Source organism: Pangasianodon hypophthalmus, chromosome 13 (genome assembly GCF_027358585.1).
Source record: "Pangasianodon hypophthalmus isolate fPanHyp1 chromosome 13, fPanHyp1.pri, whole genome shotgun sequence".
NCBI classification, from domain to species: Eukaryota; Metazoa; Chordata; class Actinopteri; order Siluriformes; family Pangasiidae; genus Pangasianodon; species Pangasianodon hypophthalmus.
The window spans coordinates 7,861,408-7,992,025 of record NC_069722.1 but is presented as its reverse complement, the minus strand read 5'-3'; the positions used below and the strand labels follow the sequence as shown (position 1 = coordinate 7,992,025).

The 130,618-nt window shown below is 38.1% G+C and overlaps 6 protein-coding genes across 8 annotated transcripts; 2 read left to right on the top strand and 4 right to left on the bottom strand.

The window, feature by feature from the left end:
• The first annotated feature begins 15,669 nt into the window (after positions 1-15,669).
• LOC113528501 (proline-rich protein 29) lies at positions 15,670-22,247 on the top strand. Its single transcript, XM_026917088.3, has 6 exons — positions 15,670-15,786; positions 16,869-16,956; positions 19,383-19,489; positions 19,600-19,799; positions 20,346-20,416; positions 20,573-22,247. The coding sequence occupies exons 1-6, from the start codon at positions 15,724-15,726 to the stop codon at positions 20,611-20,613; spliced, it is 570 nt and encodes a 189-aa protein (XP_026772889.1). The 5' UTR covers positions 15,670-15,723; the 3' UTR covers positions 20,614-22,247.
• A 6,147-nt stretch (positions 22,248-28,394) lies between these two features.
• tcap (titin-cap (telethonin)) lies at positions 28,395-29,811 on the bottom strand. Its single transcript, XM_026916959.3, has 2 exons — positions 29,555-29,811; positions 28,395-29,312 (listed from the first exon to the last, which is right to left on the bottom strand). The coding sequence occupies exons 1-2, from the start codon at positions 29,701-29,703 to the stop codon at positions 28,922-28,924; spliced, it is 540 nt and encodes a 179-aa protein (XP_026772760.1). The 5' UTR covers positions 29,704-29,811; the 3' UTR covers positions 28,395-28,921.
• Positions 29,812-32,519: 2,708 nt separating this feature from the next.
• Positions 32,520-49,983, bottom strand: syngr1a (synaptogyrin 1a). 3 transcript variants are annotated; one of them, XM_026917175.3, is made up of 5 exons: positions 49,785-49,983; positions 48,536-48,653; positions 40,825-41,062; positions 39,323-39,468; positions 32,520-34,720 (listed from the first exon to the last, which is right to left on the bottom strand). In XM_026917175.3, the coding sequence occupies exons 2-5, from the start codon at positions 48,629-48,631 to the stop codon at positions 34,514-34,516; spliced, it is 687 nt and encodes a 228-aa protein (XP_026772976.2). In that variant the 5' UTR covers positions 48,632-48,653; positions 49,785-49,983; the 3' UTR covers positions 32,520-34,513. The 3 variants fall into 3 exon arrangements, with proteins under 3 accessions (XP_026772976.2, XP_026772974.2, XP_053095134.1); XM_026917173.3 differs by having other exon boundaries at positions 49,745-49,977; XM_053239159.1 differs by lacking the exon at positions 32,520-34,720 and adding an exon at positions 36,026-37,411 and having other exon boundaries at positions 49,745-49,975.
• Positions 49,984-51,901: 1,918 nt separating this feature from the next.
• On the bottom strand, positions 51,902-99,151 carry fam171a2a (family with sequence similarity 171 member A2a). The gene is made up of 8 exons (XM_026916785.3): positions 98,907-99,151; positions 81,321-81,548; positions 75,664-75,756; positions 65,111-65,269; positions 60,974-61,153; positions 56,731-56,844; positions 56,313-56,436; positions 51,902-55,778 (listed from the first exon to the last, which is right to left on the bottom strand). Exons 1-8 carry the CDS (start codon positions 98,995-98,997, stop codon positions 54,287-54,289), a joined length of 2,481 nt encoding a protein of 826 aa, XP_026772586.1. The 5' UTR covers positions 98,998-99,151; the 3' UTR covers positions 51,902-54,286.
• A 4,206-nt stretch (positions 99,152-103,357) lies between these two features.
• Positions 103,358-122,766, bottom strand: itga2b (integrin, alpha 2b). Its single transcript, XM_026917203.3, has 30 exons — positions 122,523-122,766; positions 121,897-122,018; positions 120,310-120,407; positions 119,669-119,834; positions 119,444-119,493; positions 119,205-119,250; positions 118,156-118,278; positions 117,943-117,987; positions 117,777-117,820; positions 117,607-117,672; positions 117,389-117,441; positions 116,739-116,950; positions 115,213-115,392; positions 114,500-114,545; positions 113,941-114,042; positions 113,459-113,514; positions 112,874-113,025; positions 110,987-111,091; positions 110,773-110,840; positions 110,493-110,640; positions 109,746-109,838; positions 109,526-109,605; positions 109,278-109,358; positions 108,936-109,041; positions 107,434-107,586; positions 106,498-106,632; positions 104,302-104,415; positions 103,992-104,093; positions 103,757-103,879; positions 103,358-103,599 (listed from the first exon to the last, which is right to left on the bottom strand). Exons 1-30 carry the CDS (start codon positions 122,693-122,695, stop codon positions 103,483-103,485), a joined length of 3,159 nt encoding a protein of 1,052 aa, XP_026773004.3. The 5' UTR covers positions 122,696-122,766; the 3' UTR covers positions 103,358-103,482.
• Positions 122,767-124,718: 1,952 nt separating this feature from the next.
• Positions 124,719-126,377, top strand: LOC128319938 (adenylate cyclase type 10-like). The gene is made up of 4 exons (XM_053239398.1): positions 124,719-124,781; positions 124,992-125,180; positions 125,810-125,885; positions 126,184-126,377. Exons 1-4 carry the CDS (start codon positions 124,719-124,721, stop codon positions 126,375-126,377), a joined length of 522 nt encoding a protein of 173 aa, XP_053095373.1.
• The last annotated feature ends 4,241 nt before the right edge of the window (positions 126,378-130,618 follow it).

The window sequence follows — 130,618 nt, the reverse complement described above, 5'->3', positions numbered from 1 at the left end:
AAATAGTCCATGTACTGAATAACCTGAATTACAGGTTGCTTGGCGATCTCTAGTCATTAAATCTAGTCATTATATTAATTAACAGTTATAATAAAATAGCTAGACTGCAGTGAATATTAGATAACAATGCTAGAAAATAACCCAAACTCAATGCAATATATAATATATAATGCAACTGGTGTGTTTATTTTCCTGGCAAATCAGGCACTAAGCAAATTCATCTACTGAAAATTCTGCAGGAATTCTTGTTCTTGTTCTTGGAGAGCAGGCTAAAACATTTAAACTGAATCAACTACAAAATAAATGAAATGAAATCACAGCATCACAAAAATGTTGAACTAAGGATTAACAAGCTTCTTTTTAAAAGTCCCCCTGAGGTTGACACCGTTAGACGCATTACTGTAGACACAGTAGATAGTGACATGAAACATTAAGCCTATGACCCAAGACTTGACTTCAGTGAACAATGCTTCTCCATATTTATTTAGTGCAAACACTAGTTAAAAAATAGTCCTGCTTGGCGTTTCTTTACAGCTTGTCTTTCTTTTTGTTTTTCTCTTACTAATGCCTAGTGAGTTGTTTTAACTACACTATACTCATGCTCCCACTTTAAGCCTTTAGTCTATGTCTTGAACTCTCTCTACTTTTCCTCTTCAGTGAAAGCCCTCAATATTTTTAATATCATTATTTTTTTCATATCTGGTAGAATCATTGGACTTTGAACTCGCTCTTGTTCTTGTTTGATTAGACCACTCCATTGATTCTTCTTATCTGATCATTATTTTCTTTTTTTTAATATTTCTTTGTACTTTTAGCTTAGATACTGCTTATATTTTATTTAATGGCACTCATATTACCTGGACTGAAATCTAGCCTCAGAATTACATAGCCCATTAAAAACAAAAAACCTCAAGCATTTTCTTGGAATATTTAGAGAAAGAAAGCAACTAGAAGTTTTAAAAAAAGACAATTGTTCCAAGTGTTCCTCAGAGATGCAGTGCCTTGCCTCTTCTGGGTTTTCCCAGAGGTTTGTGGAGTCGATTGGACATGTCTCTTTCTCGAACCTTTCATTTCCACCTCCCAGAGCAGCTCCATAGGGTTAAGGTCAGGTGATTGGGCTGTTTCATTACATACAGCTCTCAATTCCTATCCAAATCTCTCCCACCTTTAATTAACTTATCTTATTAATCCTATTAATCCATTTAATGTATGAATATTACTGGTTATGTATCAAATTCTATGAGGTTAATGTATGAGCTATATGTACTATGCACTCTCAGCCTAATGCATGGGCTAGAAAGATTATAGCATTTGCTTTTTTGGTCTCAAAAAAAAAGTTCCTAGATTTCAGATTAATTAACTTGCCAACCCTACCACTCACTCCAACCTTAGCTACTGATTCTTTCATAACATTTCAAATGAAGAACCAAGGAAGTGTACAGAGAAAGTGTTTCTGTAGCGGGACCCATACAAAAAATGTAATATACTGAACATATAAAATATTTGGACTACATACTATATATAGTGTATTCCATTTTCATATGAGTGAGTTAAGCCAGTCATTTATTTTGTCGTAGTACTGTACACTCACCTTTGTGAAACGGGCCATTTATAAGACTAAATAAGCAATTTCCACATGCTGCTTTGACTAGGTGTTCTTCCCCATTTACAAGACAATAAATATCTTTTATAAATATCTTGTGCAGAAACCAGCTTTCTTGATGAGACTTATTTAAGATCTACAGCTCCTTGCTAGGATTTTTTTTTACTGTTATTTATCCTTCTCATGCCCTTTCTGTAACTTTTATGTCATCTCTTCATGCATCTCTTCTTCCTCTCTCGTGTCACAGTCTTTCTCTCATTACTCTGTCTAATCTTGCTTGATTCTCCTCTATTTCCTGTCTTGCCCATTGTCATTAGCTTTGCTTCCCCCCTTTTGCTCTTCAGCATTTCCACCTGCGCATTCTTTTATGTCCCTCTTGAAACTTTGCCCTTCTTGAAAATGGTGATGTCTGTACAAATCAGAAACAAGGCTTTCCACTTGTAACTAGAACACATGTTTTTTTTTCTTTCTTTTGGAGCAGGACAGATATAGTGACTTTGACAGGGTCTTCGTAAAAAAGTGGAAGCAGTGGGAATATTAAAAAATACAGTCTCAACTAAATATTAAATCTGCCACCCCTGTTGTGCTTGAGTACCTATGAATCCTAAATGCTGCTAGAAGGCTTAGAAGGATGCAAACTCCCACTGTGTTCTTTTTTTTTAATACTGACTGACTCTTATGTGGTTGTATAGGTTTCGTTTTTATTTGAGTCTGTTTAGAAGATACGTTTCCCAGTCTCACGATTTCCAATCTGTGATAAATAACATCAGCAAACTCTGAAGGTTAGTGTGAAAAACCTAGTAAACAGTTGTAACTTTCCTTATAATTTAATCTTATGAAATCCAAGTAAATTGCTCTCTTTATTTCCTACACGCTTGCATTTTAGGGGTCTGGTCGGCTAATTTCTGTGCAAAAAATCCATATATAGAACATTATTTGTTATAGGGATAACATCTTGAATGATCAATGTAGTTGACGTACAATACCAGATAACTCTACTTCCTTCTGTTACCGCTAATTAACTGCTAGATATTTTTTGGCCTGCTTCTCTTCAGTCAGTCAGAAGTGATACAAAAACACTTCCTACTCCTAAGTGACAGTCTTGTGGCTAATTGAGAATGTAAGCCTGCCAGGATCTGAATTATTGAGCCAGTTTAAAGTGAAAGATGTGGTTGTAGGAAGGGAAACAATGTTGTATTTAAGTTAAAAACAAAATAAAGCAAACTGAAAATTCTCAGGTCTCTTGCCGCAAGTCCTGGCTCCTCGCCGTTGACATGGCTACCGATGGCCCCTGTGGGGTGAAGCATTAATGAGCGCTTCTTTTTGGTCACCTCACCATTAATCAATAAGATCAAATGTTCCTCAAGGCTCACCTTGCCAGTTTTCTCTTCCTCTTTCAACCCCCTGTTCTGCGCTGATAAAAAAAAACAATTGAATTGGTGATCAGATGTGCGGGGTGGCCGTACTTTCAGAGAAAGGCAGCAAAGCGATTCAGGCTATATTTAGTTCAGCTCCATTTCAGTGCTGTATTGAGAGAGAAGCTGACTGAATTGCTGGAGTGATAGAAAGGGAAATAGCAGTACAGCTCAATATACCTGTTGTAGCTAATACAGTCAGTGTCATTGGGAAATGGATGAGTTGAAATGTGCCTGAAAACATTCTTGACATGTACAGGGACCTTTAATGGCTGAAATCCAGGTAAAAATGTGGCAGCATTAATATTTACAGTATTTGCAACTATGTCTTATTGCAAAATAATTGCTTTACACAGCACAGCTCCATTTTCCACTGGATCTTAATCAAGTAATGATTAAAACCAAAGGCACACACACAAACAGAGAGAAGAACTCATCAGGCAGGTCTCAGGGGTACCCTTTTACACCAGCCACAATATAGGATCAATGACTGATCATGGAATTAGGTTCTCTCCCTCCTTCCTTCACACATTACCCAAAATATGTTAAAGCCCACTAAATGACCATTAAGGATTACATTGGTTTGCAATGCTGCTTTCTCTGTAGTGTAAACCTGTTTCTGAAGAAAAAGCCTCCAGCATGCTGTCAGGGAGGAAAATTGGAGCAGGAGCAGGAGACAATGACTTAAGAGAGGTGGCAATGTCAGAAATCACAGAATGCAGGCAGAGAAAGGGGGCATAGATGTCACCTAGAGAAAAGTGGAAGCACAAGCCCATCTCTCCATTTTTTGCGGAGGCAGAGACAGCGGACAGACAGTTTCCCGGGGGCTCCAATCTGAGAGGTGTGTCATACACCTGTCTTATATTTAGTAGAGACAGGACCGCATTAGCAGTGCTGTCCATTCTGAAAAGATGAAGCCCACACAAGGTTTAAAGGAGGGGAACACCTACAGCAGTCATTTGCAGGGTTGCTGCAAATTGCTTCAAAAGGCCTTTTCAGACTCTTTATTAAAGAGGTCAGTTGATTGTTTCTGAGCTAATTCAGTGTGTCCTAACTATGAATTAAACCTGATCAGTGAAGGTCAAGTTTAAAATTAGAATCAGGTTCAATTGTTCTGAACGTTATGGTTTAAAGGTTCTAGTTTCCTGGAATTTCTGTGAACGATTTTATATAATGTGTGTAAATGTTCATAAAACATCATGCAATACTGACTAAAACAGACATGTGCTTCTCGATGGCTTTATTTTCAGTGGGCAATAATAGATCTAACCTAAGTGGGGTAGTGCCTGGGAGCACGTCTATGGCATAGATGTAAGGTCTATGTTTTGTCTGTTGATTGATATAGACTCTTACAACTGAGGTAAAGACTATGGCTATTGAGAGGTGAGGCATTGTCACGAGCCACTTATGACAGTGAGGGGAAGGGGATGTGACCTTGTGCTTGAAATTGGGTATGCTTGGTATATACACCTGAAGCCAGTACAGACCTAGCACTGGAATTGTTGGGGGACTCTGTGACAAGAAATCTCCTCTATATGTTGATCATTGTTGTGAATGTACAGAATAGTTTTGTGGGTGATACCTTCACCCACTGGTTTAACATCCAAGATGAAACATGGTCTTCCATGGCTGTACTGTAAGTCATATGTAATGAGCTGTGTTGACATCTTGAAATTCCTGGCCACCCCAGTGTTGATGAGTGCTGTGAGAAAGAAGATGGTGGGTAAATGGGGGCCTATGAAGGGTAATACAGAATTGTTTAGGTGAAATAGCACAGAGGGTACTCACTGCAATAGCATGTGGATGTTTGACCTGGGTGATGAGCTCCTTTGCTAGTGGAATGAACTGGCCATTGAGCAAAGCAATGGGAAGCCTCTCCACAGTAGAAACAGAACCCAATCACCAGATGTTTTTAACATTATTTAAAAGGTCCACCTGGTATAGGTGATCTGCATGGGTCCTGGCAATTGTAGGACCTCTTTCTCTATGGTGATTGGAACATGAATTCTTCTTTCTATGAGGAGTTTGCTAGCTCAGTGACAACAATTCTCCTTAAACCCTGGCAGAAGGTGGTGATAAGAGTATGTTCATTCTACCTGCTTCCAGCAGCCTGTTGGAAATCTACATATTCTGCTGTAGAATGCTGCCTGTGTTTGATGGTCAAGAGACATTCCTCTGCCATCATGCAAAACATCCTGAAGGTAATTTAACATCATGCAAAATTATGCCATAAACCGATCATAAGATTGTTCGACGTCATTATTGTTTTTATGACAAGAAGTACAGATAGTACTTCAACAAAAAAGCTTTGCCATTTTGATGGGTGTCATTTTTATTCTGTATGAGAAGCCAACTGCATGGAGCAGGCACCGCCGCTACTGAACTGTGAACCGTCAGCTGTTGAAATTGCTTAGCAAGATTCCCTATAGAGATGAGGATGGCAGAGATCTGTTGATTACACAGCCTTGAGCAGTGAGGGCTTGGTGAATTTCACTGAAACATGCTGTGCCCATGTTATTGGCATAGTCTTCCATCCTAAAGGTTTGCAGGTTTTGACTTTTATTAAAAAAAAAAAAAAAACACTGAAGCAAACAAACCAGAAGGGGTAGGCAATATTCAAAATCATAAACAGACAATGGATCAGGTGATTGGCAAATAAGCAAACTAGTCAGAGCAAACAGGAGAACAGTAAACAAACCTGAGGTCAAAACAAAGAGCTAAATGGACAATGAACAAAAAGCTTAGTATTGTCACAGGCACAATGCTGGAGCGAGATTTCACAAAGTGTGTGAATGAGTCCAGGTTACTAATGGTAGTGTAGGAACAGGATAGTTAAATCAGTAATCCAGTGAGTGAAGTCTCAGTGTAGTTTATCGTCTGTTTCTGTCCGTTTAGGGCAAGCACAAGACCTAGCTAAACATGGCCACATCTCTCTGGCTCTTATTAAGCAAATAAGTACAGCAAGTAAGATCTCACGTAAAAATGGACTTTCACTTGAAAGTTGAGACAGTGAGCAGAAACTTTTTTTAACCTGTGTTTTCCTACACCATTCCAATACTTCCTAATATGCCCCTTCTCCTACCTTCCTCTTTCTTCCCTTATGTAATCCATGATATCCTTCAGTATCTAAAGTTCTGCCTGTGTACATGAATTTCTCTGGACTTTATTTCGCCTACTGTGATCAATCTGTGACCTCTTATTTCTCAGTCAATCTACAGACAATCAATACCCATGGCTTATGTTGCTTCCTGCTTGGCCTATTGAGCACCATCACCTGTTCCTTATTTCAACTCCTCCCTAGGAATTAGTCAAACACTTCCTTTTTACAGATACCTAATCTCATGAAAAATTTGGATGAATCTGAATGAACAATGGCAATGTGTATGGATTTTGTATGAATGCTAACCCCACCCCTAACCCAAACCTTTACCTTTTAATTCAACTTTTATTGTGAGAATTGTTACAAATTTGCAAGTGTGAGACCATTCATTTTGCCTTTTGTGCTTTCATCTAGCTTTATTCCTTTTCCTCTGTTTTGTTCTGTGTTTGTTGATTTGCTTTCTGTCTCGGTTTTTGAGCAAATCTGACCTGAAATATTTCTCTACCTTTGCAATTCTTTCTCTGATTGTGTTTCAGAAATACGCTATGCAATTGTACCTGCGCTTTCAGCCCTTCAGCTGCTTGAGCTGCTCTTGACTTATTGGAACCAAAGCCGTTTCAACACTGTTATCAAGTTAAAGAACTGCTTCTTAACCTGCGATCTGAGAAGTTTATAAAATGTGTTAGGGAATACAAATGAGAGCAAAAGCCTTCATTTCAAGGCAAAGATTCAATAAAGCCATCATGACCTGGCACACAATAAGAGAGTGCTCCCTACCTCCGTTATTGAGAGTTCTGCAGTAAGCCGACTGAAGACCAGACTGATTTTATAACTTATCTAAAAATATTAAATAAATAAATAAATAAGAGACCTTGCAGTGCCTTTACATTGTAGCAAAGGAAACTGCTTCTTTCTGAAACAGTTGTCCTCTTTGGGGGCATGTTACCAAAATGCAAGCAAGTTTAGCTGTCCAGAATAAAGTATATACAGAGGAAAAACTCTGTGCTTCAAAGAATAACAATATAGGATAACTACACTCACTGTACATTTTATTAAGAACACTGTACACCTGCTATTTTATGCTATTATCAAATTAGCCAATCTTATAGCAGCAGCACAATGCATAAAATCATGCAGATCCATGTCAAGAGCTTCATTTATTTTTCATCTAACATTAGAATGAGGAAAATATGTGATCTCAGTGACTTTGACCGTGGTTTTATTATTTCAGAAACTGCTGATCTCCTGGTATTTTCACACACAACTATCTCTAGAGTTTACACAGAAAGGTGTGAAAAGCAAAAAGAAAAAAAAAAAAACATCCAGCATGGAGCAGTTCCAGGGTAGAAACACCTTGTTGATGGGAGAAGTCAGAGGAGAATGGCCAGACTGGTTTGAGCAGACAGGGTTGGCTACAGTAGCTCAAATAACCACTCTTAACAACCAAGGTGAACAGAAAACTTACTGTTTTTTATTATTATTAGTTTTTACTTACCACATTTCATAAAAATGCCCATAAACTTGGAATAGATTTTAGAAAATATTACAGTAATGAGAAATATTTCAGCACAACACTGTGTCCCTGCCATTTTGGTAATATAAAGAGTTAAAATCTTATAAGATTTGTAAGTGAATCTAAATCTAAATTTAATTTAATTTAATAATTAATAATATTTAATTACTCATTTCTGCTGTTGGCAGTTATTTCTGAAATTTCAGTTTCCTCCCCCAGTTCAAAGACAAGTGGTTCCAAATTGTCCATAGTGTGTGTGTGAATGGGTGTGTGAGTGTGTGTGTGTGTGTGTGTGTGAGATTGTGCCCTGTGGTTGGCAAACCTTCCAGGCCTTGTGCCCCAAGCTCTCTGGGATAGGCTCCCCTGCGACCCAGTGTAGAATAAGCAGTACAGAGAATGGATGGATTTGCCATGTGTGTGTAGTTGTATAAATGTGAGCTGTTTCTGCATGGAAGTGCACGTTTCATCACTATTTTTCAAAATAGTAACCTAAATATACTTAAGTCACTCTGTTTTAGAAGTTTGTGCACACTCACACGCACATAGTCACACACAGTGTCACCACCACCTTGCAGTCTTGCAGTAGCAGGTTGGGGTTTCCATGGGAACCAAAACAGATAATGGGCATATAGTTGAGCACATGCCGCAGGGTGTGTATACTAGTATGTGTGTATATGTGTGTGACTGTAAGTGAGATAAGTGAGACAGAAAGAGACAGTGAGACTGGTTGTGTGTGTGTCAATTCATAGCAATGCACTGGATGATGATCAACCATGTCATCCAGTTATTAGTATCGCTGCAGAAGAAAGATTTCAGATCTGATATGAATAATGTGAGTTTATTTTATTCTTTTTTTCACCACCCAACTCACCTCTCTCTTTCAGCTCGTTTCAGAGTGTTAGAGAATGCGTAGGAATCCTGTAGCATGACAGTGCCCCTGTACACAAAGCAAAGTCCATAAAGAGTTGGTAACATTGTTATAGAAGAACTTGAGTGACCCAAGTCAGAACTTCAACTCCACTGAACACCGCTGGGATGAATTTGAATACCGACTGTGCATCAGGCCTTCTCACATCAGTGCCTGATCTCAGTAATGCTCTTGTGGATGAGCAATGATCCCTATAGCCACGGTCCAAAATCTAGTAGAAAGTCTTCCCAGAAGTATGGAGGCTGCTACAGCAGCAAAGTGGGGACCATCTCCATGTTAATGCCCGTGGTTTTGGAATGAACACATATGGGTGTGATGGACAGGTGTCAACATACTTTTGGCCATATAGTGTATAAGGCCTCTGAGGCAGTAGCATGTACAGGTTTTTTGACATAAGGTGGCAAAGCGGGGGCAGAGCATACCAAGACCACATAATTACATTTCTGTATTGGTGTTATAGCTCAAAATACTCAAAGGATTTGGTCAAAATACCTACCATGATTATTTAAATCAACATGAGATAGATATGATTCAAGTCTACATGTATTGCACCAAGGTTGCACTCAAAGTTGTGATTTGAGGCTTATTTCAGGCTTATTGTAAGGCTTGTGTTACCCATGTGGCCACTCCTCTGCTCAGAGGCAGTGGCATACCGGAAATTTCCATTAACTCACAGTATAAGACAAGAAACTTTTGTTCTTAGGTGTTGACGGCTTGTGAACCCTGAGCTGAGCTTGCAGGAGAATAAACAACAAGGACTCTTGGTCCACAAAGAATCATAAAAATTCACCACATATGCAATTGTGGCCTAATTATTGAAAGAAATTATGAGGCCTAATAATTGAAAAAAATGTGTTTCAAATACTCAAAAAGTTAGATCTAGAATCCCAACTTGTTGTTTGGTTTGTCACTCTGGGGATACCCTTAAAAATTCTGCAAAACCTAATATGTCTTACTTTCCATCTAGAACCCCTTTAGAAAGGTAGAACCACTAACCATCCAAAGAACCCTTGAAGAAACCTATTTTTCCTAAGAGTTTACAAAGCAAGTTCACAATTTTCTCTTCCAAACCTCACATGGGACTACTATACAGTGCTTTATCTTATTCCTTTAATCCTGTCTGGCGTTTGATAAAATATTCATGATGTTTTTGAGTTCTGGCAAACAGCTAAAGATGATGAAAAATCAGGTTTTGACTAAAATTGAGTTTTTCTGCCTATAACATAAGTTGACAGCTCAGCTTTAGAAAAAAATGAATAAATGAATGATTGAATGAATGAATATTTCTTGAAAAACGATGTAGAAATGTTTTTTGTTCACTTTTGAAACTTCCCTAGGCAAAAATCATGTTATAGATAAAAAAAAAAAAAAAAAAAAAAAAAAAAAAACGCAGCTGCAAAAATGGACAAAATGAATAAAGGGGGTGCATAGTTTTTATGGTCATATTTATTATTTTTTAAAAATATTTTATTTATTATATACTGAATTAAATACAAATTACATCATTAATTTAAAATTTTTAGGGAATCATTGTGTTTGGTGTATTTCAGTTGAATTGGAGTGGAATCTTTAAATGCAATTTTCTTCCTTTTCGATTTTGGAGGTAACCAGACTTCAAAATGCTAGAACTTTCCTTCTGATTGAGAGAAACAAAACTTTTGTGTAAAAGAGAAACAATTGTAGTTTTCACAACTTTATGTATTAGAAAATGTCAAAATGTCACCATGTTAAGGTTTTTCCCAAACTGTCATATAGAATATAGAACACTGTCATGTGTCTGCATTTAGTAGTGATAATATACCATATAATTGCGGCTCCCCACGGCACGTCAGTTCCGGTGTGTTCATTTCTGAACAATTGGGCGTGACTGGGAAAAATTGCTTTAAGATGAAATTTATACTTTTGTCTTTACAAAAACGGAGCCTTTACACTTTTACAGCTTTGTTAATGCTATAAAATGGAGACAACCAGTGAATGAGTTGCTGCACCTGCGAAAGCACATTAACATGCCTTTTCTTAACTCTTTGCATATGACAGTTATAATGACAACTTCATTTGTAATTACTGACAGTTATGCGCCATGAAGCAGCATAGTATGTGCAGAACCATGCACATATTATTTATGGCATCATTATGGAGGGAAAATGGCTTGTTGGGAAAATGTCTCAATTTCAGAACTCATACAAAAGATTTAGTCTTTATTCAAGAATAAATATTACTTATTGGGCAAAGCTGCTTGCATCTTTTTTCAGGTATATTCACTGTTGCCACTGCCAGATACTTTATTACCTCATTACTGACAAAATCCCAATATAAAACAGTCCTTGTATAATTCTAAGCAAATCACTGGACAGTTATTGGCCTTATTGGTTTATTGAGTAGCGAAAAATAAGCACATTCTTTAAGCACAATTGAATTCACAGCCTATGAATATCATTAAATATCACAATATTGAGTTAAAATGCATCATTATTGCCAGTCTGTACACAAGTGTACTTAAACTGGGCCTCATCTCAGAGCTGATAAGAATGCATGCTTTCCCTGCAGTGACATGGAAGACATCCTGAAGAGAAAGCTGCTGTAAACACTGATGCTTAAACCATTTTAGTGTTGTTTGAGGCTTCTTTTGTTCTCTCTCTCTCTTTTTTTATACCTAATTGCCTTGTTTTACTAACATGAAAGGCTAAATCTGCAATCAGACTTTTAACTTGAGATTCAGCTAGGCTACAGCAGATTCTTTTTTCCCTCTGAAATGGTGGAAGCGTAATTTCTGTGTGACAAAGCAGAACTATAGAAATATACAAAATATTCAGCAGTGTATAAAGGCAGTTGCCTCTCACTATACCAATATCCCTCTTTTATTATCCCTGGGGTAAAATTCTGAGAATTCTTTCTTTAAATATTCAAAAAATAAAGAGCACAACATGTATGTAATGTGTTGCAGCAGGTATTAGTCAGTCGTTGCAAAGAACAGTCTTTTTTTTTTTCAAGTAATAAAAGCAAGTATTTGGAAAAGTCCATTTCCTGTGTTTTTTGTGATGAAATTGTGAAGAAACAGTTTCAGACCTAAATGCAATATGACATAGACTCAGTAGTTTCAAATGGGATCATTTAAGACCAAGCAGTTTTTGATAATAACTTAGACTTCCACACTAAATTGGCATTTTTTTTTTTTTTTTGCTTGTTAAGTCTGTCGCAGTTCTGCTGTTCTTCTCTGATTGCGTTTATTCAGTGTGTATGATATCTCTCAATTGGATAGATGAGGATAGCAAGGATATGATAGAAAGGATGCAGTGAAATTGTGTTGCTGGTACCCCAGACAGCAGAGCTATCTAATATCTAATATCTGACTAATATTTGACTATTTATCTAAAATAAATTAGTGTTCACCTGACCCAGAATGAGTTTGGTTATCTGTTGGAACTGCTTGGACCTGAATTATATATATCAGTACAATGTCATGCTACTCCAAGTAACATAGGCACAAGGCACAATCTGATCTCTCTGATCCCCCTCTGATGATGTCTGTGCTGTAATGAATAATGAATAGCTTCTAAATTACTAAAGCATTAATATGATATTAATGTGCTACTCACTCTCAATGAATGGAGGCACTTTAAGGTTCCACTCAGAGGCGTGAGAGAGATGAGATTTTAAGTGTCATAAAATATCTATGATAATATTAATTATGCAGTAGTGAAATACGGGTGGGTGGCACAGTGGCGCAGCAGGTAGCACTGCCACATCACTGCCTCAGCGTCCCCAGTTCGAGTCTGAGCTTGAGTGACTGTCTGTACAGAGTTTCATATGGGTTTCCTCTGGGTTTTCCAGTTTCTTCCCACCTGCCCAAAACATGGACTGGTAGGTAGACTCTAAACTGCCCCTAGTTGTGAATGTGTGTATGCACAATGAAGTTGTATTCCTTCCTTGCACCCAGTGTTCTTGATATAGGCTCCAGATCCACCACCACCCTGACCAGGAAAAAGCAGTTACTGAAGATGGATGGATGAAATATGGGTAAACTTTGCTTAAGAGAGAGAGAGAGCACAAGAGAGAGATGCCATATATGAAAAACAGTGATAGGTAGAAAAAAAGGGGAGTTTGCAAATTCTATATAACTAAGTAAGTGAAGCTTGTCTTGATTGCAGATTTCACAGAAAGTTAGAACCAGTGTCCGCGCTTTCAAAGCACCCACACAGGGCCTTCTCGCCTTCAGAGAACTGGAGAAACAGGGGCTCTTTCTCTGAACGTTGAAGCCTTATTACTCTGCGAGGGAGGCTAAGCTTTTGAGTAATTGCAGCCTATCTAACAGAATGAATGTTGACTCAATACAACAAGCAACACCCTCAGACAGCATTGTCCAAATGCGTTTTCCTTATTTCTCTTCAAGAGCGCACTAATGCAGTTGTGATGAATCGCCTCACTCTTTCTCTCTCTTCTCATCAGTTTAAATGCACTCATATATCTTTTCTGCATAATTATGATAACTATAGATATTTTATGACACTTCAAATCTCATAATCTCATCTCATCCCCTCCCTTTCACCCCCTCTCTCTGGTGCCCACACAGTGACTGGGCTTTTAAAAATAGCGGCGATCCTTCCAGCCTGTGGCGCGCGCCTTGATTAATTACTATGTGTGTGTTGCTGTGCGCGAGGGTGGGATCGGTGTGAGATAGATAGAGAGAGCGAGGGGGAGAGAGGGAGAGAGAGATTGCAGATGTTAGGAGTATGAGAAGCAGAAGCCTACAGTAGCCCTTAAGTGGAAAACACATTAAGAAAACAAAAAGCGCAACAACAAAACAAAATAATAATGAAATTGGCCTTTGTTAGCTGTACAACCAGAAGTGGAAAGTAACAAACTACATGTACTCTCTTTACAGTGCCTAATAACATAGTTCACTGTAACAGTACTTTTTTTCAGTCTAATTCAATCATAGAACTTTTACTTAAAAAATAAAATATTCAATTTTGCTACATTTCCTTTTGATCATTGTTACAAAGTAAAAAAACAATGCATTTAACCCTTGAAGTTTGTATGTTAATTAAAAAACAGTATGTGCAAATTTTAATTAAATTTTTAATTAATTAGTTTTATTTCAAGACCCAGTAAAAATAAAGCAGTTTCCTGCAGAAAGTCTACACTTCAGACGCCAAATGCTTATCAGCAGCATTAATGTCTGAGACAATGGAGACAAAATAACTATCTGCAGAATATATGAGGCAAAACCTGTGGAGATTTCGGAGATTTCACAGCTTAAAATCCAACCTGTGGAACATATACAGGTAAGCCATTAGCTAGTTGAGTGAGATAGACATGCTAGCCAGATCTTTTGACGGTTTACAGTATAAAAGCACTGCATTAAACTTGTCATAAAGATGTTATTTTGATGTTCTGGAATGATTGCCTGTTGTACTACAGCCTATAGGTAATGCTCAAGATAATGTGTAAGGGACATCTTTCCTCGATAGGTAACAATGTAGCTAGAAACATGTAGGAATTAATATGAGCTAGCTAGCTAACAAACCTAGCAAACTACTGAAACCCCAACACCATATGGCAAAGTTACAGGGATCGTTACCTTTCTTTATATACTGTTGATAATGTTCATGTCGGCACAGCCCACTTGGTTAGTTAACATAATTGTTAAAACAAAAACAAAAACAAAAAAAACGCATTGTTCAGATATAGAACATTTTCTGATTAGTTTGTCAGTTGTAGACATAAGTACTCAGGTAGTTTTTCACCAGATAGCTTGTTTACTCTTACTTTTACTCAAGTGAATTTTTACTACAGTAGCACTGTCAATGTGTTTTGTACACCGGTATGGACCATAAAAAGTTGTGTATTAAAGAAACAACACCCTGGACTGACAAAAATGCACCAGTAACAGCATTATATTATATTATGGCCCAGCTCAATGGATATCTAATGAGATCTCATAGGTTGACCTCAAAAACTAAGTCCCTTTTGGATGTAACAGGATTGAATATTTTAATTTTAGATGTTGACTGGATGTCGTATGCCAGCCTGTAAGTTCAAGTTCAAGTTCAAGTGGAGGTTATTGTCATTTCAGCCATATACAAGTACATAGTGAAACAAAACAACATTTCTCCAGGACCAAGGTGCTACATAAGATGACACAGAACAACACAGAACTACAAGGGACTACATAATTTATACATAAAGTGAAACATGTGCAGACAGCACAAGACAGCACAAGACAGTACAATGACTACTGGGACAGACAATGAGCATAGTAAGTCCCAGTGCAGCGCCGACCAGTACACAGTTCTGTTTAAAGTGAACCTAGTGACAATAGCGCAAAGAGTACAAGAGTACAAAACAAGTAGCTGAAATAGTGTAAACATAAGTGTAAACATAAGAGTAGCAGCCTATGTACAGTAATAAGTATTTGTAGCAGCATAAACATGTGCAAAAACTTGCAAAAGGATCTCAGAGAGGATGGAGGATGCTCAGTTGTGTGTGTATATATGTATGTGTGTGTGTTCCTTCAGTCCAGTTTCTGAGTATTGAGGAGTTTGATGGCATGGGGGAAGAAACTATTGCACAGTCTGGTCGTGAGGGCGCGGATACTTCGGTACCGTTTACCAGAAGGCAGGAGGGTGAAGAGTGTGTATGAGGGGTGTGTAGGGTCATCCACAATGCTGGTGGCTTTGCAGATGCAGCGTGAGGTGTAAATGTCCGTGATGGAGGGAAGAGAGACCCCGATGATCTTCTGATTTGCTTTAAGACTTTTTTTTTGCATGATCGAGGTGGCAAAAGTAACAGATAAAAGTAGTTTTTAGCTTTGCACACTCCAGCATTGTCCATGCAAAAAAAAATGAATTTAATAACACACACTGTCACCCACACATTAAAATCCCCAGTGTTAAATGAACTCCTACAGTGTTTATATAAGTCCATCTGGGCACAAATGTACACTGTGGGTGTAAATTCAACCTTGGGGATTTTTAATGCGCATATGTTAAGCTATTTTCATGTAAAGTAATTAATGGGACACATATCACACACGCTTCCTTTGTTCCTTTGTTCATAGTGCAGATGAAAGCCGAGTTTGTTTGCGTCCCTGCTCCAAGGCAACGTAACACACACACAGGTGTAGCTGCACAAAGTTGGAGCTGAACTGCAGTAAAAAAAAGCATGGAACAGTCAGCACAGATCCAGCAGGATGATTTCTCACACTTCCAACTCATTCAACAACCGGTGAGTCCTTGATGAGTACCAGTCTACCAGCTGAGAGTTTTTATGCAGCTGAACAACATGTGACAGACTGCAGATGTGAAAAATAGATGATGCAGAAAATGTCATGTAAAGTTTAATTAAGGTACAGAACATGAAAAATACCCACTGATTAACTAATAACTTCTTAAATTCCTTGTGGGTTAAAACTTTAATTTCTAAATCTCATACTGTATGTTCATACCTTTCATATTAGCTTCACTGAAGTTACTGAATAATATGCTTTAAGATAAAGAACCGAATAATAAACAGAGATTTCAAGGGGTTAAAATCTGGCAGGGGTTTTCAACTACAATTTGTCAAGGTCCAGTTTGATAAAATTCCTTGCTTAAGCAACTAACATGTCTAGCATTACCTTTTGATGCTTAACCAATAAGGATTAGTTTCTGCCTATAAATAAGGAGATTTTAAGTGGTTTTGATGCTTCATGTTACCATTTTTCACTAGTGCCATGGATTCTGAACAGATGAGACACATCTATTTTGAATTTGATGTGAGGAGACTAAACAAATAATTCTTTGTCCATTTGTCTTATACATTCAGTTTAAAGTCAGTTCACTAATCAGACCAGACAGAGTGCTCTCCCCTTTCTGACATAATGTCTCTAGCCCTGTTGCTAGTCTAGAAAACTAGAGTCGCTGAACTACAGCCTATTATTATTATTATTATTATTATTATTATTATTATTATTATTATTGTTATTTTACATACATTATTGGTACTGCTGTCTCCGCCAAGTACTTGGTTTGGTCTTCTGAAATACTTTGCTGCCAGTTGATGATCCCTAATCTATGGTGTTAAAATAACCTCCAAACATTACCATAGTAAATTAACATCTACATTGTTCAACTAAAACCTAAAGTGTTGAATCAGCACCTACACCTGCAGAATTGAAATAAGTTGCAGTGTGTGAAGTCAGTACTTGTGAGTTTGATTTGCAGTGTTGCATTCCCGCCTCGGTCTGTGTCTCAAATGAAAAAAGCACAGTGACCCCTTCAATGAAGTCATTTTGTGTTTTTACACACCAGTCTGTCTCTCTTCTACAGGCCCCTCAGCCTGTTACCCTCTTCCAGCAACTGCCCTCAGCAATGTCTCCACCTGCACCAACTTTAAGGCCAGGACACATCAGGGAGGGTACAGCACCACACACACACACACACACAGACACACCCACACCCAAATTTGAGACCTTCAGCGCTGTAACCACCAGCACAGACCTAAAGATAATTTCAGTGGTGTAAAACATAATGCTCTAACACTATCAGGTGTCACCCAGAAGAGAATGTGTACACTATTGAGTCTGATCCCTCTCAAGGTCTCTTTCTTATGCCGCATCAGGGAGTTTTTCCTTGCCATCATCACCTCTTGCTTGCTTATTAGAGATCTAGATCTAAATCTGGGTTTCTATAAAGCTGTGAATTTCTATGCATATATAATGGAATGTTCATGTACTGAATTTTAAAATTTCTATGTAGGTGGGTATGCTATATGAAGTGCCTGCCCTACAAAAAAAGACATCTTAGAAAGTGAAATGATCTTCAATATTGTCAAATGTATCTAGCATTTCCTATTATTAGATTACGATAAATCAAATACAGTACAAATACAGTATTAAAACTGTTTCCAGGTATTGTTTTACTAATTCCAAGCCTGAAATACTACAATATTTAATTTTTGATACTTATTTCTAGGAAGAAGTGAAACTGTAGAATTTTTAAAGCTTGAAATGTGTAAAAGCATCTACAAAAAGGCTGAATAACCTTTTATTGGGTTTATAATGATCTCAAAATAAGAAATATTACATAAATTTGCCCATATTCAAACTATTTTCACTTGCTTAGATATAATTTTTTTTAGTGTAGTCAAACTATAACAGAAGATATCGCCCATTAGTGTAAAGAAGCAAAGAGCTTCCGGAAACATGGATTTTGAGTCTATAGATTATGAATACTGTTCAAGTAGTCACTTTACAGGAATCAAAAGTACCACAGTCTGAATGAGTACATAACGAAATTTTAGAAATATTTGATTTGGCCTATGTGTTGTATAGGTACATTTTCTATTTGTGTGGGTGAGTAGAGACACTACCCTTACGAATTGAGAGGAGCCATTTGAGGCAGTTCAGGCACCTTATCAAGATGCCCCCTGGTCAGCTCCCGCTAGAGCTGTATCAGGCACATCACACAGGATGGAAACCCAAGGGCAAAACCACAATCCTCTGGAAAGATTGTATCTTACACTTGGCCTGGGAAAGTCTGGGGATCCCCCAGGAGGAGTTGGAATCTGTGGTCATGGATAGAAAAGTCTGGGCTGACCACCTTAGCTTGCTTCCACCAAAAGCAAAAGCAGAAGGAAAATGAATGAGTGAAAAAATATATCCTTCACACAGAAAAGGAAGGACAGGGTCAACACATGGTTAGCCTCTTAGCAATCTCAGTCTCAGATACTCTTCTCACAGAGCATCTGATATCTTTTGTACACTTTTCTGGTACCAAGATTCAGAATCTTGAAGGTTACATTCTGATTGGCTCAGCACTCTTCCTGCAGAAAACAAGCCTCATGATGCAACATGCTTTCCGAACCTCATTATTAAAGAGTTTTGGTGAGTAAACAAGATCTTTTTGCATGATGGGCTACAGAAGGTGGATATCTGCCATATCAGTCATATTACTTCCTTCTGTGAAATCCTAGCTGTGTTTATTGATGAAACATATCTGACTCTCTAGTGAATGATTTAAATATAACCTTAATATGTTTTGTTACCAAAGCTTTCAGTGGGATGGATATGATCAAAGTGTAAGTGCAATAAATGCAACATCAAAATAAAGGACGTAGCTTTTATAGTGACTTATAAAATATAAAACACACCTCAAAATCTTGTTTAGTTTGGGTAGTATACATGTTCTCCATCTAGCCTGATAACAAATTAAGTTACAATATGTTTATTTTTACCCTCAAAATACATAATGCATAATTTGTGACATTTAAGAGGGATAAGCTGTACCCTGTACAATGTGCACTACATGTAATTTGCCTAGAAGTAATATTTTAGTATTTTACATGTATCTAATAAAATTCCTACAGCTAATAGTTTGAGCGTTAACTAAAGTGAGACTTTGCCTCTTATCTCCGTATCCATATCCATATCCATCTTCATATTTTAGAAAAGACTTCACACACACCAAAAGTGAGCTCGAGATTCAATCCTGGTAACATTCTTAAATATTTAGGCCAAGTTCCTCAGAGTTGCAATGACTTTTTAGTGATATTGTGATAACCAATGTGACCATTGTGTTTAATTTCATTTAGTTTCGAAAAGTAAATACTAAAAGCAGTTTGTAGAGCACTGATTACAGTTCTTTTTCACATTACACACATTCATAGACATCTAACCAGAAGAGATGTGTTCACAAAGCACTATCTAGTGGAGGCTCATGGGTATGGCATGCATAATGATTTGTGATGAGTTCCTCTTGAGTATCATACGGTCTTCCAGTAAGTGCTGGAGTTGCAGTATAGTGTTGCCTATCTCTACATGTGTGTATGTGTGTGTCTGACAGACCTTGTAGAGTTGATGATGATGCAGAATGCTCAGATGCACCAGGTCATCATGAACAACATGACCATGTCTGCACTCAGTTCTTTTGGCTACATGCAAGCACCTGAGGTAAATAAAATACTGATGCATGCAAGCAGCCTTTTGAATTCATTTTATTTTGTAAACCATGTATGCAAAAGTTGTGCAGCTTAATCTTTTAATGCTTTATACTAAAACAGCATCCAGGTCCCCCTGTAACAGCTGAGATTGATCCAGAGGTGTATCATCACCACTACCCCTGTCCCCCCTGCGTATCTTACCCTGTATGGGTTCCTATGTCTATGGCACCGATGCAGTCTCACGTCCCTCTTCAGACCATTCCGAGCTTTCACGATCCTATGAACCCTCTATACAACGTCCACACAGAACACAGAGACAGGTGAGAGAACACACCCTGATTTACACTACAAATGTATGTCCTCAGAACAGCCTTAGCATTGGTACTTTATTCAGGAATTTCCTGAGAGTTATGTTATTGCTCAGAGTTACTCTAAGAATTATTACTTAAGATCAGGGTCACTACGATAAATGTTTAATTTTAAGGTTTGATAGCAAACTATTTAGAAGTAAATAATTCATATGTTATTAAACAAAGCATGATTAATTAATGATCATTTCATGAATAATTCCTGTATGAAGTTAAAAATCCATTTTTTTAAATTATAGATGTCAGTTTGATTGAGGCCTTCACTATGCATGATCAAAGTCTCTGATATGTATATTTTTATTGTTTATCTATTTCCAAGCTGCTACCATATGTCAGTCCTTATAAATTTCAAAATAATCAAAATACACAGAATACAAATACATAAATAATGATAGGTGAAGTCAGTTATTCTTATTGAACATTTTTTCACTATAAACTGATATGATATTGCCAAACGTACACACACCATCACTAACACACAAAAGTGTCGTTTTGCAGGAAAGCTGTTCCTCCTCCACCACCACCCAGCGCAACAGGTACTGTTGGACCAGACGTTCCTCCTGCTGCTGGTACACACACACACACACACACACACACACAAACCAATTTGTTTGGAGATGTTCATAGTGATCCAGAATGTAGACAGCTTTTCTCTCCAGAGAATAACTTGGAGCTGACAGCTGAAAACACCTGAATGTCCAAATTTCTCTCTCACTTTCTTTCAGAGTATTATGATGCAGAAAGAAGGCAGCACAGACAAGATTAGACACAGACCTGAAACAGAAACAATAAGCTAACTTGGATGGACTTTCATATAAACACTGACAAACAGTACATCAAATCAAGAGCTAATTGAGCATTCTTGCTGTGTAATGTGAGAACCTATTGTAATAAAGTGATTAAATAACAGTTAAATTACTTCATTTAATCACTTTAGCCTGTTCTCTTTAGGAGTAGACAATGAAATAAATCTCCTTAATGGTTACAATTTACTTTTCTATCATACCTAATGAATTACGTCTTCACATTCATCTGAGACTTTTTCCTCATGAAATATTTCATTCACTTGTGCTAATGTTGTAAAATTTGAAAGACAATTCATGATTTTCCAAATTTTTCTTAGAGATCTCCAAAGTCTAGGAAAAGCACAATAAGTCTGATTCCATCATATGATTTAGAAGTCGCTAATGGGCCATGCATCTCTTTGCTTTGTTGATTTGAAATTATTAGTTTCTAACAGTGCAGCAGGTAGCAGCATTCTTTTCAAAAGTATCAGGATATCTTTTGATTATAAACATACGGTAAAGGTGGAGCCCAAACGCAAAAAAGAGATAAAAGAGAAAGAACTGGACAGGGCAAATCTCCCACAATTAGATAAATGGCCATCAAATAAGTAACCTGACTAGCTTTGTTGTTATTTGGTCATATCCACCATGCCAGAACTCGCATTTAGTGCTGTGATTTTTAAAGCTTTGAACTCAGGTAGCAGTGCCAGAATAGTGCTGTCATTATTTCCATGTGAATAACTTGTTGCTTAGTATGCCTTCCACCACTGGCAAATACTATTAATGATTAATGATAACTACAGTGAAATAAACAGGAACAGGATGTAGTTAGCAAAGTGATGACTGCAAGTGGGCTCACTGCTAGTAGTTGAGGTGAATAACCTTTTTGTGATAACATTTACCCACCTCTTCTGTAAGATCATCATTGCAACTGGTAAAGTACTGCAAACAGATTCCACTAGAGTCAAACTGAACAAATACACATACACTTTTGGTTTGTTAATATTTATCCAGACCAGTACTGATACTGATACTCGCTATCAAATTGCAGATACCCAATTTTTTTAAAATGCTCTTTAAAAAGAAATTCACAAGTGATTATTTTCCTATAACAGAATGACCTGAAATGTTTATTCTTCTTACATCACAATAGTTTTTCAGGGATTACATTTTGCATTAGTCGAAGAAGGACATGTTTTACTGATAAAAGTTTACAGGCACATTTAATGTTTTGGAACATCTGTGAAACCTACAGTGTAACAGCAATAAACAGTTGTTTCTTCACCAGCTTCTCTTTTTCCTTTCTCTTGACTTTAGGAAGAAAAAAAATGCTTCACATGTTACAGAGAAATTAGAAAAGTGGAAAAATGAAAAGTGACCAAGTCACTTTTCATTGCTATACAATTGATAACACACTAGAACAGCAGGCTAATATAAACCTGTGACCTGCCTTGCAGTCAGGACTATTGCCAGAGCAGGCTGACTCGGAACTTCACCAGACTGCTCTGGCAGTAGTCCTGGCTGCAAAGCACTGACGTTCTAAACTTTATTGCAAAACTAACAAAGAATTTAAAGCAGTAATAATAGCAAAACAAAACTTAATATTATTAAAGAATAAAAAGCTTTAAAAATAATTGCATAATTGCAAGTGCATTATCACTCTACAAGTTGTCCTGATGGATATCACTTCAGCCAAAATTGTTTTTGTAGGGTTTTTGTAGAAATGCACAACCAATAAATGTATATTTTGTTTTTTAACAATATACAGTATGTATTGGTTACAGACTAGACATGTATATTATATATGTATATAATATATTTTGTAAAAAATTTACAACACACAATAAAGCTTGTTACATCTTACATATATATATATATATATATATATATATATATATATATATATATATATATATATATATATATGTGTGTGTGTGTGTGTGTGAGTTTGTGTGTGTGTGTGTGTTTTTTTTTTTTTAATAAATAGAGAAATTCAAATGTTCAATACTAGAAAAGTACTCAATATGAATGAAAAAAAAAACCTGGAAAAAATCTGGCAAAGCACAGTATTCTCAGCCACACTGCTGAAAAGTAAACGCTGTTGATTGATTTATCTGTTGTGTGAAGCAGGGCAGTGAAAGTAAGGAGGGTAATTCTATCACCTGAACAGCAGAGGTCAGTGAGGGCCACTCTGTCCATGTGAGGATGAGTCAGAGTTTATAATTAGCAAACTGTTTCTGTGTCTTAAATCTGTGTGTGATAGGACAGAAGGATAGGAGGCGAGTCTGATGAATACATTGCTGGTCTTTGGCTCGGTGTATGAATGTGAAGTTTAAAGGTGTGTGTGCTGCTTAGCTAGGCCTTGCATGATGAACTCACTCACATACTATGATGACTGATTTGTATCAATTGAAAAAAAAAAAGCTGGTTGCCCTGGTCAGACAAATGAGCAAACCACAACAGCAGGGTGAATCTGTTCATGTGCTTGGGTTCAGGAGTTAATGGAACACTTAGCTAACAAGTATGTAAACCTAGCCTCCAGTTTAGCATTGTGCAAAGACCACTATCTCAAGAATACTAATAAATATAACCACAAGCAGCGATCTGAGGGGTCCAAGCACTGTTCCCTAATAGCACCCCAGAGACCTGTTCTTGCCAAGTTACATAGAACAATAAAGAGTGGTCTATTATTACTTTTGAACATACTAGTTCTAGTTGAATATATTAGAACATACTAGTTAAATTTTGTGAGCTTAGTGCTAACCCAGGGAATTGCCTGGAGTCATGATGAGTAATACATACATCATTAGAAATCTAATTACAGGTTAGCACAATAATGCAGTACACCAAACTTCAGCTTGATCAGACTTACAGTTCCTAAGAAACAGTGATTTGAACTTACTTCTGCCCTCTAAGAATGACCAGACTGCCTCAGAATTTTTTCCTGAACACGTCTTTACAAATTTTATGTGATTCCATACAACCAGTAATGATTTACAGCTGTTTGATTAAATTAGTCTCCATCCTGCTAGAATCAATTTTCATGTGTCGGCCATGCTGTTCACAAATCACAACATATTTTGGATTATTACTGAGGATTAGACACTACTGAGTATTTTCACACCAATTGATGAAATGCCAAAAATCATAGGACTAGTTCGCAAAAGTAGGTTTTACATATGCAAATTAGCTCAAGATCTAAGTGAACTGAATGGAAGAAGAAGAAGAAAAAGAAGAAAATCCTATCAAAACAATAACCAAAAAAACCCTCTTGTGCTTGGACCCCTAGAATAACTTGACTCAGTAATACCATTTTGATTTTAGTTTCGAGCAAAGCCACTTCTTCGAACCATTTCTTCTATCACATGTTGAGTTTGGTGCCTGTTTGGTGAAGCTAGTGAAGTGTTTGGATGCTTGTTTTACATAAGTGGATGAGGTATGTAGTTTATCTTTGGTTGCACCCACAAGACACACCAAGTGTGTGTGTGTGTGTGTGTGTGTGTGTGTGTGAAATGAGTTGTGTTGGTTAGGAGAGCCACTCTCATGCTTGTGGTTGAAAACAAATACACATGTAGCGCCACTTGTTTCAAACAAGGCTCCAAAGACTTTTTATAGAAAGGACACAGAGCACATTGAATTTCTGACTCATTCCTCCTTCCTCTTCACTTTCACACATGCAGTACTGCTTTCAATTAATAAACAGTCAATTTATTTGCATTGTCCTTTCATCATTTATTCATCTTCAGTAACTGCTTTATCGTGGGTGGTGGTAGATCTGGGTGCAACAGTGGATGCAAGGTGCGAATTTTCTCAGCATTTTGCAAAGGCAACATATTACATCCCAGGCTGTGCTGCTAATTAGAATTTATAAAGGATAATGATTCAGTTTAATATGCGTAGACCTGCATGTACAGTATACTTTCTACTTTAAGACATCTGATATTGTAATATATCAAAACATACTGATAAGCAATTAAATGATATGCAACATACTGATAAGCAATTAAATGATATGCAAGTATATATGTCTGGGAAAACCATCAGATTTTGCTCTGGCTGAATTCTATCAAGCAGCCAAAAAAGTCGAAAAAAATTTTTTTCAGTCAAATTGGTTTTTTTGTCCTGTCTCTAATAAACTTTGGCACTTCAACAGGTAAAACATTGCTACTGTTACTTATAAAATATCATGTGTTACAGTTGAAATCTATCTGCTACTCTCCGTAACAGTGTGAATAACTGATCCTGTCCTCAAGAGTGGGTAAGCACATTCCTCAGTGTGTGTGTGTTATTGTTGTTGTTGTTGTCAGGGAAAGACTGATATGTTTGTTATGCCGGTTATGTAAAAGCTCTTCTGGGTGCTTTGATTCCATGAGGACGGACACGTGCACATTCTTACAGATAGGCACACACACACACACACGCACACACACACAGAGAAAGAGACCACACACAGCTTGGTGTATGTATACAGGTATGATCTCTGACAAACTCTGGGGTCTTCCAGGAATGGACGTATTTACATTGAGATCATGTGACACTTCTATTGCACACAATTGACTCCATTTATGTAATTATGCAACTGGTTGCACTGGAACTAAGCATAGCAATGGACACGAATACTTACATGTCACAATGTTTGTTTTTTTTCTTCTTTAATTTATAAATATTTTTTGCAAACTATATTAACTTTGCCAACACTGTAATATAAGGGTCTATTTTGTGTAGATTCCTAACGTATAGTCTAATATAAGTGCATTTCAATTCTAAATAGTACCACTACAACTTAGGCAAGGCACTATTGTCTTATACAGTTGAGTGCAAAAGTATGCATATATGTATATATATATAATCTGGAATAAAAACAAATGTTGTATTAGGTTTCACAGATATTATCATCAAACGTTTCATCTACCTCTAAATGTGATAGAAATCATTTCTAATAAATTGTTTGCTCATTCTTTGCTTCTAACTGTCTCCAACCTCTGGGGAAAAATATTGATTCTGTGAACAAATTTGACCTAAATACCAAAGTTTAAACTCAAATAAGCCATCCAAGTAGAGTTATCCCAAATGTATTCAAGTGCTTAATGACCTTTATTATACAATGCTGCTAAGCAGAAAGCTATAGTCGGCAAAATTCCAGTCAAAATCTGCAAAGCAGTCATAGAAATATGAAATGCACAATAGTTCATTGATCAGCATGTGTGTGTGTGTGTGAGAGAGAGAGACAGAGACACTGGGAGTGTAATAGAAGACATTATGACATTTGTTGGCACTGGAACAAAAGTACAGACAGAACGTGAAGGATTAAGAGATCAGCGGACGAGCACAGGAGAGTCCTGACTCCTGCTCACTCCTGTGGATTTAGCTATTAATAGAGATTTGATTAAAGCTGTTACAGAGAAAGCGAACGAGAAAAAGAGATGTACAGCATGTTCTTAATAGATGTACTTTAACAGAAATCTCATCGCATTCACAGCAATGAGACAGACAGTAAGTGCTCGGGTTACGTCTCTGAAATGCTGCTACATTTCAACCTTAGAATGATTTCATGGCTTACTGGAGTCTTCAGGATTCATTTTTGAAGCTGCAGCCAAATGAAACCACCACCTGTGCTATTAATAGTATGGGGCATTATAAGTCAAATTACATGAAGCCTGTTTTGCTGGGAAGAGATTTCTTACTGTTTAACTTTTTATAAGAGTCTAGGCTTCATCTGTCACCTATGAAGTTAGATTGACCACTGTTAGGAGGACATTTTTGTCATGGCTTCCCAGAGAGGAGAACTTTTGAAGGTCTGTCACTAAACCAGTTTGTTGGCGAAAACGGAACAGAGCGGTGCCAAGGGACAGTCCGTTCTGCTCCATCCCCCAATTCCACTGCTGCCTCCCTTTCCACTCTTCCCATCTAATTTTTTTTCCATGATAATGATATGAAGCACAGCAAGTGACAGGGACCACTGTTATAAAAGAAAATGCAAACTATGTTGACGCATGGTGGTGGAATGATAATTCAATTTATATAGTGGGTGTTTGAACTATTTTGGGACCATTTTGGGATTTGTTTCTGTGGGCAATGAATCAGTTGCTCCACCCACAGAACAGCTGTGAAAACCTGAACCAATTCCCTCATTCAGGGGTCATCAACTGTGTTCTGGATTTGGACCAAGCAAAGTATTCAGATTGTTTTCTAAACATGAACCTTTACAGATACTGTAGCAGATCTACTGTTGCAGCTTGTTGCAGAAAATCATGCATTAATGTAAATTATTTAGCTGAAATCAGCTCATCACACAAGAAACTAATCACACGGCTAGACACCTTACTTCATAAAAGGGAGAGTTTCACAGTCTTTGATAGATTTTTTTAAATTTTATTTGCTCTCTCTGATCTGATTTTGTGAACATTTGATATGGCTAGTCTACAGTAAAAACAGAATATTTAAAGATGACTGGACAGAGAAGCTTGCAGTTTTTCACAAAACAGACCTCTTATCTTTACAGAGTTCATTATGCTAGTCAAAAGTGGTAACATGAAAACAAAGCATAACTACTTCAAATTGATGAGTCTTATTTATAGCTATAAACAAATCATTTATGGTTAGAGTAAGCAATGAATTTTATGTAACTGCACCTTCATCTTAAAGCAAGGCGCCTCAGGGCAATATCGTGATTTTGCTTCAAGTTGTCGATTTTCAGAATTTTAGATGTTTTCCAACTTTTATAACAATATAACTTTTACAAAACTCAAGAATTATTGGTGTAAATACCTTTGTATTTTACTTTAACTCCATTAACTATGCACAACATCCATACGGATGAAATATTAAAGAAAACAGAGAGATCTATTATGCTGTGGCTGCATTTATTTATTTTACTGGTATGGTTAGGGTCCACTTGTACACCTAGAAGGAAGGGCCACTGCAAATCAGTATAAAGTTCTTATGACTGATCACCTTTGTTTTTATGGTGAAGCATTTCTACCCTAATGGGAGCGGTCTCAGCACTTTCCAACATCATCAAAGCACCAGCTGAGGGAATCTTTTTCGGAAGAACAGAGTTCATTCCTCCAGTATGGTTCCAGAGAGGTGTAGACTCTACGCAAAGGTGCACTGAATCTGTTCTGGTGGCTTGTTGTACCTCAACACCTTACTAAGACACTTTATGTTGTTTTTTCCCCTTTAATTTGTCACACATCTTGCATTTTATTATGTAATACCCTTTATTTTAAGCATAATACATTTTATTGTATTGTTGATTTTAAAAGAAGTTCAAAAGTTTTTTTTTTTTTTTTAATCTCAACCTGTTTATTGAGCACTAAGCCTTTTCTCAGCCTTTTTTTTTTAACAGGAGCTACATCCACTTTATTTTTCTAAATATAATAAAAAATAATTATTTAATGCAAATTTAAATATGTGCATATATACAATAACAATATATTATCATATAAATACATGTGAAAGTCTTCACGCTAACATTTATCATCACAGTAAAAAATAACTGAGTCAAATACATTTGCTAGATAATGGATTGTGCAATTTTTATATTTTCTCTTTAATATAATATTTATTTGTCTTTCCTTAACAGGTTACTCTGTATTTTGATATGATTAAAAGGAAAAAAAAACACCTATTAGGGTGTGGTTCTATACCTTAAACCACATTTTTCAGTAACAGCGATAAATTTGTTGAGTAACTGAAGTGAAAATAAGAAGGCATATATTTACCAGAGTGAAGATAGTAAGTGTGGACTCACCGATTGGCCTTGTGAGTTTTATGTGATTTTATTCAAAACCATACAATAAAAGTATTAGAAACAGACAACTCTCAAACCCTCAGCCCTGGATATTTCTTAATGATTCAGTAGTTAATTTGTTGTGCAATTATTAGTTTTAACACCAGTCAAACTTTCTTTCTCCACACTATGAACAGACGTGAGCTTTGCCATTGCAGGAAATCTGAATCTCTCTCTCTTTCTCTTTCTCTCTCATGACTTATACTGTTATACTGCCATATAATTCTCAAACAACCAGAACACAATAAAACTGTTTTTTTAAAATTTCAATACAAAAATAACTTTAATATCTAAACAAATGGAAATATTTACAAAATCAACCGCATTCTCATTCCCTTCAATTTCAGCAGTACAACAAGAGAGCGTATAACACTTCTACTGCTTACACTGTCTAGCTACATTTGCTACATCAGTCCCTTTTCCTCATCACTCTTTCACAGGTTATACAAGTCCATCCATTCATTTCCTCATCCCTCTTTTTCTCCACCTCTCTTTCTTCACCCTCTCTGGGCCTCCTGAGACATGGATCTGCCGAGGGTTCTGGGAGCCTTGGCGAACTCCATACGGAGGGGTTTGACAGGCGGCAGGTCTCGTGTGATCTCCAGGACATCTCTCTTGGCTGGGCATGCTCCATCAGGCGCACGGGCACTGGGCAGGTCCTCCAGGCTGTGAGGAGCACCGCGGCCCATCCTCACACCCAGCTCGGCCGGCTTGAAGATGGGTAGCGGAAGAGTGTTTCTGTAGGGTAGCAGTTGGTGCTCACCGATGCCAGACTCCACAGTGCCGACACGCAGGACGCCTGAAGGACATTGCTGGGAGAGGGGACGGGCACGCCAGTAACGAGAAAGTGTCTCTCGCCGGGAATCATCAGCCATCTTCATGAACTGGCTATAGAGAGAAGCATACGAGAGAAATAGTTTTAAAAAAGTTTTTTAAAAAATGCTTATTATTTAATGTTATTGGAGATTCAGTTATTACTTGGTGTTTTTTTTTCCTTCTGACACTTCTGACATATATTTTTGGAGTTATATCCATTGGTTGAGAGCTTTTTGAGAACATCCATGATTGAAACCTTTTTCGTAAAGCACTCTAATTGTGTATGTGTGTGTATGTATTTAGTATTTACTCACCGGTCCTCCTGCTGCGTTTTCATGTTGATGCTGTGCCAATCAGCGCTGTAGCTCTCTTTCTGGGAAATGTTCTGCTCTCTGACGCTGCAGCTCAGCTCGGCTCCCACCACACACCCACCACGTTTTTCCAACACTGTACACACCTGCATCTTTGTCCTTCTTGTATATGTGTGTATATAATGCTTAAAAAATGTATTTTTACTGCTCTGGAAGCAGCTTCTCCTCTGGTTCTGTCTTCTGAGTGTGTGCAGTTGTCAGGGTGAGGGTGTGTGCTTTTATACAGGCTCTGATGCTATTTCTACACTATGGCCTCACTCCACACTCTGTCTGTGCCGACAGCTGATACTCTCTCGATCATACTCACAGACACACACACACACACACACACACACACACACACACTGGACCCAGGGTTGGAATGATCAAGAGGAGGCTTTAAAATCCCCTGATGCCAGTAAGTGGTCTTTTAAAATGATCTCTTTAAAACACGCATCTGTGGCTCTAACTAATAGCAAAGCAGAAACACACATGAATCCACATCCTTATACATCTATACCATCATCACTGTCATGAACATCATCATCATCAGTATGATCACTCTCACCACGATGAGAAACAGGTTACACTAATGTGGAAACTCAGATGAGTGACAGGCAACATGGAAACTATTTCAGTCTCTGGCGCTTTTGTCACTCAAAACTAGCCTGGGTTCTGAGAACTACAGTACAATTGAAATGAGAGAGCAAAACTTGCATTAATCTAGATCAACCAAAGAACATGAGAGTTAAGGGGTTTAAAGGGGGATTAATCAACTAATCTTCCTGTGAGCAAATTATTTACCCTGTATAACTTCCTCATTTCATGGCAGTTACAGCATTTAGAAATTTCCAACAACTGATTTACAGGACATGCATGATGATTATTAAAGTTACAGGACATACATTATAATTGATAATTTTGTTTGATTAATAAAGTTGTTGGTATCTCTGGCCATTAACACCTTAATTTCCCAAGACCCTTCAGTGAGTCCAGATTTACAGATAGTTTTCTTGTAACTATCTTCATTTTCCTATTAGTTGCACTGTAGTTACTGAGTAAGATGAATGAATAGGATGACTATCTGAATAATAAGCTGAGAGCTTGGGATTAAACCAATTCCCGTAGCTCATTAATATCACAGTTCTGTTCAGTTCTCAACTCTGATTGGTCGATAGCTCTGCAGCAGCTCTGACAATACTGGCACCTGCTGTAATTCAAATAACAGTTTTATATTAATGCGCCATTCTAATACATTATCATTTCTATAATAACAACTTATGACCAGGGATGTGTATGGCAGATTTGCTACTATAATCTAAGGCTAATAATAAGTGCACTATATGGCTAAAATTTTGTGGACACCTGACCATCACACCCATATGTGCTTTTTGAACATCCCATTCCAGATTCAGTCCCCCTGTGCTGTTATAATAATCTCCACTATTCTGGGAAGGCTTTTTGCTAGATTTTGGAGCGTGGCTGTGGGGATTTGCCCAATCATCCACAACAGCATTAGTGAGATCAGGCACTGATGTCAGGTGAGGAGGTCTGGGGTCCAGTCAGTGTTTCAGTTCATCCCAAAGGTGTTCAGTGGGGTTGAGGTCAGGGCTCTGTGCAGGCCACTCGAGTTCTTCCAGTCCAGCCTTTTTAAACCATGACTTCATGGACCTCGCTTTGTGCACAGGGGCATTGTCATGCTGGAACATGTTTAGGCCTCTCAATTCCAGTGGAGGGATATTGTAAGCATGCTTCATAACAATGTTATAAAGATCATATGACAATGCTGTTGAATTCTTCATTCTGATTGGCCAGAAAGTACTGAATAATTTTCTATGTGGGATGGCCTGGACAGTAGTTCAGCATTTAGCATTCATTATTTTGCATGTATGGAAGGAATCTCCAGTATCAGTGCTTTGTAACAGTCAGAGGTAAAGCTGAAACTTAGGTTTACTGACATGGGAAAGTCTTCAGGACAGTGGACTTTACGGTTTCTCTGTTAAAATGACAAGCTGGATATTTTTTATTCACTTCTAGAGACAGAAAAAAGTTGGTGTTGGTGTGTTTATAGCTTTTATAATGTTAAGTAATAACAAGAACTAACTTGTTTCAAGGATATTAGACAACATTAAAAGTATTAAGAAATGGATAAAAAAGTATGAGTCATTGTTCTATAAATAAACCATTTCTGAATGTGCTGTTACTGGAAAATAATCGATTTCAGGGCTGTAACAGTAACTCTGCTTTGTGTCGGGCCAAATCACACCACCGCGTTGCTTATCATTTTCCTATAGCAGCAACCCCCCAAGTGTTTTATTCCCAATAGCAAACATAAAATGGATGTGACCAGTAGCCATATCTTCTCTGTAGACCTCCTGAGTAGGTTTTTTTACTGATGCATTGTTGCCTATATGTACACAGGCTCCTCATATTACATTTAGACAGAACACAATGTCATTCTGTGCAATCTGACAGAAAAAAATCTAACACAAAGAAATCTGTCCCTATTTAGAGTCATTATTTTATTGATGCTTGTCAAAAACTGTGAACTTCAAATCTCTATAAGGTTGTAAATGTGCACATGCACTAAACTAAAAGTTAACTAGTCATAGTGCATGTATAGTGAGAGACTCAGTGCAAGTCTATGTGACATGTAAGCTCCAGTCATTCGTGTGAGTTACTGCATTGCTGACAGATGTTGGGAATGTCCAGCTACTCATGTTGCACACACCTTATGATCATTTACTGCAGCTTGTTCCCTGACGTACGGGGCAAATACAGGAATTGATGTCACCATCTCTCATTCTGACAGCGCAGCACACTGTACTGTCTGGAATCAGAAATCCAATCATTTGTTACGCCACTGGGAAATGCCTGCTACCAACTCAGTTACTCGCTCATAAAATCACACTCATGTTTAATACTTGAATAAAACAACAGCCAGTAAATTGTTTATTGTCTCTAACACACTCCAGCTCATATCATTAATATCAGAACGCAACAAAATATAAGACATGATTAAATACATATCCCCTTTGAGTAACATACTTATTAATTTAATCACATGACATGAATCCAAACTCCACAGTTGAGACCATAGATATTGCACTTGATACAAATAAATAGTATAAATGCAGTCATTTTTTTTGATTATCGCCCCAAAATAGGATTTGTACTACACTTCAAAACAAAAATATAGAGCGGTTTCAAATTAGTACTATGTCTATAGTTATATATAATACATCTATAAACCTAAGCTGTTTCTAAGCTTCATATACACATCATACACAGGACAACAAAAACGATGATTATTTCAGTTGCGCTAAAAAGGAACTAAAAACATGTATTAACCAACAATTTTTGAAGTGAAATAGAAACAGGTCTTCAGTTGCACCAGATTATGCCAAGCGTTTTAATTACTTGGCCTATAGTACATGTGCTACATAGTGTAGAATGTTTTAGTATTACATGTTGTGTAGTTACCCATAAAATGAGTTTAACTGATTAACACATATGTTGGCTGGTATGAACATGTTAATTAGACATCTTTGGCAGTTATTTCAGTTCTGAAAGACAAAGCACTGTTGAATTTTCGAATCTGATTGGTAGGAAGGTATTAATTAACTTTCTATAACAGCATATCTGACAGTAGCTCTATTGCTAACATTATTGTTTCTATGGTAACAAAGTATAGTATATAGTATAAGCATAGTTACAAAGGGACTTGTATGGTGGACGTACCATCTAAACAGATTTTTAAAAAGTGTACAAATGTTAATATGGTGACGTTTTCTGTGAAGAGATGTTTATTTACCATGTTTGGAAGGAGTCTCCGGTATCAGAGCTTTGTAACGGTCAGCGGTAAAGCTGTTCTTTAAGTTTTCTGATGTGCAAGGAATTTACATTTCACAATCTCTCAGGAACATGCAATCTGTATATTTTCGGGTTATTAACTTTGATTCTTTGTTAACAGCTTTATTCCTTAGATATAATTTGTTATTTTAGATTTCTTACCTATATTCAAAGGTTTTGATTAAAAAAAATAAAACAACAGTTTGGAGTTCCACTCAGAAACACCTTCCTTCAACAATCATATTACAGGATTAATGTTGAATATTATGTACCTGATTATTGAAAGTGCTCTGTGTTCCTTGTCACCATCTCTTCAATACTTTAAAGTGCATCTCATGTCTGTATGTCACATTAGGGGCTTAATGGTAGGAGAATGGAATGGATTTTTGCAGAAAGAAGAATGTAGTTGAAATTATTTCTTTCCAAATTTGTAGAGTTGCTTACTTTGTCCATGTATACCCCAGATTGGATGTGTGTGCTTTAATCATTCTCTATCATTTATGTAATTCTTGCAAGCTTGGATATGCTCATTTAAAAATCAATTAATCATCAATCCTAGAATGCTCTTTGGATTGTCCCTTTGTGAAAAACCCATAAGGGTTCTACAGTATGTAGACTTACAACAAAGGATTTTCCTTTGAACTCTGTATATTCTCCTTTAGGAATATACAGGCTTCAACCTTACAAAACCCCACTGAGAATTTTTTTTTTAATTCAATCAGCTACCAGCTATTTGCACTCTTTAGCTGAAGGCAAAATGGTTGGAACACACACACACACACACACACACACACACAAAGACACACCTGCATTCTGAATTTTACAAATATTTAAAACAGAACAGTTGCACATCAACTGTTCCCCTCCCATGTACAACCTGCTCATCCCCAGATTAAACCCCTTCAATGGTAAGTCACTGAATACCACATATTGCTCCCTCAAACCCCATAAGATAGCCAGCGTCTGTTTCATTATCTCACCCCAAAGTTCCACTTTGCGCAACGTTCTTCATCCTATATATGCCCATTATAGCTCTTACAATAAACCTTCATGGGCTGATTGCAAGGCCCCTTAGTACTCTTGGGTCTGGTAACCAGAAGATCCATCATAGTTGGTATGCATACTGCCTGGTGCCTCCATGTCTCCTGTGTAGCCTGGGTACTCCATGCCTTCAGAGCGCACTGCTGCATCCTCATTTGGGTCAGTGTAGTTCTGCGAGAAGAGACTGGAACTTGCTCCGAGCTTGTACCTCTGAAATGCCAGGAAAGCCTGACCAGCCTGAAGGATATGAGTGATCGAGTAGAGAAATGGTTGGTGAATAAAAGGGGAGGAAATAAATGGAAGGAATTACAGGTGGAAAATAAGGTGATGGTGGTATTAGGGCAGAAGAGACAGTGAGAATGAACATGTGACCAGTATTCATTGCATAAATGCGAAAATAAAGGTTGGGTGGAGGAGTAGTGTAGTCATGTGAGAGAGAGAGAGAGAGAGAAAGAGAGAGAGGAAAAGGGGAAAGAGAAACATTAATTTGGTTAGTTACAGATAATAAGGCATGTTAGTTTATTAAAACATGAACTAGTCACAATGAAAGAAGTGGTTTAATGAAAACAAAATGTTTGAGTTCTCAAAGTATGTAACAGTAAGTATGCCTGATTAATGCTAACACTAGGAAGAACTTGAAGCACTTGGACAAGAAATGAATTAAATTTCTTTAATCAGAGAGATCTAGTGAAGGAACAGTTTCATACTGACAGCTTTAGTGAACCCATCTGCACCCAATTGCACATGTATGAATGTCAGACAGAACCTTTAAATCCTTAGATTATGTTTACTTAAAATGCATACTTAGCGAAAAGAACTTGAAGTTTTCGTTGAACACTCTATGGGCAGTTTCTTCATAATAACAATAAAAAATAATAATGAAATACAGCTCAATATCCAACAATTCATATCAACATCAATATCAACATTCACGATATAATCAAAATCTATAAATTATGCAAAATAAGTATCTATATGTAGTCTAAGCTAAAATTACTGCAATTGGAAAAAAAAATATTGCAACAAAACATAAAAACCTAGTTACCCTACAAAACTAAAAAAAGGAATGCTAAGAGTTTTCTAAATTTTATCCTACAATAATGTTTGCGCATAAAACCCCTTAAACATCCAATGGGTCCAGATTTACATCTCTTGTCAGTTAGTTCCACTATAATTACTGAATAATAAAGAGTAGTTGTCCGTAAAAAAATGCTTTAAAACAAATACCCGAATAATAAGCAGGAGGTTTGAGGGGTTAAACTGTTGCAGCAGGAGTATCCTGTATAAATAGTGCCCTCTAGACAACAGATGTAAACATGCAAACAGAGAAAAGATCATTTCCCTGGTACATTTATATTATCTTCACACGTTGCTGAAACACTTTTGTTCTTAAATGAACTCAATTCCACAGGTCCAGCTTGTTTTGCTCAATGAAAGAAATCACTGAATACGTCGTTTGACACAGTGCAACTTTGCAGAACAGGCTCCAGTGTATGTTCAGTTACATTTCTTCGATTAAAGACATTACTGCTTAAAAGACGATGGACATTAAAGGCACTTTATGTTCCATTTTCATTACCTGGCACAAAAGCACACACAAGGCTAAAAATCAATCTTTCACATTTTAAGAATCTGTGGATACACGCCTTCTTTGTCTGAAGATTCTATTGAAAAATTTTAAATCTGAATGTGAAAACATGTTGAAGCCATATATGAAGCTGCAATCAGAGATTTCAGAAGCACAAAGTGAAGGAATGGGTGGGGAGGTGTCATAGACAGTGTCTGAACACAGTAACCAGGGAGAAATAACAACAATATGAATAATTTCCATTGCACAAAAAATCATTTTATATATACTGTGTGTATGTTTAAATAAATACAATAAAATAATATAATATTTATTATAACTAAATAAATGACATGTGGCAGTAGAGCAATGCATAATCATGTAGATCCTGGTCAAGAACAACAATTAATGTTCACATCAAACATCAGAATGGGGAACAAATGTGATCTCAGTGACTTGTTGTTGGTGCCAGGTGGGCTGGTTTGAATATTTCAGAAACTGCTGATCTGATCTGATCTGATCAGTGGGTGGAAACGCCTTGTTGATGAGAGAGATCAGAGGAGAATGGCCAGACTAGTTTGAGCTGACAGGATAATAATTCAAATAATAATTATGATTCAAATAATAACTCTTTACAACCGTGGTGAGCAGAAAAGCATCTCAGAAAGCATAGCACACTGAACCTTGAGGTGGATGGGTTACAACAGCAGAAGACCACATCGGGTTCCACTCCTGTCTGCCAAGAACAGGAATCCGAGGTTACAGTAGGGACAGGCTCAGTGAAACTGAATAGTTGAAAATTGTAAAAAGTCCATGCATTATGCATTGTGCTGCTGCCACATGATTAGCGGAATGGATAATTACATGAATGAGCAGGTGTACAGGTGTTCCTGTGAAAGTGGCCGGTGAGTGTATAATATATTATTATATTTACGTGTCTCTAATTGTGACTTCAAGAATAAAAACACTATCTACCAGCCCATGATCAACACTGGCATTCTGTGCAAATGGTATTTTCTTTCACAGTATTTCAGTCAACATACTCTACATTTCCCTCACGCAATTCCTGACTTCAGACCAGATCGGATTGTGTGTGTAAAAGTGATATATTTCCAAGATATCCCTCTTAGTGTGTGAATATCATACCACAGAGAGAGAGAGAGAGAGAGAGAGAGAGAGAGAGAGAGAGAGAGGGAAATGGCTTCACAGTGGATGGACACCAGCACCTGTTCCCTGTGCTTGTATAAGTGTGTAGCATGTTAGACAAATGGGGGAGGAGGCTGAGGGGTGAACAGTTTGTTGTACTCCTCTTCAAATGAAACTCTCTTCATACGCTCCATGGCAAGAAACGTTAGCGCACCCTAGAGAAGGACAAAATGAGCAGCACGTTGAGCATTAAGATGACGCACAAGGGGCAGAGAAACTGTTTCCCTTAAATCCTAGTAAGTTAACTGTATTGATTCTTCAGTATTGTCCAATCTAAATGAAAATGTAGACAGAAATATGTCAGTGTTTTAATCAGAGTAAATCCTTTAATGCTACAAAAAATGAGTAGAGAGAAAAATAGTGTGGTTAAAGACTCTGGCAAGAAAATCAGTGTTAATTGTTAAAGTTAGACATTAAAAAAGAGTCAGACCAAGAACACATACATCATATAGAAAGAAGATCAGCCTGTTAAATGCTCATTCTCCTCAGAACAGTGGTCAGGTACTGACAATATGATAAACAAGAAGAGAATATAGTGTTAGTCACATTTTTAGATCAGCATCTATTAGAGAGCATGCACTCTAATACAGTTTAAAGTTGGCGTAAACATTTAAATTTTACCAGGTTTAAACACATTCACATTTAAATGTATGGCCATTAATCCTTAAAAAGGTACATTAGTGCTGGACTGGGCCTAAATGCAAAGCATGCAGATGTGACACAGACCACATGGGAAGATGTTACTTTAAAGCAATCTCTGACAGCATGGTTACAATTCCTTATATCACAGAAGTGTGAAATTCTCATATCTGATTGGTCAGAAGGTGCTGATTAAGTTTCTACAACAGCAGCTCTGATAATAGTGCAGACTGCAAAACAAATCACATGTTTATATTAATGAACTTGTTCTATCATCATTTCTGTAGTAAGAACTACAGAAGAACACTGGGATTTAAAAAAACTGTGAACTTTTCTGTGACAAAATGTAGCATTTGTTGGAAGGAGTCTCCAGTGTAGGTGCTTTGTAACAATCAGACATAAAGATGAAGGTTTACGTTTTCTGATTTTTCTTTTTACACTTATTAACTTCAAGACAGAGATAAAAGAAAAGCTGGCAAAGGAAGGACATTTTATAGCTGTGATAGCATAAGTGATAACAGGAACTAACTTGCTTTGCAGAAGTTCCATGACTTTTATCATGTAACTACAAATGAATATAAAATATAATGCTGTTCTTTAATTAAAATTTTTTAAGAGCACTAAAACACTTCAGGAATGTGCTGTGTTGGTAACAGTAACTCCACCATGTCACTGATTATTTTTCTATAACAACATGCCCTGTTGTGTTTTTTATTCCTTATTTATCAATCAAATGCTTAATTTGATTTAAAACAACACAAGAAAAAAACATCAATTACAACTACACTATATAGCCAAAAATTTGCGGACACCTGACCATCACACCCATATATGGTTCTTCCCCAAACTGGTGCCACAAATTTGGAAGCACACAATTGTATAGAATGTCTTTGTAGGCTGTAACATTACAATTTCCCTTCACTGGAACTAAGGGGCACAAACCTGTTCCAGCGTGACAGTGTCCCTGTGCACACTGTCATTATCACATGAAGACATGTTCTGCCATGGTTGGAGTGGTAGAACTCGAGTGTCCTGTACAGAGCCCTGACCTCAACCCCACTGAACACCTTTGGGATGAACTGGAACAGTGACTGCCCCCTAGGCCTCCTCGCTCAACATCAGTACCTGACCTCACTAATGTTCTTGTGGCTCAATGGGCAAATCCCCACAGCCACGCTCCAAAATGTAGTGGAAAGCCTTCCCAGAGGAGTGGTGGATAACACCAAATTGAGACTAGATCTGGAATGGGATGTTCAACAAGCACATGCTGTATGAATGTTATGGTCAGGTGTCTGCAAACTTTTGGCCATATAGTGTATACTAGAATAGTCGAAGTCTATTGAGCTTTAAATGATGAATCTGAGAAAAATGCTTCTTTTGCCTTGTTATAGCTTGGAATCAGAGACAGTGTAAATAGTAGTACTGACCCATGTGAAGATGGAGAAGAAGGAAAATGTGATGGCTGCTCTTGCTGCATCTGCACCCTCGTTTAAGGGGTTGTCTTCAGGATTGGTCACCTGCCACTGATTGGTCAGGAAACAGAAGCCCACAAACCACATGAAGGCCCAGACGGCTGAGGAACAGGAGGAAAAAAACGTTGACAGAAAACACCATGATCAGAATTAACATTACAGGATTTAAATGGCAGCCGTGCACTACGGGTGGGTTTAATGAAATACAGGGTGCGATGTGGTATTTATTACTAGCCCACTCAAAATTCACACATAGGGTGCTTGCAATTCCACAGTTAGCCAAGAGAGAGCAGCAACGTCTCTCTTTTTGTGTGATGTCAAATAACAGCTTTACTCTTAAAGCTCTAATGTCAAACAATTTAAAGACAGGACATTTTTACATTAGCCTTCATGCACTTTGGAATTAAAATATTCCTTTATTTAGGACTTTCTGGATTTAGTAAACTAGCAAACTCCAGGTCTGCACTGATTCTGGGCTTAGGAAAGGCTTGGCAGGGCTAGAAGAACATATGGCAAGATCACAGTAAGACCAAGCCTTTTCATAAACAAACCACATCTTCCCTGTGAATTGTTCTGGACCAATAAATATATACATTTATACACAAAGAAAAAATTGCATTTTATCTTTGCTTTTGAATTGCTTTTTTGATATAAATTTGCAATTATGTGTAGAGAGAGGATGTAAAGCTGTGACTGAAATGTCCATTGTTAAAGCACTATACAAATACATTTGAATTGGATTGATGATTTTTAATATTATTAATAATAATAATTATTGTGTTGATGTTGGTTATTTATTTGTTTTGTTTGTTTATGCATGTATGTATGTATGTATGTATGTATGTATGTATCTATCTATCTATCTATCTATCTATCTATCTATCTATCTATCACCTAACAGAGAAAATACAGCTCAAGGTGCTTTACAAAGGAAAATGGGCAATTAAAAAAAACAGCATAAGGGAAGAAGCTGGAAAGAGAGAAAATAAAATGTAATAGAAATTCTAAAAATAAATAATTCAGAAAAAAATAATAAATAACATAACATAAACAGTAAATCACAGTATTGTAAAAAAAAATTCTATTAATTATGTGCTGAGGCTTTACATTAAATTGTATCCATACATCTATGTTTGTTGCATCTATGTTTGTTGTTAGAGTGTGGTGTTCCATTGCTAAAAATGGAATTCACAATTTTTTCAGGCACCACACAAAACACAAAAAAGTTGTACAATACCAGTCTTTTCATAATGGTAAGATTTTAAAAGCCATATAGTGAACCAAAATTATTCTCAACAACCAGCATCTACACAAAGTAGCACATATTTCATGACACGCTTCCTATTTTATTGCTGTCAAGGAGACTGAATATTACTATAAAGTAAAACTTTGATGCAATGGCATCAGTCAGGATTGGTCAATATGGCAAATGAAACCTAAGATCATAGAAGTCTCACCCGAGAAGCTGATGTCTGCCAGAACGACTTTCTTACGGTCTTTGACTCCACTGATTTGTGGGAAATAGGCGTCCAAGGCCAAGAAGGCAAGACAGGTGAGAAAGGCCAGAGAGCCCATAGTCACACCGTAGTTACAGGCATTCTGGTTACGGTTAAAGATGCAGTACTCCTCCTCTGCATCAGGTCGGTTCACATAGCCCTCATTGGCAATACACCCAAAAATCACGATGGAGAAGATCTAGAAGGGGTTGGAGAGGAGAAACATAAAGAATGAAGAAAGGAGATTTAGTATAAAACATGATAAGGGAGTAAGTTATGGAGAAAGTGAAACACATTCGTTTTGGCATTTCTGGTAGAATAAAACAACTGGAATAAAAGAAAGAAGAATAAAAGAACAGATTTCAGAAAAGTGGGGGCAGGGCATAGCTGAGCATACAACTGCATTTTTAAATATAGACCACAGTGAATCTCCTAAATCTCTATCTGATCCCTGTTTTAAATCCAGATGCACTATTTAGCTGGCTAACTGTGTTTCAGTCAGAGTCAGATTAGGTTGCTCTGTTAAAGTTGAAAACACATACACAAACAGAGAGAGAGAGAGAGAGAGAGAGAGAGAGAGAAAGAGAGAGAGAGATTTTTTTTCAAGGGGGTCTGCCAACCATTTCTTAGAGAGGCAGCAAACTAGAACTGACAAATGATATCTTCATCTTCATCAGTTCTTAGGTTTAAGTTTTGACAGCTAAGTACTTTCTTTAATGCATAATTTAAAAGAATAATCTTTAACTATTGAATTAATTTAATGATTATGTGATTATTAAATAATCTTACATAAAAAATAAATAAATAAATAAAATGATTTTTTCCCCATTTGAATCATAAGGATATGTAATGAATAAAACACGTCCTGCACTTCCTGAAAAGTTCTTTTCCTCTCAGACCACACTGCAATTTTTTATTTACTAAAAAAATCATATCATACATTTTATCCATTTATAGTTACATTTAATTTTTTGGTATATGTGTGAAACAAGTCAGTCCAATTATCACTTACTGGAAACTCGGGACTCCTTACAAAAATGCTCAAAAACATCTACACACAGTAAACTTCACCATATCAACAATTACATGTTTTAAATCTGGTTACATAATGCAGTTTGTAAATATATTTTCTATTAAAGTGGTCCTAAATGATCTGGGAAAGAATGTGGAGGATTTCCTCAGCTCATAATGGAACCTGTGAAAGCTGTTCCGATATTATAACTGCAGCAACTTCACGCTGTTACCCTCAGCGCAGTCTTTCTGTCTTGGGTCTTAAGTAGTGAGCTGGATCACAAGGCTCCTGCTCTCCATGAGCACATGAAAGCAGGCTTTGTTCGAAGCAGCACGTGGGGTCCTGATCTTGTGATTGTCAGCAGCAGAGCCTTTCTTTTATGCTCCATAGTTCAGCCTAAATGTGTAAGTGTATATTTAGTGTTTCAGAACTATGGTGTATATCACAAGACTATGTTACTGAGAGATCAAATCTGTAGTCTATTTATGTCCAAACACATCCATCAATGCACCACACCACAGAACACACCATAGAATTGTGTTTAAAAAAAACGTACAGCACCAAATGCTTTGGACTTGAGAATCACTGATTTTAACCAGAATTAGAATTCACTGCTGTCCAGCCATTTGTTTTGTATTCACTTTTTAAAAAAAAAAATAAATTAATGTTAGGTAGCTAACATATGCACAGAATGGATATGTACGCCAGAAAGTGTGCTGCTATAGGACAGTAATAAATGATGGGGTGGTGTGATGTGGAACCGAGAAACTGCAAAGTCCTCCATTCTGAAAACTTTCCCGTGTCAGAAGGCTTTTTAAGGCTTTGCCTTCAAACTTTTTAAAAATCGGTTTAATCCATTTTAAAATCCGAACTGAACCGTGCCATAACTGTCCGAACACCTTCTGACCAATCACAATTAAGCGTTCAACAGCGCTGTGTCAACAAGCCTCTGTGTCATGACAGGGATCGCGTGTTATGCAGTGTGTGTGACATGATACCAAAAATTTCCAAAAAATACTCTGTTAATTTTATTAAACTTATAGGACATGCCTTACCTGCTTTTTTTTTTTTTTTTTGAAAACTACAATTATGGTCACACTGTTTCACCCTTGTGTGGTCTTCCTGTCCCTTTACAGTATTTACTCCACATAAACACATCTGTTATAGGTCCCCCTAAAAAACTTCATTATGTTTTGCTTTGGTGGTTGAAACCACAGTATCCTTAGAAAACACAGCATAATGTCAAACAAAGTATTTTAACACACAACATTCTCACAAATGTAAACTCCAACATGTGGCCATGATGAAACCAAGATGAAGCCGCTTTACACTTGCATACAGTAAAGTGTCATGTGTTTGGAGTGAGACGTTTCCTTGAGCCAGGAGGTGACCGTTTTACTCTGGGTCTTAATTTCTCTCTCTCACTGTATGTTCATGGCCTGTCTGCCTGCACCACCCCCTCCACCACAAATCCGTCCATATAATCTCACTGACCTTCAGAGTCAGAGCTGAGGAGAGAGAAAGAGAGAGAGAGTCTAATGTCCACTTCAACAGAGAAAATTCAGTGGCCAAAATACGTTTATCAAGAAATAATAATGATAAGCATGTTAGCTACAGTATATCAAACTGTTCTGAATGTTAAGATGATTTAAGATCATTGTGGAACACATCCTATCTGACGCATATTTGCACAAGAGCACATTTGAAAGCAAGACTCTTTCTGCAGTCATTCCACTGACAGAATGGACTCCGCAATCAATATTCTGAGTCTGACTGGTTCTTTTTTTAAATCAATCCTATTATAAAAATAGTGATATTCATAAGCACACACTTACACAGTCATGCTGCCAGAAACAAACGAGATTGAGAGAGAGAGAGTAAACTCTTATTCTATATGATATACATGATATATAATGATTTTAATGCAAATTTCTCCTTTGTATACACACTAAATATAGACTTTTCACAGTGTTGTTATCAAGATACTAGTCTTGGTATTACTTAGCACTGGATTGAAAGGAAAATCAATGGTATTGCCCATCCACCTCTCACAGCTCCAGGGTCCTAAGTTCGAACCTGAGCTCAGGTCACTGTCTATTCCTTTCTCATGTTCTCCCAGTGTTTGTGTGGGTTTCCTCTGGGTTCTCTGGTTTCCTCCCACCTCCCAAAAACATGCTGGTGGGTGAATTAGCAACTTTAGAGTTCATTATGGTTTGTGAAGCGTGAAAGCTGTTTTCAAGCCGGGGAACTGATCCCTGGTCCTCTTGAAAATGGTGGTCTGGGGTTCACTTCAACTGAACCATGGTACGTTCCACATCAGGTATGAAAGCTGTCTTCTCTTGGCGCCATATGCCAAGTAATATGATTTGTTCAACTTGTTATGTTACTTCCTGTTTCTATTTCTACCATCGGCAAAAGGGTTATTATGGTTATTGTTATATAAAACCAGACTTTCACTGGACTGGAGCACTGTAATCAGCTTACCTTTGTGGTGTGAGTGCTTGCACTGAGAACATTGCAAAAATGCATGTCTTATGCCCACCTGCCTGGCTAGAAAGCTCCTTATACGAGAACAGCTTCTTGTTTGCAGGTATTCTTGCATGATGACATGCCATGCATTCAAAAAGTGCTGTTTTTCACCACTTGAGCATTGGTACCACAGGACAGTAATTAAAAAAAAAAAAACAGCAAAAGGATGAAACCTATGCGTTTTTGCAAACCTGTGTGCACAAAAGTGAGGTATGGAATTGCACAATCAATCCATGGTTCAGAAGGATTCTTCAGTGTGAATGCAGATCTGTGATTATGAGCCCTTTCAGCCAAAAATGAACCCAGAATTGGTCCTGGGTGCAGACTTAAGTATTCGAGCCAAGTGTGAAAACGCCCTAAATGCCCCTAGGTGTGAATGAGTGTGTGATTGTATGTGCATGGTGAGGGACAGAGACTTTGGTCAGGATACTCATTAAAATCTCACACTAAAATCATTTTTAATGATTAAAAGTTAGTATTGCAAAAGCTGGCATTGGGAAGGTCTTAAACAATGTGTCGTGCAACCCTCATCAATATAATGAATAATTATCACAATGCAGAGTGAAATTTTAAGGATGTAGCTGTGTGGAATGCAGAAATATGTTGACTAGAATCTCAAAAACATATGCAGTAGACACTTATAGATCATATAAGAGGTACAAAAATGCAAGAATTAGATATTTATCATGCAGATTCTCCATATGCACACAGTCATCTCAGATGGTTGCCAACACAGCAGCTCTTACTCAGACTAATAGAGTCATTATCAGATGGATAAGGCTCTCATTTATCTCACCTTCACCACACACACACACACACACACACACATGCATTCATTGAACAGTAAGTGACCTGTAACCAACAGTACAAAGCTCAGAGGTTAAATCAGGAATTTATTGATGATGTATTGATGGCTTTGGTCTTGATTGACTACCCAGCATCAGGACTAAAATATTTGACAGATATTTCTACTAATATGCGAAAGAAACTGCATAAACTTGAACAGTGTACTGAAATAATAGCTTGACTGTGAAAGCAATAGCTGGCACGAATGATCTCTTCAACATTCCCTGCTCATAAAGACAGAAAGGATTTGACCTTCAGCTATTTATTTATTTATTTATTTTACTTTGAATAGACCCGAGAGCAGATGGTGCCAATGGGAAAATGGAAAAAAGTGTCATGCAACAAACTGGACTCGCTAGGAATATTCCAACTTTTTTCCAAGGAACACTCATACATTCTGCATATTTCAGTATTTTATGAATTGTGAATGTATGATTCTAAATATGCAAAACACCTTCCTCCAAGGCTTCCCATTGGCATAAATGGCCTTATATAATCATAAACAAACATCATATCCTCAGGACACTCTGTGAATTATGAATGAAGATTGTAACGTATTCATGACATTTTTTAGCCAATAGGAACATGGACAGAATGTCATGCTAAGATCTACTGGGTGATAATGAGATCAACAATATAATAATTATGATTATAACAATATAATGATTATAAAATGAACAAAAGCACAGTGTAACATATGGTAGCTAGCTTATAACAGCACATCTCAATCTGTTTTATTCCTCTTACGCCACAACAATTTGGCAAAAATTGCATTTTTCCCCCGTTTATAGTTACATATAATATTTTGAAACATCTGCAAAATGAGTTATTTCCTATAACTTATGTTAATCAACAGTTGTTCGCTCACCAGCCTCTCTCTTCTTTTCTCTCTCTGGATGTTAATAATACAGGGAAAAAGGCCTGTATTCCTGAAGGGAAAGTCTTCCCTTAAAGAATTACCACTGGAGACTCCTTAACAATTACACATGTTTTGTGTGGAGTGTCTTCCATACAAGTCCCTGTGTAAGTTGTTACTATAGAAACAATAGCGTATTAGAATGAGTGCATTTACCTTACGGTAACTACTGTCACTACTTTGGCACTACTGTCAGATCTGCAGTTATAGAAAATTAATCAAAACATTCTGACCAATCAGAAGCCTTAAACAGCATTGTGGTAATAACTAGACCTGACACTGTTATGACACTATCAAACTTTAAAGTGTATGGGCTACAACAGCAGACCACATCAGATTCTACTCCTGTCAGCCAAGAACAAGAATCTGAGGCTATCCTGGTCATAGACTCACCCAAACTGGACAGGTGAAGACTGAAGGAAAAAAAAAAAAAAAAACAGGAGATTTTTTTTTTCTAATCTTTATCTGCCAAGTTTCTGTGAGCCTGTGCAAATGTTAGCCTCAGATTCCTGTTCTTGGCTGATAGGCGTGGAACCCAATGTGGTCTTCTGCTGTTGTAGACCATCCATCACAAGTTTTGATGGTTTGTGTATGTTGAGATGATTTTCTGCATTTTTCAATTACAATATTCCTAGCAGCTGGAACCAATCTGGCCGTTTTCCTCTGACCTCTCTTATCAACAAGGTGTTTCCACCCACAGAACTGTCACTCACTCAGTGTTTTGTTTGTTTTTCGCACCATTCTGTGTAAATACTAGACACTGTTGTGTGAGAAAATCCCAGATCAGCGGTTTCTGAAATACTCAAACCAGCCCATCTGGTAAGAACATCCATACACAGTTAAAGTCACAGAGATCATACTTTTTCTTCATTCTGATATTTGATGTGAACATTAACTGAAGCTCTTGACCTGTATTTGATTTTATGCATTGTGCTGCTGCCACTTGATTGGCTGATTAGATAACTGCATGAATTTGCAGTGGTACTGGTGTTCCTAATAAAATGGACAGTGAATGTATATACATACACATACATATATGTACATACGGCTATTTATTTGAAGAAAAGGGTTAAGATGTAAAACCTATTACTAAAACAGAATACTAGACAATAAATATTGTACTACTGTATTTTGTATGACATCCATCAAATATCTTTTTATGCAAAAGCGCACAAAGTAAATGGAGTAATGATGAGTGATGAGAGTCAGGACAGTTGTAGACTATAGTACCCTCTAAAGCCACCTGCCTTCCCTTCCCCCAACCTGCTCTCCCTCTCTCTCTCATCCATTTGTAATCTCTCTCTCCCACCCTCTCACCATGTGTTCAAATACCAGACGCAACATTCAGCAGATTGTGCCTCTCCCTTTCTTTCTAACACACACATGCAAACACACACACATACCAGAAGCGGCAACAGATGAGCCTAAATCCAAAGCTGGTAGAACAATAAACAATCTATGATCATTAAAAGAAGGTTATGATGTTTCTCATATAAGGTGTTCAGTGTTTCGTGTAAGGAATAAAACACGACAAGGTGTGCTGTTATAGGAAAATAATCAGCTACAAGCTGTTGTGATGTGGACTGGTGCAAAGCGTAGTTATTGTTACTACCCTAAAGTTGATTATTTTCCCACAACAGCACATCCCAAAAGTTTATTCCATTTATACCACAGTGATTAATCAACAATTCTTTCTTTATTTCTTTGTTTAAATTAGTACTTTTTAACAGTTTTATAGTTACTTTTATTGTTGTCAAAAATCCAAAAGTTGTTTTTTCTCTCTTTCTTAATAATAAGAAAATAGACTGGTTGGAGCTGACAGGGAATGCAAAGTAATTCCAATAACCACTCTGTACAACCGTGGTGAACAGAAAATCATCTCAGAACACATGTAATGTTGAATTTTCAGGTAAGAGAAGAAGACCACATCGGGTTCCACTTGATTCAGCCAGGAACAGGAATCTGAGGCTACATTGGACACAGATTCACCCAAATTGAACAGCTGAAGATTGGAAAAACTGTCCAGTTTTTGGTGTGCCTCTGCCTTTATGGTCACACATTAATTACAAAGTCAAAACAGGCCATTTTGACAGAACAGAACACAGGGATTATTGTTAGTGTTATTTTCTGTATGTCTGTATGATTCATGTAAGGAATAAAACAGTTGGGGATGTGCAGTTATAAGAAAATAAACAACGACAGGGTGATTTGATGAACCAGAGTGCTATAAGAGCACAAGTTTTTTATTCCTCTGATACCACAGCAATTAGGCAACAATTAGTAGAATACACAAAATGCATTTTTTAAAGAATGGCAGGTGGTACTTTTTATCATTTTATAGTTACATCGAAATAGGGACCCTTACTCACCCAGGACACGAGGCGGAGGATAGGTTGGGGCTGCTGGATAAACGATACCAGATCGAAGGCTCCTCCGGCTTTTCCTGCCCCGTATGCCTGATCCATTCTCCTGCAGTCTGGCACCGCTCTGCTTCCCACAGGTTATTATACAGGTTACACTACAGCTCAAATGCCACAAGTTACTATACAGGTAACACTAACAGCTCAAACGCCACACGTTATTATACAGGTTACACTAACAGCTCAAACTCCACAGGTTGTTATACAGGTAAGACTAACAGCTCAAACTCCACAGGTTATTATACAGGTAACACTAACAGCTCAAACTCCACAGGTTATTATACAGGTTACACTAACAGCTCAAACCCCACAGGTTATTATACAGGTTACACTAACAGCTCAAACCCCATAGGTGGTTATACAGGTAAGACTAACAGCTCAAACTCCACAGGTTATTATACAGGTAAGACTAACAGCTCAAACACCACAGGTTATTATACAGGTAAGACTAACAGCTCAAACACCACAGGTTATTATACAGGTTACACTAACAGCTCAAACTCCACAGGTTGTTATACAGGTAAGACTAACAGCTCAAACTCCACAGGTTATTATACAGGTAAGACTAACAGCTCAAACCCCACAGGTTATTATACAGGTTACACTAACAGCTCAAACTCCACAGGTTGTTATACAGGTAAGACTAACAGCTCAAACGCCACAGGTTATTATACAGGTAAGACTAACAGCTCAAACTCCACAGGTTATTATACAGGTTACACTAACAACTCAAACACCACAGGTTACTATACAGGTAAGACTAACAGCTCAAACGCCACAGGTTATTATACAGGTTACACTAACAGCTCAAACTCCACAGGTTGTTATACAGGTTACACTAACAGCTCAAACGCCACAGGTTATTATACAGGTTACACTAACAGCTCAAACTCCACAGGTTGTTATACAGGTTACACTAACAGCTCAAACTCCACAGGTTATTATACCTATCCTCCAGTCAAACCCCACAGGTTATTATATAGGTTATTACACCTATCCTCCACTAACAGCTCAAACACCACAGGTTATTATACAGGTAAGACTAACAGCTCAAACACCACAGGTTGTTATACAGGTAAGACTAACATCTCAAACACCACAGGTTATTATACAGGTTACACTAACAGCTCAAACGCCACGGGTTATTATACAGGTTACCCTAACAGCTCAATGGGCTGACGCGCTGTAAAAAACTGACTGTCCAGTCGAATCCTCGTTTACTCCTCGTTTACGCGTGTCGCAGAGATGTGCTCCCCCGAGTCTGCCGCTAGCCTAAAGTCTCTCTCTCACTCTTCATGGGCGGGAAGAGAAGCACGAGAGCGCGTCCGCGTGACTGCAGGCGCGTGCGAGTGCCACGAAACTCGTGCGCTTTCTCCTCAGTAACGGGATAGAAACGGAAACTCATTAGCAAAATGGCTAATTTTCGATATAAAACAAGTGTCGTTTAGTGCAAAACGCCGTTTTAGCCTCGCGTTCATTCATCACGGATGAGCTAACTCAATCCGATTATACTAATTTGTGAGGAACATTTTGCGCCATCTGGCGGGACGTAGGCTATATAAATAAAATACGCTTGTTAAAAAATAAATAAATAAATAAAACCGCAAAGCTAATGAAAGAACTGTCCAAATAAGTGGCATAACTGACTTGTTATATGTTTGTAACATTGTGCACTATGAATATTATGTTATTGCCATTGGCAGGGCTGGAAAATAATTGAGTAACTGTACCTTGTTCCTACACTACTTTTTACTTTACTTAGTTAGACCTTCAAAGTGCTCATTACTGCTCCATCTCTTCTTCTCTCATTCAGCCAGTGACTGTTTCTAGCTTGTATATTAGTCAAATTTTATTCGACTTTTATTTACATTTCAGTTTAGCATCCAATCAGGTTCATCAGGGTACAAAAAAGCTGCCAAGAATCATACCTGTTGTACCAAGAATCAGACCTATCTGCTGTGACCTACTCATGTAAACAGCGTAATTAGTGCTTTAGCTCTCAGAGTGTGTTTGAAGATGGATGTCAGCAGACTGCATTGTGGACCTTGAGGATGAGTGCCCCAGGCCCTACCTCAATAAAATGTTAATAAAAAAGCAAAGACTCGTAGAACACGAGGTGTCTCCTTTGCCTCCCAAGAAAGCACAACCAACTCCATCTAGTCTGAAGTACTGAAGTAAGTTTTGCTAATTTGCTAATGTTAACTGGCTATATTTAACTAAGTTAGGCTATTTTCTTTGCTAATGCCAGGTTAGACTGCTATCAATTCCAGTAGCTAACATACTTGGCTAGAAGGCAAGTCAAATTCTAGCTAATGGTAAATATTAGTAATATTTAAATATTTACACTATATTTTACTTCTGATTAATTAGTTAGCAAACAATGTAGAGTTACTCATGCATATGACCAGCAAACTTACAGAGATTGAATGATTTTCAGGCAAAATGGTGTAGTTGCTTCTAACAGTTTTAGAAGTAATAAAATTTACTTTGTTTTTAATTGATTTAATCATTTACTGTTTAATATTTGAGCACTGTTTTTTTTTAACTATCACTTGAGTACATTTTTGGCTGGATAATTTTGACACATTATCTATACTTTCAGTGAAGTATAATTCCTCAATACCAGGACCAATAAAGCACAGCTGTCCATTATCTGTCTGTCTGTACATATCATGTTGAGGAGTATTATATTATATACCATAGTGCCAATATTATAGTGTTTTTTTTAATGGCTGCCAACTGTGGAAACAGTTCTGTTCAATTTATGTGTTATTATATGGACTTCTCAACAATAATGTCATGTAAATGTGATTAAAAAGTTTTCAATGCATCTTTCTGTTCCAAAAACTTACCTATCATTACATTTACAGTGTTTCGCAGATGCTGTTATCCAGAGAGTCTTCCAGAAGGGCAATAAAATCTCCATTGAACAACATATCCTTACACTATAAACATGACATGGTCTAAGGATAAGCTATAAGGCTAACAGTGCAACAAACAGTAAATTATACTACTCTTATGTGGCATCAAAAACATGTTTAAATATCTTCTGATTGTTTTCCTGTATACATACATTATATTGTAAAGTGTTAAAACTGGAAAAATTAACTTTGTAATAAAATGCATATACACAGTAGTTAATTATGTTTGAATAAGACTTATGTGTAGACAAATCACAAATTAAAGATTAAAGATTTTTCAATCAAGAGATATAAATCTGTTACAACCTTATCAGTTTTCTCCATCTCCTGTTACGGGATCTGATTTATTATAGCAGTTATTGATCAAAAAATAGACCAGAAATATAAAATAAAATATCTTCAGGCTGGTTTATTAGACACAGGATATGCCTTGCTGAAGCAAAAATAATGACAGTGCAGAAAGTCTTGCCTTATTTGTATGTGGAAAACTGGCCCTGTTTGTCAGATTGTCATTTTGAATAACACATAATTATGTGAACTCAACAAGGCTGGGGCTGAGTCTGACACAGAAAGGCACTTTAGAGGCAACAAGAGAGACTGAATGTGACAGGAAAGCTGACAGGATGTTAGTACATCATTTGTACTTCATTTAGTATGAACTTTGGCATGCTAAGGGTAGGACTTACTGATTTATATTCTAAAAATAGTGCTATTTAAAAACAAACAAAAAAAAATCAAAATCGTTTAACACAATGATTTCAATTATTTGAAACACTTAAGAGATAAGTACATCTTGAAAGTAAGATAATGTCATGATCAGGAAACAGACAAAATAAAACATGAGGCCAAAGTAAAACTGTAAGTTTACTACAGTGCTATTAAACAAGTGGTTCACAAAGTTTAGTAAGCACGCTTGACTAAGCAATACTTAAACATGTTAAAAAAATACCTGATAAACTTCCTCTAGTGTAAATTCATTCATGCATCACCATTCCAAATTGAAAAACTGGGAGAACACTTCTTGACAAGTGAAGAAGCCTAGTTGTGCATTACAAGTGTCTTTTGATGCCAAGTGCAAGAACCACAGCCAGGTACAAGCTGGTCTATAGTTGATTTGGACCAACTTCACACTATGCCAGGAAGGGAATTTTGAGGGGGAAAAAGAGAAGCTGATGATTAAAATGATTAAGTGCAGCTTTAGCCTTTTTTATTTTACAGCTTTATCAAAACTGCCAATAAATGTCACATATCCTCTGGGAAAATAAGCTGGTATATATTTCAGCATTTCAGTGATAGAAATGAACAAGGCTGTTGTATATATAAAGTCTGTTTGGGGCTCTATTAGACCATGGATGAAATACAGCTGGCGTCACAGTCTGTATTAGTATTCTTTTGATTTCCTAGCCAGCACATATAAAGTAAAAGTCTGCCAATTAAACTCTTAGACAACAAGGTTCCATCTAGCATGCTGAAGTGTTTTGGTTTGTCCCCCTAACACTACATGTCCACGTTTTCTGGTCACATGCTGCTGCATGGCTTCTCTCTGTTTGTCCTTGGCATTTCTCTGGCATTTATTTGGATTTGGTTATGGCAAATGAAAAGTCTTCCCCTGGTTGGCCAAATACATTATGTTGGCCACAATTATTTGCATGAAGTTCAACTTCATTGAACTTTTGCTGCAGTACACCAAACCATTTTTTGCCGCACAATGCAAATGGAGCAGCACTATCCACCAAAAAGATCAATATATAGTCCTGCAACAAAGGGGTTGCCTTTCCCTAAGTAGAACCCTTTAGGAAGCTAGAACTGTTAATCATCAAAAGAAATTGAGAAATCTTTTTTCTATGAGACTCAGGGCATCTCCTATGGATTCAGTTGGATGTCAGAGAATAACACAGTCAGTAAAGCTGCAAAAAACGAAAGCCTTCAAGAATTGTAAAATTGCTTACACAGATCAGGTTAAAAGGACAAATTCTAAAGGGGCAAATTCAGGGGCATTAAATGAGAAGGAGAGTAAACACATTAACCCAGCAATATTTCACTCCCTTTTGTGAGGGTTTGATTCAGACACACACAACACACATCTCTATTTTATTACCAATTATATGAAATCCAAACCTTCATGAAAGCCTGAACAGATTGAGAAAAAAAAGAAACCACCAGACCTTTGGACCTATGGACCACAATTCACTCCATATGTCTTTTCAACATTTCATAATTTTTGGGTGTTCATTCTCTTTTGAGAAATTCTTTAAGGCCCATGGATTATGTCCCAATGTCAGTTTAAAAATGGCTCATAGTCATTCCCAGTAGAGTGAAGCATTTACTGGTAGAAGAAGAAACATTGTCCTCAGGGTAGTGACATTTAAATTTAACCACACCGAATTATTTCAAGAAAGACTAGGCTTAAAAAATACCAAAGTCTGGTTTAGTGGTGTTCACATCCTAGAAAATACTCCACCTGCAGGACATTCAAGAGAATATGAGCCTTAAGTACTAGCTGGCAAGCAGAGACAAGTCACTGTTAAAATCATATTGTCTCTACTGGTGGTGAACCACATCTGACTAATTTTTCTGTAAACTGGTCCAAAGGAAAGCAATGGCACCTCCATGTTTTTTGTCCACGAGTGAGTCAAGAGTCTCACAATGAGAGGCAAAGGTGCAGACAAGGTACCATTATGATCATTGACTGCAATATCATGTTGCCCTACTTAATGTAGAAGTGCCAGACAAGGAAACTGGCAGAGTTCATGATAGAACAAATTTATGCTTGTGGGGACTACTTGACATTGAACACCATGAGCGGTCTCTCTTCACGCCTCTGCCACGGGCTCTTCTTATTCTCGCCTTCATCGTCCTTGTCATCTCCATCATTGTCATCATCATCTGGACTGGTCCCCAAATCTCTGCGGTCTTCTGTGATACTACTGTGGGCACTGTAGTCTCGGCTGCGTCTTTTACGTGGAAATGTTCCACCCCGGGACTCTGGAGTGTCATCAAGTAGTGGTGCCATGGAGCCATCCTCTGGTGAGTAGGGGGCTGTGTGGCTCTCACTGCTGGTGCTGGGGTGGGTGGTGTCAATGACTGGGAGCTTAGAGTAGATCTTGCCATGGGCCTTTCTCTCACCCACTTCCTTTGCCTTTCTTTCCTCTTTGCTTTTTCTCTGGGAGGACCTTCCTGAGTTCCCAGGGTATGTCTCTGCATGGTGCTCCTGGGGTGCCCGCAGAGGCTCATTGCCCAGCTCAATGTAGGAGTGCCGGACAAGTGAATTGGCACGGCCATCAAGGGACACAAACCAGGCCAAAGGATGAGGCTTTACGCCCAGTTCCAGTAGCTTCTTCTCCGTGAGAGCCTTCAGCTCTCCATTCATCTGTGTCATGGTGGATTCGTTGAACAGCACAGGGATGTGGACTGGGCCAGAGGAGGCATCTGAACTCCAGTTTTGATCCTGTGACTCCTCTCCCTGCTGGCTGGCTTTTTCTGTCTCGGTCTGCTGCTTGGCTTCCTGCTGCTGTTGACTCTGCTGGTGAGGTAATGTCATGCTCACCTGAATGGCCTCCATATCATGCTGCAGCTGCTGCTGCCTCTCCACAACCTGTTCCATGGATGACAGATCTGTGGAGAGGCGCATGTAATGTGCCGGGATGACTAAGGTAGGAACAACACTGTGGTACATGCTGTCCTTCATTTGCTCCATGGAATGGCAGAAGATGAGCTGGCCTGGCTGTGCATTCATGGAGACAGGTCTGTTCAAGTTATCTGCAGCCTGAGAGGCGGAGTACTCTGGGGGCTTGCTATCCCGCCTTTGCTCCTGGTAGTGACCAGCAAATGGGAGCAACCGTGGCGGAGAAGGAGGATCAGATGTATAACCTTGGTTGTCCTTGGCATTATGGGGATGACGATGGTTTCTACGATCATCAGAATCATCTGTTGAACTATAACTCCTGCCGTGGTTATCTCGCAGAAGGAGATCTAAGTTGTTGGTATTGGTGGAACAGGTGACATGCAGTGGGAAGCTCTCGCCTTGTTTGCTGTTCCCCTTGGAATGGCGCTGCTTGCACCGGAAAAAGTCTTCCCGTGAGCTGTGCAAGTCCCTCGTAGAGGACAGGTCTGATTTCACACCATCTCCAGTGGAGGAGGCTGTCTCCAAACGTCCACCGCTGATGAGGTTAAGGTGAGAAGTTGATGTACCCTGGTCCCTTTTGGAGCTCTCCAGAGTAGATGAGATATACGTTTTACGGCGATGTTGCCTGGGTTTCAGGCATCTCCTCCTGACAGAAAAAGAATGCTTTAGATGAACATGAGATAAAATGCTACTGAATTTGGATGGACATAACATACACTGTATGGCTAAAAGTATGTGGACACCTGATTATCACACCTATATGTTCTTGTTGAACATACAGAGCATTAGTAAGGTTGGGTACTGATGTCAGGCAAGAAGGCTTGGTCAGTAGTCAGTGATCTAATTTATCCCAAAGGTGTTCTTATTGCTACAGTATATAAATATTTTCTAGTCAATTGTGTACCTCCACCCTTGTGGCAACAGATTGGGGAAGGCCCACGTATGGGTGTGACAGTCAGTTGTCTGCATACTTTTGTCCATATAGTAAATATAGAAAAGAAAAAATAACTGAGAAGTGGCCTTGAACTAGTAGTACTGCATCTACTTCAGTCTCACAGCTATACTTTTGTACAGGTGGCCTCACAGCTAGCTAAAGACCACCCCCAGTAAAAAGAGCCATTAATCTGTTCTGGCTTATGTGGTTCGATCTGTTCAGCATGGCCAGTTGGAACCCAGATACCTGCAATAGTAGAGCAACAAGCAGAGCAAGATGAGAACCAGTAGGGCCATAAAACCCAGAATTGTCAGAAGGAAGATGGTGTGGTACATGGTGATATCTCTCAGGCCAGAGTTCAGCACTGTGCCTGGAACAGAAATATGAAAATACTATAAGTGTTGTTAACTTCTGATTTAAAAAATGTATTACAGCATATTTTTAAGATATTAGTATATAATGTCACAATTTACCTCCGCAGGTTAGTGTGAATCTCAAGGGTCTTGACTAGCTGCATTATAAATATTGGGGCAAGTCTAATTTATCAAACACTGGCAACATTCCAGTAACACTAACATTTTATATTTTTAAGAGAGAACAAAGATCTGACTACATGGCTTTGGCTGGTAGTGTATGTCAATGTAGAGGGCAAAGCAGAGCTCACCTCCAGCTGATGGAAAAGCTGCAAGCCAGTATCCTAAATGCGAAGCCACAAAACTCCAGGTCATGTGAGACCCATCTTTCTTAATGTAGCCTGCACCACTTCTAACCCACAGACCTGCAGGACAACCACACATGGATAAACAAAATGAGATCCCATATAGAAGTTCAAACCATAGGCTGAATCAACCATCTAGTCATTTGTATATAAAACCCACAGGTTTTAATTCTAGCCTTCATGTTAAACTAGAATCACTTAATTTAAGTCTATGAAAATGAGACCTACATATCAAGTACTATGAGCACATAAGCGAAATGATATTATTTATGGATTTTAGGTTTTTAAAAATTGGTGTCTGTTCTTGTGGAAGCTGTTCTGATGTAAGGGAGGGAGGGAGTGCTTATTATTCTTACCTTTCAGTTTAGTGCCAAATGGTAGCATTCTATTTAAGACATTACTTCAAAACTCAGTATAGTGAATATAGCGGGATGCAACCCAAACAATGACCACTGATTGCAAAAGTGCCAATGTTCCACCCTCAATTTTCTGGCACATCATCCCCGCGAGGTGGGAAGTACTACAAAGTTCTCTTACTTTGTTCTGTACTTAAGTCTGTTTTTATGTATCTGTACTTTACTTGAGTTTTTCTTTTTTTACTTACTATTTTTAAATGAATAATTTAATCTTTCAAACAATTTTCAAACAATGCATCACTACATTTCTCTAGAACCATCTTTAGCATCAGACAGCTCCAAGGAGTGGATCTAAATTCCAAACAAATCTTTCAACACATGACAACAGGAATGAGACATAAGACCCATCACTGTAATATGTTGCTACACTTTATCAATTTATGTATTTAGCAAGGCTGTTAGTATTGTTAGCATTCACCTAGTGTGTGTGTATCTTCAGAATTCTTATTATGTTAGCTAACATTTGAGAGATTAGGAATAAAGCTGTTGTTAGTTAGCCTTAGCTAATGTTTTCCCATGTTCCTTGGATCTTTGGTGAAAGGGGCACCAATTTACCATCAGTAACTAAATCAGTTCTTTTGTGAAATGTTATTGTACTTTCATTTCCATAATTTAAGTAAATTTAAAGCATACAAGACAGTACAGGAAATGTAGTATTCAATTTGGTGACACCCAACTAGTGAAAACAATACAATAAAAAAATGTTTGCACTGTTTTTCATGTTGAACCATACACAGTGCTAGAGCAATTATCTTTAACCACCTGTAGCATTCAGTTCACACTGCTCAGGGTCAAATAAAAGCTGCGATAAACCTAAATTCTTTTATCCTTGGTCAATTTCTCACACTTGGCAAATTTATTTTCTTGTCCCATTTATTTACGGCCATCTCATTTTCAAACTCTGCTGGCCATTTTGCAGCTACATGCTGTGCTATAATTTATACCTTGAAAGCTCCACCAGTCAATTTGTCAAGTCCTTAGAGGCAAATTAAAAGATCCAGCACAGCTGCCATGCTAAAGTCTGGCCACTAGAGTGTGATGCATGTCCTTAAATCATGCAATCCTTGCTCAGTCCCTGATACAGGGGGCTTTCCCAGAACAGGTCTTGCAACCCTGCCTCCTTCACACTGGAGGCTAAGCTCTCCACTGTCTGTAAAACAAATAGGCTTCAAAGGGAGACTGTTCTCTTAAACTCATGCTTGTACACACACCCACAGCACATGGCTGCGCCTGTCCATTTATTCATACTTTTTTTTTCTAAATCCCAGTACATTCTGTTCACCCACGCATGTTGCATATTCATATCCATTCTTCCCCAGCTTGCCTTACCAAGCTTTCGCTTAACAGCCAGATGGACTAAGACCTCCATTTTACACACTGTATCATCTAATCCAGTGTGATGTATCATCTAATTCATGTTCAGACCTATAAGCTAATGCTAGTGCAGGTTCCCACTAATCAAAGCTGTTCACAGGAAAGCACGCTAAATTATCTGGCAAATTACTACCAATTTAAAACAATGAAAGACAAAATTATACCTCAAGTTATGTTATACAAGATTTACAAGAACATAAAAAGTGGCCTAAAGTTGCTCTTCTCCAGCACATGACCAACCAATGAAAGACAAATTTACACCTCAAGTTACATTATACAAGATTTAGAAGAACATAATAAGTGGCCTACAGTTGCGTGCTTCTCCAGCATATGACCAACCAAACAAACGTAGGTGGTGTTAACAGTAGAAGAGGCCTGTGGTTCCAAAAAAAGTCTTGATGATAGTGGAGAATGCTGTCTAAACTTTCAGTTAGACTTTCAGCAGTCTTTTAAAACTATTACTTGTCACACAGTATGAGATGATCCCAATAGAATTGCAGAATTCTATAAGAGACTGCGAGATAATATGTGTACTCCATGCAGATTATACAATAAATATCCTCTAACAATAAACCTGCAATTAAATTACTACGTTCTGCTTACATCATCAATCAGCATGATCCGGGTTCATTGGAGGAAATGGAGTAGCATTAACAGAATCAGGTCCTTGGTATAGTAGTGGTAATGTCCTGGCTAGAAAAAACATGTTTAAAAGGCAAAGAAGAGGAGTTTTGATCCTTTCATGGCTGGGTAAAAAAGGACAACTACTCATTCATTAAGGTTAGCTTGAGCTAATAAGTATATTTTTTTCTATCTATTAGCATGCATGGTAGATTTGCAACTCATTGTATGCAGGGACAGGGATGTAAGCTGGTAATCAGAATAATTAAGTTAACTTTATGGCATCTAACACCACCAATCTCAACTCCCAAACAAAGATCTCACAACCTTTTACAATGTGCGATTTTTTTTTTGTGACAGCAAAATTGGGCTGAAACTTGTACAGTATAAAGCTGACATTTGAATTCTTACATAAAAAGCTATTTTTTTCTGTACTAGTTGTTACCACTGTTAGTCTATTGGTGTTAAGGTAAAGTGGTAATACTGTAGGTAATACTGAGCTAGCTAGCTAGTTGTAACTTCAGCTACGGCTAGCAAAAAGTTCAAAATCTATAGGTCCTGTAGTTAACAAAACAAAACAAAACAAAACAAAACAAAACAGAGCCCTGCAACAGAGCTACAGCTAACACGTATACCATCTGTATCTAGGTACAAAGTCTACTTATGTCCAGGTTCTGAAATGTGCATCCTATATCCTACATAGATGTGCAACACAACTCTAGCCAGCCTGTCTCTAGTCTGCCTACTGGCTCCCATTAGTTAGCTACTGTAAATCATGTAGGCTTCCCTGCATGACTCTTGCACATGTGCTTTTCAGCAAAGTTTCCTTAGCTCTTCCTCAGTGCTTTTGTTTTTTAGCTGTTCTTAGCAATACAATCAATATAAATAGATAGATTGATTTTAATTTTATGAATTGTCTTTATAAAAATACAACCACCTGAAGATGTTTTGGGGAAAATATCTTCAGAAAGATGCATAACAAAAATGCTGTGTGGATTATGTCTCAAAACACTGTACGTTCCCCCAGCAACCAGCATGAACTGTGCAGTCCTTGTCCTCTGTGCTTTAAAAGAATGCCTGCATCTAAGGTTGCAAATGGCCCTTTTACTCTCTCTCTCTTTCACTCTCTCTGTTTCTGAACCACATTGTGTAACAGTCCCTCTGTGAAGCAGCATTGCCATCATGACCTGAGATCTTCTAACCTCAAACAGCTGCAGCAGATGAATCCCTTCTTGTACTCAAGCATACTGCACCGGGAATGCAGTTACTGCGCTGCTTGTTTATCATTTGGAATGAAAGCTGAATTATAATAGTTAAAAAACGAATCATAACTGCTCACTACAGAATTGTTTTATGCAAGAGATTTTGTTATTAACATTGCAGTTGATTAGGTAAGGAATAACACTTGGGGGCATGCTGTTATAGGACAATAATCAATGATAGTGTGGTGTGATGTGGCCTGACATGAGTTATGAAGTCATGAAGACACTGAAGACTCCATCTATAAATGCTAAATAAACATCTCTTCAGAGACAAAATTCACTGTATTAACAATTACACACCTACACTAAATATGTTTATGGACTACTGTCACTACTGTCAGATCTATATAATATAATTGAAACACAACATTTTCTAGTCCCTCCACAAAGGGCATCCTATTGGTCCAAAAAACTGATAGCTTGCAATGTCAAGTGTGAAACCTAATTTTCAGCTGTAACTGTATGAACATTTGATACACTGCTCATTTCAGTGAAATGTGTCACATCATTGTTTACCTGTCCTGTCCTCAAACCTCCAGATGGGGACACTGGTGGCAGATTTGAGTGGTGAGTCTGAGGGAAGAGGGACGGAAACATGGATAGGTTCTGAGACCTGCACCTCTGTGCCATTGGGTCCAGTGAGTGTGGCACAAACTGCAGCCACTGCAGTCAGCTCTACCCAGCTACTGTTCAAGCCTGAGGGCAGAGAGAGAGAGAGAGAGAGAGAGAGAGAGAGATGAAGAATATAAAGAAGCTTTAAATGTTCTGGAGGGAGGAGTGGCTGAAGTATTCCTCTAGAAGTACAGTACTGTGCAAAAGTCTTAAGCACATGCAAAGAAATGTTGTTGAGCAAAGATGCCTTCAAAAATAATGACATTAAATGTTGCTGCATTAAAAAATTCTATAAAGAGCAGTAAACAGTAATAAACGAAAAAAAAGTCAATGTCTGGTGTGATGACCCTTTGCTTTAAAAAAAAATGAGTAGTTTCAAGTACAATTTGTGCAGTTTTATAAAGAAATTAGCTGGTATGTTTTACTGAGCATGTTGCAGAACCAGCCACAGTTCTTCTGGAGACTTTGACCTTCGCACTTGCTTCTTATTTTTGCAGCAAAACCCAGCAGCCTTCATTATGTTTTTTGTCTGAAAAGTGGTAATATGCGGCTTTCTTTACTGATATTCTGTAACATTTAGTTTTGTGCTGGAAAACTACTGTTTGGAAATCTTAAATGTTTTTGTACTTACTCAATAATGTAGAAGTCATAAAATAGATCATAGTCCTAAAAATGTGGAAATTAGTCCTGAAAAAATAGGGTGCCTAAGACTTTTGCACAGTACTGTATGTCTAACATTCTTAGACATTACAGTCTCAGTGTGGTTATTCTGTATATTTATTGTGTGTGGGTGCTCATAATATTGAAAACAGTGTTTTTTTGGGGGGAAAAATTACACTACTTAAAATTTTATTGTGTTAATTTTTGCTGGCTTAACTGCTGCTTTACACAATTGGATTAATCCACAACTCCAAATGTCACCACAGTGGTTATTATGGTATATTATACCACAGAGCTGTCGAATTCTCAAATTTGAAGGTCTGTATTAATTTTCTATAACAGTGGCTCTGCCAGTAGTTCCTGTGGTAACTTAAATGATAGCTTTAATAATAGTGTGCTCGTTCTCATTTTTATTCCCATAGTAACAACTTAATCATAGGGACTTATATGGTGGATGTTAAGTAAATCTATCTCTACTAAAAAATGGATTTAAAATCGTGTTGTTATTTATCAAAGAAAAACAAATCCTTATTGATATGGTGAAATTTTTTGTTAGGAGGTGTTTATTTAGCAAGTTTTTGAAGGTGTCTGCACTTTCTGTTTTCTTGGTAATGTGACAAGGTAAGTTTTTTTTTGGTCTTATTAATTTCAAGAGAGAAAGAAGGGGCTGATAACGTAAGCCTCTGTCAGGAACTAACTTAACATTGTGGCTGTTCCATAATATTAAATGTAACTATAAATGGTTAAAAATCATGATGTGCTGTTCATTAATAAATTAATAAATCGCTGTTGTGTAAGAGGAATGAAACACTTCAGGATAACACTGTGCTGTAACATACCACAGCATGGATTATTTTCCTATAACAGAATACCCCATCATGTTTTATTCCTTATATGATAGTGTCTCTTTTGAGCTGACTACTGCTGTGATTAATAAAACTAAACCAGTTACACTACTGGCATAGTCAGAGCTTGTATTGTGTCTGAATTAACAAATGCCCTAAATCACCCACCCTGTCTTAATGTGCTTTGGACTTGAACTGTTTGTGTTTTTGTCATTTGCTTATTATTGTTGTAAATGAGTGAATAAAAACAGGATGCCAAAAAATTCTGGAGTTTGTTGTAAATACATTCCTACCTTAACTTAACTTAATTCAGCCTCTGGCCTTTACAAAAGAGAATAAAGCAATGAAAAAGAAAGACGTGTCTGCACGTGGAGACACAACAAAGGACATATTGTAACCTAGCATTAAGTGTTCGTGCTGAGAGGGGCTGGCTCACACACAGGAACATTGACACTAAAAGTGGGGGGAGGAGACAGATCACGCTGTAAACGCAAAGCATGGGACATGAAAATGCCCAAGGGGATTGGACAGTGTGTATAATGCATGACCAAATAAAGGGGCAGATTTTCCAACACTGCACAGACTGGGGGGTGCGATCACAGAGATTGAGCTACTGTAGCAGCCCGACTATCCCTGAAGAGGAATAAGGATTAGTAATGTATAATTCACATAATAGAAATAATGTAATAATATAATGTATAATGTAGTAATCTACTGTACACAGTAGATTTTCGTTAATGATCACTGAAACCAGGACTGTGAAATAGCTCTACATGGCCAACATTTTTCACTGTTGACCTGCTGCTCAAACTGTATGAATGCTTCTGTGCTGATCGGCACAGGAAAGGAAAGAAAACAAGGAGTGTTTTTTTAAAATCACTTTCTAATTATCACTGTCAGTAAAATTAATTGTAAATTGTTAGGTTTGACACTTTGTTGTAGGCCTATTTTTCTCTAAAAACCTAAGTGCTGTTTTAGACTATTTTTGGTAAAAGTTTTCAGTGGCTGAAATTTCAATGAATCCCAAAAAAATAGATTGCTAGCTTAGCCAAAAATAGATCATTGTTTCATTTATTTTGTTCATTGACTTTCCATTTCATAGCTGTCATTTATGATAAAGTTACAAACATGCAAGGAATGGCAGCAGAGGTAGCAATGTAACGTGTTTACAACACTAGCAGATTAAGGCTCAATTATACTTGCTTTTAACTATGTATACGTGTATGCAAGATTGCTACTGCTCTTATCTTTGGTTGTTTGGAGTGTCGCTTGTCCATGTCCTCAGAAAATAACATGACGCTTCCGTGTGGTGCAGCACTATCGTGTATAGCGGGATTAGTACAGCAACATGTGACACTGTCTCCTGAACAAACTGTATAATCAATCTAAACAATCTCAGAAAACAAACTGAATAAACAATTTAATTTCTCTCAAATCACACAAGTATGTACTACTCTACACAGTTACTGAGCACTAACACTAACTATTACAGTTACTGTTTGAGTTTTAAAAGCCTCTCATGTAGACTTTAAACCTACCAAAGGTCTGCTTTTTAGTACCAGTCTTCTGGATCTTCTAGATTAGTGAATACTTTTGAATGCAGGGTCAGGGTTTTCGATTTGAGGCTCAGATCATGACAACAATCATGCCGACGGCAGAAAGTTTTAAAGAGAGACAGAGCTCATCGTTTTTCTAACATCGCTGTGCATGAAATCGCTAAACATTATAAGGTCGAATTTGGAATCCAGATGGACAGGGATGTTTTGGCTCTGACGTGCCACCTAGTGGATGTTGCTTTTAATCCTCCAGATGTACATATGATATGCAAGCCAGTATATGGAAAATCCCATGTGCACTGCCCCTGCTTCTACATCTGCACATAAGGTCATGCATCAAGTGGGTTTACAGTGGAGTTTACCAAAGGGTTTACAGTGCAGTCACATCCCCTGCCTGGAGAAACTGAGGAGATGTAATATGATTTAGGTGGAGTCCAGAGGGGTTTGTAAAATCCAACCTACAGGTTTGGCACTCTTGAGTCACAAGTTGGACACAAACAGGATGTGAACCACTGGAGTGAGGTGTGGTCTGATCATACACCATTACTAACTGTGAAAACATAACAACCCTAATACGTATGTTAACTAAGCTGAACATAGATTTATAGATTTTGTTTCACATTAATGAACTCAAAACACTTTCTGTTTGAGACGAGAGCACCGATCAAATTATTTTCAGAAATGAGATTGGAAAAGAGGAGGGGCTTCTGATGCGTGTCAGTTAATATCAGAGAGTTCAAAACGTCGCTCTTTGGGTGTATTTCTGAGTGATAACTTGGAGTACCAGCATACTCCAATGATAAAACACAGAGCTCCTATGCAAAATGCATAAGGTTGGCAGGTTTGCTGTGGTTAAAAATGAAAAGGCATTCGATGTTTCAGGTAACTGTTTCAGTTAAAGCGTGCATGATTGAATTATGTGGATTATGTAAATTCATCACTTTTAATTAAATTGCTTAAAAGAATCTTTTTGAAATCACCTGTGCTGTTGTTCTCCAGGCCAAGGGGATAGGGGAAGCCACCGAGCTCGTACTGGCTCCTAGTGGAGGTGAGCATGGCCGAGAGAGTGACTTGGGAGGCGTTGACTGTGGGTCCGATGGCTTTTCTCTGGAGCTGTACCCATGGATGACTTCTGGAACCTACAATGCAATACAATGCAAGAGCTTATCAGACACGGAAATATATTATACTTAATTTGTATTCCTTCCACAGTATTAAGACTATTTTGTATTGCTGGGGCAATCTGGGGAGATTTTCGTCTCTTCATTTCTAAATGATTTTAAGAGACCTCAAATCTGAGCTTCATTATAAGATTTAGTAAATATACCCAAATGCAAGAACTTTACCCATTTTGTCCTTATGCTATTACATATTTGTTTAAATCCAACAACAATATAGTTGTAGATTATAGCGATTGTGAGTATGCCCCACTATTCAGCTATTCTAAGACGACAAAAAGCAAACTGAAAAACCCAAAACACACCCGTGTCTGTGTGAATTTGGGATGCCTGTTTTGATTAGCATTGAGATAGCTAGCCACTGATAGGTTCAGACAGGCTGATCCACTGTCACACAATACCACTCTCTCTATCGCTCCCTTTTTTTTGTTATCTGTCCATCACATCCATTCAGCCATAGCACACACACAAAAATTTCTGCTCCAGTCCCACTACATTCCTCAGGCATCAACTCTAGTCAAAATCCAGGAGTAAATGTGTGTGATGCTGACTGACAGCACAGATCTGAAAATTTCTAGAATTTGCAGAATTTTATTTATAAAACATATTAAAGAAATTGTATGGTTTATCTGAGTCATGTTGCATGCATGTCTAATTTTTTATGCAAACTACATTCGTTTCAATTATAGAATTTTAGAGTCTTTGACATCTTGATCATATTGAATGTGGAATAGAAATCCTTAACAATTAAATGCCTGTGATGACCCTTAAATGCCTGTGATGACCCCAGTATCATGAAGGGTCATATTTTACATATTGCTTAATAATTTAGAAATTATTTAGCATAACACACACATATACACACATATACACACATACACACACACACACATATATATATATATATATATATATATATATATATATATATATATATATATATATATATATACATACACACACACGTGTGTTTTTTTATATAAAAAATACATTTATAAATTGATTTATAACATTTATTATTATTTATAACATTTTTATGCAGCACTACTGTACTGCTGGATTGCTGGCAGTTTTGCAAACCTATATATCATAGTACATATCATTTATCTTAGAAATTCTGATAACGATATGATATTTTTGTCACATTTTTGACCAATCATACGTTTTGTTATTTGCTAATCAGTTTTGTCATTCAGAAACAAGTTTATGTTTAAGCTGAAAATGATGTAAACACCACATCTTTGAAATGGAGGCATTTTTATTGACTCTGAACTCTAGGTAACCAAAACGAGCGAAAATAGGCATCGACTTCTGACGGAGAGTTAACTCTCAACAGTCAAAACAGTCACTGTTTTGTCTTTCCGTCTTTCCACATAACACACTATACAGTTAATCATTTCAACTTTGCACAAACGGTATCTAATAACAGCAAGAGCTCAGACAAAACAAACAGATACAACAGCTGACTCAAGAAAGTGGTATCAGATTTAATTAGGCTATAAGAAGCCTGACAGGAATTTGATGTGTAGTAAGGCTAGACTATGTTAGGTCTCTTTCACTGATAGCATTGCTTTAACAGTGAGTCACAGGAAGGAAAACCATCCCATATATGACAAGGTCAAAAGTGGGTCAATGCCAGTAAAGTTGACACAGAAAAGTGTGATTATGTGGGGAAAGAACAGAATAGTCTATCTGTGACTGGTAGACTGCCAAGCTGGCTAGGTTCCTGAAGAGCTTGGCTATTTCACACACAGCAGCACAGAATACACTTCACACCGGGGAACCGTGTGGCTTAGGTCCAGAGCTGGAGATGTCTGCTGTCTGAAATGGCACAGATGCTCTGCTGGTTCTCGCCATATGGATAAACACTAAATATTGCTATGACATCACACACAGTATCATATTTAGAGCTGTCACTGTTCTGAATTTTCTCTACAGATATCCACAGCACTACCTCACTAATACACTTGGAGTCATTATTCACATATTCTTCTTTCTTCATTGTTATTGGTCAGAAGATGTTGACTCAATTTTTATAACAGTAGCTTCAGCTGTAATTCAAATCACAGGTTTGCATTAATGCACTTGTTGTAATATGTTATTTCTTCTGTAGTACACCCCCCCCCCCCCCCGCCCCCCCCAACACACACACACACACACACACACACACACACACATACACACACGTATTAGGCCAATACACTGACTGAATAATGAAACAAAGGAAAGTAGAGGTTTATTTAACTTTTTTGTAAGGTTGCTCCTTTACATTTTCCACCACAAGAAAGTCTGTGGACAAAAGATGTTGTGTTAGGAGGTTCCTTAGCAACAAGCTTACTAACATCAAGAGAAAGTGAGGGAAGTGTTTATAGCTGATATAACAAATGATATAAGAAAATTTTTGGAAGTTCCACAACATTAAATTTAACTACAAATGGATAAAAAGAATGTGTTGTTCTTTAATAAATAAATGCAATCATTGGCAACTTGCTCTGGTATAAGAGCATGCCGTGTCATGTTTTAATCCTTACCTAATGTATCCTAAGTGTACTACTGTTTGAACAGTTATGGTAATGGCAGTAAAAACAAAAAACATGCAACGGTGATTGAAAATGAAAATTATTTTACAGCTTCTCTAATGATTTATCAATATTAACGTTACCCTGCAAGTACCACAACAATTATCATTATGTGATTTAAAAGTCCCTGACAACATGCAAAAACAGTTAGTATACACCAGTGTGTCACCCCACCCCTCCACATTTCCTGTCATCAGCTGTGCTAGACTCTGCCTGTGCGGCTGTGCTCAGCAATGCAGAAAACAAGAAGCTCATTGGGGTTAAGGGGTTCCTCAGGGCCCAGTTCTCAGGCCTCTTCTTTCTCTGCCACTGAACAGAGCTTGTCTGTCTGCAACAGGAACAGTGCCATGTTGAACTGGTCCTGGCAAGTCAGGACACAATGGATCAAACACCCTGAACGTCTTTAGAGCTCTTTAAATTTGTTTTTTATCCTTCAGAATAGACTATCTCCATGTAAAATGATGGGAACAAGTATGAATAGCTGCAATCATTTTCTATCAGAAATCATAATGGTTTAATATTATGATGGAAGTGAACAATTAAACCCTGAAAAAAAGAAAAAAGCCCCAACTGACAGTGCAATTTCAATCTCCCAAATGTTAATTACTACACCCTAGGGACGCACAGCACTCACATTAATCACAGAAGTGCACTCTCCTCAATTCAACCAGCCAGTTCGTCATCATTTCAATCATGACAATCATTATTAGCGTTAACGGTGCCTCTGTAGCAGGAATGGTAGGGATCATTACTTGGTGAAAACAAGCATAGATTGCTGATGTGGGAGCCATGCTGTTGGAGGAGATGAATGAGTGGAAGCACTCTGTGTTTAGTCTAATGCAGCTGAGGGATGCTCTTGAGGGAAGGGCCAGCTTTAGGTCAAAGGTGAATGGAAGTGTCCCATCTGTTCTCAAAATGACAACACAATTGGGTATGCGTCTACACCGTGAAATTAAGAGTTTGAGAGTGGAGGTAGACACAATATTTATTTCCATGGTCGCAGAACAGTTGGCTGATCTGGTTAGAGCCTTTGCTTGAATTCCAATCTTTCTCTCTGTAAGTGATATCTGACCCAGGGACGTTCCACAAATTTCTGGGCCTTGTGAGGATCCTAGGCTTACGCGATATAATGATTTGAATCATCTCTACATTTTCATTTACATTTCATTGGCTCTGTATTTGTACTCTGCACAATGACAATAAAGTTGAATCTAATCTAATCTACATGATATTACACTTGCTACAATATTCAGTGACGTTCACACGGACTAATTTATACTTCCAAACCCGCCAACCTTAACGTACGAGTTATCACTCAATATGCCAAGAGAGCAGTCTCTTTTGCCTCAATATAACAGGAGCTGAAACAATTGCATGTGAATCTGGATTGATCTTGAAAATGCCTAGAATCCCCAACCCTCTTCATCAAAAGGAGAACATTTTGAGTTCATTAATGTGAAATTTACATTTATGGCATTAGGCAGACACCCTTATCCAGAGCGACTTACAGAAGTGCTTTGAAATCTCTATCAATAAATACATCCTGATACTGGTTCACTAAGTAACACACACACACAACACATTTTTTAAATTAAAGTACAATTAAAGTGTAATTAAGTATTTCAGGAAGAGGTAGGTCTTTAGATGTCGTTTGAAGACTGCCAGTGACTCAGCTGTTCGAATATCTAGGGGAATTTCATTCCACCACCTAGGTCACAGAGTCTGGGGCAGTGAGGGGTGTGGTAAGTGCTTTGAGGTAAGTGGGTGCTGGTCCACTTTTGGCTTTGTAGGCAAGAATCAGTGTTCTAAATCTGATGGAGGGAGCTACAGGAAGCCAGTGGAGGGAGCAGCAGCAGAACAGTGAAAATGTCAGCCATGTGAACATTAGACAACTGATTTGTAAAAGGATTATATCAAAAATAACAGTCCACCAGCCAGCTGAATTTTCACAACTGCCACTGCCAGCAAGCAGTTCCCGACTACACAGCTGATTTTCTAAAATGGTAGATCGCAAGCAGGGAAAAATCAATACTGCACAATCCTAGTGGATCCCCATCGTATATCTTGATACTGCAAGTTTTTGTCCAGCCCCCTCCACCGAGGGTCACTGGGTGTTCACTTCCTGTGTCTCTTGAAATGATGCCCTAAACTGACCTCTCTGTCTTCAGTGTATGTATATATGTATACTGTTTACAGTTTTAATAGCTTTAGTACAGCAAACCTGCTGAACAGACTCCCATTATCTTTTAATAGGGAAGCAAAATATGCTGACTGTGATAAGAAAACACTTTGTTGCAAACTTATTCAAATGCTATTCTCATAATATTAATTGCTTTTCATAAAAGAACAGGATATTCTTTTTCTGCCAACATCTCTGCTTACCTTACTTAAGATAAACCATGATCCTCTGTGCTAATGTGTGGGACTACTGCCAAGTTGGCCTCATTGTATAAACCCCGCTGGAATTTAGCCAAAAGCTCAAGTCAAAAGTTCTAGCATCGGAAGGTCAGTGAGGGGGTTTATGGGTACGCTGTCCTTTCAGAGCTTTGTGTACCTTATCCTTGTGCACTGCATACATCAGTGAGGCATATGCTTGGCATTTGACCAGCCAAGCATCTTTCTGGGGTTTAGCAAGCTGTATACTTTCAGTCTTCCTCACTTTGATTTTATAAAGCTTATCTGTCCATTGCTCCTGTGGGAATCATGCCTTATCTGCCTTCCTCCCTGCTACAGGTGAAGCAAAGTTACATGTCTGTGCTAAATAGGAAAAAAGGACTCTGGCATGGTGTCAGAGAGAGCCAGGTACAACCTGTTCCTTGATTCTGGATCTGAGAGAAGAGCCAGATGGTTTGCCTCACACTACAAGCCAAGAGATGAGAACGTGGCAGAGAAGAAATGTGAATTTTCGAATAGTTGTGAAAGTCTGGAAATAAAAATAATCTTATTTTAAACTCAAGGTGATGGTTTCATCAGACACCATGACTGGGATGGAACCTAGACATTGACAACAATCATCATACCACAAAAACTCAGTGGGGTTGATGGGTTCCTCGGGGCCCAGTTCTCAGGCCTCTTACTTTTCTGCCACTGCAGCAACAGGGCATTGTAATCCTGAACTGACCCAGCATGAAATGGCAGGGGATGGAGGAATCTAGGCCACTACATCTCCATAGATGGACAAAGTTCTAATGGTAACTTAGTAGGCTAGCAACAAGGAGTCAGTAACATATCACAGATATACCCATGTACTCATTTGAGGAGTGATGCTACAATAACAGTCACATTACAGGCTATTTACTTGAATTACAGTTTGCCCTTTCAGGAAAAAAGACCTGCAAATATTTGCAGCTATGAGTGATTAGCAATATGGAATGGTAAGATGTAGCACCAAGGCAATGTTGTTGATTCTGAAAAGATCATCTATCATTCATGCATGCTAATTAATCCAGCTAATACAGCTAGAGATTTTTTTAACAGGCACTATAGTTACATCATCAAAGTATGTCATACCAACTTTTAAACGTAAATACCAAACTCATGTTGTGCAAATGCCAAAAGGAAGAAGTGTTTATTTTCTTGTTGAATCTTCTTATCTGCTGGGCAACTACAAATAGAAAATAGCCCAGACATGAAATGTATTTGTCCAGGGTGCCTAGGTTACTCATTTATCCACCCTATGGATAATATATGACTCAGGGCAGCTATGATAACTGGAGCTGTATTTACATTCAGTAGAGGTTGCATGAGCACTATATCCTGCTGTACCAATCATATCTGCTGGCTCAAAACAGAAATGGCCACTCGTCCAGCAGCCTCAAGGTCAGCTACTGATGCTGTGTCTGTTTGCATCCACTCCTTTTCAATATTTCATTATCATATATCTGACAGAAACTGCACTGACCAAACCTTGCCAGAAACATGACACTCCAGTGCATCAGAGGGCTTGTATGACAGGGTCAGGTGTGTCCGTTAATAACCTATAATTATCACAAATTTTTCTATCGCTCTTGCAGAGAGTTGTCAGAATACAACACACAGAACCCAAAATGTCATGAGTGCAGGAGTTCAGGCTGTTTCAGCATACCAGAAAGCAGCATCCGCCCCCACAGTGGAGATGTACTGCATTTTAACAGGCCTCTCTTCAGCCTCACTCTTCTGCAACATGCGCTTTTCCATGCCAAAGTTGCCATGGAAATGGATTTCAATGTGAGAATAGAGCGGGCTCCAATTTCTCTCCATTCAATCTAAAATCTGGATCATCCAGGGAATCCTAGCACAACCAATTATACCCTTTCCTTACAGCTGTATTCATATACGAAGCAACTTAAATCTATAGCTCTATTCAGATTTGACTAGTTTTAAATGGGGAAGTGGGTTAAAGTAATTATTAACAGTGTGTCTCTGGGATTTTAGTCCCTTCCAAATCAATCATGTCAGTAAGTTTTACAGCCTGCACATGTATGCATCTGAAAAGATTACAGTGTGTTTTACCTTCTATAAAATGATCAGTAGAAATATACATTGTATAAGGTTTACTGACACATGACCATCACGCCCATATGTGTGTCTTCCCCAAACAGTTGCCACAAAGTTGAAAATACAAGGACGTCCTACACAACTGTGTATCAAGTCAAGTCAAGTCAAGTGGAGTTTATTGTCATTTCAACCATAACATAACATACGCATAACATTCATGCCAGTTAGTACATAGTGAAACGAAACATTTCTCCAGGACCAAGGTGCTACATAAGACAAACACAGAACAACACAGAACTACAAGGGACTACATAAATTTATAAATAAAGTGCACAAGTGCAAACATGTGCAGACAGCACAATGACTACTGGGACAGACAATGGGCACAGTCCCAGTGCAGTGCCGACCAGTACACAGTTCTATTTGAAAGTATGCTGTAGCATTAAAATTTCCCTTCTCTGGGACTAAGGGGCCCAACAATATTCCTGCATGACAATGCCCTGTGCACCAAGCAAGGTTCATAAAGACATGGTTTGCCAAGGTTGGTGTAGAAGTACTAGAGTGTCCTGCACAGAGTACTGAACTCAACCACACTGAACACCTTTGGGATGAACTGGAATGCGACTGCACCCCAGGCCTCCTCGCCCAACATCAGGGCCTAACCCCACAAATACTCTTGTGACTGAATGGGCAAATTGCCACACCCACAATCCAAAATCTAGTGAAAAGCCTTCACAGAAAAGGACTAAATCTGGAACTGGATGTTCAAATAGCACACGAGTGTTAAGGTCGGGTATCCACAAACTTTTGACCATATAGTGCACATGTTATGGTTATATGACCTACTAATGATCAAGTGCACTACAAGAAGTGCTTATAAAAAGGTCAAAACAATCAGTTTGTATTACACTGTGGTGTATGTTGTATGCAAAGAATTTTTATTGTGACAACCGTACATTCTTCAAGAAGACACTACCATCTCTGTGATTTATACAGAGATAGCTTATCCTGTGTGAATTGATCATAATTACTACAGACATGCTCCAGCAGCATTACTTATCATGCACACGTCCAGAAATCTTAACCCATCCAAATAGTACTTATTATGCTTGCTAATGTTCTGAAATACAGAGAAGCAAATATTGGTCTGCTGCATATCAAGATGTATTCACAGTGCCTGATTTACATTCACAATATAAATAAGGTGATAAACTTGACAAACACACTCATACTTTTATGCCTTTAGAAAAATGAAATTTGAAATTATGTGTATATGTGATGTTCCTCTGTTCTGGCTGGAGGTGGGGCTAAATTCTGGCCCAGAAAAAATATAAACAGAAGCCTGAATTGAAGAAATTAACCAGATCCATTAGATCACAGGGTTGTGAAGTACAATTTCTTTTAGAGTTATCTTCAAAATGATTTGATTATTACACATCTAGAAAGACATTTAAACATTACAAACAGCATCTTTATAATACTGAGCGAGAGTCATTAGTCATTCTCAACGGACAGACCCTCTTAAAAGAAGAGTGGAGAGCTGTCAGTCAGAATAAAGAGTGAACACAGTGTTCTCTTTTAAACAAGTCTGACTATAATCAATGAACAGCAGTCAGGGCAATCAGGCAAAACAGCCTCGATTACTCAGCCCCCAGAGCTCCAGCAGCTATTCGGCAGCATGTGGAGAGAGGCTTGTTAAACAGATAAGGATCTGACAAAAAGAGCTGTGTCAGGAGGAAGAGACTGAGGGTGAGGTGACACGGAGAAATGTTTCATTTCCTTTGCAAAGTGATGACATCATGTTTAATAATGGGGGTATAAACTCGAAAAATCATGCAGTAATAAACGCATACACTGAAAATATTACTCAGAATACTCAGCATTCAGCATTAGAAAGTTTTTTTCTTGTTTTAGCTCTATTTTCCAAGGCATTACTGACCTCCTGCCTAATAAAAACACCATTCAATAAACCCAAGCATTATTGCACACCCATAATTCCCTCTATAACTCCAATCACCAAACAGCAGCGTAGCCAGAGGCTAAAACCATCAGAGCCACTCAGGCTGTTTTACTAGCACAAAACCCACAGGGAAAGGGTTATCAGTCTTTTTTACACCCCACATCTGCGTGCTAAAGTATGCGAACCTTAGACAGATTGATAACGAGTGTAAATTTAACAGGACATTCATTGTGCTTAGAAGCCTGAAAATACTTCCCAGATTCACACCACATTAATCGCACACCTCTGTTTTTCCTGCATCCAGCCATGAGCACGTCAGTCACGAGGAGATATGAGAGTGAGGTGTTTATTGCATGAAAGGGACACATCAGCAATGCTCACACAGCAGCAGCATAAATCTTAAGAGAATTGCCTGCTTGCTAATCGGCTTGATTCCAGAAAAGCTCAGTGCACTACCTGTGCTGAGAATCTGTGACACAATACACAGTGATATTCACAGCATTGTTATCACCACTACCATTTTATTCCAGTAGGGAGACAACCGCTTAGGTGGACAGCTGTTTCTGTGCAGCATATGGGTGTTCACTTGATAAGTATGTCTCATTTGGAAGGCAGCATAAGCTATAGCTAAGTGCAAAAGTGTGCATGCTTTTTACTATTTATCTACAAATAAATTAAAAAATGAAATGTGCATGTGTTTTGCAACAAGAGAATACTTCATAATATAAAGCAAAACACCTGTACCCCTGCTCTTTAACACAATTATTCATTCAGCTAATCATGTGGCAGCAGTGAAATACATAAAATCATGCAGATACCGGTCAAGAGCTTTAGTTAATGCTCACATCAAACAACAGAATGGGGGGAAAATGTGATCTTAGTGACTTCAGATTCATCTGATCTCCTGGGATTTTCATATATAACCATCTCTAGAGTTTCCACAGAATGGTGTGAAAAACAAAGTGACAAGCAGATCTGCAGGCATGAATGCCTTGTTAATGAGAGAGATCAGAGGAGAATGGCCAGACTGGTTCGAGATCACAGGAAGGTTACAGTAATCCAAATAACCACTCTACAACCGTGGTGAGCCGAAAAGCATCTCAGAAAGCACAATATGTCAAACCTTGAGACAGATGGGCTACAAGAGCAGCAGACCACATGGAGTTTCACTCCTGTCAGCCAACAACAATAGGAATCTGAGGCTACAGTGAACAAGTTCACCAAAACTGAGCAGTTGTTGATTGGAAAAAGACCAGCAATGTAAAAAAGACTAGTTCTTCTAGTGGAGCAGTTTGGAGTACTGAAACATCATAAGGGACATCAGACAGCGCTTTACTCACCTGGAGAACCAAGCAGGAGCTGCACCACATCATCATAGAGAAGCAATGTAGCTGGTCTTTGGGGAAGCAGGTAAAGGCTCACTGAAGCATACACTAGCAGAGACAGAGGAACAAAGATTAGGAAACACTTTAAGCCATTTTTGCTTATGCATTAATAATATATTAGACCTGTTGAATTCTCGATTTTGATGGGTCAGAAGGTGTTGATTAATTTTCTATAACAGCAGCTCTGACAGTATTTCCAGCCGCAAGGCAAATCACAGGTTTACATTAATGTACTTGTTCTAATAAATTATTGTTTCTATAATAACAGCTAACACAGGGACTTGTATGGTGGATGTGCCTTTCTGTTAGATGTTTATTTAAAACTTTTGGAAGGAGTCTCCAGTGTCATTCCTTTCTAGCATTCAAAGGTAAAGCTACAAGTTTTCCTTCATGGGAAAGTCTTAGAATGGAGGTCTTTATGCCTTCCAGTTTCTCAGTATTGAAAAAAAGAGAGGCTAGTGAGGGAACAACAGTTTATAGCTGCTGTAACATAAGTGATAAGAGGACGTTAACTTGTTTTGTGGACATTATACAACATTAATTTTAAAAATAAATGGATAAAAATATGAATTGTTGTTCGATAATCAAAAAAAAAAAAAAAAAACTCAGACATTTAATGCTTTTTTCCAGGTAGCATTTTAGTACCAGTGTAATTTATAGAATATAGAAAATACATACAGCTTTGATGCAGCTTAGCTACATTTGACACAGTGATTCCCCCGAGTGCTAGAATGTCTGTGAAACGTCTGAGTAATCAGAGACAGTGCTGAAGTGATGCCACACACGAAACACATTTATCTTCAAAGAGCTTCTTATTTAGTGTCTCACAATACACAGGAAACCCAACTCGTCCTTGATCCACATACAATGACATATGTGTTCCTTCACCACTCGGCCATTTCTCTCACCAGAATACGGCTTGGATACGTTATGTCATGCACCACTGGAACTGAATTAAAGTCTGTATCTTGCCTTGCCCTTGCTCACCTCCATTTTTTATTAAAGAGGCTACAGCTGACAGTGAACAGCAATGATAATTATCTGCTGTGGCATAATGAGATTCAAAATTCAGAACTGTGATTAAGAAATAGAATGTGATTAAATACATAAAGATTTGCATTTGATATGATCACATTTTTGTGTTCGTACTGCTTCAGGAGAAAAAGAGAGTCATGCAAATGTTAAAAAATGTGTAGTGTCATGCGAGAGCTAAGGCCAGCAATGTCATCCGGTCTGAGTCGTATTCTGAAAACAAGCACACTATAAAATGAACAATAGACTGTTGACTAGACAGTGGACTCTCAATCTTGTTAGTTTTATCAGTACAGGAAATCACTTTAAAATCATATCAAGGAATCATTTTATTTAAAGACATGTTTTAGGGACCCACTAGAGTCTGAGAAACACAGTCAGGCTCTGATATTTTTATTTTGTTACATGGATGGAAATCATAACCAATCATTATCATAGTTATTATGTTTGTTATTGAATTTTTTTTTAGTTATCAGAGTTTGGTTTATTAAATGTTTTAAATGGGTTTAATCCAAACCTCAATATCTCAAAAACAAATAGGCTTATACATTATGTCTTGATTCTAATGATAATTTAATAAAAATGTGTTGTGTTAGTGGAAAGTTTAAGAATTAAAACACTCTGGCCTCCAAAAAATAGCCAAAAAAATTTGTAAACATTTTTATAATGAGCCCAATGTTTCATAATTTCATAAAGTTGTGCTGATGGTGGTTGTGCTTATTTATTTATTTGGAATATTTTATAAGACCTTCTTCACCTTGCATATTAAAGCTTTCCTTTAGGACATGGGTTATGGAGACACACACACACACACACACACAGGGCACAGATGCTACTATCAGGAGGGAGTGTGCTGTCTTTAATAACATGCTCAGTGGGTACATGAAGAAAAAGAGATTGTAATATAAATACAAATTAGACAGAGGAAGCTGATCTGAGGCTGGTTAAGTCAGGAATGATATTTCGGAGACAAAGTGAGTAACCTGAGAGTTTTAGGGGGATAGGGGACTAGATGTGGGAGGACAAAATTTTCTCCAAGACCAACAGGGAAGGCAAGTGAAAATGAACCAGTGACACAGAGGGCCTCATTCTTACAAAGAGAGAGATGCTGTTGTTCAAACATGTCTTAAAAAAGCTCTCAGGATCAGATCTCGGTGAATGGTGAGATCTGTAAGCAAAGCCTCCTCTCTGAGCATAACCCCCTCCCTGGCTTTGCGTGACTTGCACAGATTTGCAGAACAGCAGGAGAACCTTCCAGGCTTCAGGACACTGGGACACTTCAGGACACCTCCTCCACTATCATTAATAAAACACAGAGAAGGAGGGCAGGTGGCAGCATCTCCACGTGTCCCTGTGCAAATACGTATTCTGAAAAAACTGCCCTCCAAACAGCTGACTCACTGTCCCATTTTCGCCTCTGCACCATCCCGGCACCAACACTGGCTCACTGTATTCATCTTGCCATGGAAACGGCAGATTTAAGTGCAACACATTCTTCCAAATCATAATACACTGTAATGTAGAAACCACATAGCTATTCGCTGACACAATCAAGCTGACAGACACCAACATGTGGCAAGCAGATGAACAATAAGGCGTCCGATAAAAAGACTCCACACTGGAAAAAAGGCTGGCTTTCATTTAATTGTACAGCAAACGTCCCAGTCTTGAATAAACACGTTATGTTCCATTGTGTCTAGATGGACTTAAATATAGTACACTGTAGTTCTCAAGTGGTGCAACAGAATCATTTGCCTGATCGTCTGGAGTCTGAATCCCGATGATGCCACAATCATCCATGGCCAAGAGCCAGTGGAGTAAGATTGGACGTGCTCTCTGGGTAAGAGGGATTGCATTACACTCTCTCCCCTGTCACAGCCACTCCAGCCAATCACGGGCATCTGTGAGTTCATGTATGCAGAAGAGGACAGATACCTCTTTCCTCTGAATGTGTTATGGTGGTCGGCTGGCTTCACATGTCTCGGAGGAAGCATGTGCTTGTTTCATGCTCCTTGATTTCTAACTGTTATAAGATAGGGGAGAGCTGGCTGTTGAGTTGGAATAGAGCATGTAAACAAAATAGTGAGAATATAGGAAAAAAGTACACTGTGGGGCTGGGTAATATGATATAATATTGATATTGTGAATATTGGGATATCTTTTTATTAACTTTTTAAAAAAAATTACAAACTGACTGACGCTGCTGATGCTTATGTGACATAAAAATTTTGTACTTCTTTGTGATCTTTAAAACAGTGAAAAAAATCTTATTTTCTGGTTTTCTACATTAAAAAAAATAAAATACATTATTATAAATTTGTTTATTAATAATAAATTTTTTCATTCAACTCTACTGTTTGTGAGCAAATCTCTTGTGTATAATAGCAATGCCTTCAAGAACCATGATATATTTTTGTCATATCGCCCACCCCTAGGACATTGTCCTAATAAGCAATTCTTAGGAGCTCAGAAGTTCAAATAGAAGCTAATTAGACCAAAAAAGGTCAATTAATTGCTTGGTTCGACCCACTGGAACTTTGCCATGTGTACATTTAGGCTGCAGTCCTCCAGGTCTGCTATATGAGAACTAATAAGAAACGATAGGAAATCAAAAATACAGAAAAGCCAAAAGGGCAAAGACAAGTAAGCAGTCAGGAAAATAACACTCAGAGGTACATAGTGAAAAGATGGCAAAAGCTTGCAAAAGAATGTGTCTGAACGAGCAGTTTAAGTAGACAATGTGATTGAGAGAAAACTGGAAGCAGGTGTGCTAGAAGTCAGGTGAGTATGAGCATTGTAATGTCTGGACTGGATTCAGATTGGGAAGAGAAGAAGGAATTCTGGATTGGCAGTGGATCTGAATGTGATATGCAGACTAGGTGTAAAAACAGCCTGAATGGTTTAAGGGTTGGTCTGCAAAATCAAAATGCTAAACAAATACATATCTGTAGTGTTAATCAAGGTGGATATAGTTCCATTTTGCACATGTTCTGTCTATATTGACATCAACAGACATGCACATGAATATTGGATATCAGCATCTCTAACTGTAAACTATAATCTAATCAAAACACATCATGAGATTAGACCATTTGACAGCAATACATTTAGAGCAAGCATCTGTGACTACAGTTTCCATGTAACCCCATAACTCCAGTATTACAAAAACCTCTTGAAAAATCTTGGACTGTAGTCAGGTCCACCTGTAGTCATTATGTCCATGTGAGGCCTTTACCACCTAATGTGGTATGACTGAAGTGGAAATTAGAGTGGGGAATGTGTGCAATTTTCCCACAAGGGAATACAGCCATAGTGGAAATGCTTGTACACAGCAGCCGGGCTATACCAACACCAACTTGTGAGGGTGGGCCGCATTTTTTGCTGCTGCTAAAAGTGGAGTATGTATAGCTAAATGGCCTCCAGCTGGTGGTGCAGACAGCTCTGAACCCAAGCCTGATTTAGCTGTTTAAGAAGCACAGTATATGAACACAGCGTGGGTGGAATCAGAGCTGGATGGAGATGTAGCAAGGTTGACAACAGTACATGCCAGTATTCAGACAATGGTACGATATATACTGGAGTATACTGGTATATACATTATATGTATTCCTTATAATATACTGTAATATACCTACATCTATCCCTTAAGTATTTCCAACCTGTCAAAAGTTCTGAACAAGCTATAAGTCAATATAAAAATGAGCTCAGGAAGTGATCAGGTTGCCTCACAATCCAGACATCTACGTAGCTTTCACTAAAGAGTCTGGTATGTTTCTAAACATTCAAAACATTCTGTGACTCAACTACTGTCATAGCAAGAGGCCTTTTGACTGACAACAAAAATTAATGATGCCAGACTGTTTAAAGCTGGGTTCCATAAACATTTTAATCCAGTGATTATATTGTGGTCCAAAAAGTTTATTATGTTACAGTATTCAAAAGTTTGCTTTCCATCGGAAACCAGTGTGAATATATGAAAGTGTGGACATCCAAATGGATTGTACCCTTTATGATTTTAAAAAGATATCTGTAGCCATTGGATGGAGCCCATGAGCCTAAGACTAGTGATCAGGAAGCCAAATGAGGACAAAAGTGAGGTTAACTCAACAGCTGGGAGGGTTCACAACACTGAAACAAGAGCACTGTTTAACAAGCCCGTTTATGTACAAAGCACAGATTCCATAAACTTGTGTGGGTTGTAGATCTTAACTGGGAACTTTTAGTGTCAGTAAGGGGTCATTCCAAGTGCATGCAGTACACTGGGTTTCTGAGCTGTATTAAATTACACAATAAAAAGAACACATGTTCAGCGTAAGTACCCCGTGGTCATCAGGTGAAGATGATTCATGTAACAGAAGCACGGTTCTTACAGAGGAGCCTCACTGCATCATACTTAAGCTATTACTTTGCCTGTTTTTGAATGACTGTGTAGGTCTTTCCCTCACCTAGATGTGAAATCATTCAATAATAACAGCTTTAACTTTCTTTTACATACTCCTCAGGTGAGCTGATACATGATGGTAATGATTAGTTAAAGTTATAACCTATTAACAGTGTAATTAAAAAGAGGTGCCACTTACAGGGGATGCGACTGGCATGCCAAGGGGCGGAGTTCGTCACAAATCCATGCTTGGAGGCTGAGACAATGACCCAGGTTCCTGGTCGGTACAAGAAGGTAACTGTGACAATACCGTCCTCCCCTGTGAGGCCAGATGCCAAGACGGATTGGTTCCCATGCACCTGAACTGCAGCTTCTTTCTGAGGTGAAAGGTCACTGTTGTCAAAGATCTGTACTTTAATCAGTACGTCTGTGGGATGGAGAAAGAAATAGAAAATTGTTAAGGTACTAAACATAAATGATATAACCTTACATTACAAAGGATGTATCACAGGGTGCATTAAATTCCAAACATGTGTGCTTATGTGCACTACACATGAAGTATGTTAACTGATTGTTAGATTCCCAAATGAGATAAAAAAAAAAAACACATTTTTAACAGAGAGCAACCTTCTGATCAGTAGTGCAGAGCTCGAAACGCTGAGCCACCACTACCCCATCCAGTCACCCAGCCATCACACCCACCCATCAATCCAACCATCCATCCATCTATCCACATTTACATTTACTCTTTGGCACAACCTTCTACCACCACTACCCCATCCATCCACTCATTCACCCTTCCATCCCCTGTAAACCCATTCCATCATTTGCTCACCCATCCATCAACCCATCTAGTCATCCATCCATCCACATGCTCATCCTTCCACTGTCCACCCATCTATCCACCCACCAGCTATCCATCCATCCATCATCTGTCCACTCATCACATCATCCTTCACCCATCCATCTACCCATCATCCATCTTCCCACCCACTCATCCATCCAACCACCCATCCATCAATCTATCCATCCACCAGGCCACTCATCCAATCATTCACTGTCCATCCATCGATGTATCTCCTGTCCACCAGTTTAAAGAGAAGAGATGACTATCCATCCATCCACCCACATTTACATTTATTCACTTAGCACAACCTTCCAATCAGCAGTCCAGAGCCCAAAATGCTAAGCCACGACTACCCCATCCAACCACCCATCCATCTGTCCACCCACCAACCCACCCATTCAACCACCCACTGTCAACTGTCCATCCACCCATTATTCATCCATTTATCCACCCATCCACCAACTACCCACTGTCCACCTATCCATCCACCTGTCTGTCCATCCATCCATCCATCCAAAATTACATACACTGCCTGACAGGTTGCATTACGTTAATTACATTTGCTAGTATTATTCTGAAGCAACCACAATACCAATATTGGGCATATTAAATATCATAAATTGTTTCCCCTTATGGTATACACATGGTACATATATCTACTACTCAGAAAAAAAGTGTTTTGGCCATATAATTTAGAAACAGGCTAACTTCTGGGGAATAATATCTCATCATGACTTTTCTTGGCAGAGATGCAAATACACATCTCTCTGGCCTCTCTGTTTAGACGTCTTCTCGCTGTGCTGGATATTTTAGAATCTGCCTTGTTTACAGTGAGAGGATCACACAGCGTGGAGCACAGCTGAAGTGTGCCCAACTCCCTTGTTCAGTCAGATATGACCAATCCTGCGTAAACACAGCCAATTCATCTGAGGTAAAGCCTGATTTGCTTGTGTTCACTGTTTCCCAAAGCGATGATCTCCCCAGAAATCTAATGAGGGCTTTTCAGAAACCCAAACTCAAGATTGAACTGGTGAGCCTGGAGCTGTGAGCCAGCAACACTACCATGCAGTGGCATGAAATAACTTGCATCCAGTATAAGGTATTTCCTCCAGGTGGGTGGACAGTTTGAACAGTTCTGCTTCGGAGAGTGACTTATCCAAATTGCCGTAGTCCCCATCTGAAGTATCTTTCCAATGCCCTGAAGGTATCAGAAGCCTGATTGAATGGAATCATAAATAAGTCTCTATGGAAGTAGCAAGTAGAGACAGAAGTGCACCATTGCCCATTCCTAATCAATAAATGCAAATGAAGAAAAGGTCAGAGTTTTTTGGCAATGTTGTTAATAGTGATCACAAACCTGGAGTGAGAAGAACTCAGCAGGCATGCTGCTTGTACAAATCCAGGAAATAGACTGGAAAATAAAAATAGCTCTGGGTATGCAAGATCACTGCTGAAGATTTCTTTGCCCCTGGCTTTTTGGAGGAAGTTATTGATTCATACAGGCATCGATTAGAGGTCAAAATGCTTTTGTAAAAAGAGTCTACAAGCATGCGTTTCATCCCCTCGTCTGTATAATCCTACAGACAGGGATATGATGATGATGATGCACCTGGTTAAAACATTGAATAAATATGAGTTCATCATTCAAGCTGAGTAAGATTCTTAGCTGCTCTTAGGACAGTGGTCATCCTACCTGAACCATCAGTACCTTTGGAGGGGGTTTTCGCCACTCCTAGTCTGACAAGCAATAGTCTGCATACTTGGTGTCATGTCAGTGCTGGAATTTGCAACAGACGACATTTCCTGTACTGCAACGCAGCCTACAAACATGGCCACTCCAGACTACAACTCCCAGTTGGCATACTTCAGCTCCTCTGACTTCTGACTGAACACACCTGATTCCAACACCTCCCATGCTATAAAAACAGCCTCCAAATTCACACAAAACATGAAGTATTATTCAGTGAACCTTTCTCCTGATGTGCCAAGCCCTTCATTGTTATTGCTATTCTGGTTTTGAATTTGATCTCACATTCCAGTTGTGTGATTCTAGTTTCATCTACTCGACTCTGTTCACTGATCACCTGAACCTAGCCTGTTTTTTGACTCTGCATTAGTCTGATGTTTTCAACCTTTTTGATATTCTGCTCTTTTTAATAAAAGCACATTGCATCCGCTCTTATGCCTGACACTTGGCCTACAATTGATTTTTGAACAAAATAAGGATATTTAGCCTGACGCAACCTGATGGCAGGCTACTGCTGACTTTATCATATTAACCCTCTACACTTCTACCTTATTATACATTTTTAAAAAATCTTAAAATACTTACAGAGGTGCTAACACAAACATCCTTGGAAGCATAAAGAGAAAAACCATTACCACAAAAACCCAAGCGCATGTCAGTGGCTATATGCTAACAGAATAACAGAAAAAAGTGATAAATAGCACACTATAACCTGCACTTCTGGCAACAGTTATCTAGTAGTTTTCTAGTATGTTACTTAGCTTAAGCTAAGCTATTGCTACTTTGTAGGACTTACCCAACTAGAATGAGCATTAAATGTGACCTAAATTTAAATCTGTTAATACTAGCTAAAGATTAGCTCATAACCATATGAAACAAAACTTGAAATTAGCTACAAAATATGGTTTTTACTTTATATTCTCCCAGTCAAAACTGTGCAGTGTTATGTTATGTTAGCTAGCTGCCTTACACAAAAAATAAAATAAAATATGCATTTTTGTTCAAATTTTGTTTTCAAATTAGCTAGGCTAATGTTACGACTACCTTTAGCTCTACAAAGTGTGTCACATCAACGTAGCCATAAAATAAACATTTACAGTTTGATGTGTTGAATACTTGCCCATCATTTGTCAGAATTTAACCATTAACCAACCATACATGATGATGTCAATGCTGCTTTTGCTTACAGATAAAGAGGAAGGATTTCAGGGGCCTAAGAATGTCACTATTCAAAGAATGTTCATTGTAATTCTATTCACAGCCAGAGTTTCCTGTATATAAATCCACTTCCCATCCACTAGATGAATCACCCAGGGTCAAGGTATCCCAAGATTCTTCTGTTACATGAAGATCAGCTCTTGTCTTGCTTACATTCTGTCCAATATAGACATCATACCACAATGCACATGTATTTTTATTGCTCCTCTATTACAATTGTGAAATGGTTTCCAATTTATTAAAACCACACTGCTGAATCTTTGATGTGACAGAAAATAATTCATAATAATGTGTTTGCTGGATCATGTTAGATCACAGAGATGCTCATCCGGAGCAAACACAGTTGTTCATGATTCTCAGAGGACACAACAAAACATCTGTTGATTAGTAAGTTGATTAGACTCATACTGATGTGATATAAGTATTGCAAATACTGAAATGACAGTTAACAACTGATATATTTTGCAAACCCAGTCCAAATTCTGAACAAAGAAAAGAAAAAGGAAAGAGAAGAAAAAGCACAAGCAGGTAAAACTCTTCTGCTGTGTATAAAAATTATCCTATGACAGATCAATTAAATGTTGGTATATACTAGATTTTATAACAGTTAGTTCCGGTCCACTAATTCGATTGGTCGAGCAGCATTCCAAGAGTGCTGATTTTTCCTATAAACGCACTGGGACATTTCACTGTGTGTATCACTCCGCTCGTCTGTGTTCGTCACATAAAATTCCACTTCCTAGTTCAAAATGGTGACTACTGGGACGTTTCACTGTGTTAGCGACATCATCAGCAGACATAGCAAACGATACTTTTCAGGAGTATAACTTTTGACTTAAAATATGAAAGCTCGTCAGGTGAAGATGAAAAGGAAGAAGGAACAGCAATTTTATGAAAAAAAGGAAGCTTTAATGGGAACGTACAAATCAGTGTAAGCTAGCGAGCTAGCCGACATGCTATAAAGTGATGCTATAGCTTCTTCGGGATCTACTTCCAGTAGTGGAGCAAAAATAAACAGAACATTTGGCCATGTTGTGTCACTGACTCGATATTAATATCTTGTTTATAGAACTGTTGTATAAAAGCAATATCGCTCTCAGAATTGTGCGGTTATACTGAAAATAACACTATGGGCTCGTGCCTACAGCCAAATCACAACTGTGTCAATGTTCAGTACAACCGCACTCGTCTCATGGCTAACCTCTACATCCTGTTATTAACGCTTTACCTCCTAAATAATGGAGAGAATTTTACAAACCATTTCACAAACCATTATACAAATCATTCCATAAAATACAATACAATGAAATGAAAAATTATACTATATTAATTTCTCTTAGTTACAACTGTCAATTCTAATAATATAATAACTTTGTATTTTCACTGTTTTTAGAGAATTGAACTTTAAACTATTTACAGTCCTTTCTAGACTTGTTGCTTGCATTCCAAAAAAATAGCAAGTGAAAACATATTGAATAGAAGTAAATTTGTGTTATATTTGTAATTATGAGACTTGTATCCTGTTAATACCACAGTGCTGTTGAATTCTTCATTCTGACTGGTCAGAAGGTGTTGATTAATTTTCTATAACAGCTCTAACAGTAGTGCCGGCTGCAAGGCAAATCACAAGTTTAAATTAATGCGCTTGTTCTAATATGTTATTGTTTCTAGAGAAAAAGCTTATTAATACAGAATTGTATGGTGGATACACAGCGTGGTTTCTGTAAGGAGACTATTTATGAAAGGTTTTCCAACACGGTCTTCAAGTCTTCAAGAATGAGGGCTTTTCCTGTTTCTCTGCAACATGACAAAGTATTTTTTCTCATTAGCTTCAAGAGAGAGGAAGAAAAGAGGCCGGGGAGGGAATGATATAATATAAATGCTAACAGGATCTTGCTTTGCAGATGTTCTAGAAAAAGGCACTTCATGTTGGGATGCATTACATCACTGATTATTTTTACACAACAGCAAGCCCCATCATGTTGTATTCCTTACTAAACTCACTGAACTTTTTATTCTAGCAGATAAAATAAATGCCTAGGAATACACTATCTATCACAACCATACTGTCTATGGGCCTTCCCTAAACTGTAGCCACAAAGTTGGAAGCACAAAGTTGTTTATAAAGTCTGCGTATGGTAGCATTACAATTACGTTTCACTGAAACTAAGAGGTCCAAACATGTTCCAGCATGACAATGCCCCTGTGTATAAAGTGAGGTCTATGAAGACATGATTTGCCAAGGTTGGAGTGGAAGAACTCGAGTGGCCTGCACAGATCTCTGACCTCAACCCCACTGAACACCTCTGGGATGAACTGAAACGCTGACTGCAACCCAAGTGTCCTCGCCCAACATCAGTGCCTCATCTCAGGAATACTCTTGTGGCTAAATGGGCAAATCCATACAGCCACACTCCAAGGTCTAGTGAAATGTCCTTCCAGAGGAGTTGAAGTTATTATAATAGCAAAGCGGGATTAATGGAATGAGATGTTCAAGAAGCACATATGGGTGTTATGGTCAGGTGTCCACAAACATTTGGCCATATAGTATAGGTTGAATTGTGTTATAATTTTTGATAATAATCTCATAATGATTAAAATAAAATAAATTTGCCTCTATTCAAGATGTTTTCACTTTCTAATGTATCATTTTTTGCACTGTGGACTACTGGATGTTGGTGAGTATCCATAATTACCTCAGTGCACAGATGGTCTGACACACACTAAACGCTGCCATTACCTATTACCAGTTACTGACTGCCAACAGATGCGCAAAGCATCATGGATCAAATGAAAGACACATTCTTGTTTGTTCAGGTAGCAGAGCATCTTTAATCATGCTGGAGTCTGGTGTGATGCAGCCACTGACCACACACAGACTGCATGAACAACAGAAATCAAAATACCAACATAGATATTGGAGCACACACTTGCTCCATCCCATCCCATCAATATTTTGGTAGTTTCTCTTATTTCTGACGATTCCAATTGGCTGGCATTGTGTGAAAATCCAAATTTGTATCAAAACCCTTCATAGTATATGAAATAAGAACTTTTCTATTAGGAAGTTTCCAGAATTTTCACACAGTCATGAAAGTCTAACCAATTTAGTAGAAATATATGTATATGTCTGGGTATTTTCCATGCCACATTTTTAAACTGTTTTCAGTTTTATCTTCACTTTTCACAGTTCACAGTTTTATGGAGCAGATAAATATAAAATTATTTTACAGACTGAGTAGTGGAGATAAAGGCTGCATTGTTTCATTCTCTTACCATAATCTACAGTATATTTTTATATTTTGGCTAGCCTACCAGGCAAGAGGAAGCCTGGCTAGGCTAAAGAGTAGTAGCTAACATAATGTAATAAAGCATGGTGATCTAGTATGCTTCTTAAGGGCATTAATACAGACTAAGTGAAACAAACAAGTATATGTATTTTATCTAACAGTTTCTAATGAAGAACATTGTGTTTGCGACCTTGACAAAAAGTCAAAGTCCTTGGCCAATGTTCGTCTATAAGCTGTGTTGTGTTGTGTCCTCACATTGCACACAAAAGATAATTCCAATCTGGCTAGAGTCTTTTCTTTTATATCTTTAATCTGCATTTTGTTCAGAATTCAGAAATTGAAAATTTGGATTATTTTTCTTTTTCTGGTTGTTGAACCTATTTGTCCACTGGGAAACAAACTATAGCTCAGACATGAAATCTGCTTGTTCTGGGAATTGTCTAGTGATTCGTCTATTCCTGCTAGATCAGTAAAATAAAACAATTCAGTGTCTATGAACGCTACACCACTGCGCGGTGGAGTTATGTTTCTTGTCGGTTAGTTAAAGCCAATTTTCTTGTTCATGTCAACACTATGCAAGCTATTACCACACCTGTTAAGCAGTGTTCATCTTAGCTCATAATGGTAAGTACAGCATTCTGAACTGTTCCTGCTGCTTTTCAAGAAGTCCCTCTCTTTCCAGCAAACTTCTCTTCTTCGGGAGGGCCTGGAGGAGAGTATGCAGCAGATAAATCCCCTGATTGCCTTCTCATGGCACTTTTGCTCCAGCTGGAAGCCATCAGCTCCAGTTCTGCAACACTCACTAATCCAGCTTTCACTGTGGAGGAGATCTGCACTGAGGGAAGGGAGTTTTAGGACCATCTTTCTACCACATGGGAAAAAAAACAGAGCAGCACCTGGACATGTTTTCAAAGAACTGAGCTTCAAATACAAGTCAAGGATTTACTCCAGTAAATGAAGCAATCAGAGTCTCACTGCTGCAGTCTACCATGAAATTATACCAGAAGCCCATGCAGAATTCAGGAGGGCTGAAATCAAGAGTACGGAATAAAACACTGTTATGGGAAAAATAATCAACAATGGAGTGATGCAATATTTTCCATACCTGTAACAGCATAACAGCTAATTTACCACAACAATTTATAAATAAACTGATAAGAATCACATGATACCTTTTTTATCCGTTTATAGTTACATTTAATGCTGTGGAATGTCCGGGAAACAAGTTAGTTCCTTACATAATAGAAGCTGTAAACAATTGTCTCCTCACCAGCCACTTTTTTCTCTAAATACAATGAAGCTTGTCATGTTACCAAGAAATCCTCAAGATTTCCCATGGTGGAAAACTTAAAGGAACAGCTTTACCTTTGACTATTATAAATCTCTGGCACTGGAGACTTCTTCCATGAAAGTTTAGTAAATGCTTCCTTACAGCAAACATATCAATAATTTTATGTATTTGTGGAAGCAGAGGCGTGGTCGAGCGCCAGTTTGTGAATGGAGGGTGTGAGTGGTAAGGAAGGCACATCCGTGGGACATTGTGTCAATGACAGCTCTGTGTTTCAGTGAGCGGTGTCGAGGATAAAGAGGGGAGAGACGAGCGCCTTGGGAAGGAGATCTGAGCGAGAGCTGCGCTAAACTGAGCCGTATGTGCGGTTCATTTAAAATAAAACCGCTGAAAAGCGAGTGAAGTCTGAACAGCCAATAAAAGAGCCTTTTTTTTGTTCCAAGCCTGCCTCCTGTTTCCTCATTCTCATCCCGACGCAGAGCAAGTGTCACAATATTCTTTGTTAAATAATAGCAATGTGAATTGTCTGTTAATATAGAAATGATATTGTATTAGTACGTTAATAGGTCACACCTTCTCACCTATCAGATTTGAGAATTCAGCAGCATATATAAACAAACATTTAAGTAGATGCCAATGGTTGCCATTTAGAAAAGAACTCTGCTTAAATGCCAAGACTTCTTAAACTACTGCAGGTGTGACTACATGCTTAATAGACTCACTCATGTAAAGAGGTTCCGTCAAATTCTTGTCCTTTTCCCATGAAAAATTCCACACCTTTTCAAGACGTCTTCTCCAGATTCAGTTTTGGGTTGAGGTATCTTGCAAAATAAATTTTTATTGTTTAACTTTATCATAAAAAAATGCCAAGAGCCTTGTTTTTAAGACAGACAGGAAGTTACTAGCTATGCATTGCTTTCAGTGCATCGGTCTTTTTTGCGGGATAAATTCCTTCACCTTTGATAAATGATGCATGATCTAGTTTCTTTGCTAGAAAAAAAACAAACACTGTTAAACAAGAGTAAGTGTTCTTGGCCTAGGCCTGTCAGTTTTATCCATTCTAATCATGATCACATAATGAAAATGTCACACAATCTTTCTGACTAGGTGTGGATTCGGGGTCGCTGAGTGGAGAGATTTCCAGGCTTCATAAAAGGGTTTACATTTCCTCTGGGAGGAAATGAGTCCCAGCAGCGGGTTGAGTCAGCACCGTCTGCCTCGAGGTTTGAAACATCTGCACAGCGCGCCAACAGGACATGAGAACTCAGGGGGGGAAAAAGGCTGTGACATTTCCTCCCTGCTCATTCATTCTTCCTGTGGTTTTCATTAAATGATCCAAAGCCAATGTTAGCAATTTCATCGTTATTAATTGTAAACTTAATTCAAATATTTGAGTTTTTGTCCCTCTATTACATGTAAGTGAGTCTCAACCTTTCACTCGTCAATGACCTAACAACAGAAGTAGTATCAGAGTGTCCCATTATTTCTAGCCTGTCCCTGGGTTGACAAGAAACCACCACTTTTTTTGGCACACTCTATTTACACGTATCTTGTTGGCAGGGACATTGATGGCTCAGTGGTTAAGACATTGGGCTATGGGATTTCTGATTGAAAGGTTGTAAGCTCAGATTCCAGCACCACCAAGCTGCCATTACTGAGCTTTAACCATCAACTGCTCACTTGTATCCTGTCTCAATTGTAAGTCGTGTTGGATAAAAGTGACAGCCAACTATACTCTGAAACCTCATATGATCTATACGTTGTCGTATATAGCTTTCATTGTTCATAAAGTTTAATTCATTTAAATAGTAAATCTATTGTTTATGTAACAAGCTGATATTGTTAGCACAGTGTTAGATAGCTAGTGTTAGCTTTCTGGTACAGTACTTTTTCTAATTACAATTATATATAATTTGCAGTTTTTCCTCTTAATTAATTTGCTCTGGACATTTTTCCCAAATATTGATGGCAATCAAAGCAAAGCAAACTACAAACTGCTCTGTGAAAATATCAACAAGAGGAACTACAGCATCTTCCTACAATACAAGTAGCATGATAACCTGAATTATCTGCACACAGAGGTATTTAAGAGTGTGGAATAGTGAAGTGACTGTGCAAATAAACTGAGCAGTTCAGTTCTGCGAGTACTGAGCACTGAGGTGCAAGTGATGGTGCAATTCATGGCCCCTTGTGCTAATTTTAATGACCATGCTCACTGATATTGCTCTGCCTGCTCAGGTTGACACCCTGATTCTCTCTATTAATATTATTATTTCAATTTCAAATTAAAAAAACTTAGCATGAGGAGTTCATTGCCAGCTGCACATGGTAGCAACCAACATAAACAAAATTAAATAAAATGTTCCATGTAAATAATGTGGTCTTGATGGTATCCTTATTAATGACTACCAAAATAATTTACTCCTACTGCTAAGACAAATGGTATCAATGCATCTCTAGTTTAATCTAAACCTTAATAACTAAAAACAAGTAGACTATAAATAATATCTTGGATCTTTTGTGTTCTTTTGGTGAAAAGTTCAGGAATAAAATGCCTCCAATAAGCAGAAAGAATATTACTGTACACATCTGAGCCAAATCTCTAATATATTCATTGGATTATATTCATATGTTAATATGTAAATCTGAAGGCATCTGATGACCCCACAGGAAAAAAAAATGAAGAAGCAGGCAAGAAGGTAGCACCTTTTCATATGAAGTAGACAGAGGAAAAAACTGGACACCACTACAAACAACTTGAGCAAACTGGCCAAGACCGGAGATGCAATATGAAAATGAGCCCTCTAACTAATCAGTAACTGTTTAGTTGTGTAGTCTGAGTGTACTAACCAACTTCATATGTTCCAGATGTGGGTTTCTGTGGGTTTTTTTGATGAATCATTGCATCCACATAATCTCACAAATGGAAATCATTTTGGTCAAAACAATGTACGCTAATTAACCATGTCACAGCAAAAAGTCAGCAGTGTATTTTGATTTATGCAAAATGCAGCAATATGACCTGAATATAGTATGAGTCCTAGTCAGTCACTGAGTCCTGTAAGAGGGTTTATTCTTGCAGTCAGGAGCTCTTGTGTAACCATGATGATCATTATCCCTCTCTCATTTCAAACTTCATGACATGCTAGACCATTCATAAAAATAACACAACCAGTGGTCACTTAATAACATACAGTATGATCCAAACTGTCACTCTGAGGTCTGTGTATGCCAGGGTCAGTGGTGTAGCCTCTGGATAGATGGTTTATGGCCATGTTTTCAGGCTGTTAGTGGCAAAAATCTGTCCCGCTCTACAACAGTTCTGGAAATCACACTGGGCTGGAGGCTACAAACACATTTTCTTAACACAAGATACACCATAATATCCAACAAGCATCTTACGGTCATCATGGACACAAGGTAGGCAGTATTTTTAGCTAGCATTCATTCATATGTGTTAAAAGCTGTCCAATTATCTACCTCAATGTGAAGGCAAAACTGTGTGTCCTTTTCAAATGAAAAAAAAAAAAAAAACAAGTTCATTCGGTTCCTCTATAGTTGTAAAGCTAGATATGTGAATAACTCTCCCTAGTCTTACTTAGACCTAGAACTCACGATGTAGCTGAAAAGTTTCTAAATCCTAAACTAAAAAATGTCCATTTCAAAATCTGTTTCAATGAAACTGACCAGTAATCATATACAACTTAATTACATCAAGCAAATGCTTGAGGCTATACATAGTTATACTGAGTTATGGCAAAATTTCCTTTTATTTAGTACAAATAGTGTTTAGTTCAAAATTCTAACTGGTCAGAAAGTATTGATTACTTTTCACAGGTTTCTATTAATGCGCTCCTTCTGATTATTGTTTCTAAGAGTAACAGCTAACTCACGGGAATTTCAATGGCTGACGCTGGACATAAACTAAGGCTAATAATAAACAGATCTTTAAAATCATTAACTTATTGATGTTTTCTGTAAGGACCATTTAACATTTATGGAAGGAGTCTCCAGTATCAGAGCTTTGTAACAATCAATAAGTTTTCCACCGCAGGAAACTGTTCAGGATAGAAGACTTTGCAGTTTAAAATAAATAAAATGAATAAAACCTTAAAATGAATGTGTTGCTTGTTACGTAAGGCATTAAACATTGTGGTGTGTGCTGTTATAAAAAAATAATCAACGACAGGGTGGTGTGATGCATCCTGACATTAAGTGAAGTTGAGTCAATAACAGCATGTCACAAAATGTTTTATTCCTCTTAAACCATAGCAATTAGCCAGCAATAACAAATTTAAAATTTATTCATGAACAACAATGCCATACTTGATACCTATTTATAGTTATATTTAATGTTAATTACTTCCTGACTCTTCTCTAGCTGTGAAACCTGAAAGGTCACGAAGGTTCTCAATCAGAAGCTGCACGTCTTTATTAATGAGTAATAAAAAGTCTACGCTTAACATCCTCTGACCTGACCCAATCTTGAACACTGATCTCTGGGACAAGGCTTATGAACTGCCCATTGATCAGTGAATCAGGCAGAGGAGGTAGGCCTTGATGGAGTACACAACGAGACTCAATCACTAAAACATTGCAGGAGTGCTCTCTGAGTGGATCCCCAGGGCTGGAGGCGACAAGCATGTCCTCCCGCCCCCTGCGGAAGGTTAAAGCTGAATATGGATCAGCAAGACGTGGTCAATGCCCAGAGCTAAATCTGATGGAGTGACATAAATTCAGCCCTTCACTCCAGTGGAAGCTGAAACAGACTGAAGGATGGTGAAGGACTCTTCTGAGTGCACCAGAACATCAATGCAGAAACACTCTCAAACGTTTATCTGAATTTATGTGCATCTATTACACTGTGTTATTTTTATCCCTCTTTCCTACATCCAGGTTTTAAATTCTGTTTAATAACGGTTTAATTACTAGTACCCTGATAATTCCCTCCTACAAAAAAGATATGCACTTGTAAATTATCTACCCATGGGTGATCTAATTTCAATAGAAGTGAAGACCTAAAAGTGTTCACTCCTAATGCAAATTGTGAGATGCTCAATTAGTGTGAATTAGAGTAGCAGGCTTTTCCTTCTTTGGTGTGGACCTTCATCTCTCCAGTCACACAATTCAGTCACGATAGAGCGTTTCGCTTTTCTGAAATGCACTTCAGCGGCTGATCCTTAAGCGTGACCGAAGAAACTGGAATAATAAAAAGACAATTTTACAATCAGTGCCACAGTTGACCTGGCCTGAGGCTCTGATAGACAAGCTCAAATCCACAGCAGTCAGTCTGCATTAGTCCAAACCTGGCTTTTCCTCTGCAGGCTTTCGTGCAAACACAGAACACAGAGGAGGCTGCGATGGGTGTCAGCACGATTAGGACGGTCATGTGCTTGCTGTGCAACAACAAAAAGCCAAGAATAACCCAGTTTCACGCTTTGCCAGATGACTCAGGCAGCATCTGTAGAAAACCTAAAAGACCTTGGCAAAAATTCACCTAACATCAAGGCTTTTATTCAGGCTACAACTAAACAGAAGAGATAAAGCACAGTACATTTCATTATGCTTAATCATAGTCTTAATGATTTTATACCATGGATCGTACTAGTAATACTAGACAGCACACATTTACCTCATGTTACCAAATACTTAACTAACTACAGTACTGGAAATAGCATGCACTCTAGCTAACCTCAGAATTAATCTGGGAATCATATGAAAATATGCGATCATATGCGATTTCTGTGTCAAATGATACTAAGCTAAACTTTTCAAGAACTTGTACTGTAAGTAGCAGCAGTCAATAATTACGCAAGCTGACCTTGTTTCTAGTTGGCACTAGAATGTCTAAGTACACAATATCAGCGTTTCCATACAGCATCGAACATCCAGCCATAACATTAATTAGCTCGATATTAGGATGCTGAAACTTTTCCTTTGCCACCAGAAGAGAAAATCAATTAAGAACCAGCCCTGTTGCTAATAAAAATAATGAGCTTCTCTGCTGATTAACATTACAATAATATTAATGTTCCCTCACTGTGCAGGCCACATGCACATGGCTGCTTCCTGGGCAAATTAAACAGGACATCATGTCATTAATACTGCAGAAGGCATGTACCCATGACTAAATATGCACCAGTTGGGCTCCTGGGAGCTGACATGATAACGCTTATCTGGAATTGGTTTCCCAAACCTGCTGTCACACTAGGCGTAACAAATGCAATTAGAAGTAGTGTGAATTCAAGGAGCTTTGCAAACTTTTCAGCAGTCCATTCAGATCATTTTTGTACATTATAACTAATGACACTGCTTTGTACCTTCACCTGCAGCTTCTTCCTTTTTTTCCAAAGAGTTTAAAAAGAAATTTCAAACAAAAGTCTACACTTGAAGCTGACTGAAGTATCATGAAGTATCAAGCAGCACTTCATATCCACAGTGAAACAGCGAAAAAAATAACCAACGAGGGCTGAATTATAAAAGTAGTGATGCACTGAGATAAAAATTCATACCAAAAAGTACTAAAAGTACCAAAAGTAGTAAAACTCGGAACTGAAATGTCTGTAGCTGGGAACTATAGCTATGAACTGCAACTAATTTGTACTCCTCTTTTATTTGGAAAAGAAAGCAACTACTAGACACTGTATAACACCAATATATAAAATATCGCCAATAAGAGCTCAACATGCTCTATTTAACCTACAAAACCGAACATCCTCAACCGCAGAGAATGATCGTTCATCCAAAGCAATTATTTTTCAGTTAGACTTCGCAATTTGACGCTGTTGTTTGTGAATTTTTTTTTGTCTTTTTCAAAAACATGCTACAAATGGCACCGGTTAAAATGTTCAACCTTTTTCACCATTTTCGGCAGTCAAAATTTTGGTGCATCCATATATAAAAACCTGTTCAAAACAATAAACTGACAATTACAAGTTTATAACATGAAAATTCATTCAATGCCTAAACACCAGAAAAGATTTCAAAGGATTTGGGCAAAATGTCTGAGGCTGAGAATCCTGCGTTTAGGAAGAGCCGGTGGTTACTTTGTGGCATGTGCAACCGCAAGCAAATGAGTCACAGAAGCATCGCCTGCCATAAGCTCATGAAAAGAGAGAAAAACAGAGTGGAGGCAGAGAAAAGGCTCACGGATCACATTAATATTCCCCTAATGTCCCTGCGGAAGCAAAGAGTTCCTGCAAAGAGTTTACACAAACAACTCCGACAGACTGAACTGGGGGGCCAGTGCCTCAAGAAATGACTGTCTAAACTCAGTGTTTAATGATTAAAGCAACGAGCATATTAGAACATTTTATTAAGATAAATACTAAACATACGCCTTCTCTGGGTGAGTATTCATATGAAACACAGCAGCATCTACACGACTGCCCTGTTGCTATATAATCATAATATAATATCATGGATATGATCATCCAAATTGTTCCAAACCACGTACATATCAGTGACACAGTATTTTAACACACTACTTTATTTAGTCAAGGAGTGAGATTCTGGATGTAGCCTACACTTTAGAAAACGTTACCAAAGCACTGTTGAATTCTCTAATCTGCTCAGTCAGAGGGTGTTGAAGAATTTTCTATAACAGCAGCTCTGACAGTAGTCCTGGACAAAAAACTGGACAGAAAACAATCCTGTAATTCCAGAGTCGTCTTTGAGACTCGAGGCGTCTTTGAGAAGACGGTGGACGCAGATAAAGTGGTAACAGTGTTTGTCAGAAACTGAATCATACGTGTGTCAGAATGATGGACATGATAATATATTGTACATATGGTTCTGATGCAATATAATAGCATACAAATACTGGTGTGTAAATACGCACTTGGATATGAACTTGTTGGACGTTGTTAATTCAAGGTCTGAAGATAAACAACATCTCATAACAATAGCAATTCATATAACGCAATTTGTGTGACGCAGTAGGAAGGTTAGAGTTAGGATATTCTCTCAGATTCTTGCTCTTGGCTGGCAGAAGTGGAACCTTAAGGTGGTCTTCTGCTGTTGTAACCTCAAGGTTGGATGTTTAGCGTATGCTGAGATGCTTTTCTGCTCACCACGGTTGTAAAGAGTGATTATATGAGTTTCTATAAACTTACTGGCAGCTTGAACCAATCTGGCCATTTTCCCCTGACTTCTCTCATCAACAAGACCCACAGAACTGTCGCTCACTCAATGTTTTTGGTTTTTCACACCATCCTATGTAAACTTTAGAGACTGATACGTGTGAAAATCCCAGGAGATCAGCAGTTTCTGAAATACTCAAACCAGCCCATCTGGCACCAACAACCATGCCACAGTTAAAGTCACAGAGATCACATTTTTCCCCACTCTGATGTCTGATGTGAACGTAATCTGAAGCTCTTGACCTATATCATGATTTTATGCGTTGTGCTCCTGCCACATGATTGGCATAAATCCTGCATAAATGAGCATGTGTACACGTGCTCCTATTAAAATGGATGGTGAGTGTATATAAGATGTACAAGAGCATACTGAAATCAATTATTGTGTCTAAACTAGACGCTACTGTGAATCACGCATCCTAAATGAATAACTTTACATTTGCACCGCATTAAAAAGTTCCATAATTATAATTGATGGTGTAGGTTATTAATTCAAAGCATCTTCAGTTTGAAGGCCAGGGACTCAGCATGCAGGAACATTGACACTTTGCATTCATAATTTTACAATCTGCATACTGTAGAAAATGTTTTATAGTCATTTATTGGCCACTGGGCCACCATGACTAGCTCAGGTATCCTGCACTGATTCAGCGCAATCTTTCAGCGCAAGTTACTTCAGTGGATGAAGGTTAGTTGAACTAGTTGTGGTGGCTCAGTTAAGTTACAGAGGAGAAGGTCGTGTGTTCAAATCCCGACATCAACAAACTGCCATGACTGGGTCCTTGAGCAAGGCTCTTAACCTTCATCTTAGTTGTATCCTGCATCAGAAAGTGTCAGCCAAATGAGCAGATCTACTGGATTATGTGTTTGTAGTATGTAAAGATATTACAGTAGTTTACTGTAAATATGTGCTACAATTGTTTGGTGTAAATTTTACAGTAATGCTTTTACAGTGCATGCTCCTGGAGTATATCTGGGGTTCATCAAAAGTAAATCTGACTTCTAGATTTCAGTGAAAATCAAATCACTGCAGTGTGATAGCTGATCCGAAACTGTGCTCCTCACTCAGCAGCTGAGAAGGTGAACATACTGAGCCCTGTTTAACTCCAGCCCAGAAGAGAACATTCTGTTTATCTAACTTTAACCCACAGTAAACTTCAGATCATTTAAGAGCAGAAAATGGCTCTCGACGCTCGCGCACAAACCCCGATGCTACAAGCCCTGAAATCCCAGAAGTGGCGCTCAACTACTCACCAACTGCTCCTCTCTGCGCTGCGGATTTCAGCCAAACGCCGCACAAGAGAAGCGAAAAGGCGAAGAATCGGGAAATCCGCGGCGGCGGCATTCTTACAGCAACATCACAGAAGTGCCCGAGGCGGCCATTCGTCCATGTTTACTGCTCTGGATGAAGCACAGAGAAGTGCTGATCCGGAGATGCCCACTCTGCCCCCTTCTCTTCCCTTCCCTTCTCCGCGCCTCTATTGTCCTGTGCAGGGAGGGAGGTTGTGCGCGCGCAGGCAGGCGCAGGCAGGCAGGCAGGCGCGCTCCCGTACTGGTGCGGAGCCCGCACGCGCCCTCTGCTGTTACATGTAAAGCTACAAGAAGAAGAGGGAGAAGCCTTTATTTGTCACATATATATCACACCACAGTGAAAGTGTTTTCTTTACATATCCCAGCTTGTTAGGAAGCTGGGGTCAGAGCGCAGGGTCAGCCATCATACAGATTAGAGGGTTAAGGGCCTTGCTCAAGGGCCCAACAGAGCCACCACTGCCCAACCGCTGAGCCACCACTGCCCACCCGCTGAACTACCACTGCCCAACCGCTGAGCCACCACTGCCCAACCGCTGAACCACCACTGCCCAACCGCTGAACCACCACTGCCCAACCGCTGAGCCACCACTGCCCAACCGCTGAGCCACCACTGCCCACCCGCTGAGCCACCACTGCCCAACCGCTGAGCCACCACTGCCCAACCGCTGAGCCACCACTGCCCAACCGCTGAACTACCACTGCCCAACCGCTGAGCCACCACTGCCCAACCGCTGAACTACCACTGCCCAACCGCTGAACTACCACTGCCCAACCGCTGAGCCACCACTGCCCAACCGCTGAACTACCACTGCCCAACCGCTGAACTACCACTGCCCAACCGCTGAGCCACCACTGCCCAACCGCTGAACTACCACTGCCCAACCGCTGAACTACCACTGCCCAACCGCTGAACTACCACTGCCCAACCGCTGAGCCACCACTGCCCAACCGCTGAACTACCACTGCCCAACCGCTGAGCCACCACTGCCCAACCGCTGAACTACCACTGCCCAACCGCTGAACTACCACTGCCCAACCGCTGAACTACCACTGCCCAACCGCTGAGCCACCACTGCCCAACCGCTGAACTACCACTGCCCAACCGCTGAGCCACCACTGCCCAACCGCTGAACTACCACTGCCCAACCGCTGAACTACCACTGCCCAACCGCTGAGCCACCACTGCCCAACCGCTGAACTACCACTGCCCAACCGCTGAACTACCACTGCCCAACCGCTGAGCCACCACTGCCCAACCGCTGAGCCACCACTGCCCACCCGCTGAACTACCACTGCCCAACCGCTGATCCACCACTGCCCACCCGCTGAGCCACCACTGCCCAACCGCTGAGCCACCACTGCCCAACCGCTGAACTACCACTGCCCAACCGCTGAGCCACCACTGCCCAACCGCTGATCCACCACTGCCCACCCACTGAACTACCACTGCCCAACCGCTGATCCACCACTGCCCACCCACTGAACTACCACTGCCCAACCGCTGAACCACCACTGCCCAACCGCTGAGCCACCACTGCCAGTGTTATAAACATTATAACATATAGCTGTTATAAACTATATGTTATTATTAGTGAGTAGTGCACCTGCAATAAAAAATGTTTCAGAGCTTTTCATACTTTTAGTTTTATGGACACAAATGTGATAGCAGGGTGACAGAATTCAGGTAAATTGGGACAACAGCATTTATTTTCTGGCCTGATAAGTGTAAGCATCAAAGAGGAAGTTGACCTCAAAAAAATTACTAATACATTCCACATATACTATATGCCCAAAAGTTTCTGGACACCTGACTGTCACAACTATATGTGGGTTTTCCCTAAATTATTGCCACAAATTTGGAAGCGCATAATTGTATAGAATGTCTTTGTATGCTGTAGTGTTACAATTTCTCTTCACTGGAATTAAGGAACCCAAACCTGTTACAGCATCACAATGTCCCTGTGCACAAAGTGAGGTCCATGAAGACACGGTTTGCCAAGGTTGGAGAGGAAGAATCCAACATCTTTGCACAGAGGAAGTATCTGCCCAGAGCCCTGACCTCAACCCCACTGAACAGCTTTGGGATGAACTGGAATGCTGACTGCACCCCAAGCTTCCCCACTCTACGTCAGTGCCTGACATCCCTAATGCTCTTGTGGCTGAATGAGCAGACATCCCCACAGCCACGCTCCAAAATCTAGTGGAAAGCTTTAACTTTAATAAGGAGGTTATTATAACAGCAAAGCGGGACTAAATCTGGAATGGGATGTTCAAAAAGCCTATATGGATGTGATGCTGAGGTTCCACAAACTTTTGGCCAGTGTATTTATGATGCATACATAGCCTACATAAGATGTACTACTCTAACAAAATAAGCATAAAGCTATTTTAAATCATGTACAGATGTTTATAATTGAATCATTTTCTAGATGTCCCAAATTATCAAACACAAAATTACTGAGTACTGTGATTATTACTTAATCTGTTCATACTGAATTTTAGAAAAGATTGAGTATCAGTGTGGAAAATGTTGAAGATTTTCTAAACCTGTTATTGTTGTTGGTGGTGTAAGAAGTTATAGAATGTCACTTAGGCCAACATCTTAATTTTACTCAGTCTGCTGTGTTCATGCAATTTTAGAATATGTCGATGATGGATCTGGAGAAGATTTTTACAAATCTTGTTATTGAAATGTGATTTATCAATGTCGTGAATAATTAAGCTACAACCACATAATGTTTTAAAGATGTAATTGAGGATGAAAATGAAGGCTTGTGTCCCAAATTACTAAACATGCTGTCCCAATTTACCAAATATTACATTAAAAAATATTTTCCGTCAGTCTTGACGAAAGGGTAAGCCATGCTTCTTTAGAATGTGACGTAAACATTGACATATACTTCACATGTAGATAGCCAACACCTTGAGAATTTCAGAAATGTATCATGTGTTTGGGTGTTTTGTTTTATTAATGGCAAGAAAGCTTAGACAAAAATGGAAATTCAAAAAACTGTCCCTATAGGCTACTTCAATATCTCATAGCAATGGCACCACCACAAATGTTGCCCAATATAAATGTTAGCACAGCTGTGGTCTGTAACATTTAATCAGGGTTCTGCATTTTATTATTATAATTATTATTATTATTATTAGTAGTAGTAGTAGTAGTAGTAGTGATGACTGCAGTGGTGGAGATCACTAACAACTACTACCAACTGTTTTAGGTACGTTGTTATTATATAATTGTTGATTAGTCACTTGAATTAAATTGATTCAATAACAAAATAAACCATGTCAATCTGAAATTGTCATGGAAAAAGCATGAGAACACACACAAATATGATCATGCTGTACTTATGAAGCACTGTAGTGTCAGGTGCTGTGAGCAACAACAACAACAAAAAAATATTAATAAGAAAAATCTCAGTTTGATAATTTCAATCTGTTGTTTAAGGTTAGGTAAGTGGGTAAGTGAAATGATTTCTTTATCTAGCTAGAAACTCTGGCCTTATAACATAACAAAGAATATAACATTAAGTATAATTAGGAAAAGTAAATATGCATTAATTTTAAAGAGGATACTTACACTAGAACACCAAATGCTTTCTGGATTTTGCTGATTGTTAAAATTGATACTAGCACTATCTAATTGTAGGTTCACTTGCTTTTAATAATGCTTTTATTTAGACTGCCTTTAAGGTGATAATACCAGCCAGTTAAGGCCTCATTGTCTTAAAGTGTTATTGTCTTATTTATATCTCTAATGTCAAAGTATTTCGACATAGAACTAATATGATTTATTTAGTTCCTATAGTGAAATGACTCAGAATGATTTTCTTTTCTAAGCATAAGAATGGTGACTGCAAGTCTGGGCAAACTGACAGGTGGTTTTAAGGGTTAAATATGTCTTTAAATACAAAGACTTGGAAAGTTTCTTTAATATTGTTTTTTTTTTTTTTTTTAATTTATTTGTCATTCTGTGAGAGGAGTTACTGTTACCATCCTGAAGTTGATTATTTTACAGTAACAACACACCCTCAAGTGTTTCATTCCTGTTATACCACATCAACTTGCCCACAATAACTAGATTTGCCTCTGACTCTTACAAAGTGCTGACACTTCAGATTCAAAAATGCTAACTAAACATCCACTCACAGACAATTTCAACAATTACATAGCATAACAGTTACACACATTTTTTTTATCTGTTATTTTATTATGTGGAGTGTTCACAATACAAATCCCTGTGTAAATTGTCAATATAGAAGCATATTAGGGTGACTGCATTGATATAAATCTGCAATTTGCCTTGCAGCCAGGTCAACTGTCAGAGCTGCTGTTATAGAAAATTAATTAACACATTCTGACCAATCAGAATCGAGAATTCAACAACACTGTGGTAAAACCTTTAATAAAACATAAAAAAATGCAGGTGTTCACACACTTCTGAATAGCAGGACACACATTACACAATTAAATGTACCATATGGTATATGCTTTATATTTGCTATAGCATATTTCAGAACTGGTCTTTTGGTGAGATATCTGCGTACTCTGATTGCTCTTCTTTCAGATCATGAGTGGTCTCATCGTTGTCATCATCAGCTGGTGGACGGTTGCGCTTGAAAAATCCCATCTGTAAAACAGATACGCTTTAGGACACCAGTTCGAGCTGCAGGACATTCGTGATCATAAAGATGGACCATGTTCAAATGTTCACTCTCCATGTGTCATTACTGTGTGGCATCACAGCAATCGCAAGATGCCCTCTAGTGTTTACATCATGTATGTACCTTCCAGAAGATGATGCTCAGCAAAGCCAGGAGCAGGAGGCCAGCAATTATGGACACCACAATCCACCACACTGGCACTTCCTCCTGGCCATCAGGACGCCTCCAAACCACACTGGTGTTTGTCTAACACAGAGCGCAGGTCTTTTCTTACATTCTTTTCATTGAATCCTTTATCCCATCATTGAGAAATCAATTTGTTTTAACTGGAAATATGCAGAGACTTTAAAATGCTTACCTCTGCTTGTCCACTAGGCAAGACTTTTGGTTGGATCTTGGACAAACTGCTTACTACCTCATAGTGAGCAGTGGACCCTAGGACGTAGTTCACATAAGGCCTCTGAAAATTAGGAAGAGGGAGAGAAGGAGAAAGAGAATAATTCAAGCCAAATTTAATTAATAATACAAATTTATATTGTATTTTGTATCATATTAATAATTTTATCAGCTATATTCAACAGCATTAATCAATCTTCTGACTGGGAATTCAACAGCCCTGAATTGAAACTGAAACTATAGATGATGGGAATTGCTTGTAATTTTCTCACCTGTATGAAGGTATAAGCCCATAAGCGTGCCGTCACTCTTACTACGGCTCTGGCATCTCTCTGTAGCACTGGAGCCTCACAGCTGAACACCACACATCGCTCAGTGGAGCAATTCTGAACCAAGACAAAAATACAGGTCCTTACTGGGCATTACACAAGCAATTTTCACCTTCACTTTTAGTAAAGGTATACAATTACACATGATATTACATCATCAGAGTTTACATCATTCTCAAACTGACATTAAATGTAAGTTTAGGTTTTACAGTCGTTCCTTCATTATTTCAAGTAACAAATCAAAGAGCGTATATTCAAAAATTAATATTGAATGATATTGAATTCAATATCGATATTGAAAAATATTGAATTCAATTTTAATACTGACAGATCAAAATGATCTTTCAAACATGATATCAGTGTGGACTTTTATTTCACCTGACTCTAAAAAAGCTTTTTCCCCCTTTGTCTCCCTAATTTAATCTTGGCCAATTCCCACCCACCAGCCAGCTCTCCCCTATCATTTAACAGCTACTAACCAGGGAAGGTGAAGGTTAACACATACTGCATTACAGGGCAGCATAACACTGAGGAATCTGCCCTCATCCACATACAAGAGCTCACAGAGGCCCATGATTGGCTAGTGTCCCTGTGATTAACATGGGAGAGAGAGATGCCATCCCTCCACCTAGAGAGCATGCCCAAATTTGCTCTCTTGGACTCCTGGCCACAGATGGCTGTGGCATCATCAAGATTCAGACTTGCCATATCCAACCAATAGGGGTCTCTAAAAGCTTTGTCAGGTCTCCTGTGGTTTGTGTTGAATTTTTGAATCTTTTAATCTTTTAATACTTTTGTGCAGTTCTTTAAAACATGTGAGGCTTTGCCCACTGGGAGGCTTTTGCCCAACCAGAGGCTTCTGCCCAATCTGAGGCTTCCTCCCAGCCAGGGGCTTCTGCCCACCCAGGGACTTTACCCAGCATGGGACTTTGGCCAACCAGGGCCTTTTGCCTAAAATGGGGCAACCAGGGCCTTTGCCCAACATGAGGTTTTGTCCAGCCAGGGGCTTTTCCTGGAGCTGTCTCATATAACGCTGTGCCCATTGGGAGGCTTCTGCCCAAACAGGGGGCTTCTGTCCCATATGGGCTTTGGCCAGCAGCAGACTTTGCCCCATATGGGCTTTTGCCCAATCAGAGCTTGTTACCAACATGGGGTTTTGGTGACAAGGGGCTTGCACCCAACATAGGTCAATGCCCAACAAGGGGCATCTGGGCCACATAGGACTTTAGCCAGCAGAGAGCTCCACATTGGGCTTTGCCCAGAATCAGGCTTTAGCCTCAGATGGGGCTTTGCCCAGAAGCAGGCTAAAACCCATCATGGGACTTTGCCCAACAGAAGGTTTTTGCTTTTGCCCATAAGGGGACATTGCCCAACAAGAGCTTCTGCCTCATAAAGAAGCAGGTGCCTGGAGCTTTGCCTGGTTGTAAGTTTTAATCCACCCATGGGATTTGCCAAATCAGGGGTTTCTGCCCTACTAGGCTGTATGTCCACCTAGGGGCTTTGCTCAGCAGGAGGATTTGACAATCATGAGGCTTTGTTTCCAGGTTGCAGCTTGACCCCACTTGGGCCTGCAGTTAGATACTATCATATGAAAAGTGTATTATTTTAAATCTGAATAGAGTAATAATTTCTTTTTTATTGTTTACTTTTTACAGTATACAGTTTATTACAATTACTTTAATACATGTCTCTAAGGGCTTGTGCATTTATTTCCACTCTTTTCACATTAAAACAGCAGCTGCAGTGCATTTTTAAGCATGGCATGGACTCCCTCACAAGGAACAGAAAATTGCTATTTATTTGTACAGGCCAGATTAACATAGAAATAAGCACTCAATTGGTGCTGGAATTTTGATGTTTTAGATGATAGCCCCCTCTGATGGTGTGGATTTGTAACTACACCTACTACAGTCATTCAAGAAAGTGGAGTTGTTAGACTTACAAGCTGAACAGTTGAGGGATAAGAGCTGTGCTCTAGGCACCAGGTTGTCTGGATACTGATTGAATTCCTAAACTTCTCATCTATCTCTCAAGATTTCTAACATTTAAACTCATGCACAGGTTATGCACTTATCTAGAAAACATCTCCATCAGACCTTTAGTTCCCCATGTGTCTGATGAAGGTTAACAAGTCCTTACCACATGCACGGTTGTTCTGTGATGCTGCTCAGGCTGCTCCTGCACCTCCTGCTCCTGCTGCTTCACCTCCCGTTTGTTAAAGTGATGAACAGGAGCCGTAATAGTATTAAAGAACTCTGCTTCTGCTGTTACAAGCTATGGATAAGTACAGAAAGAGTGCAGGCAGGTATTAGCAAGAAACTGAGATCCTACAGCTTTTCTGTGCACATGTTACAGATGTTCTAGCATACAGGGAACGTGTAGCTATATAATTCTATTGTATTTTGTGGCCATCAGTCATGGATTTATGTTTTCACTTGAAATTGATCCCTGTTGATATCATAAATCAAAGGACGTACTGTCTCTCATTTCTTCTAAGGAGATTCTGTGCCAGAGAATAAACCAATCACACTAATGAAAAAAAAAAACATTGTGAAAAAAACCCTACAACATAGTGATATGCAGCAAACATACCACACTGAAAAGCAAAACCTTCGGTGCATTGGAATTCATCAGCGGTGAGGATCGCATACACTTCTGACACAAATTCAGCATTTAATTTAAAAAAAAAAATAAAACCCCTCATTGTTGTTCATTAAAGAGATCAAGTGACATAAGAGCAATACAGTGAAAGTTTTGCTTTTCAGTGTGGCCCACTGTCCCCATGTCACTAATGAAAAGCAATACAGTTTGTCTATTGTATTTCATTTTTTTCACAGGTGTGATTGTGTTTCACTTTGCTCAAAAAAATGACTATCACCCCAATGTAAAACATGTTTGGATGTCAAGATATAATATTCATATAAATTAGAAAAATTAGAATTATGTGTATGTCAGAATGTGGCAATAAAATATTATTTCTGAGTCAAATTATAATGAATAGATAAGACCTGCATTAAATGGAAATGTATGGGGAGTCATATACTGAAGACTACGTCCAGCAGGTGGCACTCTCACCCTGAGTGGATCGATCTGGGAAGGGTCTGCGCTGCACGTCAAGAGTTCCTCTGAAGCATTGCTGACCACATAGAGCACATAAGAGCCATTCTGCTGTAGTGGGAAATGTAGCTCCAGCCTGGCACTGACTGTACTCGGCCCTTTATTCCTTAACTGACAGCACAAAGGAGCACAGGAAAATTCTTTATTAGAGGAACTACAGAAAATCATAAATGAGACAAGGAAGTTGTGCATGTGTGATTCCTGAGAGCTATAACACACACACACACACACATACATTTAGGATATATTAACACTAACAACACTTGGCTTTAATTTATCCAAAGGGCAGAATCTGTATTATTAGCACATTCACCTAGGCAGGAAGCTGGAGTCAGAGTTTCTGTTCTGAATCAAAAGTTTCCTCAAAGAACAATCATAAGTAGAACCATTTCTCCTTAAAAAAGCATGTGAAAAACAATTTTGACGTTGCACCTCAAAATGGTTCCCTCAAAATCCTAGTGGGTACGTTTTGACTATTCGCAGTTGTTTGAAACCCATTATAGTTAGAATCCGTTTGTGGAAACATAACCTATTCGGCCTATATAATCACCCAGTGGCTTTATATAATCTTTGTTGCATTAACTAGGTTCACAGTGGAAAGCGACATATCTACATATCTACATTTCTCCACTCTTGAAAAAAATTATAATGTAGAACTGTAAATGTCACTCTGGAAGGTTTCTTGAAGGTTCAATGTAGAATCTTACGACTGAGTATGAAAGGGTTCAAATTGCACCCCCATATTAGGAAGACAAGAGCCCTTAACTATCCAAAGACCCACTGAAGAGTCATGCTTTTCTGAGAGGACTTTTTCTAAAATATTCTGTTTAAGGGTTTTCCATAGAACAATTAAGTAAGGGACAAACTAAAGAGAGCAAGAGCGTATGGCAGTGCTGGAGCAGTTGAGAGTTAGGAGCGCAATGATACTCTGCCAGTGCTTGGTATTGAACTGGCAACCACAGAGTCACTGACACAGAATGTTTAGTGCAAAGCTCCCACCATATCTTATAACTATTTTGTTAACATTCGAACATTCATTCATTCATTCATTCATCTTTAGTAACCACTTCATCCTGTTCTGGGGAGCTGTGGATTTGGAACCTATCCCAGGAACAACGGGTGTAAGGTGGGAATACAATGCGGATGGGATGCCAGTCTACCACAGGTCGCCGTGCACACAGACATTCACACACTCATTCACACCTAGTCAATCCACCTTCTATCATGTTTTTGTGAGGTGACTATAGAACCCAGAGGAAACCTGGGGTTTGGGGAAAACCTGTGAAACACAGACAGTACCTCAAGCTCAGGATTGACACACAAACATAATAAATGATTGAAGGTACCTTATTTCACATCTTATGAATTTGAAGTTCTTGGTGGTGACAATTAATGACCATGCAAGACTGAACAGATTTACTACAAGGAAATAAAATACTGTACTGCACGGTCTGTGACACCTCATAAACATGCTCTACAAGGGGGCCCACATCCTCCAAATTCCCCGGGGGGTCCTTTGGTTCCCATTTGGCAAATGGCAGGACGCACTCGGAAGGAGAGGAGACTCTGCAAATAAGAAGATCTGCTAATCTATACCAGCAAAGCATTCACGTGTCAGATTCTTAATAAATTGCATTAATTAACTGCATTTACATCAATTAATGCACTTGTGCATTGAATATCATACGTTGAACAGCAGTGCTAGGGGGTTTGTAGGTATTGTGAATATATAACAACAAAAGAAGTCCAAAAATGCTGCCTTCTCACTTGAGGAACAACAGGGTCAAACTAAACTCACTTACCCCCGCATCTCCAGCAAAGCCACAGCCTGAACATTGATCTTCACTTCCACTGCATTGCTGTCTGGGTTCAGACTGTTCTTGCTAACAATTAATGAAGAAGAACGAGAACAAACATTCAAGCAATGCTGCTATAATCTGCAAAAATTTCATTAGCAACTCAATGTCAAGCTAAAAGCCTACTGTGAAGTATGATAATTAATATGAAGGGTCTTCCAAGCAACATGGCGAATAAAGGATAATGTTCTTGCCTTTTAATTTGTAAATGGAAGGACACATGGGTCTCGACCTCCTCCAGCCCACCCATGCTGAAGTACAGACCGGCCATGATCTACAAAAGGGTTCAAAGAGACACAAAAGCACTGACAGAAATGTTCCAGTAAGTGAAGTGTGGGTGTTAAAATAATTTGGGAAAAAAAAAATCCTAAGCATGTGTTAACATCTAAGCATGATGCAGAGCTCTGTTTTTACCTTCTGTTTAGCTTTCATTGGGTTGCCCAGTTCACACACCACAATGACAGAACCATTATCTTTCTTCAGACCACAAAGAAGACGACTAAAGCCCTGCAGAAGGAACCAAAATATCAGAATATAACCATGTTTGCTGTATTCACAGGTTTCAGGTTATATAGGATGTTTACAGGTGATTTTGGCACGTTTTGGTTTGACTAAAATCATGTATAATTGTAGCAATTTAATGAGCATTTATGGAAGGAGTCTCCAGTGTCAGCACTTTGTAACAGTCAGAGGTAAGGCTTTTCCTTTAAGTTTTCTCACACAGGAATTCTTCAGGTCGGAGTGTTTTGTGGTTTCTCAGTAATATGATCTTTTTTGTCTTATTCACTTAAAGAGAGAGAAAATGAGTGCCTGCTGAGGCCGACTGTTTATAGCTGTTATAACATAAGTGATAACAGAATTAACAATAAAACAATGGTTTCAAAACCCAAAATCCCAAACAGAACTTGTGCATAATTTTAACTTGACAATTTTTTAAAATATGTCAGCAGGTCAAAGCATAAGCATTTCACAAGAAATGAGCAAAAAATAGTTTTGAGTTGATAAAAGATTGAAGCTGTGGAATAGAGTCTGGTGTCTCCAGGAGCCCATAGACAATATGCAAGCCATTTCTCTGTGAGTGTATTTCCTTCCACTTATCATTGGTGTACAGCCAAGTGCAATTCAAGCAAGTGAGTTTAGGGTGAGAGAAACAGCCCGCACCTCCTCATCACTTAGCACACCCTGGTAGAATGTCTGAGGTGGAAGATGGACATAAAGTTCTGTCTCATATGCTCCTTCACCGTGATTCTCAGCAGTGATGATCAGGAGAGCTGGGTTCTCATCCCCAATCAGGAGAGGATCTGTGCGCCTGTCGGTGCGTAGAATAGAAGGAAGAAAACAAGGATAATTTCTGTCATGGCAATATATATATATATCAATATATATATATATATATATATATATATATAAAAGACTATATAAAAGAGACTCTAATGCTTACGCCCTGGCTGCAAGCGTCAATTCAGGGATGCAGATGTTATCATCACCACAGTCAAGAACAATCTGTGTCTGTATGTGTATATATATATATATATGTATGTATAGAGAGAGAGAGAGAGAGAGAGAGAGAGAGAGAGAAAAGTAAGACACAGCAGTTTTTTTTGCTGTAACTAAAGTAAAAAGAACTTCTGTGCTATTAGACTTGCATTTCCCACCTGGCCAACTGCAAGATTTTGTCCATGTAACATTGCTTCATGGGTGTTGGCCAGGCTATAGTTCAGTGAGATGAAGATGGGGCTCAGCATGTCCTTGAACTCTGGCTAAAGTTGTACAAAGAAGAGATACATAAAGAGACTCTATGCTGATGTGAAAGACTCAGATCAAATGACACCAGTTTATATATTAAGGTTCTAACAAACACCAAAATAAAAGTTATTCATGAATTCATTATAAATGAATTATTTGTTTCAATTTGAACTATATCAGTAGACAAAATTTCTTTTTATATAAACAGATATCTCTTCCACAAAGCCAAACTAATGTTTGAAAATTCAATGGCAATACAAGTTTTGAAGACTTCTGTTACATTCGCAGCTGAGGAAGGCCCTTATTATAACTAATTTTAGTCATAATACAAGCAAACACAGTCACTGATGTGTTGCTGATTGTATCGCTTAAAATTTGAGCATTTCCCTGTTGTTTTATGTATTCCCAGTTTATATATTACTTTATATTATAAGGTTCTATCTGGGTTAAGAATGAACAGGAAAAGCTTTTGAGTAGCGGAACATAGACAATAGTATATCTGGAATTTGGATTGTACTTGGATCGATTCATACACTCCTGGCTTTAGCTTATAGAAACAAGTCAATAACTACATTGTTTTTAGCAACTCTTGCCACACAGATATTAACGCTGTACACCCACATCCTGTGTTTTAAGTACTCAGTGCTATCAGTATGGGAGAGTAACAGACACAGGAAAGGAAGCTTAATTTGTGGTGAAGTGCTGTCAAAAAATGTTTGTTGTCTAAACCGACATGTCCTGCTGATGTACAGTATATATAGACATGATGAACTCCAGAAGTCTGAGAACACTAGTGAAAATGCTTGCATTTTGCATTCTTTTCTAATTTAATACAACAAATTTTATTACAAATTATATTATTGACAACAACTTGAGTGAAAAGTAGAATCTTTGAAATATTTACATGAATTTCAGAGTTTCTTAGTATTTGATATGTCTCCTTTTGCTTTAATTACAAGTTTGTGCAAAATCTTATGATCAATTTTAGATCAAATCCATTGGAGCGTTGCCTAAACACACACTTCAGTAGAAAACATTAGGCATGAGGAAAATCTGACCTTTTGCACAAAGCAGTTAAAATGGTCAGTATCACAAATTTACTTACATTTCAGTAGAAACCTAGAAATAGTGAGGAATCTTGAATATCACAATTTTCAGTTTAGGTTCTTTGACCATTTACTTTCTTTGTTTTAAATATTTAAAAATTCTAAAACCTTCTGTTTATTTCCAATTTTTATATGGAAAAAAAATCCCAGATTTTCAGTGTGGTCTCAGACCCCACTGTAGGTTAATATAATTTTAGTCCTAATTTTAGTACCTTTTAAGAAGTGCTGCTGTAATGATAAAGACTGTCCTATGCTCACCCCAGGACCTCTATTAAAATATGCTTACTTAACATACTGAACATCACTTCCACATGTAGTAATGTTTACCTTTACTCTTCAACTGTATGATCTAATAATTTATAAGCCCACTATCCATTCTTAAGCTTTCTTCCTCAAATCATCTCAGGGAGTTGTTATCACGGTCGCGTCTGGATTTTTCAGTAAAAATGTAAATCTACATCTGGATTTCTGTGAAGCTACTTTGTAGCAATGTCTATTGCACTATACAAATAAAATCGAATGAATACTTCCGGTACACATGTTTTATAATCTTGAAGGTTGCAATCTGTATGCAGTTTCTGACACAAAAACATTTGAACCATGACACAATGAGTTTTTTGGAGCAAGATGTAGTCACTGGATTGGAAAAAGTTCACACAGATTAAATTGGATTTGTTGGCAGAAACCTACCAGTAAGTACGCGGTGAGATTCTTACAAAATGTTCCTATGTCTCTCTTAACAGTGAGCTGAAATTGGCTGTATGGCTGTTGAGACTCCAGCAGGAGGGTCCGTCTCGCCACATTTGGCTTCAGTTTATCCAGCTGGAGCTCCGTGTTCAACACTAAAGGAAGGCAATTTACAATGAAATTTAATAAGAACCGAATACAGTAATGAAATTCCGTTATTACATTGTTCAATCTGCTGCAATGTTTTTACTATAATTAAACTAGGTAGATGCTTGGCTAGGTAGAGCAAATTATAGACAAGTAAGGTGTTATATTTAAGTATTATGACAGTTGACAGGTAGCAGTATCATTAAAGCTGGTACTATAAGCAGTACTAATACCACGATCAGTGATTTTTTTATAATAAATACAAATGATTGAATATGATATAAGATACTCTATTAGCGCTATAACCAACTCTTCCCTTACAGTCATAAAGAGGTTCATTGCATCCCTAATTGGCCACATCTGCTTTCAACTAAGTATAATACTTAATTATGCAGAAAGCTAGACTTACAGGAGCGGAACAATACAACATGACGTTCTTACCAATCTCCTCTGGTATTCTGTACCCAGACACACTAATGCACAGCATGATATTAAAGCTGAAAGAAGAAAAAGAGACAGAATTGCAGTGGGCAGGATTGGAAAGGCTTACATCATTAAATTCTCCAGCTTTCATTATGTAAATGGGCCTAACAAATTCTGAGTTATAAATTTTGTCTCACTTGTCAGATAAAGATGTATAGATTGGTTAGCAATTAATCCCTCATGCATAAGCAGACAGTCCACATTCCCAGTCTTGATGCAAAGAACTGCAAAGTCAAATGCTGAATATGCTAAGTACATGGATTGGGAGCTAGAACAGGACAGCACTCGGGGACCTGGCACTGACTGGCAAAAGGGTTGGCAAAGAATACTTTCTACATATATATGTTGTGAGCATTCTACTTCAATATCAACACAATCTGTTAAAGAACGTCAGATGCAGGCAGGCTAAACATCCATTTCAATTTGTGCGAAATCCTTACCAGGAGACAGGATTGCCATGCAGGCGACAGAATTTTTCATCAGGCTGTAGGAAATCAGGTAGGAAGGAAAGCTGAGCTTTGGTCATCACTACAGCTTTTGACCTGGTAAAGACACACATGTTTGTCTTACTTTCCTTGTGAGGACCTTTCCGTGACATAACTATTCATTCATTTATACAGTAACCACTTTATCTTGGTCAGGGTTGTGGTGGATACAGAGCCTATCCCTGGAACACTGAGAGCAAAGAGGGAGAAAATTCACTCAGGTCGGGATGACAGTCCATGTCAGGACACCACACACACACACACACACACACACACACACACACTCATTCTCGACTAGGGGCAATTTATCATAGCCAATCCACCTACCTGCATCTATTTGGGAGGTAGGAGGAAACTGGAGAACATGAAGGAAACCCACATGGACATGGGGAGAATATATATTTAATGTGATGATATAATTATTAAATTATTAATCCAGATAATTAATGCATTGCCTGTGCATAAACATAGTCCTAACCTTTTTGGCTTTTTTAGTTGTTTCCCCCCCCCCTACCTGTATATAGCCACTTTATCCGCTCCCCATGCACCAACAATAACATCTGCAGGGCAAAGAAAACTAAAGTGAAAATCTAGACAAAACAGTTAAATCTTAACAAAACAACTTCAGTCTAGCTTGTTTTTTTAAAAGTAAACAAGTGTGTCTAATGGACAGCTCTCCATTATCTCTCAGGGATAGCGCTCCGGGGACAAAGATGCCGTCTGTCAGAAAGCATTGTCATGTCCAACACAGGCCCAAGAGTCACAGCTGAGGGTCACGGTCTTTTCTAATGCTTGTCTCTTTTCCACCAGTTGCTCAAACTTCCATCAGTCTTTCCCATGTGACGGATGGAAACAAACTTTTCATGGAAGCTGCATTCAGCTGCGATTTTGAACTTGTGTGACTTCTGAAGCATTTGACCTTAAGGAGAGGACCAAAATGTAGTAAAGCACAGTGACTGGTTCTAGTGGTGATGCTCAAGCTTGATGGTTGAATAGCAATGGAAAATAAAACAAGGTACACTGTACTCTAATCTGGACCAGATTAAGACGAAAGTTTCCTTATAGGATCGTAACTCGCTGAAAGATTGACACGCTTTTATAATGACGTGAAGTCAAGCCAAGAGAAGAAAAGGGATGGTTGAGTTACCATTTCATTTTGAGGAACCCAAAATTGACTTGTTATTTAGACAAATTTAGGGTGAAAGATGAGACTCTCAGAATAGAAACCTGGATATCCATTGTTGTCGATGTCTGTGCCTCCTCTTATGCTAAAACCGAATGCTGGTGCAAGAGACTGGAAAGGGCTCTTGATGACTTGCACATACTGCGGGTTCAAACCATCACTCTGTCCCACATAGATGAACACCAAACCTCCTTCACCAGAGCCTGGTGCCCCCACAGCCACATCTGCAATCAGATAGTTTAGTGTTTTCCAGTGTTATTTTGAGGCTGATCTTTCAGTTAAGACACCTTAAAAAGGACTTTTAACCCTTTCATACGTAGTGTCCAAACTTCTGGGCAGTCAATTTAAGGATCTTTTTTTATATTTGATCATGGTATGTAGATTTTATTTAGCATTATCTTGCAGTGTTATTTCTCTGATTTATGTTTCACCAATACATAATTACAGATGATGAGGAAAGCATGCAGTTTCCGAATTGCTCTCGCTGGCCCAGATAGCTGAACATCTGAAACCCTACTTGCAAATATTACATTTACACTTGTGGCCTAGTTACCTGGAAGTGAGAAAAATGAGATCGGTCAAGAAGTCCTGCTTGTCCAATAGACATGATAACGTGGCTAAAGAGGAAAAATGAGCTGCTGGAATGCCAAATGAATTTTGAAGGCCATTCAAGGCTGTAGAATATTTGTGCAGGGCAAGGTTTTAAGCCTAAAAATCAAGTGTTTTTTCCTCTTATTATTCCTGGGAGCACTGTAATAAGTGTAACATGCAACAGTAATTGATGAATATTACATTTCTGCTATAAGTGGCAGCTTGTCTATAGGGGCAGGTGGGGCAGAGCTGTGCCATATATATCAACTCTTCAAATACTGAAGCAGCTGCCAGGGTTGTGTTTTTCACGCCAAACTGGGATAGTGTAAAAATACTCAGCCACCAACATCTTGTTTAATTACTAATAATATGAATTACTTCTAATAATTTCCACAAATAAAGGCAAAGTGCAAGTGCAGACAGTATGTCTATGTGAAGAACAATTTTTATTTATAGAAATTGAATATAGCAAATATTGGAAGAGAGAAAGGGGGATCAAGGAGTGGATAAAGGCCATATATTGGAAATGTATGTGCACTACTGTGACCTTGTTTCCCATGCAAAGGCTGAGAAAAATAAAATGTGAAAAGAAAATGTGTCTTACTTTTCCAAAGTGCAAATTTTTTGGGCTAGTTTCACATCTTTTCTGATGTGGTTTTTGAGATGTGGTTCACTGGAAATTTTGCTGAAACCTGGCAAACACACCTGCTGTATCGAACAAAGGTACATCTATAACCACACAAAACAAGCTGTGTGCTGGATGTCGGTATGTAGTTCAATCTCAACTTCCTATTACTGGGTTACTATAAAAATTCACTAGCCTATAGCAGTCAAGTGTGTCAAGTGTGATAGCCTCTTGCCTTAATTTTATTTGATGTCCTTATTAATGCCGTCCTGCCCTACAAAAATCTATGGTCACAAGCTGCTGCAGTCTACTATGCAAATTTTTAGCACTGTACAGTTAGCAGTAGCTCCTTACCATTGAAGCCATCATGGTTGATGTCTCCCAAAGGAGCGATAGTGATGCCAAAACGTCCATAAGTGTGAGTGCCTGATAAAGTCTGTTCAGGCTTTGGGGAGAAGCGATAACCTTCCTTCTGCAGGTAAACGTACACCTGGCCCACCTCGCGCAGCTTATGTGTGGACAAGTGTTCCATGAAGAGAGGAGCTCCAACCAGGATATCATCCCTCCTGAGTTACCACAAGATTGCACAAGTACCAAGTGAATATTACCATCCAATGCCAAAAGAGATCTTAAAATCAATTACATAACTAAATATGATGATATAATAGTGTTTTATTCCTTTAGAAATAGTTTACTACTTAAGTACTACTTACATAAATAATAATTAATTGATCAAATAATGAATAAATATTGTATAACATACATGTATAAAATACATGGTATATAATATATTAAAATTATGCATCAGGTAAAATAAGTTATTATTAATATAATGAGTTATTATTAATATTATTCATGCTATAAAAGTAGATAATACACACTAAATTTAGAATATACTAAATAATATAACATTCCTTATTTATTATCAATTTTTAATGCATTGTTTATCATTAATTTATAAATTAATTTATATATCAAGAACCACTGACATAAATGTCATTTACCCATCACTGTTTATGTCAGTCACAGCAACACAGTGGCCAAAATAGGAAGCTACCTGTGGAGGACAAGCACACATATTGTGGAGGCAGGTAGACTTTATACAGTGCATATATATATATATATATATATATATATATATATATATATATATATATATATATATATATATATATATATATATGTATGACAACTGACAGCAAAAAGCACAGGTGTTGCTCACTTGAAAGCCCTTTAGAGAGATCATGGATCTGTAGTAGAATGGGGAAGCACCATTAAGGATTCTGACCTCCAAAAAAGAAAGTTAGGACATAACCATCATTGCATTGCACACAATTAGGTATTGTGTTTATAATAATTATTGGGAAAAATGAGAAATGGGAGTGAACTTACAGAACCAGCTGAGTTTTTGTCAAGTGGGACACCAGCTACATAGTCTAGAAGCAAAAGCAAAAATCATGAAACAGCTTCTTGCAAAAATCATGAAACTGCCAATGGACAGCTTACTGTGAAGAAGGTAATGGTCTCCAAAAGCACATTGCTTAATACTAGTTCTCACCTGGGATGTTGTCAGCATTGAAATGACCTATTGCTACAGAGTAGCCTGGGAAAGAAATATAGAAACAACTTGCTACTAGAACAATCAAGAACTGGAATTTATTGGAACTTTAGTTCCAGTAAATGCAGCAAAGCAACACTAATGTGCCATTAATGGAATATTACACTGTTGTCATTTTTTCACAAAAAACAACATTTTTGTTAGATGTCTTACCCAGATAAATGTCATACTGTTCCAACATCTCATTTGATGTTTTCTCTTCTTTCACATTGTGGACTGGAGTGAACGTCCTGCCACTGGACATGATGTTTTGGAGAGGTGAGGTAATGATCTGACCTGAAACACAATCTGGCTTCTTCAGCACTCTATGCTCAAGTGTGTAAATATGTGAATTAAACAGAGTTTTACATTTTATTTTGGATCATGTCTTAGTTCAGAGAACATGACTAGATCAGTCCAATCTCCAGACTGAGAACTGTTACACAATGTTGAGAAAGTAAAACAATTTCAATTCTTCTGATGTTGATTCTTCTGGTTATGTACATTTATGTCTCATTACAGTTGTTTTAGATTACAGTTGTTTTGTGCAGCCAGCTGCACCAGTTGCATGTAGGTTCCATTGTAGGTCAGGATGTAAATTGATCCTGCACTGTACGTTAAAAGTAGTTACATTTCTGATGCACCACATACACTTAAGGCACGTTGTAACTAGTCGTATATAAAGTAATCGTAGATTGAAACTACTATAACCATCACCGGCCAATCAATAACTCCATTCAACATAAACAGGAAACACTACATCTGCAATTAAACTGCAGGGAAGTTTTTAGAACTGATCTTTCACAGGTCTGTCTCTCAAGTTAGCCATATTAACAAAATCTAAATAGATTGTGCTTTACTGGCTCAAATGATCTATCTCATATTTCAGCAAGGTGGCCATGTCCAGTGATCACATCCCACAAATATACTTCCCACATAAAGAGATCCTAATACTCCTTACAAAAGGAGAATAAAGCACTCTTTTGCTTTGGTGGTATAAATTTTAAGTTATAAGATAAGCTATGTTAAAACTATGCTACTTGGTATGACTGTTTATTTTTTAATAGTCTGTAAAGTCAAATATAGTGGGCATTTACTTTCACGCTAGACTACAATGGAGCTTATGTTCTACTGGTACGCCCAGCTGCAGATGCTTATTTGCACATATTAGTCTCTCACATCATCTGAGACACCTGCCTCTGAAATGTATTTGAAATTTTTACCTTGGAAGAAAAAGCCTCCAGGAGCACCAAGAACCACTCTACCATCCTATAGCAGCAAAGGAAAGCTGTATTGAATCATGGATTTTACACCATCAAACTAGAATTGTACTAGAAATGTAAAATTGAGTTAATGATATCAAGGACCTGAATAGTGATTATGAGGCCTTCATAAAGTCGTGAAATTATTCACATGCAATCTTCTTCTAGAAAATCAGCGTATTGTTAAATGGGATTGGTACCTTAGTGATGTCTGAGCTAAATCCTGCTTCACAGTAGCGTCTGTCTTGAACTGAAAAAGAGAAAGAACCATTTAGTGTTCTTGCAAATATAGAATGGAGGATGTTGTATAGTTTGTGATATGTGTTATGCAGTCAAGGGCCTCAGTCGTTAGCATTTGGTCCCATGAAACCAAATGACACAAAGTGTAACCCAATAATATTGGTCTGATATAAACATGTCCTTACAGCCTCCTTTTTTTTGGTAAGTATTCTCCACGTCATATCCCCTACAGGGGGCATAGTTTGCTATCTCTCCAGTTTGCATGTTCAGTAGCTGACAGTTTCCCACTGGTGTGTTCATGGCCTCATCATTTTCCTGAACCACATTCCAGTGGAATAATGGAGCACATGCCTGTTTGGGAAAAAACCCAACAGATTATTGATATAATGTTCAGTATATACACTATATGGCTAAACAATTGTGGACACCTGACATCCATATGTGTTTTTTCCCCAAATGGTTGCCACAGAGTTGGAAGCACACAACTGTATAGGGTGTCTTTGTATGCTGTAGCATTACAATTTCCCTTCACTGGAATTAAGAGGCCCAAACCTGTTCCAGCATGACAATGCTTTTGAGTACATTTACATTCTCTAAAATGTGGATCATTTTATATTGTTAAGAATTTTTTTTTATCTTCTTTTATTGTTAAAATGGGGTACTTTATCTTTAAAGTCCTTCATTAAAATGAAAACAGTTCTCTTAGAGCATGAAAAAAACACTTAAATGTGCAGCACATGGGTGCTCTAACATTGGGATTGAGGAAAACATCATTATGAGAAAAGGGGGGAATTGAAATTGAATGCTACAAAATTTTTCTGCTCACCAGGACAAAGCTGTTGTAGGTCCGTACCGTGGCTCCCAACCACTGGTTAGATTTATGGGTCATAAGGAGCATTTGGTCAAACGTGAGATTTACGTCACCTATGAAAATCAATATAGATGCAAAACACCAGTAGCTTAAAATTAAAATAGGCATTATGTATTGTACAGTGTGCATTGTTAATTAGAAATGTTTTTGTGTACAGATGTACAAATGTATATATAATTAGGAATATTATATTATTTAATATATTATGAATTCTTATGTACAGATTAAGACAATTCTAAATTACTTATAAAATAACTCAAACTAGGGGCTTAACTGATCAATAATTTAAATTTAAAATTCCTGTACGCACAATACAAGCAGAATTCATCAAATATACACACACAATATATATAATATACACACACAACAACATATGACATCACTTGGCATTATAAATTGTGGCATCTGCCAGAGGAAATAAAATATGTCTAGAAAACATGGTACATTTAAATATTCAGTCAAAACTAACATAGAAAAGAATAAAATAGTATTTTACTGCTTACAGTGCTTTTAGAACACAGATTGGGCCTCATTTCGCAATCTTTTAGTATGATTGTGTGTAAATATTTGTATGAGCCAAACTGAAGCTAGAAATTCCACTGGATTTACAAAATATGCAATTTGTAAATTTGAATTTGAATATGGATAGTCTTTCTCAGTGGAAGAAGTGAAAGTTATTTTGACTCATGTCTATACCAATAAAAAAAATTATTTAATAGAGTTTCAGCACCTAAAAGGCCAAAATATGGAGCCAAATTGTGGAAAAGGTGAATTAGATTGAGAGGTGAAGTGAGGTGAATGGAAAAGGATATAGATGATCACCCACCTGGATATATATATATATATATATATATATATATATATATATATATATATATATACAGGTGATCATGGACACCAATAACATGAAGAATACACAGAGAAATTATTTTAATTAATTAATTTTTTAGGTCATTTAGCAATAACTTTAGATCATTTAGCGATCACAGTGCTGGAAGTGTTGCACAGCATTAAAATATGAAATAACTGGGTTTAACAAAAGTTTCATTAAATTTATGTGTGTAACTAAAAAAACAATTTAAACTTGACAGTGCAGTCTGTATATAAAAGTGCAGTAACTTGTTGTGATTTATATGATTTGAAGTCTTCTTATGTGTAAATTTACACATTCAGAAGTACAAGTAGGATACAAACATTTTTCTGAAATTATATGAAAATTTTTCTGAAATTATACAAATTTAAAAAATTTCTTGTGTGAATGCTCCTACGAATGATTTACGAATAAACCTGTTTGTATCCAGCTTGATAAATGAAGCCCATTGTCTCTAAACAGCTTTAGACATATAAGATGGATTTAAAAATGAAGAAATGTTAGCACAAAAACCAAGACACAACAATCATTTCTTTATGAGTTCATTCACACTGCAACACTTGAAAGGATATAGAAGTATTAAAATTTTAAATCAATAACCATAAACTTTTTAAAACACAGTTATATTTAAGTGACATATTATTTTAATGTTATATAAAGCCAAAGTTGACCTGTTTGGTCGAAGTTCAGTTTTCGACATGCTCGTTCAGTTGAATTCCAGGAACAGAGGAAGACAGAGCCGCCACTGGAAGGCCCTACATCGTCTCTTGGCGCACCCACTACAACACTTAATCTGCAAAAAATCACAGTATGTTTTACTGAAACTCCTGCACTATCAGAAAGAAGAATAGTAAACTGTACCTTTCATTGTGGTACCCATATCCTTTGTAACTTTAGTTAGATGCACTACAGTATATGCAGAGTTTTAGCTAAAAGATTCATACTAAAGGTACAACAGGTGACAAGGAATGGTATAGTTTTTTATAGTTATAGCTTTTTTTGAGAGTGTGTATAACCGCATATAGAGTTGAATTATAGAATTTGACGTAAATTTCTTGCGCAATATTTGTAAAATAAATCATTGATAAAATAAGCTTACTTGTCACAATAGCAACACAAAGCAAGACTGTATGCATTTTGTCCAAGGTCTGACCAGGTCAGAACCTAGGATTGCATTAAATGTAAAACTACAGCATGGACAGTTTACAGTAGTTGTGTTATTCAATCTTGCATTTAGACCTGATAATATGTGGCCATTTTTTTTTCCATTAACACTATGGATAATATTTCTACTTACTCTTTGCTCCTTGTCTGAAAAAAGTCCACAGAAAAGCCAAAGTGACTCCCTTCTGGCCCAGAAAACTCTGTGTAATTAGTCAGATCCAGATTAAAGCCACTTCCCTGACGCAGGAATACACTTGCTGAGAAACATATAGTGAAGACAAAAAGACTATTGCTTATTCCCTCCATGATTTCTGCTCATTACAGATGGATTGTGTTTGGGTGGGAGAAGCTTCCTCGTTGTGATATATTTTGTACGAGCTTATGAAATATCTGCTGCTTAATCATGATAAACAATGATAAATATATTTGCAATTTTTAGCAGGAAAAAAGTGCTGGTGTCATTTTCCTGTATGTGTCAATCTGTTTCCTGTCGTTAAAAAAGAGCCAGAAGAAAAAAAGGTCATGTTACTTTGCAAACCTTTATTAGACTAGACTAGGTTGTGGTACAATATGTAAATATATTTTAGAGTGATAGATGGAGATATGGAGAGTAAGAGTAAGAATAAATGGAAAATATTCATATCAGAGCAAGAAATAATGGACATTATATTAACTGAAAGCATTACTAAGAACCTGTAGTGTTTGAATATGTCACTCTTTCTGGGAAGAGTAGGAAGGAAGATGAGATCCCCTGCTCCTTGGAGATTAACCAGACCACTAGACTAGAATTGTGCTCTTGGTACTGTCACACAAAAGCACACAGGAACTGTATCATTTCCCGGGTTCTGGAAATTCATACAGAGTGGTGTTATATACATGAACTAGAGCCACACACAAACACAGTATTTAATACAGTATTTTTTGAATAATGCTTATCTGCTGTGTGTCATCATACCATGTTGTATACAGTTTTAAGTACATACACTACATGGCCAAAAGTATGTGGACACATGACCATAAGACCCATATGTGGGCCCTCCTCAACCTGCCACAAAGATGCAAGAACACAATTGTCTAGAATGTCTATGTACGCTGTAATATTAAGGTTATCTTTCACTGGAACTAAACGGCCCAAACCTCTTCCAGTATGACACAAAGTGAGATCCATAAAGACATGGTTTGTCAAGGTTGGTGTGGAAGAACTTGAGGGACCTGCACAGAGCCCTGACCTCAATACCACTGAACACTTTTGGGATGAACTGGAACGATGGCTGCGCACCAGGCCTTCTTGCCTGACATCAGCGTCTGACCTCACTACTGCTCTTGAGGCTAAATGAGCACAAATCCCCACAGCCATGCTCCAAAATCTAGTGGAAAGCCTTCCCTGAAGAGTGGAGGCTGTTATAATAGCTAAGGGGGAACAACTCAGTATTAATGCCCATGTGTTTGGAATGGGATGTTCAATACGCAGGTGCCCACATGCTTTTGGCCATATAGTGTATTACTCTGTTTCCGCATTTAAAGACTACAGTAATTTTTGAAACAAAATGTAGATATATTAGATAAACAATATGTATCAGATTTATTTGTAAATCATTTGTACGAGCGTTTACACAAGAAACATGGTACTCATGAATATCCCATAATTTTGGAAAGACGTTCGTATCCTACTTGAGGGTGTGTATATTTACACATAAGAAGACTAACTAATGCAAACCATGACTTGATCGATTTCAAAGCAGATATTTTGCATGGATTAAAGGATATTAGAGCATGGATGTCTTTAAATGTTTTAAATCTTAACCAGACTAAAACTGAGGTTATGGTGTTTGGACCTCTGGGTATTTCAGGCAACATAAATCTTGCCTTGGGTGAGTTGGCATCTTTTGTTAAACCCTCAGTGAAAAAAAATGTGTGTTATATTTGATTCAGCACTAAAATCTGATAAACAGATAAATGTAGTGTTCAAATCTAGTTTCTTCCAACTAAGGCTTTTGGCCAAGGTCAAAAGCTTTTTATCATTTATAGTTTGAGAGAGTTATACATGCATTTGTTTCATCTTGTCTTGACTATTGCAATTCACTTTACATAGGAATAAATATATCTTATATAAATTGGCTACAAATTGTTCAAAATGGAGCTAATAGACTTTGACAAACTTCAGTAAATATGAACGTATTACCCCTGTTTTACTCTCAAGCAAATTCCTGAGAAAAGCAAAGGTCACTGATTTTCAAACAGTTTTTAATGCATACATTTCCATTATTGATACAATCCTCAGGTTCAACGTTTCATTACTTTAGGCTGCCTGAGATCAGTGTTCCAATCAATGTCTGACACAGAGATAGAGAACTTCCTCAGAAAATATATGATGAAAACCATCTTGCAAGACGTAAGTACAATTTGTGGCAACGATATATCAGAATCAGTATATTAGAGGTGAATTAGAGGGTTATACAATACATGTCTGTGGTCAGGGCCAGTCCTTAGCATAGGCAACTGTTCAGGACTGGGTAGGACAAAGGATTGCCTAGTGCACCAAATGTGCTGGGGCCGACACTTCCCATGGAGAATGGGATTAATTTTGGTTTTCCTCCATTAGATTGATGATAACCAGCCACCGGAATTCTCATCAGAGATACGGCCTGTGACTGTCATGTTCATTAATATGATGTATGTTTCAGCTTATACTCCGACGGAGCTGTGTGGCTTTGTTCAAGAAGCCACCGTCATTATCAGCAAGAAGCTCAGTCCCCATGGCCACATCAACAAGATATCCTTTTTTAATAAGGTAAATTTTCCAGGTTTTAGATACTACATTATCAGTAAAGCAAACCCCTTCTTGCTTCATGAGTCAGTAGAAGACATTATTGTACACGGTTCATGGTCTTTCACCTATATTACACAAACACACACACACACACAGACATATATATATATATATATATATATATATATATATATATATATATATATATATATATATATATTATGTTTTACCTGTAATACAATTTACTTGGGTGTAATCTCCAGAAGTCTGATTAGTTTTTGCTCAGAAGTGCTTGAATAAGTGAATAAGATTGGACACTTCTGTGTTAGAACCAACATTCCCCAATGTATCATCCTGTAATAAGTTTTAGTAGTAACACTGAGACAAACACAGCTGGATGTTTATGATTAAGAAACCTGGTCACTGAAATTAGGATGCAGCTGCCTCATTTAGTAATACACAGCCACACTGTAGAATGTGCTAGAACCCATTTACAGCTGTATTGCCATGAAGAGATTCTTACCTTATACATTCAAGGTAGAGGTTGTCCTACAGAGCAAACACAGCCATGTTTTTTTTCCCTAAAAGTAACATTTAACACAATCAGTGTACTACAGTCAATCTTCTCCGAATCTGTCATGTGCTTTCAGGACTGCACATTTCTCTGTGTATTCAGCTTACCTGGGTATAAGAGAAAGGATGAGAGTGCACTGAAGGCTGCAGATTGTATACATAAGACCTGCTGCCAAAAAAATGAAGTCATAATTAAGTCATAGCACAGAGCATTCAATCTAAACTGCAAATTCCTTATTATTATTTACACATGCACATAAATCTTTTTTTGAAAGGTCCTGTCCTGTTTTATGAACATATTTACTTCTGTTTTTTATTATCATAGTGATAAGAACTCTGTATCTTCCAGGACTATCTCAGTTGGCGTAACTATGGGTGTTTCCCATAAACTAGTACTTTTTCAGTCTCTGAACTTTAACCTTCATCGCTTTACTTCTACTCTCCCTGACAGTAATGGGAGACAAAGTGAATCTGGCTGCCCGGTTGATGATGTACTACCCGGGGATCGTATCATGTGATTGGGAGACCAGGTATTACTCTGGCCTGCCTTCTTGCTGCTTCATTGAGGAGATTGAGAAAGATCTGAAGGGTGTGAGCGACCTGGGGAAGATCTATCACTCTGAGCCCAGAAGTCATCTGACATAAAAGCAATTTTTTTTGTAGTAAAGATTTGTGTAAAGATAGCAACATGTTTGAGCAAGTATGAACTTATGAGTGTCAGCTGATACATAAATAAATTATTTAACAGCACAACTGAAGAACTGTAACTTCAGTGTAATGTAAGTCGCTCTGGATAAAGGCGTCTGCCAAATGCTATAAATGTAAATGTAACTGTTTTACAGGCATGTTGATGAAGCACCAGTGCCGTTAGAGATGGACAGTGTGGTTGGGGGTGAGTGAACATATCACTGATGTCCGTTTCTTGTAAACAAATTGTACCTCAACAATGCAATTGAGGCAGCAGTGAATGGTGGGCAATATTTTTTAGGGCCTGGGGAAATTAAATATTAATTAAGGGGCATCTGTGATTTCATTTGGTCACAAAACAGCAATTTCTGCTTCAATATTGCATGCTATACTACTATACAGTATAGCAAATGTAGGTTAAAACAGCAATGACACCATTTCTGGTACAATAATTCAACATAGTATGTGGTTTTGAACACAACCAAGTAAACTGTTCCAGTTATCTCAGCGAGCTGATTGTAACAGCCAAGAATTGATGCCTTTGCAGTGCAGAAGTGCAGAACAGTCCCCGATGAGTCACCAGCACCAGCATCTGTTGATGGTAAAGGGGTTTAATACTATAGGCGTATAATATAGAAATTATAGCTGCTTAGGGGCTGTATTTTTATCTTCCCTCCACATCATTTTGGCTTCATTTCCAAAGGCTGGTTTCCATTTTATTGAACATATATCAGTTGATATTAACTGAAACATATAGGTGATAAGAAGCCAAGAGCATTCAGACAGGAAACAAATAAAGTTAACTTGACCAAAAAAGCCAGATCTAAAGCTAAAGTTCCAGAGACAAATGGAGAAACCAGTTACTTCTTATTAATTAAAAGTCACATACTGTGCACACTGGGCTACATAGGCAGATGCCCATGGTACCATCAAGGCTGCACCATTTTCCATTTGATAAAGGTAACCATCCCTACAGACCCTGATTACTTCTGTAATGCATATAAAACACATTGTCATCTGAGTGACACCAGCACCCCGATATTCAAATCGGGTGCCTTCAAGTGCACCTCCAAGCCTACAAACGTGTCATCAGCGAGAGCAACACCACAGTTCAGAGGTCATAAGTGTACCTTCTCACCCACTCATGCATAAATAAATCACACATAAGTTGTAGAGCTTTCAAACTATCCAAAGAGTGGGTCAGTTTTGAGCAAAAAAAATGTGGTTGATCCTACTTACCATTAAAAAACTTGATTAATTATTTGAATTGTTTGATAGCCTTAAATTTACCTTGTTTGCAATACTGTAACAATAGTATTGGAAGAATAGTTCTAAGACTAAACACTGATTTTAAAATTCTAATAACTCATAATATTGGCCAATATAATTGCATATGGTCAGAAAATAAACAGACACAAATACTTTAAAATAAACGATTGTCTCATTTATTTTAGTATAGAACGTAGTTTGAAACATACAGCCCATAGGCCGGGACTGGCATGATAAAAGTTTGAATCCGGCCCACCAAATGAATTTAGAATCAATGTTCTGAATTAAAATCATCTTGTGGACGGTAATTGAATTGAAAGATTAAAAAAATCCAGGTTCTGTTATTCCACTAGAGGGCCAAACAGAGCAATAAACTCAGGGCCATACACTTGGGTATAAGTATATATAAAATGATTTTTATTTTGGTAATGAAATGCAGTCTATTCATCTGTAACATATATCTGCTATATATGTTTAATGTGTTAGTGTTCTACTAAACAAATTTTTTGTTCCAGCCCACTTGACATAAGTGTACTGTGGCCCATAGCCTAAAATGAATGACAGCCCTGGTATGGAAACATGCAAATGCATATTGTATAAAACCAGTAATGATATGATAAAAATACTAATTCATTTTGAAATATAAATAATCTAAATATTATTAAGTATACTGAAATGAATATTGTTCAAAATAGCATTGCAAACACACTTTATCACCCTGATTTTCACCAATACTGAACATTTTATGGAACTGTAATAACAGCCAATTTGATCAGCAACCCAATTAATCACTCAGGTCCTTTTACAAACAAGTTAACCCTGTTTCAGTACCGTTCTAAACATGCAAATATAAGAACATTATCACTGTGGAGTTCTGCTTATGCCTGCAAATGCTAGTGAAATCTTAAAACCATGATTGAGACTTCATCAGTACGTAAACATTTTGTTTTTTTTTTTGTGCAGGCACCCTGCATAAAAATGTCCTTTGCCTGATTGCAGGAAATGGGTAATATTACAATAATAACATTCATTTAGACATAATGTTTACAACTGAAATGTGATTGTGATTGCAAAGCTTATGTACAGATCCTGATCGCAGCTTAGTTGTCATGTAACTGCACCATATTCAGGGAGTAACACTGTCTGTGTATATACACGCAGTAATGATAGAGAGAACTTCCTGGCCAAGGTAGACTCGATAGTGAAGGAAGAGCAGGCCAGGACGACTGCAGGCTGCAGGTGCGAGTGTGCTCAGCTATTGGAGACAGTGCTCATCCCTATAGTGAGACACTGGAGAGGAGCAGGACACGTCTCCAGGACGTTTTACTATCTGCTGGAATGTACGGCCATCTGCGCAAGTCTTTTTGATGACCTCCGGGTTTGTGTATTTTGATTTGTCCTTTAAGATGTTGATTTGACCTTATTGTGGATAATGCACTATTTGAAGGATCCAAAATCATCTGTGGAAACCCTGAAAGAAGAGAATCCTGCATTTGAGTTGGCGAATCCTAGATGTCTTCAGATCTGTAAATTGGACTAAGCTGTTATGCATCGGCTCACAGGAGAGGTATGTAAATGCAGGAGAAAAGTAGGAGGAATGAGGGTTCAAATCCAATGTTGTGGAAACATCACAACTGATCTTTGCAAGACACAAAACAGGTCATCATTCGCTCTGCATTTCCCCCAGATTCTGAACTTTCAAATTGAGTGGCACAGGGAAGAGATATACACTGCTCATAGCAGTGGGTGCGCTATGAGGTTAATTCTCAATCTTTCTTGGACACGTTTGTGTTGAGAGTCATTAGCCAAGAAAGGCTTGGACAGCAAGGTTAAGCCGGAATTTGGTGATTAGGAATGAAGTGGTTTCAGAGTGCAGAATTCCTGTGCATTTGGTGAAAGAAAGTTTTCTTATGCACCTGAGTCAAAGAGGGCTGAAAGATAGTGGAGATTTACTACTACTTCAACTACTATAGAATTGGATTGATCCTTTCCCTGAAGATAAGCTATGCATTCAGCAAAGAAATTTACCTTTTCTCCAGAGTACATAAAGAGTCCAGTTTGTCATCGATAATGATTCAGGCTTTGTCTCGAGTGGTTCTAGTCTGGGGGTTGTTAGGGTTGAGAGGGGCACAAGTTCTCAAAAAACTGGGAGGTGGAGCTCATGGGGAAGAGTTTGAATACTTCTGCCTTACTCAAAAGAAGTGACCAAAGATTTGTTCTGTTTTAATGTTTAAAGGAAAAAAACAGAGAAAAGAGCTTTAAACACAGTTTAATTGATACAAGCTTAATTTCATAATTTGTGTCTAAAAAAATAAGAGGAAGATAATAATAAAGACAGTATCCTTTTAAAAACATTTTAACTAGCTTTTTTATTCATTTGTCTGTTTAAACAAATGAATAAAACTCTTATTTATGTTTTTGTCATGTTGTTTCTTAATGTTTTATATATAAATATAAAAGGCACTAGATAGAGGTAGGAAGATGAAAAAGAAGGAACAGAGGTACTTGGTATGGGAGGAGGAGTGGAGGCAGGAAAGAGAGAAGCTCCTGCTGGATCTGGAGAATGTAAGAAGGCGATGTGATGAAATGGAGAGAAACCAGCAGATACTCACCGACAGCTGGAATGGACAGCTGGATTTAATGTCACAGAAAATTCTGGAGAAGGATGACATGCTGGAGAAGACAAAAAAACAGACTGAGAACATGAAAAGAACTGTGGAGGAAATTAAGAAGTAAACAGGGAAGAAGGAACCCAAGACAATGGAGGGGCTCAAAGAAACTGAAAAGAAACCAAAGTTCTTTTCTCCACAGTGGTTCCAGAAGCTCCAGAAGAAAGATAACATCGAGGAGAGACAGAAGATGGAGAAAGAGATTCGAGACTCGAGCTCACTCCAGAAGAAGGACAGGGAGGCAAGCGAAGCTCAGATGAG

Excerpts from the sequence above, each read along its gene's own strand:
- LOC113528501 (XM_026917088.3), top strand. The coding sequence starts at position 15,724 with ATGGAACAGTCAGCACAGATCCAGCAGGATGATTTCTCACACTTCCAA. Across the intron at positions 19,490-19,599 it reads GCTACATGCAAGCACCTGAG|CATCCAGGTCCCCCTGTAAC; the intron begins GTAAATAAAATA and ends ATACTAAAACAG. Across the intron at positions 20,417-20,572 it reads AGACGTTCCTCCTGCTGCTG|AGTATTATGATGCAGAAAGA; the intron begins GTACACACACAC and ends ACTTTCTTTCAG.
- tcap (XM_026916959.3), bottom strand. The coding sequence starts at position 29,703 with ATGCAGGTGTGTACAGTGTTGGAAAAACGTGGTGGGTGTGTGGTGGGA. Across the intron at positions 29,313-29,554 it reads AAAACGCAGCAGGAGGACCG|CCAGTTCATGAAGATGGCTG; the intron begins GTGAGTAAATAC and ends TTCTCTCTATAG.
- syngr1a (XM_026917175.3), bottom strand. The coding sequence starts at position 48,631 with ATGGATCAGGCATACGGGGCAGGAAAAGCCGGAGGAGCCTTCGATCTG. Across the intron at positions 41,063-48,535 it reads TCCTCCGCCTCGTGTCCTGG|ATCTTCTCCATCGTGATTTT; the intron begins GTGAGTAAGGGT and ends AACCCCTTCTAG. Across the intron at positions 34,721-39,322 it reads TCTTCTCCATCTTCACATGG|GCTGGTCAGGCTTTCCTGGC; the intron begins GTCAGTACTACT and ends CATATCCTTCAG.
- fam171a2a (XM_026916785.3), bottom strand. The coding sequence starts at position 98,997 with ATGCCGCCGCCGCGGATTTCCCGATTCTTCGCCTTTTCGCTTCTCTTG. Across the intron at positions 75,757-81,320 it reads GCATGCCAGTCGCATCCCCT|TGTATGCTTCAGTGAGCCTT; the intron begins GTAAGTGGCACC and ends TGTCTCTGCTAG. Across the intron at positions 55,779-56,312 it reads TTGTTGCTCTACTATTGCAG|GAGGAGATGCCTGAAACCCA; the intron begins GTATCTGGGTTC and ends TTTTTCTGTCAG.
- itga2b (XM_026917203.3), bottom strand. The coding sequence starts at position 122,695 with ATGGAGGGAATAAGCAATAGTCTTTTTGTCTTCACTATATGTTTCTCA. Across the intron at positions 119,494-119,668 it reads TTACCAAAAAAAAGGAGGCT|TTCAAGACAGACGCTACTGT; the intron begins GTAAGGACATGT and ends TCTCTTTTTCAG. Across the intron at positions 113,026-113,458 it reads CAGAATACCAGAGGAGATTG|TGTTGAACACGGAGCTCCAG; the intron begins GTAAGAACGTCA and ends GCCTTCCTTTAG.
- LOC128319938 (XM_053239398.1), top strand. The coding sequence starts at position 124,719 with ATGTCTGACACAGAGATAGAGAACTTCCTCAGAAAATATATGATGAAA. Across the intron at positions 124,782-124,991 it reads TGAAAACCATCTTGCAAGAC|ATTGATGATAACCAGCCACC; the intron begins GTAAGTACAATT and ends TTCCTCCATTAG. Across the intron at positions 125,181-125,809 it reads AGATATCCTTTTTTAATAAG|GACTGCACATTTCTCTGTGT; the intron begins GTAAATTTTCCA and ends ATGTGCTTTCAG.